Raw genomic sequence first — 144,179 nt, 5'->3', positions numbered from 1 at the left:
TATATCTAAGAGAATCTAAAGGCAACTTTAATAACTTTAAGAGATTAATTAGTAATAATTACGACTTCAACTATATTTCTAGAAGTTTTAATTAATTAAGATTTCCTTTAGATTAAATGCGGTCGATAATTCATTAAATGTCTCTATGTAGAAACTAAAATACAGTCAAAGGTGAACTATGAACATTTGGTGCAAAGTAACAACAGTTTCTTACTATAAAACAATGAAAGCATAGTATAACAGCAAAAAGCATAAACGCATGCGGGAAAGTTCTAGTGAAAGCGGATTCGCTCGGAAAGGTTGATGGGAAGGGCGTATATACAGGGTGGTCGTATTTAATCGTTCAATCTTCTCTTCCTGTTATTGACGTCACACATGCTGAGAGAAGGATGCTCAACTACTAAGAACTGTTAACATGATACCAAAATGCTCCAAGGATACTATTCCTCTACGGGCGCTAGTCACCTGTTGGGGCGAAGCGGGTATCTCCGGCTCGGGGCTAAGGTCATCTGGCGGCGGGAACGACTGCGAATCCTCTTCGGGCCCCGAAAGCAGCTCATCCTCGGGCTCATGCAGAGACCGCTCGCCGTTCGTCAACGCGTCCCCGTTTAACATTACTTCCGCATTTTTGATCATCTCTTTGGCCTTCGCTTTCAAACACTCTGTTTCGATCGCTTCGACCGAGCTGTGATTTAGGCCATTCTGAGAAATAATACTTGTGTCGACGTCGGTCTCTTTCGATTCGCAAATACCGCTGTCCTGCTCGATTTTTGAGATTTCACTATTGCTAATTTCATTTGATAAATCTTCGGGTGTCGCAGTAGTTTGTTCGTCGGCAATCTCCTCCGTCTCGGCGGATTCTATTGGAAGATCTTCTTCGGCGTTTTTAATTTCGGGTTCGGCCGGAGATAAGTTTTCATTTTCCACGAGGGAAGATTTAGTCTCAACATCACAGACATTTTCTTCTACTGCCTTGGTAGGAACGTCGTGGTCGTCCTGACTCGGTAAGGTATCCAGTGTAACTTCATTGGCCGAACATTTTTCAGACAAGATTGCGTCTTCCGTTTGCGGTACTTTGGTAAGAGGTGCTGGGGATTCAATAGTTTCGGGTTCGTCGCAAATTTTTGTATCGGTAGGAGTAGGGTCCACATTTGTGTTTTCAACATTAACGGGTGTGACATCGGCAGGAGCAGATTCTGTACTATCAGCGTTGTTAGCGAGAGAAGCATCAGTAAGTTCAGGAGCCATGGTGGTGGCGGCAAAGGAAGCCACAGACGATGGAGGAGGATTAGCAGGAAGGGGAGGTGGCGTAGGCTCTATCAAGGGCGTTTGATCGACACAAACCTCTTTCACAACGGGACTTTCGGGTGTAGGCACTGATTCCGTGTTTTCTACTTTAGACTCCTCGGTCTTGTTTGAATCAATAACTGGAACTTCGGGTTCAACTTTCTTTGGTTCTTCCAGAGAAAGACCATTGACAGGCAATTGCTCGGGTTCGATGACTTCCGCTTTTGGTTCCGGCCTGATGTCGGCAGCGTCCTCAATTTTAGGTTCCTCGGCAATAGGCGTTTCTACTTTAGAAGTTTCTGGAGTGATGCTTCCATTTGTCAGTGGCTCAGTCACTGGAGTTTCAGGTGTATTTTCATCTTTGTTTTCTGTTTCGGTATTAGTGTCAGCAACTAAATCTTTTTCAGCGATTTCAGGAGTAAACTCAGCAGCCTACAAAAATAAAAAAACCTATAAATACCATTCATTCAACTGTATGGTGACCTAAAAAAAACAAATAGACTTTAAGTTCTCAAAACTAAGTAATTATTGACCATAATATAAGTCACCACAAAATGGATATGTCAGACTCTGTAAGATTACAACAACAAACTGATGTATTGTATCAAAGCCTACAATGTTTAATAGTATTCCTTGTTATGCATGACTGATTGTCTTCATGTTATGACACAAATGGGTTATCCTTCAATGATTTGTTCATCCATCCTAAACATAATATTAAATTGCGTTTAGGTGCTAGGGTTCTTTGTCGTTCTTTTATACAATAATAACATTACGAGTTTAAATTAACATGATTTTGATGAAGACAAAAAAAATTCTAAAATTATAGCTTCAACACTACTCAATTATATTCCTTACATCGAACAAATAGCCAGACACGTCAGAGATGTGCATCATGACTGACGTGGCTTTTCGTTAACAAATGATAAATATAATATTACATTATTCCCGTATCGATATGTAAACGAAAGACAATGCTTTCTAGTCTTGGTAAATTAATAAGCTACCAGTTTTCTGTACTCGCAACCGCAGAACTGCAGAAATAAAACGATACCAGCTTACAAGGTCGCCTTTGTTTACTGGAATGGAAATACGAACTATCATTGTGTATGTATGCAGTATGATACATTATATGCTTTCTGTAATAAATACAACCGAGAGTACTAAGATATCTTATAAATAAATTAAAATGCAAGATTTTTTAATGGACAAGAGGCATTATTTATTGGATTTGTAGCTAGGTTGGGTACAGGGTATGTTTTTTTGATTAAGTGCTATCTAACCAAGAGATTTACTAAAATATTATCATAGTTTAATTTCGATTTCCTGTGTGAGGCCGGAACACGCAGTTATTTGACGAGCATACAAAATACAGACGCTAAAGTAGACTTGAATATAAAATTTATGTGAAACTGTTAACCGTAGATAACTGTCTATGTCCTGTCTGTGGATTAAGTTCTGTCTGCTCGATTAATTCAAATATTAATAAATTGCAATGAGAAAAAATATTTGGGACTAAAATGACCAGTGTTTTTACAAAATTCTCATTGTGCAATTTTGTTAGTAAAATGCCGTACTATTAAAACCGGACATGGCCTGCTGTAAACTTTTAGTGACAAAATAATCCTTCCATCAAAAAACTTGAAAGTTAAGTGTTGTTTGTCCCTCTTTTTCACGATATACGTGTTTATGAGGCATCATGTTTTATTTATTATTTTAGTCATTTAGTTGCCCGTTTAAAATACTAATAGTGGATAGAGCCTAAAACATACATTCAAAATTGAATTTATCCGTTCTAACAATTATTTTCATTCTAGAGAAAATTCGAAACAACATAGGCGTATATTTACACTGAGTAAAACACGTAATTATGTAGATGAATAACTGTGGTGCTGTTTCCCCTTTCATCGAAGAACAAGGCAAACGAAAGCATAGTCCGAAACGAAAGTAAATTAAAAACACCGGACAATACATCCGACGGCAGTCACGCACAGGAAACAACGTTTTGTTTAAATAACGCTCCGTATATCTATTGTGTTTTAATATTATGTACTTACAGCTTACCACTTACCAATAGTAATACATTACAATTTTAGAGAAAAATACTCTTAAGCAAACGCCATCCTTTCACTTTATATATGGAATTTTAAAGAACCCTTCAGCAGCCTCTTTATTATGATTCAATTAAGTTTGCATTAATTATCAGAATGACGTATTTAAAACTCATTATTATATATTGTTTTTAAAGGATTTGTATACAAACGTTTTTTGAACAATGGTGTGATTCATATACACCTTCCTAATTGCAGGCGTACATCGAGTGAGTTAGTACTTATTTCGATAGTAAATGCGCGCTCATTTATCCATCCGATAACGGTAAACTGGGTGAGTCACCATCACATAACAATGGCTTTCTGGCTATGGAAACGATTTTCCGCTCTATAACAATATGCCTATTTCGATGGTGCTTTTTTGTTAGTTTTAATTTAAATATAACAAAAACAGGTGTTTTGTAGTTCTCACTTCCCATTATGAGTGATGACGATAGAGAAACCTTTGGAGACTTATATTGGTAGACATGGTACATGTAGCGTTACAGGTTTCATTTAGAGTTTTTAACAGAAAATAAAATATTGTCTAAGTCATAGCAATATTACACATCTCTATATATTTTTTATTTTAAAATATATGCTTTATCAATACATAAACTACACCCTACCGACTAGTAAGCTAATGTTTTCAGATTACTCAAGCGAAATAATCAGGTTCAGTCGGTACCTGAACTTTAACCGTTTTATAACAGTAATATTTAAGTACAGATATATCCCCGTGACATATGTGACGAGCACTCAATACCGTGAGACCGAGGCAGTTATTTGAATCAGGCGGTGATAGTAGCATCTTGGCGACCCGGTCCAGACGCAATACTATCAAATAACTCCTAGCTACTTGCTCTCGCTATCTGAGGTTGTCGCCCTATCTTGGCACCGATTACACCAATCGCAGACCGGCTATCGAATTACTGCCTTCACAAAGATAATTAATAAAACAATGCAAAAATATTTCTATACATATGCCATTCGTTTTGTATACCATATAATTAGTGTGAAATGAGTGAGTGAAAACCGTTTTTGTTGAATACACGCTTCGATTAAACCAATCCAGTTCTTAGATAAATCTGGCGGATTCGATATATCGAAATTATATTTGAATCAAATTAAAAGTTAAAGTTATAGCAGGTACCACGAGTCGTTATCATACATCGCGACAAAAATAGACTGCCGCATAATGGGATAACAATGGTTTATTTAATAGCCGTCCCTCTAGCGTTCCCACAAGACTGCCGGATAACAAAAAAAATCACACAACAATAGCTGTCGATAGGAAATGGAATCTTTCCTTGTTATGTCAAAACTCCATTGAACGTTGGTATTATGAAAATACGACAGATGAGACGCATAGTGGCGACCATTTGGTAAACATGCTACATGAACTGTTTGGTCGGGTTACGTCGCATATTAGTACATGTATACAAAATATATAAGTGGATCATTGTTCATGCGATGCCGTTCTAACGAAGTAACGAACACGATTCAAACCGGTCCAGCTCACAGATAGTATACTCGTTCTCTTAAGGCCGGCTATTATTTAAAACAATTATGGCATCTTTTAATAATAAAACAGTTACACCTTATGGGATCAAAAGTAGGGATAATAATTTTTATTATTATAAAATCATTTACTTTAAAAAAATTATCTTTGGTAAAAATGAATGTAGCTTTATACGTATCTTCACGAAGTATGCAATGGCACATGGATAGTTTTTGCAATCGCATCGGCCTTCGCCCCGACGCCCACTACAGACCTCGCAAAACCTGCCCCGCTCTGCTAATTTTATTTTGCACCTAACAAACGTGTTTCAAAACATTCCCTGCTTAGACGCCAACACGACATACGATTTAAACGTTATTTTATAGCCACTGACCACTTTATGATTACAACTCTCGAAGCTATTTTCGGCTGTTTTTTTTTAAACATCCAGTTCATTCACATAAAACTAAGCCGCATTATTATAAATCCTATAATTAGTACTCAATTTTTTTCCACCGTCACTATACTTTTTTTTATAGAAATAATATGGTAACCATGGTAACAAATAATACACGTTTTATAATGCTGATGCAGTTTGCTCAGTTTACAAGTAGTGAGTAGTGGCAGATAAAAGCTTGTAAAAATATCGGTCCGTTATCTATAACCTTTAGCGGGAAAATAGAATGACGCCTTTATAATTAATTATAAAAAAATATATGGGAATTGTTCAAGCGTGTCAAATCTCCTTGTGGGAGCGATCTTGTGAGCTAATGACCGTACGTCAACACGTGTGCTCCGGAATGAGACATAAACACATTACTCGTATCGTAGCGTTCGTACATATCCATCCTACACCATATTACATTTTGGGAACAAAAAAAAATCGGTTCATACATTAAATGTATTTTTCTTAATAATAAGATGAACCCACCTAATCTCAAACTCAGTAGATCGCTAATGTTTCAAAAATTTTATGAACATACATAAAATAATTTTAATCTACACGGGTAAGCTATTTTAACTATTACAGGTTCGTCACAATAACCGGCTATCGTATACAAGTTACTTGAAACAAGGATAAAATTGCGAGTGAATATTCAAGAAAGGTTTGGTATAAAGAATTGTTGGCATTTTCTATTTGACCAAAATAAAGTACTGAATTTCTACATCCTATAGCTGGAGTTGTAATAAATATTTGGCATAGAGTGAGACATCGTCAATTAACAATAAAATACAATGTTACTCCAGCTTAATCTAAATTAATTGATGGCCACTTTGTTTTAATTGAGACAAACAAAACGTCCCAATGCTTTTGGATCTCAAACTCTTAAAATAGTGCTTCTGGAGCTTACGGGTAAACCGACTTTCGCACGATATCAATTTTAGCATACGCGATCTTCAAGTAAACCTCACTGGACCGGTTCGTCGTCGACATTTGCTTAATCGCAGACAGTTGGAAGGCATGGGTCGTCAATGAAGTGATGTATGGTTAATGGCACGATATAGTTAAGACAATAGCGGCTCACGTTCACTTAGTGCGGATATACAGCCACTTTGAATCATAATGTGCATTGTTCGCGACGCGACGTGGTCCGCCTCAGTTTGAGTGCAATGCACCTACGACGCAATAGACGCTTGTAATAGAAATCACAGTTGCTGTCCTAACCGCAAGGTTAATTCCAAACCAACAAACAAACAATACATTTGCCTCGCCGACGAAATATTATATCAATGTCTATAAGGTTTATATATCAATTAAGACAATCGTCAGCGTTCAAGGATGAAATATATTTAGATTTGACATAGAAAGCTGTCTTGAGTGCCCTCGTACATGCGATTTTACGTCGCGCTTGTCGATAAGTTAGCGCGAGGTCAATGGCATTACATTTTTAAGCAGTTTAATCATATTTTATGTTCAAATATTTTAATACTGTTCTTAGAGTTTTAACAGGGTGAGAGAAACGAAAGTGGGTCATGACAGTCCAATAATGGATGGAGTCATTGCAACGAGAGTCCGAGCGAATGTACATTGCATTGTGCCTTCTCACTTAGAAACGTAGACTGAATACCAAAGAGACATCCGTCTCTACGGAACTACTACCTAGAAAGCTATTACTTAAAATACTAATATTTTAATGTTTACTGTAACCCAAGACGTATTCGGTTAACAAGTAGCCGATGGTCTATTACAGAGGTTTAACTATATATTAAATTATCAAAGCTTTGCGAGAAATTTGGAAAACATTTCCATACTTTAAACCGATTGCAAAGTTTCTACGTAATACAATCATCTGAAGTCTGATATATATATCTATAAGGAATTTGGGTATGTATGAAAATATATTTGTTGATGTATGTTGTTTCTACGTGTATGGTAAACTAATAAAGTATTCATGCCGAATTTGTTAGCATTGGAAACATAAGGTTTTTATTTAAAGCTTATCGTATTATTCAAATCCTTGAGCTAGATTAAGTTGGGATGTTAGGTATCGAAAAACAACAATTCGAAGTAATCTAACAGTTAAATTAAATTGTTCAAATAGTTTTATTTCATTCAATGTATGTTTCGACTTATTCAACCATAAAAAGAAAGATTGAAATAAATAACATTAACAAGTTAATAAAATATTTTTTGCTTTGATAATAATGATGAAATATTTAACATGTACCTATATTTGAAGCGTGACGTTTACCACTATGGCCATAATTCCAAAGATAAATCTTTATTATGCCATCAACATAATAATATTAAAGAGAAACTGATTATAATTATAAATAACTATTTTCGTGATACAATTAAAAGAAATGAAACAGTTAGTCGAAATATCTTACCTCTTCAGGCACTTTCTCTGGCTCGCCATTGGTTTTTACCTCCTCATCCTTTTGCTTCTTTTCCTGTTTCGGCTTATCCTTTCTGCTGAAACTGATCGACCTTAGCGACCATTTCTTCTTAACCTGTCGAATAACTCAGTCAATACGAAAAAAATTGTAAGACACTTGTAAATTACGCACTAAAAGGAGTTTGGACCTATTCCGTAAATTAAGTAATACAAACATATAATTACTAAATTACTTTAAGCAGCATGTAATAATATGAAGTACCTTTTCTTTTTTGTTCTTTTTGCCATCGTCCGGCGACGGTGTACTCTCTCCGTTTTCCTTTGTCTCACCCTCCCCATTCGCCACGGATGGCTCCTTATCTTTTTCGTTCTCTTCCTGATCTTTTACGTCCTTCTCCGTTGTTGCATCTTTTTCATTCTCTGGGGTGCCGCTGTCGATTTGCTTTTCTTTTTCCTGATTATTAATATTGTTATAAAGTTAATGAATACCTATACCGTTGAGTGAAAACCCGTAGGTTTTAGGAAATTATATAAAAAACCTTTCCAGTGCTAAAGGCAATGCTATATGTTGTATTGACACCCCCTTAATAGATTAAATGTGTTTAACAGTTTCTAATTTACAGCCCCGATCCAATATCCGTCGCGGTTGTCGCTTAAATACAAACTATGCGGGTACGTAATTGCGTATATTATTTTTATTAAACTTAGTTTTTAACTGGTAGTACTGTTTTATTAGGACATATTTACCAAACTTTGTGGTTTGTTAATGACGTCCTAGTTTAAAATTGACAAAAAAAGCTAACTTGCTGGTTTAAGCCATTCTGAGCCTAAGCTCAACAAATTTGAAAAAAAAAACTCAATTACTGTTCATTTAAATTTTTCTTATCTGCTACGTAAGCACAGCATTACACACTTGCCAAACCTTGCATCTCTTATAAAGAACTCCACGGTAAATGCGCAATTATTTTTCAATATTAATGTGGGTATAGTGGTGTACTCACAAGGGTATCGTGTATATGGGCATCGCCATTGGCCTGTGGCTTCAGCGCATCAGCGTCTGCTAATTGTTCCATACGACCTTCACCGCCAGCTCCGGCCGCTGCCACCTCACCGGCGCTCTCCGCTTCCTTTCCGCTTATGTCCACGGAGCGCTTGCTCTGCTTTGCACCCATTCTCGATGCTTAACTACAAAACCCACATTATTATAAAATTTTCAAATAAACTTAAAAATTTTCATTTGTATTAAAAATATAATATATTTAATATTTTTACTTTCACTTAAAACCACCTTTCCGCACGAGTAGCACACACGAAAGAACATGTAGCACAAGTTGTATATATTAAAGTACTGCTATCTTTTCGATGTTTACTTACGTTTATTTATAGCAAAAATATTATTAATTAATGACTATATCCACTTAGTATAGTACAAACTTTAATGTTACTGTTGTATCAACACCACATTAGCATTCATGCTAATTAATGTTTTTGTCAGTACAACAATAGTAGGATAAAAAAGGTGCATCTCATTATCTTATGTAGGTTACAATGTACAAAAACTGTGTGCTTAAAAAATGACTGTACCAAAATAGTAATATATTCTAGGAATTGTCCCTAAGTTTATGAAGGACAGCTAAAAATAGTTTTAGAAAAGTAAAAGCATAATTTTTTCAGTATTTCTATTCAGAATAGAATAATATTACCTTGTTGGGAATAAATTATTTGTAAGCATAATAATAGGAAAACAGTATATTATAAGTCATCATAATTTCCTTTTGTTTCAATGTATCACATGTCATTTCTAGTCAGTCATGCTCATTTTACCTTATTATTCTGAGTTTCTGTATACCATATTAATTATGCTTTATAAATAAGTAAATATAATGTTAATATATTTATTTGAGTAATAATAATTTATTTACATGCCACAAAATTATTAAATAATATGAAGGGCAACAGCATATTAAAAATATTATCATCATAAAATGTGTTATTTGAATGTGTTTTTTAGCTGGGCTCCTTATTATATAAGGAGAGTAGTAGTGGAGAAGTTAACACAGGAAATATCAGACCATTTACTATAAATAACTGTACTATTGTTCACAGCTCTTATCTTATACACAAACATTTAATAATGTGTAAACTTCAAACATTCCTGATTAACTTAGGAGTCAATGTATGTAAATAGAACAGATATTTTTTTTTACCTATATATTTAATCAAATTGCTGAAATGATAATTGGATATGGTTATAAAGTTTGTAATAACATTGTGTACTAAAAAATTAGTACTCTTTGGGAGTAGATATCTACCTTGGTATGTTTAAGGTCTTATAATAAAAGGACTTCAAGAATACTTCTAATAATATAAAAACAAACTTAAACGTGGTTGACAGTCTTTTTAGGAATATATTTTTTTCCTTTAAGTGATCCCAATTTTACATTTCGTAATATACACAAAATATAGGCAGGACGTCAAAAAATATAAAAAAGAAAACTCGTCAGATGCACCAATTCAACATAATATGCATTTTTCTGAAAACCGTAGAGTTCCTTTTAATAATGAATGCGTGAATATATACGGGTAAATAGCTATATAAATAACATATATAGATAACGCAACAATGTCTAAACCTTTGTTTAATAGCTTGCATCGGTTCACTTTTCAACGATGATTCATCGCTCGATAACTTATGTATGCAATTATACCGGTATTCCCATATTCCAGAAATCTTAATTAAACCAAATAAATCAATATATTAATATGATTTATATTTTGAATTTAGATTATTTCCCTAATTGCGTTTTCAGTTTTTTGTGGCCGTACTTATAAGTAACATGTCGTGTTCATGCTGGGTTTTATACGACAAGAGATACCCAATAATTTAGACAATAATAAATACAAATATATTAAATACTTTAACAGCAGCAAAAAATAACCCACATGGTTTTAATTAATAAACCAAGTGGCATGAAATATTTTTTTTAAATAGCGACAATGTAACTGCCGGTGACTAAATTTAATTTATTATATCATAATACTTAATATATATTAACGATTATGATGACAAAAAGTAATACTAATATTTTCTTACCTTTAGACTTTTCAATCCGAATAATTAAGGCAAAGTATAAACACTACCAAATTTAACAAAAATTCACTTCCAGCACTCACAGCCCAGCACAATATGGCGGCAGGACAAAATCTCCACCCACTGAGAACAAATTCAAAATTGAAACTTCAAGCGATTGGTTGTTCTTACTACGACGCGTCAATTTCGACAACATCATGAAACTCTTTTGTACATTATGACAATCTGCAAAAAATAATTGATGCGATCACCTTGCTTTTTCTTTTCATTCTAATAATATATTATTTATAAAGTTTTAAGAAAAAGCCAATTTAAAATAAACAATCTAAGAATATCGATAACTACTCTATTTAAATATTTCTAAGCCAAGAGTTAATAAGAAAATAAAGTTAATTTATTTAATGAGTTTTACGATCGAAATATTGAACTTTAACAATATTATTTTTTATTACTTTGTTATAATAATAATATTTTTATGTGTTCAAACTTAATATTCGGTGCACAACTGAAGATCTAAACTAAAATTTAACAAAATATAAATTATTGAGTAGATAGTATAATAAATAAACTACAAGCAATACAATACTTAGATACATATTCAAAAACCTAGTCTATGATTTGTTCCTCGTTTATTATAATCTGAAGTCTTCACTCTATAGTCTTTGGTAAACATATCGATATGTCGTGTTTTTAGAGTTGTCCGTGATCCTCTTTGTAAAAATACTATTTTTCGTAGATTAATTGATAGATTTTGCGTATAAAAGTTGTAATTGAGATTAAATAAAGTGATTAAATAGTGATGTGAAGAGTTTAACGGCGTGTATTACTTCCTATCGTGTTAAAATTGTGTAGCGTCACCTGACTGAGCTCATTGTCATTTCCCGCCATTTGCTTTGCTAACTTTTATGTTTTTATTGAATATTGGTCGAGTAGAGTCCTTTGTTTTAGTGTAATTTGTGCTCAAGTTATGTCATTAGATAGTAATGATGCTTGTTTGTTAGAAGTGGAAGATTACAACTTATACGAAGAAGACGCGCCAGATCACGCTATCCCAAGGTAAGAACCCGGCGTGCATCGCTAGATTTCTTTTGTAATAATTGGAGATCATACAATTATTTGTGATGTTATTTTGTTATGATGTACCTTTGTAATAATTGTGTGAAGTCGACAAAATTGCTGTGAATATTTGATCCCGCCCCGTGCCGGCCCGTAGTCAGCTGTTGTGCCGCCATGTTTGGTTGTCTTAAATAGGCGTAGTAAGCGCTATATGTACCCACGGTACTACAGAACATGTGGTTTATCGTAACATTACCATCTGTACTTATTTTATATCGCTCTATTCATTAAAAGTTTTCTTTACTTTATTTTCAATGACAGATCAATAAACTAATTACATAAATGGGTATGAATTGATAAAATATAGTAAATACGTAGTATTTGAAAGCTTGTATAGCAATATTTGAAATTTTACACACCTGTGTATATTTACATTGAAGATAACTAATGAATATTTCAGAAGTGACAGACACTCATTATCTGGCGGAAAGACTATGGAGGCAGAAAAAAGAATCAGGCGAGAGATTGCAAACAGCAACGAACGCAGACGCATGCAAAGCATTAATGCTGGTTTTCAGGCTTTGCGAACTCTATTACCTAGACATGAAGGAGAAAAACTTAGCAAGGTACTTAATTTTTCATTTTAAAGATTTAATAATATTTAAGACAAACAAACTCCTGTTTTCGTCTTCAATGTTTTTTTTTTGTTTAATGTCACTTTATTGTAAACATAAATGTCTTAAGTAAAAATATGAATACTTGTAGTATTACAATATTTATATATATATAAGCCATATTTACCCTTAATCTTAACATTTCTTACGTTTCTAATATGAATTTATTCCTTTTGTAGGCTGCCATACTGCAACAAACAGCTGAGTACATCTACTCCCTTGAACAGGAAAAGACCAGACTTTTGTCACAGAACTGTCAATTAAAGAGATTATTGAACCAACATGAAGGGGGTGAAATACCATTAAAGAAAAGAAAGAATGAGATCATAACACATGTTCCCTCAATAGTCCCAGACTCAACTGAGGACACTATTAACACAAGATCTGCTGATACTGTAGCAATGGTTACAGTTTCAAATTTACTACAAAAGAAGGAACCTGATAATGGGGAGCTGCTGATTCAATTGGAAAGGGAGAGGCAATTAAGACGGTTACTTGAAGAACGTTTGAGTGCTTTAGAAGTTCAGATTTACCCTGAATCAAGAGAAGTCACTCATGCTGTTTTGCACTATGAAGAAACCGAAGCTTCCGAGTGTAAGACAGAGGAAAAAGAGGTTGAGTCACCGCAAGTAGTTGAAGCTCCAACAGCACCTCTACTGGAAGCTGCTATCAAAGCAGAGCCGCGTGTTGAAGTTGAGGTTCTTCCTGATGCTGCTCATGACCAACCTTCCCGTTTGTACCTGGCTAGTACAAGTCGGCAGAATCTTGAAACAATAGTGGAAGCTATCCGCCATTTAGAAGGAGACCATCTGTTCCGTGAGGAGACGGGTGACGCTCCGCTCGCGCTCACCAAGAAGGTCGAGATCACTCCACCACAGAGGCCAGGCGTCATCGTCGTCAAACACTCGTGAGTGCATTGAACTAGTCCCTCGGTTTAATTTTGCTTCCAGTGGAAGAGTACTCCTTATCCTCCTCGAATATTTTTAGTTATTAGCGTTAAGTTGTCTTTTCCAAAGTGACAAATTGATAAGTCTGTGTTTTGTTAATTTTCTTTTTACAAAGTAAAGGAATGAATTAAGTATAGGGAATCAGGACATAGTTTGGCGCTGTGCTTAGTTAAGTCTCAAATATCTTTATTGTATTTCACTTTGTGTTGTTGCAGGCTTATTCTTATTGTTAGGTAGAAGATTCGACTGACTTATGTATATCATACTTATAAGTTTTGAAACAGTTGATGCCAGTTAGCTGCATGCCAATATGTCCAATTAATGACATAATTAATAATTTAAATCAAATTGTTATAAAGGACCTTTAAAGCAATTAATATTTTTCCTAAAATTGCAGCAATATATAAAATTAGAACTTATTTTTAAGCTCTTGAAATATTCAGCATTTTTAATGTTATTATATAATATTGTAGGCATATGGCATTGCAGTTTTCTCATTTTATATTATAGTAGATAAATTTCACCGTTAAACATACATATTAGGTAAAATGATATTACTTTCCAGTGTAATGTGACTCAACCCCAGTGTTTTATTTAAATATTACATTTTTTTTCAATATCTATGAGCATTCCAGGCCTCGCACTAAACTGAAGATATAATGCTAATGTTTTAGAAAATAATTCTGATATTGTTAAAACTAATAAGTGAACCTCTTTTGTAACGTTCTACCCAATTAGTGTAATAATTAGCCTAGTATTGAGAATTTTGGCTATAGCTTAAAATAAGGTGATTTAATCATCTTCTGTATTTCTGAAATTTTAATGTCATGCTTGTAACAATATGTTTTAGAATTAGTAAGTGCGGGTTGCTTGATAATTTAAAGATGATGATTTTCTATAAATACTTTTTGCTTCAATGTGATGTAATTTTTTGTTGAAGTCTAACCAGCAGTGCTTTTTGTTTGTAACTCTTGTAAGTTGTAATGTTTAAATGTACTTGTGTTTTAAGTTTGACTCAGCAACAGAGTGATAAACAATATATTTGTAATGAAGTGTGGTCCTGTTGACGGGATCATATCTATTTGAAGACTGATCATTAATTCATAATTAAGTTTCGCTAGTTGGATCCATCATGTTGTGTGTTGTGTGTGTGTTACATATGTGTGTGTACAGTTTGCAATTTGTATGAAAATACGTCAGTTTTACACAGATTGTTGAATAGGATTTACATTTTAAGTAATCTGACAATCTCTCTAACTCTGATGGATTTTATATTTTTTGTACAATTTTCATTTGTTTACAATGTAAACTTCTAAATTTGGCTCTTATTTGTCTCATTACAACAATGCTTTCAAGGCATCAAGTATTTATATGTATATTGAAATGTCCTTGCATACATTTTCGTATGCTGTAATCTTGCGGTCTAATCGGGAACATATAATTTCCACTCTGTTTCTGAGTCTATAGTAATAAGACGTCGTCTGCCTACCGCCTTTACATTATGTCATTATAAGATTATGTATCATAATTGACTTGGTTATACTATTAGTGTAGTCAAAATATCTAGGTATAAGAGATTTAAGTCAAAGAAAGCAAGTTAAATTGTTTAAATTGTGTTATTATTTATGTCTTAAAGTATTAAAATGGTTATTTCTTATTAATTAGTTTGTAAATGACGATAATCAGTATATTCTTTATAACAATAATCTGACCAATAGAATTCTTTTTTTTTACATTGCTAAAAAGCACTATTGTACTAAAATACACTTAGTATTTAACTAATGCAACTTACTCTTTGTAATTTTTAATATCTGTAGGGTCATAGATGGTAATAATAATGAATCTAATGTTTTATTTGTTTTTCTTATCATGAAATTTTAATTTTTCTACACTCTATCGAAGTGAAGTTTTAATACCTTTATTATTGTAGTGTACATGTTATCTTGGTAGTCCACACCACATGTCATTTACAGTTTGGGTTTTGCTACTCATATAAATGTTATGTTAAGAAATCTTGTTTCTGTTTAGAGAGCCCTTACAAGTTAGTGATAGTGAGAAGATACAGTTATGAGTCCCACAAAATAATATTTTGCTCTATTTTCACCCTATCACTAACAGGCTCAGTTCCTATACATTATAGATAGTAATTATGTAATTTTTACAGTTTGTATTTAGGATACTAATGATAAAGTGTAGAAAACGACGCATGGATGTTTCCTTTTTGATATGAAATTGATAAAGATATTTCCTCTGATTTAAATTGTCCCACATTTGACCTAAATTTACGAATATTTATAAAATATTGATATTTCATTGTTTTATTTATTTTAACCCTATGAATCATCAAACCTAAACGTATTAACGTTTTATTTCAAAACCACAGTTTAAAATTTTGCACAACTATTTATAACAAAAAAATAGTATGTTGATTATTTGACCTCTAGTATGTAGAGGTTGTACAGGTAGATAAAGGACAATAATTAGATAATGACTGTTTTAGGAAAGACGTTTAATTTCATAAAACGTATGTTTGGTAAGTCGTCTAAGAACTAAATAGCATTCAATACCTGCTCTGGATCTGTATTTTTTTAATACTGAAAATGAGCATTCGTATATATAATTTAGTATTTATACTATATTATAAACTTGGTAGTTAAAGTAGCTACTTAGTACCCACCGAAGCCATGAATATATATATATACAGGATTATTACTACAATAGAGCATTGATAAGGTCACAGCACACATCAACTCGGAAAGGGATCATCGCCTCGCCATCAATCTAAAGTATGCACGTAACCAAAGCGTATCAGCAGCTCCTGTACGTCAACTCGGTTACGGCTAGGCAACACCGCGATTATGGCTCGCCGACCGCTGGAAGACCTGGTTCGCACCAGATCAGTTTGAATGCGAACGTTAAATGATGCGCACGGTTACGTCCCGGTTTAGAAAACTTGAGATGGCTATCATAGCCATAGAACTTGATGAAGAGGAAGGGGACAGGGATAAGAGTTGACGAAGAGACGTGAGTTCGGGTACGACGAGGCGGGAACGGGAATTGCAAGTTGACCTCCACCCGTTTCGAGGCGAGGCGATTACGTTACGATTCCGATTTGTGTGCGTTGCAGTAGTGTTACATACAATCAGTATTGAACGGCTCGAGGTGATATGGTGACGAGCCCTTTCCGAGTTGATATGTGTGCTGTGACCCTTAGCGTACGTTTCAATCCCGACCGTGAACCAAAACATTTTTCCTTTTATGCGCGTGTAAGAAAACCAGCGTATCGGATACAAAAATATATGTTTTTTGTAACCTGACAGGCTATGATGCCCTATAATATAAATCTAGTTTCATTGACTATACCTAGGTAACATTAAAAATGTTTGAAAATGGAAAGCGGCTTAATGTAGAAAGTTGCGAATACTTTTTTTTTTCCTAAGTAATCTCCGTTCATCTCTACACATCGTCGCAGTCGCAGGAACCACTGAGAAAAGTAGTGGGTCCATTCTTCCTTGGGTCTCTTCTTTGGAATTTTCGTACGCTTTTACTGCATCTGCAGGGCTCGTAAAGCTTATACCTTGAATTTTATCTTTAGTTCTTGGAAATAAATGAAAGTCACAGGGCGCCAGGTCAGGACTGTATGGTTGATGACTCCTAATTTCGACACCTGCCATAGTCAAATATTCACCAGTCCATGCGAAGGTGTTTCTGCTGATAGGTCACTCTCTTATCTGCCTCTATAATACGTCGAACAGCACTGATGTTATCTTCAGTAGTTGATAAAGGACGTCCCTAACGCAGTTCATCATTGAGATTGCTACGTTCCACGCTTAAACTCGTTAAACCAATTGTAAATAGTGGCACGAGATGGGGCTTCATTAAGGAATGCTAATCGTAGCCTATGACAGCTTTGTCGTTGAGTAGGCTCGCAACGAAAGTCATAATAAATCATTGACCGAAAATTTTCTCGCGCTAGGTTCGTTTTCACGTGTAACAAGAGTTTTAGATTTGCCGCCAATTCACAAAAAAAAGACAAATGAATGCATTATACTACATTAGGTTACTAAAGAGTTCTAAAATACAAATGAAATAAAAAGTTTTTATTTTTCTTATATAATAGCAATATTTTTAACTTTATGCCAGTTTCAAGTAAAAAAAAAGTTTTCATTAGCAATGTTTCTAACTGGCCCGTTCTTAACACCAACGTAACCCACGCATTAAAATAATCTTGTATAGCTACAATTTGAACTTACAAATCACTACGATGACGTCGTACCAGCAGTGGCCTAAAGCGATTGACCAGCCTTGGTTATTTAGCAGCTTGCTTTTTCATCATGGTTTGCAGATGCTAACAATAGACATGTGCCGTAATTGTCCATTGGCCAGATTTAAGGAAGTTGATAGTAAAAGACCACGCACGGCAGTCGTCCACCAAACTTTCTCAAGTAACTTGTTCGGAGTAAATTTTTGCTTGGGGCACGATTTGGCTGGCTTTGGCTTAAATTAATCATGGTTTTCAATTAATCAATTCAATTAATAACATTTTGTGTAAATATTATAATTTAATTCAGAATTATACTTCCTGGTAAACTCGGAAATACCTAACAGGGATTTGGATTTACCAGCGCTTACGCGCGGTGTTTTGTTGCTTTTAGATACATTGATGTTTCTATTTAATTAAATATATTTTTGTGAGACTACAGTACTATGCATATTTTTGTTACAACACATCGTCTCGTCTCCGCAATCGACCTTATTTGCCAATTCCCAGTGTCATCAAACTAAGCTTCAAGGTTGGTTGTTTCAATTCACTAGACTGTAACTTTAGTTTTTTAAATCTTTATTCTTTAGTTGTTTTAACAAGCCGTTTGAGCACGGACGCGGGTTATGCGTTGTTTTATATCGTACAAAACTGAGCTTAAAAACTTTGAATAAGCGATGTGTTATAATATTAATTCGAGTGTTAAGTGTGTATAGTGGTATAATCTAATTTTCAGTATTTGCAGAGATAGCTAGGTAATAACTGTATTAATAGTAGTAATATGTTCACTATTATAATTCCCTGTATTTATTGAGAACTTTATATACATAATCATATACTGAAGGTCAAGTTGATAACCTCTGGCAAATGATTTCCTTAAATTTATTTTGAGGAATGGTTTCCAGCGAATCTAAGTTAGATGCGCAGATGTCTTTGTTTTTTCAACCAATAAATAAATAGTACCTACTTTACGAACTTTCGTGTTGCACCACGGAATACACCTGTGTTATTTTATAGAATAAATCTATTTCAAATACTTTACCATTAAACGTTGAATACCTATTATTGTATGCAATATGTACTTTCCTATGTCTCTACCATGAGCAGAGATTGATGATTAGCGGTAACAGACAGAACTTTCACTTTATACCTATCTCGTTCCGGATTCACGCTAACATTAAAATTACTTAGCTAGGTACTTATTTCTCCTTTTTTTACAAGGAAAAATGGAGTCACGCTTACTAGTTCTATGGATTACCCTAATTACTTTGGCTAGTTCGGAAGATATACTAGATTCAGATTTGGGGTATGTACTCTTTGCTATTTCTATTATATTTAATATCTATCTTATTTTATTGTTTGTGCACGGTTAAACCGCAAAACAGATATAGATAAGAATATACGGTATAAACTCTTACAAATTCCTCTTTAGCTTTCCTATTTACATAAGTTGTATCAAAGACGTATTTAAAGTAATTTACTTTAATTGTCTTTGGTTTTACGCAAAGTACGGTCAGCACTATATATACTAGCTATGTTTTACAACGCAAAAAAACTTCTACTATAATTATTTTATTGCGCTAAGTTGTGTATATTTTACATCCAGTAACAATAATATAATTATGTATATCACAGAGACCAAATACCCAATCGAATTGAAAATGAAAGCATATCATCATCCGTAAATGAATTCGGATTTAAGCTAATCAAGGAATTGATGAGAAGAAATGAAAACGAAAATATTGTAATTTCTCCAGCAGGCATCTCTGGTAAGCTTTACCTATTTCGTAAATTAAGACTAGAATAATCATTTATGTTACAAAATAGATTCCTTAACATAATAGTAAATCTACGCAAAAGATCTGCGAAAATAACACCGGCTACTTTTTTGATTGTACAGTGGATTAGGCGGCTCGAGTTTTGGTAGGCTTTGCCTGAAGCTACATGTATAACAAAAGAAAGCGTTTGCGGCATATGTGGCATACCTGGATAAAAAAATCTACAATGTGTAGCATGCGGCACTGTCGCGCGTTGTTAACACGGCGGCCTTTATATTGTGCGAATTCAAAAAACAAGTAGTGTCGTGCACTTAATATATTGTTATATATATACAGTGGTGGTCATGTAATTATTAAACACTTCTTATGAATAAATCCACTCAAATAAAAAACTTATTAAATGTATAAAAATATATCATAATTTTAATTACAAAATAAGCCTTACATTATTTTGGCGCCAAATCAAAATTTAATCTGAATTTTATTTTGTTTAAATTGGGCAAAACGTTGTGTCGCGGGAACTAGGCAAATAATGGTTAATTTACATATAGTGGGCGTTCAGAAGAATAGCTGAGCATTAAAATTGTTCTGTTAAAAAAGTTTTTAATGCAATTGATAATTATAAAATACACGAAACTGTGAATTTTTTTCTTAGAAAGGCTGGGTTAAGAAAACCTATCCGAGAGAAGATACGCTAATCGTTCGTGTTACTCTCAAGAATTCAAAAACACTTAAGTTAATGCTCCAACCAGATTAAAAATGACGTTTTTTTCGCCTGATGACCCGATAAACATCTTGTCGAGACTCATGCGCCGAAAATTAGTGATAGCTAAATTGTTTGGAAGAATCTCTCAAAAGGTACCACTTCTTACAAAGCAACACCGAAAGAAGCGATTATTATTCGCTTAAAAATATGTTAAATAATATGGTAAATTGCGATGAGGTTTATACCTTTATGTTAGAAGCCCTGTAAATAATGCTTTTAATTATAAATACACAAGAAGTATGGTCTAGTCTAGCTCAGTGGCGTTAACATTAGACCCGTTCGGAAGATTGAAGGTACAATGGATCAATGGCAATACAAAAATATCTATTATATATATTTATATATATATTACTCGGACGGTCGGCTTGCCTGTAACCTGCATCTGTCAACATGACAATGACCCCAAACACACGGCCAATAGTGTCAAATGTTTTCTTAGCAATCAGCGTAATATACGTTTTAGACTGACCAGCAAATAGTCCGGATAGGAAATCTCTGGTATATTGTTAAAAAGAGAGCTGTCTCAAACAAACGTAACACCAGTTAAAACGAACTAGATGAAGCATTTGTTGAAGCATGGAATTTAAAGCCCCTAGAAAATTTTATGAAATTGATTGAATCAATGCCATGGCGTTGCAGGGTTATTGAAAATAAGGAATACGCCACTAAATTTTAATTATAACTATTACCGTTGGTAGTGTTTCTAATCGAGTGTTGTAGTGTTTCTAAAACACTACCACCACTGTACGTATATATGATAGATAGAAGTACACTTAAATTAAAATATTTTAAAATTGAATTTGCGCCTTGTGCTCGTATGGCCGTTTAAATTCATAGAATTCAAGGCTGCACAACACTGTAATACCAATATAATAGCGGCGTTTTGTATTTTACTAGTAAATTTTTACTTTTAAATGTTTTTTGCCTACCCGGTTTACAAACTATGCGCATACGCGTCGTCTCACTGAAAATATAAACAGATAAAATAATATAATCAATATTATAGCTTCGTTATTATAGTACATACTTTAATATTTCAATAGCACTATATAGGACGGAAATAATTTCCTTGTAGTAAAATAAATCAGTTTACACTCATATTTTATAGTTTCTTTCCGGATTCTTCTCCTAATATGTGTTGATAAATATGTATTCTTTATTTTATTATTTTAACGATGTCCGAATTTTTTTACAGCATTTTATAACAACTTTAAACTTGTTTCGTTTTTTATAGACATGTTATATGGTCACTCTAAGTATAGAATATTAACATTGAGAATTAAAAAAGCTTATTCCTATTATAGGTAGGGTTTTAAGTGCACACAGGCAATCACTATATACCTACTCTGTAAGCTTAGGTGTAGACATGATATATTCCGTTATACATGGAATAGTACGAAGATAGTTTCAATTTACTAATATTCGGTGAGAAATAGCGACACCGACCAATATGTATGACCTGATGTATTTATTCAAGTAACATTTCTATTATTGTCGACCATACATAGAAATAATAGATGTTTACTTAAAAACGGCATATCGCAATTAAACTGGTAACTTATTTTAAAATATAAAGTACTTTACAATATAATAAACGTTACCTTTAAAATTATCTGTGTTCTAAATGTATCCTGCGCAGAATATTACCATGTATTATTGTATTGTATATTATAGATTGTTGATGCTACACGGACAATAGTAGGTGCAATATGAATTAACCATAAGTTTGACTTCTACCATTGAATTCTTAATTATCTCATGCAGGATTGCTTGCAATGGCATTGTTAGGGAGTGTCGGTGAAACGTACGAGGAAATTGCCCGCGTTCTTGGATTTTCCGAAGGTGAGCTTAAGAAACCGTTTTAAATGTATAAAGTAGAGTCCACTAGTTCTAAGTTTCTGTACAAACATAATTATATCTCAGAAGTAAATTATTAACATTTATTTAATTCATTATTTTTTTTAAACCGCAACTCTAACTGAATGGCTAATAATATATTTCAGATGTTAGACGTAACCGCGAACACCACGATCATTTCGGTGATTTATTGCGGTCTTTAAATATAAATGATACATCGAGTAAAACCATGTATGCTGACGTAATTTTTTCTGATAACACCTCAATACTTCGGGAAGCTTACCGTTTATACCTAAACAGGGTTTACGGAGGGGATGCTCTAACTACCGATTTTAAAAATCAACAAGCAGCAAAAGACTTTATAAATGAGTAAGTAAAGGTACATCAAAAGATTTTTCATATAAAGAATAGGATTTTGATTGGCTTCTGATACCACATGGATGTCTGTAGGTATCAGTTCTATTGATATTTTTTGGTCCAAGGCGATTCGCACTCTGTACCTGCAAACATCCTCAACGCGTAATTTCCGATTTTAATTAGCTAAATACATTAAGTGACAAAATGTCAACATAGCCAAGACATTGTACAATTACAACAAATTGAGTTATATCATTCTTCTATATTGATATTATGACTGTGACGGTGGAGTAATTGTTATATATTTCAGATGGGTCAATGATAATACTAAAGGGAAAATACCAAATTTCTTAAAAGAAGCTCTTCCAATTGACACAAAAGTTGTATTACTTAGTGCCCTGTACTTCAGTGGGCAATGGAAGTATCCGTTTTTGATAGAATATACAAAAAAGTAAGTAATTTATGCGTGGAATTTTTAAAGGAATCAATAAAATCACGAGTGTCAACAAAATATCTATTCACCTATTTCAGGCTCCCATTCAAAGGACTAACTGAAGATGTAATGGTTGAACAAATGCTGAATATGGGCAGTTTTCCGTATATTTTTTCATATAACGATGGTAAATAATTATATTATAACATACCTATTCATAGGATTACGTAGTGTATAATACTCCCTTTACATCAAGAAACAAAACCCTATTGATAGTTTGGTTCTGTGATATAATAACATAACTAAATTTTAATAAGTCTTATAGGTTGTATACTGTTTGCGTTATTGGTTTACAAACGTGGTCAGTACAGTAGGTAAAAAGTTACCGAAGTACAACTTAGTATATATTTCTTGCCAGTGTGTATTTATTTATGTATGTGAGTTAAATAATAAATGTTTTAATTGTTATTACAAATCTTGAAGAAAAATGTTATAAAATTATTATACAATTAAACAATATTTGCAATTTTCTTAACCTACAAAGTAATAATTAAAAAGAAAATCAAAATAAATTTAAAATGTTTCGTCCCTGTGGTAGTGTACCTTTAACGCTGGGAGCATTGTACCGCTGTATTGCGATAATTATTCTTTGAGCTATCTTTAATAAGCGCCTTTGCATTTGAACCCCACGGCCCAAGAGTCTCCTCCAACGGGAACAAATCGAAGTTGGAGGAAACTCTTATATTTCGTCATAGTATAGACTCGTATCGTCAAGATTTAAAATTTTGTATGCCAGAAATTATTACTATACGAGTATTATTATACGAGACAAAGAGGATCGCATTATGGACAACCAACTTCTGAAGAGAGTTCGGAAACTCTTGTATGTTATTTTTAATGACTCTCAGTAATACTGTTAAAGATAGTTATCTATATATTTCTGGAATGTTTTCAGTAGCCTTAGTCAACAAGGTGTCCCTGCTAATTAAATTAAATGCATTTTTGACGTCAACTTTTAACAACACATCAAATGTTACGTTAGAAAAAAGACTGCGGAAAGCGTGTATAGCTGCTTCTAAGCCGCCTTTAGTGCAAAAGCCAAGTTGTGTTGGTTTAAAAAATTTATTCAATTTATAATTTATAGGTTTATTTTAATAATTAGATTGTTGTATGAGCATTTTTAAAATTCTGGACTTCCATCCAAAAAGTGTTAAGCAAATGTAATCTACTTTACAGATTTACACATGATTGCTCTACCATACAACGATAGTGTGACTACAATGTACGCCTTAAAACCGCGTCGACCAAACGATCTCAGTTTAGCTGAACTCCTTAATAGATTAGACTTCAACAAAATAGACGCTCTTATCGCGAAAATGGAAAATAGGAAATGTGTTATAAGATACCCAAAGATGGACCTGCAGAGGACTGAGAATTTAGAAGAATCTCTTAAGGCAATCGGTGTGAGAACTATTTTTAAACCTGGACAAGCAAATTTTGCTCTAATGGTAGACAACAATAGGGTGGTCAATAGAACATTCAACGAAATAGTTAGTAGAATTAATACAGGAGATATTGATGATTCAAGATCTTTAAAAGAAGTTGTAGATAGCCTTCCTAATCCAGGAGTATATGTGGATACAGTTTTACATGACGTCAAATTCACTGTTAATGGTAAGAAAAATATTGCTCATCAAATGATAAAAATGTGTTTCAAAATATTGTCTTAAGTACGGACATTTTAAGTTACGAATATTGTCTTTGAAAATATAACATATTTTGTTTCTAAGATAACAAGTAAACAGTTGTAAAAAAATATACTATAAATACACGTAATTAAAAAACAAATCTTCTAAATGTTTTAACTAAATCTTGAAGAAATAGCTTCAGTCTTCAAAATTTTGTTGAGACAAAGAAATTAATAAATGCAAAATAAACAGAAATCGTTTATTTTATAACCTATAACACGGTTACATTAATATATACATGTGGTTAATATTAAGTATGTATTGTATTCATTTGTCCCATTCTTTTCAGAATATGGAACTGAAGCCGTGGCAGCAACCAGTGGGGTATTAGCTCGATCTGCCGAACTGTTTTATGCAGATACACCATTCTTTATGTTTATACGCAATGAGAGAACAAAACTCGTAACTTTTAGTGCAGTTATATTAAATCCAAAATCATTACAAACTTAAATATATTTATTTCTAGAATAGTTTTTTACCGCTTTTCACATATTTTACTAAACAGTTAGTTAGTGACATGGCTAATTTTTTTACCTATAAAACAGTATAAATCTTGTTTAGCTGTAACATGCTTGATAAAACTTTATTTTTATGTCTGTAGTAATTAAGTTGAAATTTTATAATTTCAGTAAATATTAATATAGCTGCAAGTGGTATGATTACACAACTAGTCATATGTCTGTTAATTACATTATGGTGGCATTAATCAATAATTAAATGTTTATTAAACTAATTTTTTTATTATCTTTTATACATGATTGTATAAATGATCTATCTCTTAATATGATCAATACATAAAAATGTTTAAACAATATAAATTATATTATAATAACCATATAATGATATTATAACATATCTATAATTTTATCATATCTATTAATTTATTGAATGAAACTTCTAGTGTAGTTACTTTATGTTTTATCTATTTTCTCTTAGTTTTTCTATTCTATCTTGTAATGTTTGCTTCCATTGTTCTTCTGTTATACTCTGAGCCCATTCAGGAATGGATGTCTGAGGTAATGCAAAATTGGCCATCGCCAACATTACCTGTAAATATAAGAACTAAATATATTTATGTGATCGAGAACTAATTTCTTGATATTTCAAAATATCATAAACATGAATGATTTAATTAAAAAGAGAGGGGCAGCTTTGAACAATTTTCATACTTTATTAATTTATTATATAATTTCTAAATGTATCTGATTTAATTAGAGATTTGTTTCTAAACATCATGAACTCATAATTAGATATTACATTTTTATACAGGCTTGTAAATGTTCAAAGCTACCTTGTAGCAGCTGCTGTATATTTTTTTAAACTATATCATTTGAGATCATTCAACATCAATTTAACCAAACACAATATTTTTAAAATAGTTATATCACTTGGTACAGACTAAAAAAATTTAGGGAACTTTCATCAAAGTAAATATAAATTATATCAATCAACTAAATACTAATAAACTTTCCTTCTAAAGATACATATAAAAGCCAAATATGCCTAATATAATGTACCTACATAAAAATTGTAATTGCAAGGAAATAATTAGAAACATTAACCTGTTGAGCTCTTTCGTTGTCCATCTGTATAGGATCTGAAGTTCTTGGTGCACACCATACCTCTCTAGCTAGTATACTCTCCATAGGTTCAATGGGAGGAATGTCAGGTGGGGTAACTCCTGTCTGAGCTTCCTAGAATACACATATTATGTAAATACTTCTCCAATATGTAAAACCGAGAAATGTGATATTATCCTTTTTCCAGAGCATAGACACTGATTCTCTATAATTATTACATAGATGAACAGCCAAGAGTAGCAGAAGTCATAGTATCAGAGTCTGGGCTTTTTTATAAACAGAATTAAATTTTTGGGATAACATAAAAAGAATTTGTAAAAAAGCTTATAGGAATTTAGTGTGTTTTTTGTGTATGGCCAAAGATATCTCAAATATAAAAGCGATAATGTTGCACAGTTGCACACGGGCTGAATTCACAACAATTTCATTATGTATAATTAGTTTTAAAAAGGTTTAGGTTTTTTGTTTTGTTTATTTTATGTTTTTAGTTTAATTTTTATATTAATAAGTTTTTTGTCGTATTACTAGTATTAAATTACTGTAAAAATAGGAAATAAATCTCCAAAAGCAATATCTCTTCGAATAGTGAAAAGAATTGATGTTAAAGAACCGTACATTTATGACACAGTCGTCATCACTATCATGATCGGAATGTACTGCTTCGGGACCTTGAGGTAACGGCTCGTATCCAAAGTGTTCGTTTTGTTCATCATCGCTATCTTCAGGATGCCCATTTGTTACTAACTCGTGTCTAGGGGGCGGCGTTAAGTTTTGTTCAGAATTATCTGGCGGTTCAGGGCCTTGGCAAACCATTGTAGACACTAGAGAGTTGTTAGGAATATACTTAGTATTAATTAATGTTCTAATTTTTTCTCCGTATTGCCAATTAGAAATAATTACAACTTTTGCTTTGTTTATTATCTTTAGTTATTTAATTATTTTAGTATAGCTGAACTATTAACTGACTATAGAGTGAGAACAGCACAGATGAATAAGAGATGGGAAAAGATATTTTGGCCCACAGTTTAGATTATATATAATTGCTATCACAAGTTTTCAAATATTAGTAGACAGCGTGGTAAAAAATCAGATTATGAAATACATGTACGATGTACATGCACCGGAATTATTTCATTTAAATTTTAAGCGATTATAGTAAGACTGTTATCTCGAACTCAATGTCAGTTGTCTAATGTGTTCTGTCGAATCAAATTTCTGAATACTTGCAAACAAATAAGTAGAAAAAATTCTGAATTATTAAGATAAAAATTCAAAATACTGGGTCATATATATAAACGTTTACTCATCGTTATTAGTTTTTCGTTCACAACTATGGCTTGGCGAAGTCATGGAGTTAACAATGCTGATATGATACGTAATTTAAGAGGTAAAATACCAAAATGAAAAATTCAACCAAATACTTTTAAACGTTTAGTTATAAAATCTATTCAGGCATATTATCATGATATAAAGGGTCATATTTTGCTTTTAAATTAAATTTGATAATTAAACTAGTCAGGTAATGTGTGAAATATAAACTTAAAAAAATTAAAATTTGATATCAGGCTTAAGCATACATGTTATAGACATTTAATTTCACTAGCCTTCTTAGAAATAGCCCTTTAAAAAATCTAATACATCCTATTATTATTATTTTAAAATGAAAAGCAAATCAATCTGGCAAAAGAAATACTTGATTAATTTAATAAGTTATTACCTGTTTCTTTTAATACATATTACTGTTTATTTTAATATATTTTATAGCCAACGGAATCATAAAATCAGATACTGTTGCTAATGCTATGCTGGCAGTTGATAGAAAGAACTATTGTCCTTATGCACCTTATCATGACTCCCCACAATCTATTGGATACTCTGCCACCATCAGTGCTCCACACATGGTAACTTATTGCTTGTTCTTTAGTATCATTAAATGTTGTAACCCAACCAAAAATGTGTCTTAAGCAAGAGAGTATTATACGGGATTAGGAAAACATACTAGATCTTATTGTGTTCTAATTGCGTATATCTAGGTATTAAATACATTTACAAATTACATTAAATACATAGTGTGATTATAATTATGTTTTTCAAAGTAATCAGTTATATTGCTGTAACTGAAATATTTTGTTGTGTTAGCAATTAAATGACAAGTTTTTCAACATAATTTAATTTTTGCAGTGCATTTTCACTTTGATTCAAAAAATTTACATAGCATCTTAAAGCATTATCAGCTGATAATATCTCGAGTTGCTGGGACTGGTATAAAATTACATATTATGCGAGAAATGATATTCTTCGGGGTCTACTATAGCTCTTTTTTATTCTTATGCAGACTTTTTTTGCAGATGTTCTTTTATATAATAAGAGAATATTAAATATTATTTAATTTTTAGCATGCCCATGCATTAGAGAGATTGAAAAATCAATTGATACCTGGTGAAAAGGCACTAGATGTTGGTTCAGGATCAGGGTACCTAACAGCTTGCATGGCTATCATGTTAGGTGAACAGGGAATGATTGTTGGTATAGATCATATATCAGAACTTGTAAATTTAGCAACAAAAAACATAAAGAATGATAATCCAGGATTGCTGAAATCTGAAAGAATTAAGCTTATAAGTAAGTGGTTTATGTATATATTTGTTAGTAGTATAGATAGTAGAAGAATTATAAAGACACATTTAAATACTCTTAATAAATTAAAAACAGTTTCCAACATGGAATTGTAAAAATATACAATATATGTAACTATTATAGATTATATATTCTTTATTTAAGCTGGAGATGGTCGCCAAGGCTACCCTGACGAGGCTCCTTACAATGCCATTCATGTCGGAGCAGCTGCACCTACCTTACCTCAAGCTGTAAGACAATGATTTATATTAACACAGTTACAAGAGTCACATTAAATTTACACAATATTTTACTAATTAAATTATATGATGTATTTTCTAAGTAGAAAAGTTTGTATATACAAAGTTGTGGGCATCAGCACTTTAAACCTCAATTTCATATTATGAAAATAACAATTAAATTTAACATTTTCAGTTAGTTGAACAATTAAAGCCTGGTGGTCGCTTAATTGTACCAGTTGGACCTGAAGGTGGAGAGCAACATCTGACACAAGTAAATATAATATAATAATAACATGCGTAAACCTTTTCGATTGTATGTTTGTGTGAGTCAGTGTAAGATACAGAGTCGAGACTTATGAGTGTAAGATGAGCGCGAACTATGAGTCCCGTATGCCAAAATCCAATACATTAGGCATATCTACTCTATTCTACTAAATACTATATATGGGCTGACCATTCCTTGTCATGACTTAATTTCGTATATCCAATTAAAGTATTTTTTAATTAAATTATACTTTTATGTTCAGGTTGACAAAGCTGCTGACGGTACTACAACTGTAAAGAAATTGATGAGTGTAATCTACGTCCCCCTGACAGACAAGAATCATCAATATCGTGAGTGACCCAGTGTATATCTCATTATATCCACTATTATCGCTATGCTGACCGGAGCCCTTTGCATTCGCCGTCTCGTGCAATCCTTGTATTCATATTGAGTCATGAATAATCCAAAGACATTCAAACTAAGCTTATATCGCAGTGCCTTAAACAGTACTTCCTAATTTTAATAATGAAGATTACTAAACTTGTTTTTCTAACTGTCTGATTTTATGAGGATTATGGACATGATTTTGTAAATCTACTTCAATAACATAAATGGAAGCACTGTAATCTCTTTAAACTAGTTGGGCAATAACTCTTGTTTGATTAACTGTAAAATATCACATGTTGTATCATATATAGATTATTTATTTTTAGTGTGTTGAATAAGACAATTTTACAATATTATATTGTAATTTTAGTGGTATATTTATATAGGTATATTTCTTGTTTTAATATCATATTAGTGTTATCCTTTGACATGTTATATAATTTATTAATATTTTTTTTTGTAGTGCAGTAGTAGACGTTTTAATGTAAATAAAGGTGGAAGACTAATAAATAGTCCGTTTTTATTCATGTAGTAGTTTAGAAATTTGTGCTTCACTTCGCCTTTACTATGTCAAAGAACTAAATATTATATCTAAATATTGTATATTATCCACAATTGTATGCTTCAATATTACGTGTCTTTATAAAAAGACTATGTTATACGTACATTACGGAAACCAATTGTTTCCTAACATATTTAAAGTATAATAATTATTTTAGGTACTTGGCGTTAACGCTTGCATCAATTAAAATGCGATAGAAACATGATTTTTTTATTATAAAATATTAAATTACAGAATTAAAGAATATTTAATTACAATTATTTTTTATTGAAGACTTTCCCGCTAAATTTTCTTTTTCCGAATAGTTTTTCATCCTTCTTTGAGTCTGATGGTTTAGATTTTATGTGTAGAATGGAATACAACATTTCGGCTTCTTTTTTATTTTCCAAAATATTGTAAAGACTTTCCTGAAACGATTTCTTAGTTCATTAATCATATTTCTTTTCATGGAGACAAACAGTTACAACCTAGTTTTGAGCTACAAACCCAGTTTAGTCGTTCAATTGAAGTAATTTAAATTATAGTTTTATCGATCATCGTTTTTGAGTCGTATACTCTCCGCAATGTGCTCTTTCTTTCACACATAGGAGAAATATCCGTTTGGTGCAAAGGAGGTTCGAAGAGACAGAATTAAAAATTAACGCTACTACTAGGCTAACAAATTAAAAATATAGATTGGGCTATGACGAAAGAGAACTGTGTTTTAGTAGAATTGAAGGTGTGGTCACTCGGCGCTCGACCAGCGGTCGTGTCGCGTCACCATCACGCCCGACGACAAGAAAAGGACGGCGGGACGGGGCGTGTGTGCGACGCTACACGTTATGTTCTATGGGTATTCGTTTTAGTAGTCAAACAGGTAGCGGGCCGGGAGACGTTGCGCTCGACGTGAGACATGAAGAGAGTTGAAAAACTATTCAAAAATCGAGGCCACATTGCTTGTATGATTTGGGCCGTCACTAATACAAAAATTCGAGCTTGAAATCAGCGATTTTGTAATTAATAGGAAGGGAGCTCAAAAAGTTTGTTTCAAAATGTTCGAGAAATCACACCGAGTGCGAAGTTGGACTGACGCGACGTTTGCAGGATCATCACGTCCGCAGTGTGACGTCCACGCCGCTTCGCCGCCCCGCCAGCGTCGCGTCGCGTTCCGTCCCGACCGCTCTTTAACCAAACCTTGAGGTCGCTACGCAGCTTATTTATATTTTTTATGTTGGCAACACTTTTACGTCACTTTAGTTCGATATTTATCATCTTGATAAATGTTGAAATTAAGTTTATAATTTCTATGACTACATGACTTGACAAATAAGAATTATATTTATAATATTATATTATAATTTCGTTCATTTAAGCAAATACCTGCGACAACGTAATGAGATGATCAAGTGAGATGCCCCTATTCATAATCCTTGTAATGTTCTTGGAAGTGACTCCAGGTAATTTGTGTACGAAGTCATGGATTAAGGCGTTATATCTTTCGTAGCAAATATCGTCAATGGAATTTTCACCGCTTAATGCTATGGCTTCCTCTACGTTTGGGTTTTTTCTTCCTTGCTATATAGATGACATTTATTTAGAAAATTTATTAAACATTTTTACATTGGCTGTAATGCATACTGGGACGATTTTAACCCACGTCAAAAATATTAATGACGCAACAATTAATTTTTGTAACATAAACCGTAAAAATTAATTTCAATGAAGACCTTATTAATGTTTAATCTTTTCAGCTAATCCAAGTTAAAAATATAGTGTCGGTAATTGTTAGTAATATAATTTATTAAATGTTATCAAAATTTAATCTAAACCAATATAATAACGAATCAGTACTTATTAGTGATGTAAATTAGTAATACCTTAAGTTCATAAAATAACTCGGCCGTAGCGTATGGGCTGGGTGACCAGACAAGTTTTAGCCGCGGAAAATGTATAGTGAGAAGTTGCAGTTTCTGCTGTATGTCTGCGCCGGACAGGTCGGAGGACACTACGAAACTACCCTGCAATTTAAATCATGGCGAAATAACATCACTTATAGTGATTTGAGAATTATCGCGTGTTAGGGCTTTCGGTTAAAACTTATAAGCGATCTCGTTCAGATAAATACGCAAAAAACTTCACACACGTCAATCCAAATGTAAATCTTATAAGCTAGTTACTAAATGCTCGAGTTGTATTTAACCCTGTATAAAATTGACATATAGACTTTAGTTTAATAGTGCAATTAGAATATTTTATAAGTTCGGTATGGAAGCAATTGACAAGACATGTTATATGAAAATAATTATTTTTAAACATAGTTTTAGCCTTAACAAGTATATTCCGTAGACTTTATTAGTATAATACTACATGTAAAAAAAACTCGTATATATCTACGCTAAGTTGTTAGATTGTGGCTAGATTATAGGGAATCATTTCTGTTATTATCAACCAGATTTCCAACTTATAAGCTTACCTACTTCATGGATACGTAAATATACGATTCTGTTTATGCAAGAGAACGAGTAAAATGTGAAATAAAATGAACTATTAGAATATTTAAATATAATACTCACTCTTACTAAGGAACGTTTTTATCGCGCCGAGCTTACGGTACCAACCCTTCTCTATGTTATCAAGTTCGAAGTTAGGATTTTTTTATAGAACAGGGGGCAGGCTCACCTGATGTTAAATGTTACCGCCGCCCATGGACACTCAATGCTAGAGAGCTCGCGAGTGCGTTGTCGCCCTTTAAAGGTTGCTTCAGTTTAAGGAACTTTTCCTCTCTGGTTAGAAAAGATATGTTTCACCAAATGAAAACCGATTTTAACCACAATAACAATATTGTGTATATTTATTTACTTACCTGTAAATTAAACGGCTTATTCTGGTCGAATTCGATGAGCAATATGGGTCGCGTATACGCACGACACATGTGCGTACATTGCGTATACAAACGACCGGAGTTGAGCGAACCAATTAGATCCGATATAGATTTTCGCTCCACGCATATCTCTGGTGTTAGAATATAATCACCAATCTGAAAAAAAAACGTGTTGCTATTTTGGGTGTACATCAAAGATTATATATTTATATATATACAGGCAAACTAAGCTAACTTATATTATATTGCAACAACTACCATTATATATTGAGGTTACCAAATTTTTAACTGGTTTGACCAAATATTTAATTTGGACAGTTTTTTATCCTCTAGAATCATACCAATTATACATATTTTTATTGAACGTAGGCAAAGTACGATGAGATAACGCAAACAATAAGGGTAACGGTTGGCTGCATCGTAATAATTAACTAGAACGAAATATAGATTAGGTATGTCGCAGTAGTATGTAGTATAATTAGCCGTTCAATTAACAGCCTAGCCGTTTAACTAGCTAGGAAAATGACTTGGATCGATGACGTTTCATTACTTGCCTAGCCTGTTGGCTGTTAATTTAAATTTAATTCCACTTTCTGCCGTTCTCAAACTCGAAACGAAACTCTTCTAACTGTCAATATGGCGTCGGCAAACCACAACTTTAATGGTGTTTTCCAATGTTTCATGAAAAACAACAACACTGACTGACTTAATATGCCATGTTTTATCTTTTGTATTTATGCCAAATAATGACTGTATCGTAAGAATGGCCTAAGCATTAGCCAGCCCGTTTATTAAATGTTGTAATAAACTCTACGGCTGAATATCTTTCAGCCCGTTAGTTAAACGGCTAGGCTGTTCATTGAACGGCTAATTAATCTTGTTGGCTGCGACATGTATAAATTAATGTTGTTTGAATTGCCGAGTTATATTTGAAAATGAATTTTTGGTAAAATTATTAAACCCAGTAAGACAATAACTGCCCTGACTTCGCGCAAGTAGAATTGCGGATTTCAAAGGTTCCATCTATAAATTATTGAAAGTCTTGCGTTCTTTAACCTTACTGGTTTACAAAATACTCACTGTTATAGTAACAGGCTCGATGTTTATTCCTCTTTTATGTAGTAATGAGGGTAGGTCCGAGCGAAATTCACGCATATCTACTATAACTACTGGCTTTTCTTTAGCTTGATTTTGTCCACCTACAAAAAATTTAAGCAGGAATATTTGTATTCTTAAGAAACAAGACAACCCGGTAACATAAAAAGAAATAGCTTGCCGAAATGTTTTCCCTGGGAACGTAGCCCAGGATCGGATAATCAAAATGGCTAAGGCATAATAAATATTTATTAAAAAAGCATTTTTAACAATAATGCTTTTTTTTTACTAAGTAGGATCACTAATACTCACCGGCTTTTCTCGTATCATTTGTGTTTTCAGTTTCTTCGACATTAAGATTAAAATATTCATCGGTTTTACCGTCTTGATAAGAGGGTACCACCATTATCTGTATGGAGGAGTTTGTTGTGATATAATTTCCCAAAATTAGAACAAATTTAATTAGAATAAAAATCAAAAAGATAATCAACTAAGGGGTATTTTATAAAATATTTTTTTTTACTTCAAATATTGATAGCGACAGCGTCAAAAACGTCGGGAACATAGCGAACCCTATGTTTTTGATGTAGTTCTTTTAAATGGGCCACTCTCGCAACCCTATCACTATGAGGGGTTCCAGAGTTACAAGTACCTACTTACCGCCGCTGTTTGTAGTTTGGTAAATATAACCTATTAATCAATTAGTTTAATAATATTTGATTTGCAAATCCACCTATAATGCTTCGATTGAAAAGTACTATACAAAAAAATCAATAGCGCTCCAACCTTTTTTTAGGTCTGGGCATATCTGTTTCATGATCATATTTTAATCGAATAGGCAAGTAGGTGATCAGCCTTCTGTGCCTGACGCACGCCGTCGACTTTTTGGGTCTAAGGCAAGCCGGTATCCTCACGATGTTCTCCTTCACCGTTCAAGCTTATGTTAAATGCGCACATAGAAAGAAAATCCATTGGTGCACAGCCGGGAATCGAACCTACGACCTCAGGGATGAGAATCGCACGCTGAAGCCACTAGGCCAACACTGCTCAAAAACTACTATAGGCAATCTTATTTCACTTACACTTTTAGTCTGTATCAACAACTCGAAGGCCTGTTTCTCTCGCCTTAATGCCGTAAGATACGACTGTTCTTCCACAGTTTTATCGTGTATAATAAAATATACTTTAGACATGGCTTCCTCTGACTTCTTCCTGGCTTCGAACAGTTCAATCTGTCTTACAGCGGCCACGTCGCTGTGATACAGAATTATGTATTCTGGCCGTAAAGCCTCTAGAGTCTGTTCAAGTGATAGATGATTTCCGTTCTGTTTGAATGTTTGTATGCATATAATTGGTTTTTCTTTTTCTATTTGCGTTAAATCTAGGTTTTCAATCTGAAAATTAATGGGCTCAAATGAAGACGTTTTTAAGAGCTTTCAAACATAGGTGGGTGTGTTTGGTCCATTCGATCCATCGTTAAAGAATTTTGCTTAACGGAAAACTTGTCCTGGTTTACAATAATTATCCGATTGATATGGAAATTTAATTATAAGCTTAAGTAACAAGCCTTCAAACCGTAACACAATTTTTTAAACCAGTATACGGAAGTTCCGTATCCATATAAACATTTGAAATTTTGGTTATTATATTGTATAAATAAGTAATAAAAACTAAACAAAAAAACGTTATTTATTCGAAATTTACTCTGATTACGGCTTATAATGTTGTCATAAATAAATTCTTAGTACCTCAGTGATTGGTTCAAACATACTGTCCTCTTTGTCTACAGGCTGAGTAACTTGAGTCAACACATAATTCGACTTATTAAACTCCGCTTCACTCTCATTTTCTCCACTAAGTTGCGAAATGTCATTATTGAAATTTTTATACTTCGAAGAGACGGCATTTATTGTCAAATCCCGTCGAAAAGCCGTATAAAATAGATATTTATTCGCGCCTATAGTTAAAAAATGATTTAGCTGGGAGCATGTTTTATTATCGAGACAGAGTATTAGCACTTTTGTGCTGTTTAATAATTCGTTTTTCTTTTTAACTTCATCGGGTATTTCTTTTATTAATAAGTCGCTCAAACATTGCCATTTGGGTGCAAGTTCCGGGTCGAATTCTAAAATATATTAAATAAAATTTATCTTTACATAGGACACAAATTATCACGTATCATATAAAGTTATAGTTTTTATACTTTAACATATTAAGTAATATATTACACGCAATTTTTGGCAGCCATGGAATCTTTGGTCTGCTTTTAATCGTTCTGGCTACGAAATATCAAGGCAGTTTAATTATAGGACACATTATAGAAGACCATGTAACTGCGCTTAAAAGTTTATCAACACCAATATATGTAAAAAAGTCTGATTAAAGAGTAAAAATATACCATTTTTAGAATTGTACACCCGTCCTCTTGCCAATCGAAACAAATGTTCCGCGGAGTCTAGAAGGATCCATCCCGAATTGACTTGGGCATACTCAGGTGTCCTGTATTTGCTTACTAACGCATAGAACGATACAGCATCATCATGTATTAAATTACTGGAAATAACCTCTTATTAGATTTTTTTATATTCTATCTTTTATCTTGTGATTTTATATAGCAATAATATATTGTTTAGAGTAAATATGGAGTTTTATAATTTTTTATTGTGGAAAAAAATCGACATTGACCGCTCCCGAAAACTATATATGTACATTTTCCCCTTACTAAAGGTAGTTTTTATTTTATTTCTAATTGCAAATCCTTAACAGCCCGAGATACATATGAACGCGAAAAATATCCCTTTTTTTCATTTATATAAATTAACAATATTCCAAACGAGGGCAGAAAATTTAAGACTTGGAATAACATTTATAATACATTACATAATCATAGTTCGTAAAATCTTCAGATCCTGTATGTACTCCTTAGTTCGTGTACTGAGCTGATGCCACACACAGTCCAGCTGTGATTGTAGGATTTTATGGAATTTCTTTGTGATACAGTTCTCCGTTGTTATTTCCTAAAAACGCTCATTATATTTGAATAAAAGCATAGTGTTGCACAAGTGTGTAAAACTTTTATGTTAGCTACGAGATCTTTGTTTTTATCACAAAGTTGTATTTATCACATTCTAAACACCAAATATATCTTGTTTCCTACTATTTGTAGAATAAAATATATTGTTGAGTGAACACACGAAATGCAGTACAGATAGACAAACAATTTTACGTCTTAAATTTTATGGTGTTTATTATTTTATTAATTCATATCGTGGTAACCTTCAAATAGCCTTATTTTTTTTTTTTTTATAATGAATAATAAAATACCTGCATATTAATGTTTTTATTGATGCTCTTGAGTTGTTTAACAGTATAGTTCATAATGTCCAATAAACAGGACTGTATGTTGTTCATATTGGATGTGAGGGGCACATGAAGTTCTTCAACTTGAGCCTGTCTGCTTTTTAGGCACTTTATTATATTTCCATGAAATCTAAAAAATGCAGGAGCTCTAAGTGCATTTATAAGACTTAAAGTAATGACAATAAACAAGTATTTAATGTTTTTTTTATTTATTTAAGGGTTTATTAGTAATCCACAGCTTTAAAAATATACATAGATCATAATTATAAAGAAATTAATTAACTATTAATTACTTAAAGATGTCATGTGGAACATGTAATGATGTAATGGTTGCAGCTCCTTACAAATATTTTGTATAGAAAAAGAGTTGGCCACTAGAAAGATAGGCGGAGAGTTTATTGCCAGTTCTTCTCATCGATTTTCCGCGATTTGAGAACTGGCAGCAAAATGTAAAATGAAAAGCATATAATATGTATTTCTTTATTGGTGTTCATTGTGTTACTAAATGAATAGATGATTTTAAATTTAATTTGAATACATAAACTTTTCAACTTTTAGCGTCTAAAATCAGAAGATGGTCAGCTTATCAGAAGGGCAACTACGACGATGGCGTGAACACTTTGAGGAAACCTTTTGTCCCACAGCCACGCATAGTGGCATGCAAGACACATTTCCACCACCCAGGCCACTAGACATCGATAACGAACCACCTACACGTGATGAAGTAGCGATGGGTCTTAAGACTGGTAAAGCACCACGGCTTGATCTAATAGCTGCTGAAATGTTTAAAGCGGACTTGGCTACTACCGTCGACACGTTGACACCTTTGATTGGTAAAATCTGGACCAGCGAGAAGCTTTCGGAAGACTGGCATAGGCCTTCTTATTACTGTGCCCAAAAAAGGTGATCTAAGCCAATGCAGCAATTAGGTGGAGGTATCACCTTGCTTTCAGCCCCTTCCAAGATTTCCTGCAGAATTATCTTGAACAGGTTGTCTGCAGTCGTCGAGCCTCTCCTTCGCATAGAACTATTCTCGTAGAGTGACTCACGATGGCCTCGTCTGAGACGATATTCAAGTGCACGCAGGCGTCCGGCAAGGCTGCTTACTCTCGCTACTTTCCTGGTTGTTCTCGACGGGATTATGCATCGCACTCATCATAACCAGCGCCGCGGAATAGAAAGGGGATTAACCAACATCTTTGAAGTTTTGGATTATGCCGATGACCTATGTCTGCTAAGTCACACGCACCGCGACATGCAGTCTTAGTTGGACGACCTGGAACGCGAGGCGGGATTTGCGGGACTCAAAATCAACACCCGGAAAACGAAAGAAATGCACTAATGAGTTGAATTTCGCACCCCATTGGGGATGGGTGTAGAGGACGTAGAAAGCGTTCAAAAATGTGTCTGAAATTGGAGGTACAAGAGAAGACATCACTTCGCGCACTTGCATATTCCCAAGCAGGCGCTTGATTGGAACCGAAGCGTGGCCGTCCCAAGCAAACCTGGCGCCAACAGTTGCAGACGAGGCAAAGAGAGCCGGAAAGACTTGGAGGGAGGTGAAACACGAGGCTCAAAACCGAACGCGATAGAAACTCACTGTGGACGCCCTCTGCCCCATCTAGGGGTTATAGGACATTAAGTATATAAACTTTTCAAACTTTTAATTTAATAATAAAGATAAAAAGGATTAAATCTCGTAATTAAAGATCCAAATAAGTAACAGAAGTGCATAAACAATAACAAATAATATAATGTGGGGAGATACAAGATTTCTCTAAATAACTCACCTGGGCCAAAGGAATAATTCCGTAACAAATAACGCTCTCATCACCTTCTCTACATGATTGTACCCAAATGTAAATGATATTGGTGAATTTGAAAATGCTTTTATAAAACCAGTCTGAAATAAATAATTTTTTATTACTACTTGAAATTTGCCTTAAATTTCTAGTCACCCATCAGAGATACTTATTAAAAATATTATAACAGTCTTTTAATTAGGAGTTGATTAAAAAATGGTACTCCAATCGTATAGAAATTTTTGTTAAATTATAAGAAACCTAGATATAGTATATTTTTACTAACACAAATCACAAGTGATATGGGTACAGATTGTTTCTAAGTCATTACTTATTTACCTTATTATTTTGCCGAAAGAGCCTTAATACGAATGCTTCTTGACAGGATTCAAGCACTGTGTGTGCTCGTAATACAATAATTCCTGTTATATGTTTCACAGGCACACGGTTCTTTAGTAAGTCTACTACAAGTATCCTTGTGGATGCTAAGAATAGACCTCCTTCTAAATACGCTTTCTCCCTAAAATTTGATGCATTGAATCAATTTGTAATATGAATGAAACTACATAAATTACTATAGTGCGACAACTTCCACATTGCACAGTGGGTTCCATAATATGAATGCATTTGATAATAGGGAAAAATTAATAATTTAATTGGACAACAACATAATACAAATTTCATGTAATGTTATTAAAATTTGATGAGGGACACATTTTATTTTAAAAAAACATAGAGATTGGGTGTTTAAATAGCAGCTAATTAAAATATAATAAAAAATATAATTTCTTTACCTTTCTGTTCCAATATTGGGTAATGGTGATATTTTAAAGTTTTCAGAAAAGTACTTCTCTTCATATTCATTACTATTTAAGACCAAAACAAGGTTAGCCGGGTTTTTATAAACCCACAGGATATTTGTAATAATATTATTATAATTAAGTCCTCTGTAAAATAGTTAAATAATACTTATAAAAATACATTACATTACAATTAACTAACTGAAATATTAATATTTTCAAACGATGTTCAAAAAAATTGGTTGACTAACTTAGCAAGTATCAAAAGAGCATCCTTTTCAAATGTATCAGTAAATATTTGTTTTTCAAAAGATAACAATGGATATTTAGTCTCTATAGCAGCGTAGTCTCCATCACCGGCATCCATTAGAACTTAGATTTTTGAATAATTTACATTAAATATTATATGTCGATTCGAATTTAAAAATATACTGTTAATTGTTAAAGTGTTATTCATAACAATCTTTTTTTCTTGGGATTTTATGACACAGATCAAACAACGATGTAAGAGTATAGACAAACATTTGAATTAGACAAACATATGAATTACATTAGGGGTTTCCCTCTAAATTTATGGAGAATGAAGATGTCTTAGGAGTTTTAGGAGTGAGATATATTTAGGGGGTACTTTATAGATTTTTTTTAAATGCAACATTCTATATAACTAATATTGAGCCTAGAACCCAACAAACAAACTAAACCAAATATAAACACCAACCATGGCTATAACGATAATATAAAATTTTATATTATTTTATACTACTTGAATGTATTTTTGATACATATTTAAAAATATCTATCAATCTGAGTGTACAGCAAAAGCTTTAGGGGTTTAGGCTAATCAATATTTAAATTTGGCTCCAGGAGTATTTTTCTGTAGGGGTAGATAGCACTGGGTCCATATTCTTATTCGTTTCTCAATTAACAATCTAGTCTTAATCTTAAGCCATAGCCCTAAGCGCTGTCAAATATACAAAATGAATGGTATAACAGTTTGGAAAATAAAGTGATGCTTAATTAAAATTTTAAAAGCTTCAATTCACTCAGGGATTTAATCAGGGTTTAAATCTTGTAAGTAAAAAAACTTGCACATGCAGATAAAAGACATAGCCATAAATGTTGGCTTTAGATAAACATTCTGGCTAATGGCTATATTAACAAATTACCGCCACACCTGTTTAAGGTAATCTTGAAAACATAGGTATAACAAGGTATGAAATTAAATGTCATATGCAATAGGCGATCCGCAGAACTACACATAAACTTCAATAATGTATTTCTATGGATTCTTATTTTTTTACAGTGATAGTTGACTTTGATCTATATTTTAATACAATTATGTTTATTATAATAAAACATCATGAAACTTTTCCATAATCTTAATTAGCGTTTGCAAAATTTTATATTTTCATATAGTCACACTTGGCCTTAACCTTTCCCGGTTTCCGGCTGCCATTTCGTATTTCCGCTGTTCCGAAACGCCGCCATTTTAGTGTCAAGCGTTCACTTATATTGATGTGCTTGCTGCGTATTTCTATTCTAATTATAATTAAACAGTTATTCTACTTTTTATGTGATTAAATATCCTAAAAATTTTCTGTTAACCGGTTTCATTGCTGCCTCGCAGGTTTTATTAAAGGTATGTTCTATTATAACCATAAATGTTAAATACTTGATGAGACTCTTGGCGTCTCGTACATGGCGTCTTGTGATTTTCAACGCGTTTTAAATTTTAGCTCTAATGCAAGGCCAAGCTATGCATCACTTTGGTCATAGAGGTTTTGGTGGCCCACCCCAGCCCCAAAGACAAGGTGGGCGTCGTGGAAACAGAGGTGGAGGCTTTCGAGGTGGAAACAACTCTAGATTTGAACACAATCACAGAAATTCGCCTCAACAAGGAGGTCAACGCCCTAACGAGGTATTTACGTGGCGTCTATGGTTACTTACTCTCTTTTAATAACATTGTAGCGAGTGGTGTCAGTAGTTAGCGAACAAATTGGAATGAATGATGCCGCCATCTTGTCAACTATTTAATTGCATCTGGAAGCTTTGTAGGTGCATTTTTATTTAAATTTTAATCTAGCCCAGAAACTGCTAAGAACTTCAAAGCATTTTAAAACTTACCTAATTTTTATTAATGTATGGTATTATAAGTCACAATTTTGAACTTAGCATATACTTTGCTATTTATTCAACTAATTTACGGAAATCTGATTTTTAATGTTATAACACCTTTGTTTCGTATATACATATTAATTTTATCATGTTAATAATACACAATTTTTGTAATGAGAAATAAAATTCTTTAAATATTATGTTGAGTTCTTCTGACATTTTGTTTTAAATATATTCTTGCTATACTTCAAACTAGTATGTAATTACTCTTATAAACTATGCTAATACAGGAATAGTTAGAATAATTTGTTTATTGAAATAAGGTTTTATTCTAGAATTTATGATAAATATTTTTACAGGTAAAACCAGTAACACAAGACAAGCCCCCACAGCAGCAGGCTACCCAACAAGTACCAAAAGAAAAAGAGGTTATCAACCAGCAGCCAAATCAACCCAATCAAAAACCTAGTCCACAGCAGAGTCAGCCAAAACCGCAGGAACCGCAAACGCCAAAAGTAAACCAGAATCCTGCCCTGAAGCAAGATTCCAAAGATAATGTTGACAAGGCTATTCCTAATGAATCAAAACCTATCATCAATCACAACCAATCAAATTTCCCAAAGGTAATAATTTTTTTCTTAATTTGTGTTTTTATATTATTTTATTTGAAAACAATTTTAGATTAGGTATTTTCAGTTTTATATAAAAATTATTGAAATAACAATATTTTATTTTAGAATGTTAATGGTAACTTTGGTGGCCCTGGGAAGCAAGGTGGTTGGAGTCAAGGTAACCAAGGTAACAAGCAAGGTAATTTGGGACAACAGCGTGGTCCAAGGGGAGATTTCAATAGGGGTCCGGGAGGACAGGGCCAAGGAGGGCAAGGGCAAGGCCCACCTGGACAGGGACCAGCTCGTAATCAACAGAGGACTAATAGTCGTGTTGGAGGGCAGTTCGATGGAAAACCAGTGCAAAGAGAGGTAATTCATTATCTATTTTTAAATAATTATTTTGTTGTTTTTGTCCTAAGGCCCTAATTTTTTTCATTTCAAAGGTTTCACCAATCATACAATTAAATTAAGTCTGTTATGCTGTTTGTCACTAAATTGTAGTAATTGTAAACACACATTATTACATCTCAATATATCTAAAATTCTTGTATCACATTGTTCGATCCCATACTCCTCCGAAAGGGCTCAACCGATTCTTATGAATTTTTTAATGCTCAATGAGTTAATCTGAGAATCGGCTTCTATCTATATTTCAAAACCCTAAGTAAAAAGGGGTGTCCACCATCTTACATCATTCAAGAATATATACAACCCTAAATTTTCACCTCTCTACTATCAAACCCTATATTTTTTTGTTATCTAAAAAATTATGACCTGAACTCTGAGGTTTATATAGCATAAACATAGTATAGTAAAATGTTCCATGTTGGTATGTAGTAAAAAGGTAGGCTAAGTAAAATCACATTTAGTGGAAACGAAGTTCGCGGGGGCAGAACATTACTATATTGTATAAAAATACAAAGAATAGTTCCCATTGACATTTTTTACTAGATACATTGACATTTCTATTACGCTTTTGTGACCTCTCAGTCAATTTGTCGATGTGACCGAAAGTGGTTATGTAATTTATGCACGCGCAGGTGCCGATTCCTTATGCGCGCGTATCAATGCTAAGTTTTACGAATAAAGAACTAGTGCTAGTAAAAACAAAAAACAAATTAATTGTGATTTTATAACAGTGATGTAGCTTAAAAAACTTGATGTAGAAACACAAGTAAATAAACACTAAGGAGTAAATAAATGTCTAAATAAGCAAATAGAATTTTATTAGACATCACTAATAGTGAGCTATTAAAATAAAGTGCTGCAAAAAACCTTGGTGCATCAGTAAGAGAGCGTTCAAGTATTACGTCACGCAATTTTGTTCATTTTCAGTTTCATGGGGAGATTCTTGAAAATCTCCCCATGAAACGCACCGTAACGTTTTCTGTATCCAATAGTAAAACGTTTCGTGACCACCTCACTGACTCTTTATACCTAAAACTTACCATTATGTGGTGAAAAGTCTAAAATAATATTATCAATAACGCGTAATTCAATCACCGCGCCGCATCGCACATTTTACAAGAGGACCCCCTAAAATTCGTTACGTAATACTTGAACGCTTCTTAAGTTTCTTACCTTAATTGTCTAGGTTATTTGATTGAATGATTAAGTTTTATTTAACAAGAACTCATAAAATAATAAATCAAAAATAATTTCCATACACAAAATAATCGTGATACATGCAATATAAAGTAGATGGACTAATTTGTTATGATAGGTAATATTATAACAAATTTTCAACAATGCACAAAATTCTTTGATGTCGCCGACAGCTCTCGTGTACTACACCTAGCGATGTAAGATTACAATAAATAGTAGTATATATTATTACATAAAGTTGAATTTATTGCAAAGATCCATTATCTTAGGTGTTTAGACCGCTAATTTTTGGAAAAGCTAAGCACCTCGCAGCAGCTTTCTCGCTGAAGACATGTTTTGTGATTCTAATAATTACCTAAAGGAACTTGTGATTAAATATGACGATATTCATAACACTTCTGAACATTTTAAAATTAAACAATCCTATCCTATTAATGTGAATTTGTTATTATTTCTATACAAGTTAACTTAGCGATAATATTTACGTCCCGGTCGTAGGTATTTTTTGTATACTAGCAAAATAGCGTTCCAATGCGCGGCGTTGTCATTCCTGACCGTCTTCTGGTATAATTTAATTTGTAAAGGTGTTATTTTAATTTGTTTACATGAGAAAATAGGGTTTTTAGTTAATTACGTTTTCCTGGTACTGTTATGATAATATGCATATTACCACTGGAATCTGCTAATAAAATTAATGAGTGAGGAAAACAATTGTAAATTGCAATGATATATGATCAAATCTATCATAGTATATGTTTTTTTTATTAGGTGGTTAAGTTCGATCTATTTTCATAGTTTTATAATTTATTTGTTTTTTAGGAACACATGTTGGCTAATAAGTTAAAGGACCTCATGGGGCCCCTCCTTGAATTGCCAACCATTGAACAACCCGAAGTTAAGTTTAACGGAAGAAGTAGACTCTATATTGGAAATCTTTGCAATGATGTAACAGAAGAAGAACTTCTCAATCTCTTTAACCAGTTTGGAGAAACTGCAGAGTTGTTCTTAAATAAGGAAAAGAATTTTGGTTTCATTAAAATGGTTTGTACATTACATATTACATACAATGGTTGGTAAACAGCTTATTATTTTTCCGCAACCTTCTTTACTGTAATAACTCATATCACTTTTCGCTTTTAGGATTACAGAGTTAACGCTGAGAAGGCAAAACGTGAATTAGATGGTAAAATGAAGAATGGAAGATCTATGAGAGTGCGGTTTGCTCCACACAACAGTGCCGTGCGAGTTAAGAATTTACCGCCATTTGTCTCGAATGAACTCTTGTACAAGGCATTTGAAATTTTCGGAAAAATCGAAAGAGCATACGTGAGGGTGGACGAAAGGGGGAAGACATTGGGTGAAGGAATAGTGGAATTCTCCCGAAAACCCAGTGCTCTCGCCGCAATCAGAAATTGTTCTGAACGATGCTTCTTTTTAACATCGTAAGTATTTTTTCAATGCTAAATAACGAATCGTACTATATTGTACAAATACAACAAGGAAATTTGTAAATGGTTTTTGAAATTATAATCTTTTACAGATCGTTGCGGCCGGTCATAGTTGAAAACTTGGAAGAACCAGACGAGTTTGATGGTTTTCCAGAAAAGAATATTTCTAAAAAACACCCAGAATATTTAAAAGCCAGAGAGGTACATTTTTCATCACGTAAAATAAAGAATGCATTTAACGATTATAGTTATATTTTATCCTACTTCTAAAATAATGGAGTAATTTATGCTCTACTTCTATATAGAATGTAGTTTTCTCTATACTTACATTGCATATTATGTTATGTTTAAGAGACATATGTATTATGTAAATGCGTTTTATTAGTTTTAAGACCCATTGTCTTGTGTTAGGTTGGTCCAAGATTTGCTGAAGCGGCAAGCTTTGAGCATGAGTATGGAACGAGATGGAAGCAGTTACATGAGCTCCATCGCCAGAAAGAGGAAGCCCTCAAGAAAGAGCTTGCTGCAGAAGAGGAGAAACTGGAAGCACAGATGGAATTTGCCAAGTAAGTTATTTAACTTTTTTGTTATTTGTTATCCTAGTAAAGAAAAATTTAATGTTCTAATATTTCTGTGCACTTATATGCAGGAAAGCTAACTATTCTCCATCTAATGATAACTCAATGTGTTGAAATTCAACTACATCTCTGTAGTCGTCTTACTAACACTTTTTATGTTTTAATAACTTACTTTATTATAAAATTATATACTTTCCCAAATTAAGAAGTTTATATTTTGTTATGTTCCCTGTACCCTGTAGTACATAAACTCAATAAATTTAAATAAAAGTTTTTTTATAATATTGGCGCGTTTTAAGTTTCCCTGCCCAATCGGGATTCTCATGTTAATATGCAAATACAATATGTAGATACGAGCACGAGACGGAACTTCTCCGCGAGCAGCTCCGGCAGCGCGAGCAAGATAGGGAGCGGCAGAAGCGCAGCTGGGAGATGGCGGAAAGGGCGGCGGATGAGCGCCGAGAGACCGAGAGGATGCAACTCATGAGGCACGAGGAGGAGCTCTCGCAGCGCATGCGGCTGCAGGACGACGAGCTGCGGCGCAGGCAGCAGGAGAACACGCTCTTCGTGCAGGTTGGATTTTCTTGGACACATTATTAATTGCTCAAATATCAAAATTTCCTTACAAACTCGTAATCTAGAAAATAACGACTATAACTATTAATATAACCCCCGTATTACCAAAACATAACACGCTTTTAATAACCCAGGTTCACACAGGGAAACTCATACTGCAGAAAAATAATAATAGACTACACCACCACAAATACTAAAAAATATAAAATAGTTTTAGGCAGTCAATAACGTCCCAAATCTTTACCTACTGTAAAGCTTCATAAATGTAAATGGTAAAAGATTAGTAACTTCACGACAAATAACAAGTAGAAATGAAATAGCTCACCAAGACATAGAAATAATATTACTTTTTATAGAACAGGCAATATGTCGAAACCTTTTTATAAAATTTTCAGAACTAATATATACATATTTATTATAGGCTCAAAGACTGAACTCAATGCTTGATCGTCAAGAACAGGGCATGTTTGACAATCAGCAACCAATGGTAAGTACCTAGTTATTTAAAATTCAAAACTGATTTCATAATTTAATGTTCTCTACAGAAAAGATTATGATAATTTAGTAAATTTAACAGAACGTGCTGAATACGTGACATTACCGAGGCAATTTCCTGAAAGCCTTATATTTAATAGCTAAACTTTATAATAAGGGTTTTTATATAATTTAATATTGCATTTAAATAATTATCTCGTCAGAATTTGTGACTAAAACCTGAAAAATCAAGCTAATTGATATCTTATAAAACATACATCATTTATATTGAATTTGTTTACAAAAATATCCTATAAACGAAAAATAACATACCTTACATACATTTTATACGTAAACGATGTTTTAAAGAACACTAGTAGATTGTGGAAGGCTTAAATATATATTTTGAAGTTTATTGCAATTAATACTGAACTGACATAAAATCCGCATGTTTTAATACTGAACTTTCTGATATCATGTTTCTTACTATGTTTTTCTCTACATAAGATATAATTTAATTGGTTATATGATGATGTGAAGTAGTACAGAACTACCAATACTTTCCGCACATATCTTCAACACGTATTGTAAAGAAAGGATTTTCTACATAGTAAAAAATAACTTTTAAACTAGGGATGATGCTTCGATACGCCTTTTTGCCGATACGATACCAATAGATATAAATATGGCCGATACCGATACCAACGCTTATTGAATTAAAAAAAAATAAAGGTAAAATATATAAACTGTGGTTAGTTATAAATTTTTATTATAAAATATAAACAGTCGCAAACTTTGGATAAGATTAAAGGTTTACTTATTAAAATTAAGAATTAAGAGTAAAAAAAAATTAAAATAAAATATATAACTGTTTATAATTGAAATTTTCATTGATTACATTTTTGTAAATCTGTATTTTATTTAATTTGGTATCGAAAATATACTACAGCGCAGTTAAATGCCAATTAAAGTGTCTAGCAAAATGGAATATGCGGGGACAAAGCCGGTGCGAAGGGAAAATAGATAGTCCGTGCGTCGTTTGCAACTAGAACACAAGATGTGCGTTTACATTACTTTTTTATAGGGCGAAATTTGAAAAGTATCGTTGTATCGGCAATTAAAGTATCGGGATCGGATGCATCCCTATGGAAAACTATAAATTAAGTTATGTCGGAAACTAAAATATTCCAACTCTACTGACTATTATTGATGATTCACGTTTTAGTGAGTGAATGATTTAACCGCGGGTAGATCTTTAAGAGATTAAGGGATAGTTGTACTTGGATAGAAAATTTCTATACAGTCAGATTAACGCGGTACGTTTATTAGGTATTATTTAGTAGCAAACTAATATCCTATTTTCATTCGATTTGGTGTTCTAACTTAATTGAACATCTGGTTCACTTACTGGAACATTACTTGTTTTTATAAACATTTGCCTGATTTTGATATAATGTTTAAATCGGTAAATGACCAAGTTTGATTATTGTCAATATTATCTTATTCAAGTTCCGCAGTGCAAAGCAATTACCTCCAAAATAGCAATAGTTCTCAAAGGTGTTGTGTTGCTGAGTTGCAATTATTATCTTAACTCTGGTCTAACTATACAAAATGGTGTTAGGGATGAATACTGAGAACCACTAATTAACCCAGTTCATGTTCAGGTTGATTGACCCCAGTTTTGTAAAATATTGTAAAGTTGAAATAACTCATAAGTCCCTATCTGACGGATAAAGACTTATACGAGTAATTTACTACATCAAAAATATGTTAAATGAGATGACTAACTTAATCATAATTCAGTGCTGCTTATTTGTAGTTATATGCGAAAGGGCCCACGGCTTCATTTCTTTTATTACTACATGTATTGTGCTTCACCGAAACACTTTTTGCACATATTGTACCTGTACAGCATATCAACATTATCTACCTACCATACTATCAATTTCGAGATATAGGAATGATTACGAAAATATGTTAATTACACCTTAACGTTGGCCTTATTAACTCCAGACATGTGACGGCAGACGATGTGAAAACTATCTTTCTACCATTGGACTTAGACCGAGTTCCCTTGAGTAGATATAATAAATAATAATATTAAACAATCTTAAGATTAAATATGCAAATATGTTTATTGTGGTATACCAGTACCTGTATTTAACACTGAAATTTAAGCCTTCTTATTTATCGAAATAGTGATCTTTTAAAAATGTTGTTTATTGTATAAAATACTACTTTTAAGAATGGGCCGAAACCATGACTTCTGTTATTTTTTGCGCAAATTTTCGCGTCCAAAGTATAATAATTAATGATATTAGCAACCAACCAATCTATAAAGTGTTTATCTCTATTATAATTACGACAGTGTTTTAATAGAACAACATAACAATAACCAGGAATTTTCAATCTGATCCGGTTTGTGTTAACCGATACCAACTTTTTTTAGGACTATTATAAATCATATTACATTAAATGTTCTCATAGGGTAATGAATTGTTGTTTACATCCGGTCATTGTGCACGTTGATAACAAATATACATATATTTCTCTCTATTTAGAATATGTAATATATGTATAAAATATAAAAATATAACTAGAACTCGATATGTGAGACACGGAGAACTTTACAGAACTTTAGATTTTCTTAAACATCGCGGCGAAAATAGTCGACGATAAAGAATGATAAAGCACACAATTTTCGCCAATAATCTAGACAGGTTGTTAATGCCGTGTAAATAAGTTTTGTAAATTTTATTTTTAAACTTGAATTTTGATCTTAGACACTTAGCATTTCCACTTTTGTGATTGCTCACTTTAGGACGGAGGCTTCAGAGACCAGTTCGACATGCCACGTGGAGGTTTTGACGACATGCCGCAGAACCGAGTTTGGGAAGGACGCCCAATGGACGATTACCCAAACAAACGTCGTCGTTTCTAAATATTCTAATGACGTCGCGTACTTCGTGTTGCGCGTATTTCGAGGAAGTTTTGGTTAACTAACTTCAAAGGGCTCTGCTATTAATACGACTTCATCCGTATTCAGCAATGTCACTTAATGCGTTCCCGTATTTTTCACTAACCGAATACTTCATTGGAATAATTCGAAATGTGCGTTGCGATCAATTAGACGTAATCATGACTATTTTCATATTATACACTAAATCTTAATTATTAGTTAAAATAAGCGATGTTTGGTAAAATAATGGTTTATGTTTACCCGACATAAACACCTAATGAGTACGATTGTACTTTCCGTATATATTTATAAGTATAGGTCACGTTTATCTTACAGTAAAAGGCAATTTTATTCTCAAATTAATTTATATATAAAAAACTTGTTTCTCTTCGTCTCCGACTGTAACATATAACTAAATTTGTAATGTTTAAACGCAATTCAATAGGTACATAATTACTTTAGCACTAATGTAGTAGTTATTTAGGATCAATTTAGGTTTATAATAGACATAAGAAAATTTTAAATTAAATTTCTATTATTAAATTATGCCCGCGCATGAATTGCTTTAAAAAAAGTCGTGAAAGAGTATAATTGTTAAAATAAAATTTTCAATGAGAGTGCGTATATATGTAAATATATGTGAGTGCATAGTGCAATTAGAATGTCATTTATTTCTTGAAATTTTCCAAAATAAATTAGCTTTTTGTAATCAACTACACATGTTCCTTCTTTGATTTTATCCTGAACCAGTACTTTTCTATATTTTTTTTCCAATTGTTCAAGTAGTCAATAAATTCTTATGTAATATACGAATAAATTTGTATTAGATAAAATAACAATCCTTATATTTTATGATTACTTTTCCCAGAACCTTTATCGTTTTTTACACATTAAGCGTACTGTTATGCAAAAAATTAAACTAGTTACTAGGATAGATAGGAAAACGAATTTAAGATATCAAACAAATGAAGCTGTAGCAAATTGTCGATCTCTTTCAAATCGTTATTTCACCTATTCATTTATTTCGCTTAAATCAATCTCAAGGTAACATAAACAATAACCTACTGGACCGAAATTAACATTTATATAAATAACATATTTTCGGACAAATCCCATTTACCACGTTCTCACACCGCATTGCATTAGGTGACAACCTGATATATAGGAATTATTTATACTATGATGATTGGCGTGATAATATGGTTTTGGTACCTATCAAAGTATCGTTACGACGCTATGTAAAAAAAATCTGGGTGCTAATACGTGATCAGTGATAGTGAAATAAATATACATACAATGTAAACGCCATGTGACATCCCTCGATTTAACGACAAACCCCGTAAATCGTCAAAATATCTGTGCTTTTGGTTGGTTTAGCTTGTCTTCCATTCAATGATAAACTCTACATAGCATTAAATCCAACCCTCAATAACAGACTATACACGTTCAAATAATAATTGTTTTAAATTTAATTACTAACAACACTAGTCTGTAAAAAAAGCTATTAACTTTTCTAATACAGATTTTTGTGTAACGTCAACATATGCACAGTCCCTTGGGTGTAGTTATAAAGAGTTTACTCTGTATATATGTTTAAGAGAAAAACACGTTAGCAGCACATTACTACCTGCAATTTTATCATTCTAACTTGCTAAACCGGAATTACCAAACTAGAAGTGCATGTTTCAATATAAGGAATCCTCTTAAACTGAATATTCATAAAAATATACATGTGATAAAATAATTATACTAGAAGTATATTATTTAAATATGTAGTTAACACATAGTCAGTAACCCACTAAATAATTTAATATGTTACGTCAATCACTACACAGTATAATTTTAAAGGAACTTAACACGACGCCGCAGTGTAAGAATACTATAGAGAAATAAATGATTTCCTTTATATACACTGAAATTTTGGTCGTTCTAAGGGCATTTGCTTAATATTGTTGTAATCTACGTTTTATATTACAGTATCTAATAAGAGCCGTGTTCGCGTAGTGGTTAGGCTTGTTTTGGAATTATCAATTACGGCTGTGCACCTATGGATTTTTATTCTATGTACGCTGCTCAGTACGGTAAGGAAAACCTGTGGTTTTCGGCATGCATGCCTTGGACCAAATATATTATGTGTCAAGTATATAGAAGAATTCTATCTATTTATCAGGATGTTTTGATACGACAAATGAAGATTAATACTCTCCAAGTCAACAGTTTATACATATTGGAAGTTTTTTAAAGACTAATAATAATAATGCTTTATTTCGATCGCGAGGGAGCATTATTATTAACAATCAAGTAAGTTATTTGGTGTGAGTCAAAATTACTAGTTAAATGTTTAAAAAATATAGTTTATAAGTTATTAAATTTGACTGAATCCGTTGGTTGAAATCGGAATAGTGCGATGTACAGCGTTGTATAACTTTTTTTAACATTTCATGTCACTAAAAAACATTTGTATTAGAATTCTGTTGTGGCCTTCTAAAGAAGAATATATTTAATTTATTTACACTAGGTACTCACTAAATGGGTAAGTATGTTCAAATTTTGATAACAAATGTTTGATTTATTTAATATATTTTATAACTTACTTTCTGTAGTTAAAGTACCAATAATAACTGTAATATATATATAGACTGAACAAGTATGTGAAAACAAACTGACTGGATCAATGACAAATAATTATTGAAATATGGCTGTTATACAGATCAGTCTTGTTTTAATTTGTTTTGAATTTTAGTATCATGTACATAAATATTAATTCAATTCAATTGTCTTCAACATTTGAACTGTTTAAAAATAAATGCCTTTCCATTACTTACATCAAACATCAGCATAAGTTAGAATGGCCAGCATATTGACTAGTAATTGTGCGAATGCTCCATATTTAATCGGCTTTATAAATATCTCAAAATAGCTATTTTATACAGATCAATTGCTATTTATGACTTACCGTTGAAAGTATTGTTCTTAATGCTATTTTATATTTAAACTAACCATGCTTATAACTGAAGTTACCTAGAATAAGACCGTAGTTTATTTGTTATCACGCAAGACTAAGGAAGGACGAAAGAAAATGTGTTTCGTCTGAAGTTACCGACAATAAGAATATATTTCTTTATTTTCTCCCACATTTGCATTGCAATATAGCATTTGTTTCGTTTAAACCCTTGTATTGGAGGATTTTTAAGGTACTCCCAGAAACTTGAAAGTAGCGACGTGTATTTCTTTAATTACCTGACACATTTACTTGTTCCAGATTCTATAACGCCGGTTATAGTTATATATACATAATCTTTTATGAACGTCACTTAAAATTTAAATCCGAGCTATGATGTGAGAAGAACAGTCCAAGAATCTCCAGAAATTAATGTATTCTTATAATGTTTATGATTTCTCTTGCTATGGATTTTGTTAAAAAAACGTTTCTTTAAATTACTTGATTTTAATTTGGTTTACTAATTTTGTCGTTACAAGTATTATAATTAACCATGACAAGGAAAATATGGTTATTCTATAAATTTATTTCGGACATTCCTGGGAGCCAGCTCGCTTCTGCAGTACATATCGAAAGAATTCCAGATGCTCCTAAAGAATGCTATGTGATATGATACTATGAAAGCAATTGAAGTTGGCAAGTTTTGTTGTATATCTGTATATTGACAGTCAATAAGATGATATTATTTGCTGCGACAGCAAATCCCTGTAGATTTTACAATTCATATTCATTTTACTTTTATATTTATAGTTATTTTTTATTTATCATAACATTATTGGTAATTAACACTCGAGATTTCATTACTTGCGAAGATTTCCCACAGGAACTGGAAGATTATTTATATGAATGGAGAATATGAATAGCCCGAGTATTGTAAAACCTTTAGCATTGCCACAATGCTAAAGGTTTTACAAGGATTTTGTGGTGAACACAGTCACAGTCGAAGAAGCGTCCCTTAGCGGCCTTAAAAGCGTCGATGATTTTAAAAATTAATTTGGCAACCCCATCAATTGTGGTGTGACATCGAGTAAAACCATAGCTAAATATGAATTACTTTATAAAACTGGCTAAAGATTATTTAAAAGTTTTACTTAAAACTGCGGCTGCACAGAGGTGCTGACCGCTACATAACGGTTTTTGTACATATTGTGGACTTGACACTTCTAAGATGGATTCGTTAAGGTAACGACACTTTGCATCACTTTGTGTTTAGGCAATTTATTTAAAAAGCTGTGTTTTAAATAATGTTTCCTTGGTTTGTACGCGTACGAATACCTACAAGATGAATTCAGCCATTATATTTGAATAACGACTACAGCATATTATTATGTGTAAAGCTTAATTTTCATAATATAATTTATATTAGGTATACCTACGTACCTCAGAACTTTAAAAAAAGATGTTTTGATGTTTTCGATTGATGAAGATGATCATACGACAGATGATATACAAAACTTTTCTTTTTTAACGGGATTTTCTTTATGAATATCACCATAAATATAGATATTATTACTATAAAACTCCATACGGCACTAAGTTTTTTCTAAATCAATAGTAAATTGAAATGAACTTTGCAGCCGCAACTACAGTAACCTTCAATCAACGTAGACATACCTGTTCATCTACCCTTATAACCTAGCAGTCGCAGGTTTCTTTGTATTCTTCCTTCACTGTAAACGAACTCGTCTTGATACCTTTGGCGATTAACACGTGTAACACAGGGGAATTCAAACCTGTTGGCCATAGCCCAATGAACCAATAACTCTATCCTGAGAAACATTTTTGAACTGGTTTCCCATAAATTATATAGGATATAAAGTAGCATATTCTAGTATCGTTCTCATTCCCAAATAGATTTTCACTTTAGTGTATTCTGTTTATCAAGGTACTATATATATAAAAAAAACTGGATTCAATACAATAAATAAAAATTAACTACTTCATTCTATGATCTTCCTTAATGAACCAGAAAATTATAATGCAATAGAAAATCCAAGTAACTAGTTCTTCCTCCTTGCCTATAAATGACATTTGATGAATATCGTAAGTGTTCGATCATGTTAGGTGATGTTTATTGATCTTTCCATATTTACAATCATATATTAAGTATGAATGCTTCAATCAAATTCAAGATAAAATACCAACCTTCGAATATTTCCGTCCTTTCTAGTTTTCTAGTACTTTTACCATCTACATTATCTAGCTCCTCTATGAAGAAAGTTTAACAAGAAGAGACTTGACTTGCAGCTAAACAGTTATGCCGTTCCCGTTTCTTATATCTACACAGACGCATATGATATTAATTATAAGCGGTAAGTTAATTAAACGACGCTAATTGCCATAATATGATATATATTTTTGACCTCGACAATTACATACGCAATATTATTAACCAATTCTATGCGCAATGGCATTGGACTACAATTTTTAAAATATCTTTGGAATGTTATATTTCACAAAACGCTACGTTTCTATGATGGGTCGAGTAGACCATAACACATTTTATTATTACTGCTTCATTAAATGTTAAATCTGGAAATATTAATCTTCATGACACTATCTATTACAGTCAAAACGATTGTCTGGAAATTTTTCCAATTGGTACACCCTAGTATTAATCTAAACAAAATAATTTGTTTTAAAAAACCTTGGAATAGTTTTGCATATTATGGCAACTATTTTAAGTAATGGATATAATAGCTGAGATTTGTTATCCCTATTACATGAATTTAAGTTGTTACTGATAACCTGATTGACTTTTATTATAGTAAATGAAAACATTCGTGAATATAAATTTTTCAGCAACTGTAAATGTGTTTAAGCCATTTGATGGAGCATGGCAGTCTTGACACTTAATTTCCAATAAATTTTAACCTAGCTCTGACTGAACGCATCATTGGGTTCTATTTTTTGTGCGTACATCAGAGTTATCTATTTATAGATTCGATTACTTGTGTGGAAAACTAGTTAAATCGCAAATTATCTTTCTTGAATCTCTTACTATATTTCTCTTAGGTTACCTACTTATAATTTATACATAAGAGTGTTATTTTTAAATCAAGTTACTTTCATTAATAATTAATTCTAGGTTTTATAATATATTTTTTTTGTTTTTCAGGTGTCCGTATTTAGCTAGAGACAAAGTTGGACTGTTTTAAAGGTAAATTTAAATAATTAAGTTCTATTGCCTATTAAAGTAACTGATAGCATTAAAAGGCACAGTTACAACCAAAAGGTTTACAAATCGTAACAATGAATTTGTTAACATTTCTAAATTAGCTAGCACCGTTAAAAACTAAAGTTAAAACATGAATGATTTATAATAATGACATTTAGTTTTATTTATCAAGTTAAGATTTTAATAATATTAAATACAATATAATTGTCTTGACGTTAGCCTGAAAGTTATATTTTCTTGTAGGTGTTATATGAATACTGTCGTAATGTATAAGGGATTTTTTTTGACAAAGCCACTTAAATAATTGTCTTTTTTAGAAGGTGTAAATCGCAGCTCGTCGTGCTATTTCAGTTACATCTTCGTATCTACATTGACTAAAGTAAGTACAATGCAAATGATATTATACCTAGTCCAGCCATAAGTTCTGTTACCAATGAAAATTCATTTTTTTATGAAGTAATGTAATTTATACCTAAATATTCAGTAGCCTCAACAAAAAATAATAAAAAACTGACCATAATTTGAAGTCGTAAGGTTGAGGTGTGAGCTAGAGGAGGTCCAGTCTTCAGCTCTTATTTTTTGATAGGATATTTCTGTGCTTTTCACCTATCTTTAATTGTAAAGATTGATTTAGGGCATGTCCTGTATATTGACGATAAGCACCGAGCTTCAGGTCTTGTTTTATAAAACGCGACAGTCCTAGCGGGAATCTTCATTTCTCGCGATGAGATTTTTTGCTTCCTAATGAGGTTTTGACGAATTCTTGCTTTAACAGCATTAACTCCTTTGTATAATAGCACGCGGCCCTATCTTTTCTGGTCTTCAATAGGCGAAGTGTTGTTTCTGTTGATAGTACGATATACGAACATACGGCTGATACCAAGCTTTTGAAGTGTCTGGAATATGACCTACGGATCCATACCCACTTGGTGCAAGGCGATATGAGAAATGGCACAAAATTGAAGAACTTTTTAAAATAATGTGTTCCAAATTCAAAATAATTAAAAAGTTAAATAAAGAAAAGCTTTTAAGTAACACTATTTATGGCCAGACTAGTTATTATATTGTAATTTGTCTACACTTTTATGATGAATACTTTTTCATTTTGTCTTCTTTTCCCGTCGGAAATATAATGACGTACAAACCAATATTCTGAATAATAAACAGCTTTATGAAGTTTAATTCTAAGATTTTAATTTTTACTATGGTTTCTGTATTAAATATGTATTATACATATGTTAAAGAATAGTATTTATACAGCACTTAAGTAAGTAATGGAATGTTTATAGACATTCTCCTCTCTTCCTCCATCCACCTCGGATTTGAGTTCTTGTAATATGTGTCTCCAATAAAAGTTGTTCAAAAGTCGGATACAAGCAATTTATAAAGCTGTTTATTGTTTTGAGAGGAATCCTTGTAGGAACGATTCACAATTTTTAAGGATCATTTATCATTTACAGGTGCGTCTGGATTTCGTTGGAGGAAAAAAATTGCGCTTGTGCTGCGCGAGTTACTGAAAAATACATTTTTTATTCAAAACAATGTGCTCCATATAACTTGTAGATGTATCCTCAAATCATAAAATATAAATAAGACTTAATAATCGTATTTACGTAAAAAATTTCAAGATTTTCAAATGAATAGTGCAATTTCTTCGATTAGCTTTCTAAGATTGCTAAGAAACTGTATATTGTCACTAAACAATAATTTTATAGTATCTAAGCACTTTGTCGATTAATTGTATTAGGTTTTTTTAATAAATTAAACATTATAATTCAAATATTAAACAATCACAAACTCAATAAGTAGAAAACTGACGCAGATCCTCGCTAACATTGTCTACCATCAAAATTAGTATTTTATGGTAAGTAAAATAAAGTTATTTTTATGTATCTAGCCTGAAGTCTATAATTAAGGATTCAAGTCAGGGGGCAAAAAGTTAACATTTAAATTTTAAATTATTTTACTTTACGTTGCTAGGATCAAGTAACTTTTCCTATTGTTTTTTTAAGGAAATTGGGAAATACAATGGGTGGCCGTCTTAACATGATGATTCTTACTTTTTTGTCTTCTTTTCCCGACTGATATATAATGACGTCATTGAGTTATATCTGACATTGAACACATCACAACCCTTGTGATTTGACTTTAATTCGAAATATTAATGCTCTTTGTTTGGTTTCAGGTAAAGAGCGCAGAAAAATAAATAAAGAGAAACTGTCGAGTCTAGGCCTTAAAGTATTTTTTTAAATTTGTTAATCATTTTTCACATTGCAATTTACTGTTTAAATACGAACAGATCTTTCGTTAATTAGTTCCTACCTATAGAATATTTGTATAGTAAGTTTACATGTGTATAATACATTTTTTTAATTATGTGTCGTTTTTTATTTTTATCTATAAGAAAAAAAAGCGGCGTTGCATTGAATCAAAACATTTATTTATCTTACAATACACACATAGCAATTTGTATGAAAATGTACAACTCTCAGTCAACACTCTATTAGTCCTACTACTAATAGTGATTACTGAAAATTCTGATGATTATAAATCTATGTATCGATTACTAACTAAATATTTACTAAATTAGCGTCTTTAGTGGCTAAAAAATTATCTAAAATATTTTGTATTAGCTTCGCTGATATTCAAATATGCATGACTTGTATTAAACATCAGCATATTTTGAATGATTATTTGTATTCAAGTAGTATTTGCCTGTAGCAGTACTTGATGCAGGCAATCCCATGCTAACTGCATTGTCATTGCATTTGTCGTTTTGAAAGTCGTCCCAATTATCACATGGATAGGATAAAAAGCCTGTATTCGGTGTGTAGGTAATGGATTCATCGAAATAAACGAATGCTCTTCCGTGACTGCAAGCCGTTTCTGAAGGAGAGATAATTTGTATTAAAATATATATTTTTTTAAATAAAATCCTATCCGCAACTCTAATAGTGGGGTGATAAAGCTGGTCTATAATCTTATGTTAAGATGCTAATATCAAATGTAACGTGAACTCGCCTTTTTTACATCCTGGCTGTATTTGAGTGCCTCTATTGGGGTAGAAGTCAGCATGTCCATAATTTCCTATGTACCCATAGGTACCTGCCGATGTATGTATAATATCAACGAAGGATGCGTCACTTTTGTCTAGCGCATAATCGGCGGGCATTTTGGGTAGTTCAAACAGAGGTCGTGCAGGATCTAAGCCTTTAAAAATAGGTTTCAGTTTAAATTTATTAGAAACGTTTCGTTCCCATAAAATATTTTGTCCGTTAATGCAGATATCAACTGTATGCTTTTGGTTCAGCCTTGGTTCAATTAATTATTTGAGCTTGAAAATAAGGGGGGGGGGGGTTTAAATACCTACCCATTTTACCTATTAAAGCTTTACAAGATTTTTAATTAAATCATATTTGAAAAATGATAGCACCTGGTAAAAATTGTGATATAAAATATATGACTTTAATAAAATGTTTATACCTGTAATCCGTGGGATTGTACCATTTGAAAACATTCCAGCGTAACCCATAACCTGTGCACCTAGACTGTGTCCAATTAAATGAACATTTTCGTAACTGATTTCGTAAGATTCCGTTATAACATTTAGTAATTTAGCAATCCGTTTACCGACGTATCGAGTGCTTAAAGCTGCCCATGGATAGAACTTATTTTTCGCCAGTTCACCCCAGTCAACGGTAATAACATTCAAGTCATATTCTTTAAGGAATGTAAACTTCATTTCTTGCACCCAATTAACTTCGTCGGATGAAAGCCATCCATGTGTTAAAACTTTAACATCTTTAGTTTTATCAAAGAAATTACTTTTTATAATCGATCTATTATTGTTTTTCTCAATAAAAAGCCTTTCTGCTGTTTCGTTATTATTTCTGAAAAAAATGTGTATCTTTAATAAATTGCAAACGATAAAACGTTATGCTTCGTTTTTACTCTAGAAAAGTAATTAACACAATATTCGCACATGCTTAGACAATTCAAAAACCGCATATTTAAATTGATATTATCAAAATTTTGTTTTACTATAATTACTAGCAGCCTGGCTGTCGATGCGACCACGTTAACTGGCCACAACACAATTGACTCACGTGTCCTATAGCTTTTTGTTATTTTAAGTTCTCGTACAAACCTTGTGTATAGATTAAAGTAGGCGTCACCAAATCGCATGCCTCCAGTAGTTAGAGGAATCCGAGAAAAGTTCATTATGAATCTAGTATTGTTTTCATCAAAGTAGTACAACCATTCGTCACCATATCCAGGACCGTTATCTTCACAACTGCCGTAGAGCCATACTGAAACACGTCTTAAAATTATATCGTTATTAAGAAAACTTGTAATGTTATCTGTTATATTAATTCAAATTCATTGCTTTCCAACATCTTTTTACAAAGATTATGACGAGGCTACCATGTACAGATTAGCCATAAGGGATTCGACAATGTATTATTTGTAATAAGTTACAAACCAAACACCAATATTGCACTAATAAGGAACATGTTTTCACGTCGTATAGACATTTTTGTTAATTGAAGACTTAGCAATAAGGGTTCTTACACAAGTCTTATAGTCGTCGAGTACCTACTATACTGAAGGATTTCTTATAGCAAGCTTCCGGCATGAGAAAAAAATTGGCTAAGACCGCGTTGGTGAGCAGTAGTATATTTTGTTTGCTTTTGTTATATAATCGTAACTAATGTAACATTTTATTGAACTCAACAGCATTTCTTAGTATTTCTCTTAATAGTTAATCAATTATTATTGCTTCTTTACGTGTACGTGTAAATTTATTATTATTCGTCAATATAAGTTAAATATTATTATAAAGTTATCTAGCAATATTGGCGATAGTAAAAAATATTTTTCACTTATTTGTATGGATAAATTCAATTCCGTAACCTAAAGATGAATTAACATTGATTCGTATTTTTTGATGACAAAAAAACTTAATTTTTAAAGCTCTAAATTTGATGTTTAAAAACTGTTTGTTACTAGCTATGATGGTTGTAGGAATTCCGTGGTATCATGGCAAAATCAGAACTTGTAAAAATTTGGTATAGGAGACAGTGACTAATATAAATTAATTAAATATGGATAATTTAATTTTTATTCTATTTCACTGGGATCTCTAAAACCTTTGGTTATCTCCTTGCAAGTTTCATGATATTAATAGGTCTATTATCGGAAGGCTATGTTCATTTATCTTTGGCCTCAAATGAATAGTTAAGGTCACTTGTAGTTAAAAAGCCTAGACTGAGAGATACAGTCGCATACATTTATATTTACTATCTGGACTAGATACATGAGGTTTGGTAATGATTAACTTCGTATGAATCTGATATGCCCTCCCCACAGCTAAATGTGTTTCGCGTCCTTTTCATCTATCTTGTCTCTCTTTATACTGGTGTTAGGCAAAGTTGGATCTTGCCTAGGGAGGGTCTCGCTTTATCACAAATTCTGTTAACACGCTTTGTACTTAAAGCACTTGACTGTGGGACCCTAGTTGTTGTTAACAAGGACGGATCTGGATTCGCGCCTATTATTCGGTAAGTAATGGAATAAATAAAACGACATATTATATCATAGCAACGTTATTGTATTTTTAATTTTTTGAATTGAATCCTTTGTGTGCTTACACAGTAAACACTGATCTCAACACTTATAACTAAAAATATTCTAAAAAGAAACAAAATCAAAGGCTGTTTAGATTTATATAAATCGTGTCTTGTGCATAATCTTATTTAAAATAAGGCGAACACAGGCAACGTGGGTACTGGAGATACGTATTAAAATGTGCTGGGTATGATACTTCGAAGTTTGGAATACATTACTGTGCTGACATAATGTGCATTTTTGCCTTAAGATTTTAATATTGGGTGCTTGCCTTGTATCACCATTACGTTTGCCAATGTGCACATAACCATTCACTTATTACTTTTAAAGAAACTGGTATATAATATGTTTTAATTACATTATTCTAATATATTGCTATCTTTTCACTTTAGTCTAAAGAAGTCGTCCAACGCGTTTAGAGATTTTATTGAGTCCCTCTAAATAAATCAGTTACATACTAGACATACAGAAGCATACAACTGGTTGCAAGAAATTCGGGGTTGAGACGTCACGAAATTTGTTTTATTACGACAAAGACTAGATATCACATGGATTGAGCCGTGTAATCTTACTACATATTGTTGGATTTTTTGCTACACACAAATATGTTTCATATCGATTATAGACATTATTCTCCAAATATTAAGTTTATAGATGTAGCAGAAAAACTGTGATTGCTTAATTTCAGTTTCATCTTATCAATTTAACTCTAGCATTCTAGGCACGTGGTTACTCGAACTGTTAATCAATACGTTTTATTTTTATTTGCATATATATTGGCTGTCTATTTATACATTCATTAACTGATTTTTGAAGTCAATGGACCCAATATGAACTTTACTCCTATTTCACAAAATTATTAAGAGAATTGGTGTTTTAGTTTACGTCAGATCTATTACCGACTATTGTCGAAATAAATGCAAGATAGTGAACGTCTTGTTTGCGCGAATAATATAAATAATTACTTATATTGATATAAGTTATTTCTCTATTTAATAAAATTTTCTAACAAAGAAATCAAGCATACGAAACATTAAAATAAATAATAATTTATGTCACTACCTTGCTATAAATTTTTCTAAATGTTAAAGATTTGCAAAAGATTTTAATTTACAGTTGGTCAGTCGAAAAAATTGAGCATACATTATATTTAAAATATTACATTTAATTGTACCGAACGGAGAAGTTATTGCACATTCTGACACTAACAATCTAAAATGGCGGCGGGCTTCACCCACTAACGTAACCAAACAAACTACTGTGTCGATATACCTCAGCTTAATCTAGTTGCCGGCAGTGACCTGAGTGATGATGCATCCGTGTCTTAGACATATATGAAGGACGCCAAACAGTCTACATTTTCATAAAAGGGTTAGTTGTTTTTTCCCTAAACATATTTAGATAATCAATACATTGTAGGTAGGCTATCAGCAGTCTAATTTGACGTTCTTTGTTATGCTAAATTCGGAGAGTACAGATCACATAACAACAAAAACACCACGACTGTAAAGTTGCGGCTATATGAAAAGGCAAGAATTCATCGTATGTTTCGTCATATTTATTAGCTCCTTTTAATAATTTGCAAAAGGCAATCCCTTTAATTATCACCAAGTTGCCAGATGCTCTTTGAGAACAATTCCTAGAGCTCTCAATTATCAGCCTGTATGAAATCCCGTAAATTGTTATGAAAACGTAGACCGTTGCGTTTGTTACCTCTGTGCTAACCACACGCTCACGCAACGTACCTACTACTTACCACAGCTACCTAACTATTTTACGAGTAATTTATGTATCAATTTCTTTAAAGCGTACATTTTATACTTATTTCATAGGATTTCCTTAAAGATATTAATCGTTCTGAATATTATCCCGATACAAAAATTCGCCTAAAATCATTGTGTACACAAAACATCACTTACTAACATATAACGTTTTACATTGATACGAACTAAATAAACAGTCTTTTAGTTGACTGACAAAACTAAATAACATTATATCAATAACAGGTGGGATGGTTACAGGAACCTGGCGGTTGGGAAAACAAATTTAATGTATTTTTAAAAAGTAAAAATAATCATTTATATTGTGTTTTTGTAGCACCTCTTTATTTGCTGAGTTCTAATTGAATAAGGTACTCGCTTTAAAGGTGGTTTAATAATTTACGAACAATATACGCTAGTGCCGTACACGTAATGGCAAAATTCATCTGAACCTCATATATAAATATAACACAACACCTAAATAAATACGTGTATAATCTAAGGTGTCTTTACATATGTACAGTTCAAAAATTATATAAAAAATAACTAGATACGCAACAGATAAAAATTATAATTTGTACTTGGAAATAAATAACTTTATATAAAAATTAAAACATCCGTTAACTCCTCAACTTACATGTCTACCTAATTTTATTTGTGTTGTACATTATTTCCGTGTGTTCGACGCTGCTTGCACCTGAACCGTTTCATTGATTCAGTATAACAGACTGTATAGCTGTACCGTGAGTTTGACAAAGTTTTAAATGATATCATAAAACACGTCGGTGACAAATATTTGTAAACCATAATTTTACGCGAAACGAGAGCCACTGTAAGATAATTCATACAAATATTTGACGTCGTTATTTTACGATAAAGATTTATACTTTGTCAAACTAAAAACTTATCACAGTGAAATAAATGACAGACTATCCCACCGTGTCAAGTTTGATCACGTAAATCACAAATATCAAAACTCTTCCAAACGCTTTATAAAACGCATTATTAAACAGTATTGCACGTTTATCTCGTTGAGTAGAACTATAACGTAAAATGTCACTGTGTTCTGGGATCATAATCATTATCATCTGTTCGGGTTTGTCAAGCAATTTATACTATTGCATACTTGCCTTTACACTACAGAGTAGTGTCGAACACACAGTGCTATCGTATCGTATTTAATTATATATTATGTTAATAGTTACAATAATAACTACCATATTATAATGTGGGTATGAGCGGTATCGTGGATGCCTTCCCGCTCATACCTAAAGCGTTTAGGTGAACGTAGCTTCGCACTGCCTGTCCGCCAACTTCGGCCTATAATTTAACATAACTGTGGCGACTTATTATGACTTATTTAATGTGTCTTTTACCGCTCTCATTTTAGAATTATTCGCACAATACGAGGTACACTATAATGACACATTTAAATAGTTATAATTAAGTATAAATCATTAATTGACATTTAAATCGCTTAGGAAAACAGACAGTGCGAGTAGAAACGCCACTGCATCCACATAGTTTATATGAATGTACATTTACATACATACGCCACTTCGTCGTCCCGTCTCTATTTCTTACCGTAAATAGTCTCCAGTGATGTTAAGTCTACTTTCGACCAAGGTGGGCTCACTTAATGCTAATTCGACGTCGTTACCTAACTAAATCAATTCAGTTTAGAAGTCAAGTTGTCACTAGAAACATTTTGGGAAATACGTGGATTTGCATACTTTTCTTAGTTACCGCCAACTTGTCTCAAAACCTTTTACACAATTCATCATGTCGCTCTACAGACGGCTTCTAACGTCAAAATCATATGTCGAATAATATTTTTGTGCCGTTTTCCGCTTTACGGTTAGGTACTACTTACGAATGAAGAGCGACATACTAAACGCGTCGAAATAAATAGTTATCGGTGGGGAAGTAACGCTAGCCGCTAGACTCAGCAAACGGTCTCCGCGGGCGCCGACGGAGGAGCGATCGGGGCGAGCGGTGACAGTGGAGAGAGCGCAGACACCGCTGAGAGCGGCGGCGGCGGCCCCAGCGGTTCCGGGGAACGACGGCGCAGAGCCTGCCGCTTACGGAACTCTAAGAATTCCTCCTTCATCGCCCTGACCCGCGCTTCCACGTCATCTCGGGCCTGGCGGGCCCGAGGACGCTCTGGGGTGGAAGGCGTAGGCGTGCGGGTGGCGCGGTCCCACTCGTAGTGTACGTCTACGGAGCCCGCGTCCGCCGCCTCGCCGGACTCGGGTCGTGGCAGCGGCGCCGGAGGGGGCGCACGGTACGGCGGGGGCCGCCACTCCGCTAGACTGCCCGTCCGGCTGCTGCGGTTGTGCTGCGACGAGGACGCGTTCTTGCTGCCGAAACCGCTTGACGACGAACGGCTCTCCGGCGAAGCCTCGTGTGGCGGCGGAGGATCTGCCCCCGGACGAGGGCGCGCGTGTCGCGGGACAGGTCGCCACCGCGTCCGCTGTGGGACGGCACACAGCGCTCGCTCGCTAGCCTGACGGGACTGCCGCAGAAGAAACGACGGCGGGGTCGGGAAGGAGCCGTCCGCGGAGCTCGGAAAGGGGACCGAGCTGAGATCGGATATATGCAGTGGCGACCACGGAGTCCAAGCGGGGACCCAGGTCGGCCACGGGGTCCAAGCCGTCCAAGGGGAGAGGGCGGGGGACGAGGCACGAAAGAGCGGAGGCGCCGCGGCGGGCTGCAAAGGAGCGCGCAGGCGAGGAAGGAAGCCGCCGTCGTCAGAGGAGGAGGGGGCCAAGGAGGGAGAAGGCGAGGGCGGCGGGGCTGGGGACATGCGTCGAACGAGTCCCCAGTAAGGCGGCTCTTCGCCGCACCGTGTCGCCGGCCAGATCCAGTTCGCAGTGAACCGCAAACATTGGACTACACTCGATATTCCGCTTTCTCGAAATCTGAAACAAAATACAAGTGTTATATTGACACACATTCAAACCTCTCTGTTCTTCTCTTACATTACTAAAGTCATAGCTGACAGTTAAGCAAAAGTCTACAAACACATAAATCGACTGACCTGATTTCCTATGGAAGAGCAGCAGAACATATAAGAAAATTTGAGATCATTTCTTTTATGACTTATAACAAATTACTAATAAATTGATTAATTCTTTAAAACTAAGAGGAACAAATACTAATATCTGGAGATACCAAAACAGAATACTAACATAACTAGAACATAATACTACATACTAAACTATATTAGGGGTACCTTCAAATTAGTGTTTTCTTTTACTGTTGTTGTTAATTTAAAAAATATTAAGTAGATCTATATTTATATATATATATATATATAAATTGAGTTTAGAATACATTGAGTTTATATAGAGTGTAGCAGTAACTTACTTCTTAAAAGGCACTTGTGTGCTGTCAGCGGCGCGCAAATCCGTCAGCCGCGCGGCTACCATGTTGTATGCTGCAATCGAATTATTTCTGACCATTAACGCGTGCAGATACTGAACACCTCGAAACACTCGGCCGCCACCCGCAACCGACACCAGATAAACCACATGTTATCCGAACACCATATTGTCAACTTAAAAGCGATTGCTGAAGACATCGGAAGAAAAATATGCTTATCACAATCTATATTACCTACATTCTATTTTTTTAATGATGTGATAATTTTGTACACTTGACGTTTAAGATTCTTCATTATTATTAAGGTCTTATTAAATCAAGTGATATTTTTTTTCCGATGCATTATACAAACGACACAAAAATGTTGTCTTTTAAATTGCAAGCACGTTTGACATGAGTTGTTAGTAAATGTTCTTTAGCTAATCCCAGCACATAATCACCTAAAGCGTAACGCCACACAAAGCACAGAATGCATGCAAACCAAAATAGCAAGGATTGTAGCTTTATCACCGACAATATGGCAATTTGTTTAAAGGAAATTGTTTGAAGGGTCAAAGAGAACTAGCTATAGAGCGTCGGGAGCGAGCTAGCGGCCGCGTCCCATTAGGACTCACCTTTCTCCTGCTTGCGTCGCTTTCGTTTATTGCAAATCTTCACAGCACATACGGACAGTATTATGGCGACTATAAAAAACAATATCCCGCCAACAACGCCAGCCGTTATAGCTTTGTGCTTAACCCTCGCTGGGACCGCAAACCTAACTTCTTCAGAGCTTTCGTAACTCGTCGCCGAGTTGGCCAATATGCGGAAATAGTATGTGCGGCCTCCGACTAGGTTTTTTACTGGAAATAGAAATCGAAATTGCATGTGAAATGAATATTTAATATATTTAACTAATATATAAAGACATAGACTAAATTCTGCAGGCGTTAATATTTATTATCAATGATATGTAATAGCATTTGAATTCTGCGTACCAAGATAACTAGTTTCTTCGGGGCGAATCTGACCACGATTGAGGGTCTTCCATTGTGCATCTGTTCTGTATTTGATCGTATAGTATTGAACTAAATGAGCACGGTCTAGAGGCGTCTGCCATGAGATCAAAAATCCATTGTGGACTTCTGTCACTGTTAAATTTCGAGGCTGTCCTGGTTTCGGACCTATTAAAATATATAACATAATTTAAAACGTGGCGTAAGCCGAAATAACGACTTTACATACTCATCGAGAGCCTCTCAAGTTGTCAGCTGGAGCAAATCGTGGTCCTTAGCCTACTAGCGACAGGCGTAACTCAGATTGAAGTGAATTGGCCAATCAAAATGGAGATGGTCACGTTACCATAAAAAATATCACAGTCATAAAAATTTAGTGTGAGTCAAGCCTATCGCAAAATCTTTAAGGTAAGACCATATGTTGTGTAACAGGTTAGCTGCGGACATAACGAGACCCATGTCCAAAAACGGACAAGAGCTGGCAGAGCACCATATATACTCACTTTCGAGTGGTCTATTCATGTCTCGGCGAGTATGTTTAGCCGTCACAATATATCAGCACGGTTAAATCCATTAAAATAAGTTTTGGAGACCGAAAGTGAAAAACTCATAAAATTGGTTTCAGAAAATAAAAACAAGTTAAATATGACAGAAACTTTAAAGCGGGTAGATATTAGTATGTTAGTCAAATGTGTACTAAAACATAAAATAAAAATGCTAGGACCAACGTTAAAAAAATTAGGCCAACGCTATTGAAAAGTTGCGATCTAATTAAAAATTGAAATTAAATTTAAAGCAAGAAGTATCGCAATAAATATATAGTTCTAAAAGTACCGGATCCCTCGGGTGCATTCTGAAAGATTTTTTCGTCTATCGGTCCCGCGGCTGTGGGTGTAGTCTTTGGTTTTGCGCCTACATCTACAAAAGGCAAAGTTACGTGGTAAGTTTTTATACCGAAGTATCCCTTCTAGATTCAAAGAGGTTAATTTGTATGTTAGTTGACGATATTTAAGTATTGTTAGGTATATACAAACAGTAATAAGCATTAGTAATGCGAGCAAAATTTTTATACAAGAAAGCACATTTTACCGGATTTCAACAGGTTTCAAGAAATGATTTATATTCGCGTGGTTATATAAGCATGGGATCATTGTAGCAAGACCACCGACATGTCTCCGTCATATTGCCTCTTTTTACAAAAAAAATTATCACACATTCTGTTTACCATTTTTATTAAAACGAGTTAAATTTTGATAGTTTAGAATTACAGTAAATCCCGTTTAAGGCGATTTCACAGAGACCAATATATTCACAGTTGGTAAGTACTACATATTATTATGTATTATGTTCTGAATTCGTTTATGTAGATATTAAATTGTACTATTATAATCCACGTTAAATACATAATGTCCTTATAGTTACGTTCTTTAAAGTAATCACTAACTTTGTTTAACCGAATGATTTTGATGTGCAAGATTTTAAACATAATTTACTTTTTCAGTGTGCCTTGGCAGATTCAATGATGAAGCTATACTGCGTCTTCTTAATCTTTTTGTGTCTTATCACATTCTTATTAAGATCTTCAATTAAAGTCATTAATAGAAGAATATCCAAGAAAACCCAGCATTATCGCGGGTTCATCTTCCAAAACGACGTCACCCCTCATCTAGGCTCTGAACCTGCTTTCTTGAAACAATTTGAACGGTTTCAGGCTTAATTGCTAGCCCGGATAACAGGTGTTGTTAGACGTATTAAACGGGATGACGAATCGTATTATGCGTAAAAAAAATTATGAACCTCAAGTGAAAGGAATATAATCGCATTAAGCGGTCTCTACTGTATTAGTTTCAAGTTAGAATTATTCAACTGAAATAGGCAAAATGTCGAAACAGATTTATGTGTATATTTTTATATTTCAGCAAATTTAAATTGAAGTTGAATTAATTCATTGTAATCTGATTAAAACGTAATTTCTTGTAAAAGTATTGTGTGACATTGGTAGTCTATTCTACACAGCGCACACTTATAATAACTCTCAGCCACAGTTTCAAACACAGAATTAACAACGTATATTATTATACGCACACAAATCCATTCACATACTCATACTTAAGGTCTTCTTTTTCTTGAAAATTATTTTTATGCATAAATTATAATCCTTTAATTTTAATATGCACCATGTACCACGAAAGAGCTGTAATCTACTCATCCACAACATCAGTGTATTGGGTAAAGGAATGTGGCGACTAGCGTTATATCAATTTTGTATGGTTATGAATAAAGTTTATTGTTATTATAATTTATCATAAAAAATATGATTTCCTTTGAATTTAAGATTAGTTTTTCCCAAATTAATGCAAAACTGTTAATTCAATAAGAATTTATTTAGGGAAATAATTTTAAAACTCTACTTTTCAACCATTACTTAACTTTGATCATTACTATCAGCGTCGAATTATAGACAAAGTTAGGACATATTAATATTAGTAAACAAAACATACCAAGTGTTCGTATTGTTATAGCTTTGCTCATCATTCCCTCTCCGATGGTATTCTTACTATTAACTTGAAATTCGTATGTGGTCCCTGGCTGAAGCCTATTTATTGTGACCTGAAAAGTTAAAGAATTGTTTAATTAATTTAATTTGTTCAGAAAGAGAAAATTATTTACCAAGGAGGGAATTGAATTAGAATACATAGCATGGATAATAAAACAAAATGTAGACTCAATTTGGTCATAAAAATATGATAATTTCTTCGCAACCTACAGACAAATGTACGTTTCGTAGCATTGACAAGGATCCAATTATTACAGGTAGATAAAAATAGCTTATAAATAAAAAAAGTTTAGTTCATTTATTTCTATATATTTATTACGTTATCGTCGGTTATCGTTACTTACCAACGGGCATGTTTAAGATCCCAAAAGTCAAGTTTTTACATTTTTTTAGATTATTCTAACACTTACAAACGTAGCTCCAGATGGCGTAACAGGCACTTTGGTCCATTCAGAGAAGCCAGCTTCCCGATACCAAATTGTGTAGTCCTGTTTATAGTCTGGTCCGCCAGCGTAACCTGGTTGCCATCGTAACGTGACCTGAAACTCTGTCGCTGTTCCCGAAACATTGTATGGTGCATGTGGCTGAGTACCTTCTATCACCAGTTGGGTATCAGCTACTATTGTTGCTACCTGAAGGAATAATGAACTAACATGATACAAGGGTAGCGTAGCTACATACGTAGCGATTAAACCGTAACATAATTCAACATATAACATAGACAAAGAACATGCTAGACAGTCTGTCAGCCACAGAAGAAGATTCCTTTATCTAAAAACCGCCTTTGCCACCATTTTGAGTAACACTAATAGAGGTTAATAGTAGAGACTAATAGTGGCGGTATTGCCCAAAAAATAACGTATCAACTGATGTCTTTATTTAATATTTATACAACATATTTAGATTTAGTTGCTGATGTCCTTAATAATAATGACAATTAACTCTCTTATTGACAGTTTACATTTTATGAACGATATAGCTACCGACAGATTGAATGATGCACGAAATAATTTGATCTGTTAATTATTGTAAAAAACACATTACCTCATTAGAGGCCACACATTGGTAGATCCCAAAGTCCTGACGTCGTAATGTGTCGATGGTGATATTCCCTCCTAGCGCCCTCACTCTACTCTTCTGAAGAGGGAGGCCATCTCTTCGTCTCCAGACAACGGTGGGTCGTTGAGTGCCTTCAGCCTCTTGAGCTTCGCAATGCATCTCCACAGATTCTCCAACCTGTATACGTTTTATTTAAAAACTGTTTTGTCTTAATTAAGATAGAAATTTGTACTTTATTTATTTAAAAGTACTTTAATGATGCTAACTTCAATTATTATTAGATATTTTTTATTGAGGCAAAGAAAAATAACCCATAAATATCTTTAAATAGGTTTTTATTCCTTTTTTGAAAAGATTTATGCTGTACCTTTCTTTGGTACAACGGTTCGGGCTCTACTGTGAACACTGGTGGCTTTCTGACTAATACTTCCATTGGACCTGAAACAACAATTCAAAAAATCTATGAGAAATACGAAAAATGTAAATATTCTTTTATTCAAGATGATAATACAAGTATTGAGCTACTTATTTTGTTTAAACAAATTTTAAGAACGTTTGGTAAAGTCTCGTACCATTCAGGGTAGTCAAACAAAAACTGATAAGAACAATAATTTACTGTTCATTAACCGATAGGCTTACGGTGTAAACCCTAAGCATTATTAACCAGAGATTCTGAAAAACCTGAGAGTTTATGAAAAATGCATACAAAATTATCTCTATTCTATTTATTAATAATTACCCGAAGATCCTTGTGTCCCTTGTGCATTATATGGTGTGCAGGTATACCTTCCCTGGTGATTCTGATTAACTCTCGTAAACAGCAGGGAACCGTTGTTCATAATAACAATGTCTTTCGTCTGATACGGCTCTAGAAGTCTCTTGTCCTTCGTCCACGTGACGTATTGTAGAGGAGGATTAGCCTTTATGTAGCACTGAACTACGCCAGCCAGACGAAAAGGTAGATATTGGACTGTTGGAGTAAAAGTCACTTTGGCTGGATCTGCGAGAAATATTAGCTTTATTTTTAACGTATCGTAATATTTAATTGTATTGATCCTCTAACAAAATTGTCAACATGTTGAGTGATGCTTTTCTTATATGTTAATATATTCTTCTTTATCTACTGTTAAGGAATATAGGTGAAAAGTATCTGGTTTGCAGATGAAACATTTTTTGTCATGTAGAATAATTAGTATTTTTTAAATGTCATAAATAATTTAAGAACTTCCTATTTGTTGAGAGAGCTTCATCTCTGGATCCTTTAAATTGAAAATGACACCCATTATGACATTATCATATTACCTATAGCATATCCAGAAATCAGTCAACAATCTCAACTTTGTTTGTTCATTTAATGAGATATACATTTTAAAGAGTTAATTATTAACTGTCGCAATAAAAGATACAATTAGTGTTGACAGCGGCGTTATTTGGTTTATTACAAAACTCAAATCATGTAAAACCCACGAACATGTGAGGATAATTTTCAAGCATTATTGTGTGTTCCTGTCTGAACACAGGTCAAATTAAGGTCAAAAACTTTTTATAAGAAAAGGTTATGTTTTTATTTATAATTAAACGTTTACATAGTTTGAATAAATCTCAACTTACACTCCACGTTCAAATATGCGGAAGCACTCTGTGGGTCTCCGATACCATTTGAGACCTCGCATAAGTACTGACCGGAGTCGTCAGCAGCTACGGGGTTAATTACTAAGGCTCCATCACGTCTAATTGTGACCCTTGTCTCCAAAGCCGCTACCTCAGCCACCGGAGCACCCTCGCGAAACCATTTAACAGTCACATTGCCTGGTAAAGCTTTAGCCTCACAGGAAAACTGCACTTTCTCCCCTTCAAGCTTTGTTTGGTTTGTTGGCGGCATCTAAAATTGACAAAAATATTTGTCACATGGATGTGACGATCTAGTATACTCGTATAGTTGTATTTTTTATATGAGCTTCCTAAAATATTTATTATTTATATTTCTTTTTGCAGGCTTTTTAAGTTTTAAGATTTATAATTCAATTTTAAATTAATTAAGCTTACATTTTAAATACGTTTCAAAATCAAGAAAATTGTCTTCACTTTATAATTAGTCAATTTGAGAAACTGCATAGATTAATGAGGTAATTATAAATTCATGTCGCAAAGTTTCAACTGCTTAATGGAAAAATTATTCCAGTTCATTGCATACCAAAGTATAAGAATTATTCATTTTTCATTTTACAATTTCATTAAATTCGAGTCAATTTTATGCACCTTCAACTCAAATATAAAGTGATATTATTTAGAATACTTTATTAAATAAATGCTATTTATATAAGAATTTTGACCAATTAATACTAATGAACATTTTATTACTGTATTTAGAAATAGTTTTCTACCTTACTCTTTTCATAACAGCTTAAACAATCGAAATAGGGAATGACAAAAGGCGATTTACCGAACTTTAATATATAAAATTGTACGCCAAGGTTAATTTGTGCACTCAATTACCTAATGTCAATATAAGTATTAATATCAAGTGTGTTTTGCCTTCAGACTGCTGTGCAAAAATTTTTTACAGTTTGGGTGTTCTAGTTTGGTTTAGATGACATAGAAATAGCAAAAATAGCTACTGCTGTTGTCTCTTTCTTTTATTTGTGTTACCATTCGTGGATTTTCATAATCATCACAGTTGTAGATAAGCTAAGTTATAAATAATTTGTTTTATCAGTGACATGCTTTGGTACTTAATTATATCTCCTAAATTATCGACCTGTAACGCTTAAAATTAACTAACGAAATTCATTAAAAATAAGATAAAGGCGAAATTTATGGACACTATAATATAATTAACCTAAGCAAGCAAGCGTAAGAGGGATGCATAAAAAACTTAAATTACGTAAAAAAATCTTACCGTGATAACAGCGCCACCAGCGATAATGACTCTAGCCGTATGAGAGACTTGGCCCTCCCCATTTCGTGCAATACACGTATAGTCTCCGATATCTTCATGTCTGATGTTACTGATGCGGAGTTCGGTGCCATCGTTGAAGATGCCAACTGTTCCAGATGGCTCCACAGGGTTAGCGTCTTTGTACCATAGAATTTCTGGGGTTGGTGTGCCTTCTGCTTGGCAGTTGAGTATAATAGCATCTCCTATTTAACAATAAGTACTTAATGAATTTAACTAATGGGAATCACGAATGAAGCTTAGGTAAGAGACGCCAATACAATGAATATAAGTCCTTTTTTACTTATTTTACTCGAATAAAATAACGAGCATGGCCATCTTTAATTTTAGTTAGTTAAATTTTAGTTTGTATTGCTATTATTATTAATATTGAATACTATTGCTTTCTGAGAGGAATTTGAATATTATTATCATTGTTTCTTGTTCCGGTGTTGACAATGAGAGAACTATTTTTAATGAAGAAAATAGATGTTGTGTTGGTTTCAGTATTTTATTTGTCTTACCTAGGTTAACGTATATAATCTCCTCCGGCGTGATAGAGAACCTCGGTGGGGCGTGCACGTCCAAATGGAACCACGTGCCGTTTTTGTGCTGGTTTGGAGACCGGTTAAGGAATACCACCTTACATTCGTACCATCCCTGAAAGAATGTAGGTATATTGATACACATCATAAAGACGAGTTCTTGGTAAATAACAAATACCTTGCCATGTCATTTTTGTTTTTAGTTCACTGAAATGCAGTCATGACTTTTTCATATATGTAATACAAAACAATGTAATATATGCAATAAAGATTGAGTTATTATTATGATGATGTCATTAGATTGTTTGATGAAACAGGTTATTGTGAACCCATACCAAAACTTAATGATGGAAGGTTAAAAATGTGAATTTTTTACTATTAAAGATAGTAATCGTAATATGGAAGGGTAAGTTTGAGTTGTTCTTACCTGGTCCGATTCTCGTATATTAGTGAGGTTGAGACTGGCAGCGCCATAAGGCGAGTCGGGAGCCACGCGCGACACTCTGCCCTCATAGCCCTCTCCACTGTGAGTAGGGTAGCTCTCGTACCAGATGTATATCGGTATATCCTGACCCTATACACACCGCCAATTGTTAACATCTCATAATCATCGGCGCGGTACTCCTTCCGTTACCTAACTACGAACAATATCGACCACAACGCGCTCACTACATATATGTACAACAATGTCTTGTAGGAAGATGTCGAACTAAATACCAACAAAAACTAACTACAAGCATGCCAGTGATACATAAGAATTTTGTACGTAAAGTTCGTATTTTCACGTGTTAAACATAAGCTTGTGTCATGCTAAATGTTGTTATTACAAGAAACATGCGAATCGGCTTAAATACGTAATATACACCATGTCAAAAAGGCAGATGTACTTTGTGTCTTTACGCAAGCTGTTAGTATATAACATGCGTTAAGACCAATGTTCCGCCTGAGTGAAATGCGTAGATATCTAAATTAGCAGATACAGCGTGGGTACAGCCCACAGCCACAGAAAGAGAGACAGTCAGAACCACCGCCAGTGCGCGAGGGAGTGCGCGTGCGACGTGTCAGCCTTTATAAGCTTTCGCCAAACATACTGCAAAGTCGGTAAACTAAAATCACAATTTTTATAATTTTTTGGATATTTATATTACTCTTTATATTTTAATTAATTTGAATGTAGTGTATTTTTAAGCTTTGTTGGTTTTTTATTTTTTTCTGCATTGAAGGGACAAAAAAAATAGATTATAAATGTTGTGAAATAAAATGAAATTAGCGTTTAATATTACAGTTTGGCTGGCGATCGCATAAGCATCGTGCTCCCATTTTATCGAAGAAAAATCGGTGCGCCCAAAACAATTGTATTTAAAAAAATAAAAGTAATATGTGATAGTGTAGTGTGTTTTTTGTACGGGGGTCTGCTGCTCTCTCGGACACGTTTCTAAGGTCTTTGTCACTGTGGTGTTATGTCCTATTAGTGGGCGACGCGACAATCAATACGTCGAATAGGCTTCACATTGCTGCATACAAACTTTACCAGGATATTTATTTGTTGTTCAAATCAATTAAACTAAATTATTGCGAATTTTAAATGATACTATTAAATAAAATGGTTGTATGACTACTTTATGCCATTGAGTTATGGTTGGTATGTTTAGTACTGGTCAAGTTTGCATGCACCATAAGGCATGCGCGGGGCGACGGGATAATGGACAAACCCGGCCCGCGTTACTAGCACGGTACAATACGTGTCCCTTGGACAAGCATAAGATATACTTTACAGGCTGCGGAGCGCCACGACGCCACGACCTTTACTGAACAGAAATACACACACGAAAGATGAGCAGCTTTGTAATGTAAGAGTGGAGTGTGACCGTCATACCGTTTCGCCTACCTTCTTCTCCCACTGCAACACGTATGGCACGGGGACATCTTCGGGGAAATCCACCTGGCAGTTGAAGACCACACTCTCACCGAGGATGGCCGTAATGTGTACGGCATCTTGGTGGTCTTGATGGCAAGTTACTATAATATACAAAATAATGAAGTTCATATGAAACAGAAAATGTATAAAATATCCTCGTGACTCGGCCATAGAAAAATAGTTGGTCATGCTATGATAGTCTGTATCCCCTGAGTACCTAGTGACTTAAGTTGTGTTAACAACACACATTAAAGTTATATACACATATTTCTATTAATTTAACCAGAGTAAAGAATACTATCCGCACCACCGGGGTTCACGATTACAACTTGCTATTTAAAAAGAACCTATTAAAGATCATAAGGTATATTCAATAATTCTCCTATATTGGATTTTTTTGACAAAACTGTTAACTTTTTAATTTATTTTGATTCCTGTATTCCCTTTTATCCTTGTGGAGATTTCATACTGTTCAATCAGGGCAAATAATTGATTGGTGGAATGTTAAAAACCTAGAGACAAACCAAGATATATTGCATAAATTTTTCATCCTTTTTTTTCGTTTCGTTTTCGTAATGTAAATATGTTGTGCTGATATATTTAAATTATATTATCGCGTATACTCACGTATCGCGTTTGCTACATCCGTCCATGTGGATGCTTACTTACGAGAAACATTATACGAACAATGATAGATGAAAATTTGAAAACAATTATGCAATTCTACCAATGTATTTGTTATTATTTACATAACAATTTTAATAAGGAACTATACATTCATGGTGCCTATTACCTCTACACGTAGGTAAAGGTTTGTTCTGAATCCTTAACAATAAGCACTATCCTCTCGCACACGGGTTGATTTCAATAGGCTGAGGGAGTTCTGGTTAGGTCAATCTGTGGGTGTCTAATCTGTCTAGATATATATAGGTCTATTGCTTGTTTGACGATCAATAGGTCTATTTGGACTGCATTATTCGCTATTTTGTCTGTAGATAGAAGTACGGGTTTGTTTACCTAGTATTAGCTTAAAGCTCTCGTGATTTTAATTAAAGATGTTTATGACTATTTAATTTACAATAATCGTCAAGTAAAAGTTACAGGTAATGTTTATTAAGCGTTATGTAAACGCTATTTGAAAGTCGTGAAATTGACAAAGTTTCAATATAGGATTCACACCGACTGTAGGTTACGATTACAGTGATTAATTGTTGTTCTTCGGCATTACTATCAACTCAGAGTAACCTAATAACAAAAACAAGCTAGTCACCAAGTTACCAAGTAAAAAGAGTTTTTCTTACCCGGCAAATATACAATTAGAAGAAGCAGCAGGCCGGCGGCGATGTGCGGCGTTAGCTCGGCGCGCCAGCCCATGCCTGCGCTCCCATGTCACGGCCGCGCGCGGCGACTCATCCTCTTTGCATCACCTTCAAACAATTATACATATATGCTTAAACAATATTCTTTGAGTAATAGGAATTTATTTATTTTTAGCCATCAAAATAGCTACATAAGAACGTGTATCCCAGGCTTATAGAGCTGTGTGTGTTTTAATGTTCTAAGTTTACGACCTGGTTCAAAAGCAGCAGATGACTGTAGCAGTATGCAGTATACTTTCCCATTTATAATTTATTAAAAATCGAGGAATAAAAAAAAGGTAGCATAAGCAGACAAGACTGTACAGCAAGTGGAAAATTTAAGTACACTTAAAACCGTCATACTAGGAACGCGATAGCTATCAGGGGTGATGACACAGGTCACTTTGATAACGCTGACGTTTCGACTTTTCTTTAAAGGCAACAGTAACGAATACGGATTCTTGCAAAATTTTTGTCAATGTTTGCCGGTTTTGCCCCGAGCTTTATCGAAAAACTGGTATGAGACAAATCTGGCTATGAGAGTCATACCTAAATGCATATTCCTGTAGATGCGTGAAATCATAAAAAAACTAGTTATTTGTCAGCAATAGCATGGTGTAGATTCTGGACTGTAAATAAAAATGCAGGCCGCATTATCTAGCCAAAAAATAATAATTCCGACCGAAATATATGGAGACCCATAATTCCATAGTAAAATTCACAAAAAGTTTATCCAAAAACCTTAGGTAGTCGCCAGAAAAATTCTAACTTAAGGAAGTCTTTTATATTATTATATTAAAAGGGGTTTATGCGTTATCGTGGTCCTTATTTATAATAAAATTCCTTATCGTAACTTAAAAATCACGAGTACATATTTCTACAGACGTTTAGTATTATTAATGGTGTTGGGGGTACAATACAATTGAATTTGTACGTGGCGTTTGGCCTTTATAATACGCCCTTGGGCTATTTTTTACCATTGGAATAATTGCACTGCATCACGATATATTTTCGACTCGCGACCAATCCCTTATTCTGTACATTAAGTGCCATTACGTTCTCTATTTTCATGTAATGTATATTTATGCTTATCAATTTAAAAAAGGTAATATCAATATATACATGTCAAGGAAAGCTATATCAACTTCTTAAAAATAACTATCGGTTGCAGTAGGGAAGGGCTGAATATCTCGCACTATAAAATTCTATTTTAAGGTAATTCTGGTAAATTTAGGAATTCTAGATATAATGCTATTTGGTCCTCTAGAGTATTGTACAGCACTAGCATGTCTTATTCTAGTGCGGGAATACCTTGAGAACGACAATCTCTAGTCGGGCTATTGTAGCGGTCAGCGAAGACTAGGGCAATATTGATTTTCATACCTTGTCACAGCGTATGTTCGCGTTATGGCCGGCACGCAGAGAGCGAGTGGGCTGGGTTGGGGACGAGATCGGCAATGTGTAATGGTGCGGGGCTCCGTCATCTGTGGAGGGCGATCATGGGCTCGCGGTTGGCGCGTGCGAGAGGTCGGGTGGCTGTCTGGGCACTGCCCGCCGTTTGCCGTATCGATCGATGCGCGCGCAGCCGCCGCCCCGTGTGAATGGTCCCCGGCTCACGTGCTGAGCTCAAACCATGCTCAATGCTGCTTTAAGGACTAGCTAAGTTAGTAAAGGCGATCTGAGCCTTACTCTCGCCTGAACGATGAAATTATGACCTAGCCATTTCAATTACGTCTAATGTATGTATACGTGTGTACCATACGGCTATTTAATAATAAAAGTATTTAATGTCACAGTGTCACCACTGGTTGTCCTTAGTACATATAAGGAAATAAAAAAAAGTGTTTTGTATCTAAATTATAATGAAACCATTTTTCTCACGAATTGTTATAGACTCAAAACCAGACACTACATTTTTTGTTTAATAGGAAACTATACAAAGGACTAACATCGTGTTTATTTTTGACTATTCTGTTTAAAAGATTGCTACAAACGAAATCGTTAACCGTCGATGTCGTTTTCGTTCTTTAGAAAATATTTGTTCTTTCCATCAGTTGGCGACAACGAGCCAACAAAGATCCCGGAAATTCTATGTTGTTTTACCACATAAATTGGTTAAATTTAATACCAATAAGTACGCAGGACTTAGGTAAATTTATATTAAAGTCATATATTTATTATATGAGTACTAATACAATTAATTTACTTGCAAAAGTTTCATAGTTCTTTGTATAGTTCGATATAGTAATAAAAATCAGAAGAATTTAGTTGCTACTTGATTTGTATAGAACTACAAACATAAATCGTTGATATCGATTGGTACTAATAAGATCAATAAAAAAATATGCATTTCAAAATTAAACATTATATTATCTCACCCAGCTTCGTAAAGGCGAAAAATTGGAAACGTTTAAAATTCTGTATAAGATTCAAACTTTGTTCTGTAAGCGAGTTCAATATGGATCGCATTACTCTTTAGACGCGGTGTGCAAGTTTAAAGTAGGAAATCCAGAAGAGCTATCGATAAAGTTGTGGCTGTCGCGGAAACTGGATTACTTGTAGGACTTCCGCACTTCATAAAGAGCCCTGTATCAAAGCTAACTCAATTATGTTTGGTTGGCATCAGCTGTTTCTACGATTTTTTAATTCTTACTATCTTTAAAATGTTTGATAATTCCCTTAGCCGGGCAGATTAATTAAATTTGATATGGCTAGCGCGGTTTGAATTGCACACAAAGAAAGAAATATTAAAGTTTTTTTAAGTGAAACTTCTTTACCGGCGTTGGAAAAAAAATTACCGTCACGTTTTTCGGTTACGCGCCATTTTTTATTATTTATATAGCTTGGGTTTTTATAGCTCAGAGAAATATGAATGTCAATTTTTTTATTATTCTTTCCACTGTATGATCTCTATACAAGAATTATAATTACAATTCTTAAAATATTTATGATATTTAAGAGATATTTAAATAATTTTCTCATATTGTTGAAGCTGCGTCGGTATTTGAGACAAACCTTCCTTTATTGGATTCTGGATAAAGCCCCTTTGATCAAGTGTCTGGCATTCTTCGAGAAATTAAAAACACCTTTACAGTGCATCTACCACGTTTATTGGAGCCGGATATTATTTCTAGTGTTTTTACTTACTATTTATTTATGATAGATTTTCGGAAAATATAACGCACACAAATATATTATTGTTGTTTAAATTCTATTTGATTTTCGATAATTAATTGACATTCTGACTGGTTTGTTAAATCTTTAACATACGTATAACAAACGTAAGTTAGCAAGCTATTCAGTGATAAATTTACGGTTAAGTGTATTACGCTCAGTCGTGATCCATCGCAACAAGCTAATGGGCATAATTCTGATGCGTTAAGTAAAAAAAGATAGTAAAAAGGGAATTAGTTTTTCTTTGTGACGCCTTCAATACAGATATTATGGCGACATACACAAGGAGTATGATATATACTTGAGATTAAATTTCTCTTTCGAATTCTTCGCGATTTTAACGGATTGAATAGTGCTCACCCGGAGCTGGATATATTCGGTAGTGGTACTGTATCTCGAACCTAATTAGCTGTTTTGCTGATGATTTTAATTTTTTGTATTATATGTTTTAATTTCTTTTTTGAAACACTTGTGTTTACTTCAATTGTCATACATTTTAGATGAAAGATTTTATAAAATATGCAGTAGATTTTAAGTACAATGTATGATGTGGTAAGCTTTAATAAATAAATAAGAGACATTTTAACCGCATCAAACCGCGTTGTTTTCATAATATTGAATACGATTTAACATTAAGAAACAGGCGATGTGGGTGGGAAAACCTATAATACAACCTATAACCGTACTATATGACAAGAAGTATCAATAGTTTTTCATTGCATTACAGCTTACTGATATCAAATTCCAGCCCGGATACACTTATTTAGCAAACCTCGCTTGTAGCATTCCTTAAACACCCGATTATAAACCTATCTCCACTGGTTCGCTTCAGACAATTTATTTGATTGAGTGTACACGAAGAATCTCCAGGGATATGTACGCTTAGAAATTTTTACGGTACAATTTCTCGCCCTCTATTTTATTTATCGTTTTAAAACTCAAGAAGGAACATAAAACAGTTTTGTTATTGCTAGAACCGACATAAACTGTTCGCTAAAAAGTAATTTATGTGTTTCCATACGATCTTTTAAATTCTTTGATTTTTGGTCTGTATACCCAGTGTGTTTTGACTCTAAAGATTGGGTTACTTGCTTTCTTAGGACATCTCGTAGGTATGTCTTATTCATAGTGCACCATAGTTCATACTGACCTACTAAATAGGTCACCGCACAACTATGTAAATTCTCTTTGTAGATGTTTTTATGTTGCACTGCATGAAGTTGGGTTCTATTTGTTTGTTATTAGTATGTTTGTTGGTACTTAGATCATTATTATCTTACAATAATTTCAATTTCACAAATTGCCAAAACAACCCGTGACCATGTTGGTAGGCTAAGAAATGTTCTAGAAATCATAATTTTAGAAACTTTGTTTTGGTAATTATTTTTATTATTATTTTCTTTATTCCTACATAAATATGAATTTAAATAGTTAATTTAGTGTATATTTGCGGTTTCTTGGCGGACCCATGCAATCTCGAGGCGAGATCGATAATTAGAGATTTCATGGGATTAACAATATTAATCGCACGACATCGCGGTATTTTCGAGATTTCGAGTAGTTTTCTAAAACCAATTGTTTAAATCGAATTTTTATGAGGTTAATTTAGATACGACATTACTTTATAGAACAATATTTATTGTAACTCATATTTATCATTACTGTTCCTATTATTTATTAACCATTTATTTATCGCGATCACGAAATATATTAAATACTTATTTTAATACAAGCAATGGTTCGCAATGGTGAATTCCAGAATTACTTTTTACTTTATTTCAGGAAAAACTTCTTAAGAAGCAAAATGTATCGAGTGTGGTCTCATAAACGGCATCCTATGTATCTGCTGAAAATGCGCTTTCAGATTGAACACTGGTTGGCACCAGCATGCGCAATATATTACAGGCAAACTGTAAAAAACTACCGAGTGCGGGTGGGGGGTCGACACATAGATTCATCTCATTTGAGTGGCTCTAACCTATCTATCACGCAGAAACACTGAAGGACTTTTTGCTACTCTTATAGTCTCTTCTAATTCTTACTCCTAAAAGGGTATCTGATGATATAATCGTTTAATTAAAGATATTTTTAATTACATTCCATACGATATATTTGCTAGGTAAATGGATAACTCTTTCGCCTTACAACTGTTTCAAGTCATTCAGTCAACTTTAATTACAAGGATTTCCAAATATAAGAACTCTGCGATTGCATACATTCGAAGGTCAGAGATGTGTGAGACGATGTTCATAGACTAGATCAACTTTTCTGACACTACTGCCGTAGTAGTACTCTACTACCAATCTCGTTAATCCTACGAAATCTCATTCGTCAATTTTCGGGATTGAACTCAAAAAAATGGCACGAGATCGGGATTGGTGATCGCTGCGATATTCGGATCTGGTTAGCGCTCCGCCTCGCGCAGTCCTCCTTGTAATGTTTGAGAGCAAAAATAATATAAAATAAAAAGAAGAATTGAAACATCGTTATAGTCGTCAATTTTCAAATCAACTTACAAATTATGTAATTTTATTTAGTTAGGTATGCGCTTTTGCGAAAAGGATTGTGGCTGGTGGGTAGATAGTCAGGAGAATCGCAACGTATATCACCCTTGAGTTAATATCAGTAACAGACCGTCACAACAATATGCGTTTGGATAAGATATGACAGTGCGGTTCACGTCCACCGCACGCTCGCATTAAATAGCTGATGCCTCTTATCAAGAGTCTAGTCCATAGCGATACTTGATATGAATAATACAAACTCTTGCAACTATTCTGTATCTTACCAGGGCTACTACTTGTACCAGACCCAGAGTCAAAGATTTCATATCTGCGATACTGCGATCTGCGAGGCTTGTCTTAGTCCCTTAGAAGGAGAGAAAAAGAAGATTGTATGATTTATGTTTAATTTATTTAAGGGCTGCATTCATTTAACCTCTATTCATTATAAGTATGAGTATTTTAGAAAAGTATATCGTACAAGGCAACTATAGTCTGTCAACTTTTATGTAGTTCTGACCACACTTGCTGATAACACTCAAAACGTCGAGTTTTGTAATAAATTTGCGATTCCGTTACAGTTGTATTATTTCCATGTAATTAATACTCGCGTTTACGACATAGAGTTGAATATTGTTTTGCCAAAGACAATTCATGCTATTAGTATCTAATATTATTAATATATTTGCGGTTCTAATATTTCATAAGGCGTCTTGCGACTAACGGTATAACCGTGACAGATAGTGCTAAGAATAAATTTAGATATCAACCTTAAACTACTTTATACCTAAAATAGGTTGGATAATTCATTGAACCTCCTCAGAAACCTGCAATATCCGGCAGCGTTCATTGCTCTGCGAACGTGATATATCCAGTATTAATTTCGATATCGACGTTCTCCAGGTGAAATTAAATTTATACCGAAGCAATGGCTTCAAGAACTGCATCTCCAGTGGAATATCGCTATCATCTTTTTATTTCAAGACTACTTGATCTGTGGAAGTTTTTGTTCAAGAGCTCAACTGCGGTCTGCGCGACGTTTGAACAAAGATATTTCTACAATTTTTAAGATGAGAGGTAAGCGGTGAATTTTTCAACTTTAAGTTTTCATTTTGTATATTTTTTATTATCGGGGTATATGCTTGATATTACTTTCAACTTACATATGTCAAAAATTCGATGGAACGTTTGTTAGAAAGAATATTAAATTAGAACGTTGCTATCTGATATCAGCAATACAAATGCGTATTTATAATATGGTGTTCGAACTTAACATCGTTTGATATAGTTTTATACTCCCAACGGGTTAAAATACAAGCCCGTAATCAATTTAGCTGGTTTTAATTATCGGACTCCCGGGTTTTCGCTTTCAGGTTAAACGCCAAAAACTTTAATATACTTATTGGAAATGTTATATACAAAATTGATAGCATATAAACGATTTATTATAATAATTAAAAGTCAAAAAATTGTTCTACAAATTTCATAACGGGCTCATCGTATACGTCATAATGTAAACACAGAAAAATCTTCGGTAAAAACTTAACAAGTATTTTAATTTATTAAACAAATAGAACTAAAATTGGTAAATTTTTGGCATTGAAGTTACAAAAAAGGTATTCCTTTACAACGCAGCTAGCCGATGATAAACGATTTGCGATTACTGATAAATAGATAATTATAATAAACTTAAAAGTATGAAATTCCTTTTAATACTAGGGAGTTAGCGATTTTTACCTGGGATTCGTTTATAAAAGTTGAATGATGTCTGAAAGTTTTAATTAGTTTTGTAGGACGGAGGCACGATACAAAAATTTACTTACTCGTTTTTAGCATTTTATACCCGTGCCGTGTTATGCTGTGTATTAGGTATTGAGATATACGGTCGACTGGTTATTTTAATATAAAAGTTCTAACTTTTAATATAAATAAAAAGATGTGTGTATGTAGTACATATACTTTAATACAAATCATTTCTACGCAATTGTGATCCATTGCTATTGGGACAAAAATTATTTGCGTTCTCACAAATCTCTCGATTATTTTATAAAAAACGTTACAACTATTTTTAAGCACGATAATTTTATATTTTCATTGTAAGTATTGCAAGGTACCAAAGGTAATAAAAGACCGTGAAAAGAAAACCAGCAGAATTTGTTTATTTAAAGCAATATTCCTTATCTTGAACATTCGAAGCGAAATATAGGCCAAATTTCAGCCTTATCAGTGCAACAAACGGGAAGGAAAAGTGGGCGAGATCGGCTGCAGGACGGATGTAGGTATTCGTTTTGGTATGAAAACTAGACCAGGTTACGTTGGCAGGAAATAGTTTTATTGACTGTTTTATGTAAACCTTACCTTATTATTATTATGTAGCTTAAGAATATTGTTGGTATGGTTGTTAATAAATTACATATAGTAGTAATTTGTTATTTAGGTCTGACTAATGACTGTCCTTTTTTAGAATTTTATTTTTTTTGACGTTTTCCATGTCGCCTTCAGATACATATGAAAGTATTTTATCAATACAAAGCACTGGGGTTGCCTGATATAAAACCTACTAAAATAATAGGTAGTATTACATCAGCTGCATAGCTTGTAATGTAGTTCTTTAAAAGTCTGTTTTAATGAAAAATATGTTTATGGCATTATAGCTGTGTCGCGCGGTCCCAAAATTGATTACCATGACTCAGTACTTAACTTTAAAGATACGAATACCTTTGCACTTTTTTAGAGGAAGGAAACAATTCTGTCAGCACAATGCACGCAAAGATAGCTCTCAACTAAAAATACTTTTTCCGTTTTAACAATATTATTCATTGGCGCTCAGTTCTTCTAGCCAAAAATGTTTAATTCAAACCAGTACATTCTGAGATAAGGGCTAAGGTAGCAGTAAGTAAAGTATAATATGAAGCTGTCTTGGTTTCACTATAAGTGAAACCAAGACAGCTTCATATTATAAAACGTATTGATTCGGCAAACTGCATAAACATACAATGTTATCCGGAAATATAATTTTATATTCGCCCCGAGACAACCTATTCGATTTTCTGTCTCCATCAATGAATCTTTGATTAGAGATACTTTTGAACGACCATAAAATAGATAATTAAAAAATATTATTTGGCTTTTATTTGAGTCGCAATGCGTGCTATGAGGAATATAAAGGTTCTGAGAACATAAATGGGTTTCACTCGTAGTCATGCTTTAAAACATAGATATAATACAGTATCAATATCTTTTAATAAAAAGTAGTGTTTTAATAGTATATTCTTTTGTAAAAGTATCTCTTAAAATAGTGATGCAGAGTATCGTTCTTAGTAGCTTGTATTAATTCAAGTTGAGCGAAGCTAAAAATAAAAAGTATTCAATTCATTTGCAAGTGAATTTCTAAAGCAATTTTAATCTCGAGTTTTGCTAGTACATCCCTCGATAGCACTTACAACCGGTGCGGAGATAGTTAAATTAATCAACGTGCAAATTTTACAAGATAGACTTCCGTAAACTTTCTGAAATTATGATAAATTTCGGAATTGTAATTTCAATATTAATATTGTTTTTTTTTTAATTCAAAACGGATTAAAACCTCAACACAAAATTATCACATGCGCTAGCTAACACGAGAGCTTCATGCTTTCGTGTATACTAAAATTATCTTACAATTAAAAACGCTCTAAATTACGGCACAAATATAAAAAAAACTATAATGGAAAATATTATGAAGGAATGCTGCACAGATTATTCAATAATCAACATTTCTAATTGCAATACATTGATACAATCTCAACCACAAGTTCAATTTGTTAATTTATTCTTTCCAAAAGAAGAATCGGTCACAAGTACAAGTATAAAGTAGTAGCGATTAAATTATTGTGGTGATCGATTTCTATCGAAGGAAGGAAAGAAACCATATAGTTTATAAATACGTCTTGCTTGACGAGATTGTTTGGATCACGTTTCAGTATTATTGCACCTGACCGCAACTCGCCTTCACCTGTGCAATCCGCCTAAGACCCGTCTTCCTATCGACCAACAACAAAAAGCACAAAGGATGTGGTTTTTATATTCAATATAATCTTATTTCAAAACTTACATTTGCAGATTCTTTATTGAAATAAATCGACAATATTTTAGCATAATAATCAATCAATTACAATTATAGCCCTTAAGTGCCCTGCACTTTACATAATAAGGATTTTAATATTAAATAGATGAAGGTCCCCCATTCGATTTATAAAGGCATATAATTTCACCTTTCTCTGTAAATAAACGCATTTATAGGTTGATTGCCAACAGATGGCGCTGTATGTATTTAAAAGTCAGTAATAAAGTCATTCACATTTTCTATGAAATTTAAGCTCCACATTAACAAACTGCTTCCGGCCGGCTCGATCGCCTGAGATTTACGAATGCTAGGGGGTCGAGGTAACTAACCTAACCATCTTATTGGGCCTCTTTAGCGGGGTGGCGGGTCGACTCACGAGTCAAGGAAAATTGAAACCCCGCAACTTATATACTAAAGCTATTATGTGCGAAGTATTAACTATTAAGTAGAAATTTAAACTAATTGCAGATTTTTGAAGGCGAGGTTATAATACAAAATACTGCGAAATTTTTAAATAATACTATTTAAAAATTTATCATATATGTGACATAACAATAATTAATTTATGTATTTTTTGCCATTCTAATAATACCCGCAATAGCCAATAAGTTTTGTCGTTATATTTTTTGTATACTTCCAACACTATTGATTCAGGAACATTAATCGCAAATAGAAATTACTATCATACCAATGTCAAACAACAGTCGGTTATTGATTTTAGCACATTCAGTTGTTTTCAGGGGGCGCGGGGCGGTGGGCGCCGGGAGGCAGTAAAACGCCAACCATAGAGCTCCACATGTGAATATTTGATGGTTGAATCTGTCTGTGGCCACGACCAAATACGTGTCACATGGCTATCGAGATTCGTTTCAACTAGATCTTTGAATCTATCTTTATAATATTGAGCTAGATCGTGCTTTTGATTTTAAGAAAGTTTTGTTTTTGATTCTACTTTTACCGCGTACATTTGATCCATATAGACGTAATCAAATATGCAAATATAAGTTTAATACGTATTAAATTAGATATATGTAGTCTGCGCGGCTGTAATTGAAACAAATGAGTCCATTGTACAGACAAATAATATCTGATTAGTTTTTAAATACAGATAAAGATTTTGATAATAAGGTCCGGTCCTTGTGGTTTTTATGTCCAATCCCCAATGGCACAAGTCAAAAGCATTTCTTAATTGGCCTTGTTTTTCTATCTCCTCGGTCACTGCATTGTACTCGTATTTCTGAGATAAACCATGTGTACTGTTAAAATTAACAATTACTTTGATACAGTGTACCGCTTATGAAGCTTATCTTTAATAAAGGCTCAATTTAATTTATACTTTTTGACCTAAATCTACAGTATTTACGAAATTCAACCCTGGGTTCATATATTACATTTTAATATTTATTAAGAATTATTTATAAACATTATACACAAATTTCTCGGTAACCCGCGGGAGGGGAAGTGGTAGCGTTCGGTAGATTGCAAGTGCGGATTTCTTAATCGATATGTCGCACTGGGGGTTTAGTCAAGATGACTTAACGGTAGTGAATGTAGAAAGTCGAAAACTTAATTTGTATGAAAATGACAGTTCGTGTCGACAAATGTAGTTTTCGACTTTCTACATACGCTACTGGACTGGCGCGCATCGCGCGTACTCAGTAGAGGCGTACTTTTGCAATGAGTTATGTGCAAGTTTTGTAATCGCTTATATATAATGGATTTAAAAATCCGCCGTTTAAGTGACGCCCCTAGGATTCAGTTAATTAAAGTCGTGGGTAAAAAAAGTTCAGATCGACAGGTTGTTTACTGAATTATTCAATTCACCCGCGAAATAGACCTGTGCGATCGATTGAATCCATCGACCGCGTCGCCGCTGCGGTCGCTGAGCATCCATGACTATCAGTTAGAATACATGCTGCCTCTACGAGCCTCCACCGTTCAAGTTTTCAACGCCTTAAACTTAAGATTACATCCTTATAAGATCCAACTAGTTCAAAAATCAAAATAGAAGACCATCGAAAAATTTACTGTCAGAAGATGTTAAAGATTTTTTCACATGAAAATGGGATTGACATTGTTTATTTTAGTGATGACTCACACTTTCATCACGAAGGGTAGGTACGTCAATCGTCAAAATTGCCGTTACTGGTTAACAAAGCAATCCAAAACAAAAATATTACACAGAAAAATGGCCGATATTGAACCCCATACAGTAATTTTGTACTGTATATGGTTTCAGCAAGATTGGGCCTCAGCCCACACAGCTAGGGTCTCTATGGACACACTATAAGCGTTGTTTCAGGGATAAATCATAAGCCGATTTGGAGACATTGTGGCCACGCAGATCTTCCGACTTAACCTCAGCTAACATTTGTTTTATTCTTACGAATTTTTAGCAGTTGAAAAGTAAAATAACGACAAAAGTTAGACCCATATCAGTTAACGTCCTGCGGCGTGTCTCTGCAAATTCGCTAGTCTGCTTTGAAGAGTGCATTCACTGTGTTTGAAGACATCTTGACGGCGTAATATTCCGTAAATAAAATCCGCACTCATACATTATTATTTACTGCAATATAATATTATAAATACAATTTGTTTTTTTAAATAAATATTTAAAGTTTAAAATGGGCGCTGAGACACCATATAGTTTATAGGTACTACTTCCACCATTCCACATTTAGTTTTTTATTTCCTAACGATAAGTCTACAACTACTTTTTACTTTTTTACTATTAAAAAATAACTGTTGATAAAGTTGTATAAATTCCACATAAAGACGATATAAGTTAGAAATTAAATCAACTGTAAACTGATTCAACATACATTTTGCAGTCAGAAGCAGTTATGTTTGAAGAAGCGATGTGTGCATACTCTAAATGCTGATTTAATATTCATGATTATGTCTCTAGTCCCGAATTCAAACTTTATACGCCAAGTGCTCGTTATATCTTGTCTTTAAATAATTGATTTCCCCTCGAGATGTAAGATTCACGATGTTTATGTGTACGCTGTATGTCTCTTTGATTATTTATATCGGAAATCTTTTCTGATAAGTAACAAAACATTTATTTTATAACAACATAAGAACAGAGTATTAAGCATAAGCTTTAACATTTGTTTTAAGCCTTCCGAAACAGTTTTTATGGTATAATTACTGCGGCTGGTTAATTTTCAACATTATGTAATAAAATAGCGCATATACCTATATTCAAGAATAGCAGAACGTTATTTTAACTTTAAAATATCAGTTGAGAAAGTCCATTCAACAACGGCGCATTAGATAAAAAGTTATACTCGGCCGGATAATGATCCAACATCAAATGAAACTGACGGAGAGCAGGCGGAGCTTGCGTGATATTGTAATTATACGGGAAAACTACATTGAAAGTGTTTTAATATTTTATAAAACGTAGATATTCACAGCATGTACGTATTTCAAAATAATAATGTATAATTGTATTAACAATTCTATCAAACCTTTTTATATGAGTTCAAAGTTAGTCAACCTACTACGGCCGATTTTACTGTTAGTATTATTTATGTATCTATATTTAAAAACAATGCGCTTCTAATTTACTGGAGTATTCGTTTAATTTTGAAATAAAATATGTCTATAAACCGTAAAGTGATATAATTACCAGCAATCCAGCAAGTTTATGAAACACATAAATTTGTATCTGCGAAGGAATACCTTCTAGCAAGGTTTAACAATGAGTCTTGCATCTATATTCAATGTTTCACAAATTAAGGTTTCTAAAATGGGTTAGATACATAAGTTATATAGGATATACTCTTTGATTATCTGTAGAACTTATCCCAAGAAATTGTTCGCGTTTCCATGCATTTGTTGTGCCGTTGACGGTTAGCTAAAGATTTTTCTCGGTTCAGGACAGTGAGTGGGTAAGGCCAATATACCTAGTCCAGCGATAAGATCTGTTACCAATGAAAATGCATTTTTCTTATGCAGAAAAAAAAATATTCTATTCGAAATTTTGCCACCTTTGGCATTTTATACGGGCCTTTAATCTGTTAGGCCACGAATCTATGGGTTTACGTGCTGTAAAGATTTTTTAAGAGACACAATGTCGCCGTCTCGTTCAGAGCAGGTCATGTGCTCTAAAACTGACCATAATTTGAAGTCTTACTTCTTGAATACGAAAAAATTTTAAAATGGCGCAAAGTCGTAAGAAGTTGTTAAAATAATATACGTGTTCCAAATTCAAAATAATTGAAAAGTTGAAATGACAAAGAATAGTTTTTTATGTAACAGTATTTATAGCCAGTCTAGTTATAACTAGAACTTATTATGATGATCCCAAAAGGTAAATACAAGCTTAAAGACAGGTGAGGTTTTCTTAGGACAACCATATATTTTTCTTATTGACCACTGAATTGATAATAAGAAAAGGGGAAAATATCACTGAGGTCGAAGGTGATCAATAAATATACAAGAAGATATATGATAAGTAACTACGCCATTATTACACCATATTATCAACTAATAACTATGTTTACCTTGACCCAGTTTGTTTTTCATATATATAATTTATGTTAATATCGACCTACACGTTACTGAAGATGAATGAAATTTACTAGTAGATACTATGATCTTTTTCAATATGCAAATATTTTTATCGAATGAGTCTTAAGGACCAATGCGGTATACAAGTGCCTTACAAACCTGTAAACCTATATATAGGTTTGTAAGGCACTTTTGCCGCCACCACCACTACGTGTAACTAGCTGCCCGTCGAGGTATATCCGGACCAACATGACTCAGAGTCCAGCAGGAAAAGAGCATACCAATTCTTAATATCCATGGGCAGCGACCACTTATTAAGGTGATCCTCGAGCCCATTGTTACAATAAAACTAAGAATTATTTTATTAAAACGCACTATAATTTTCATTGAATTCATATTTAACGCCTAAGTTAAATAAATAAACCAGTTTCAGGTCATTTTGGTTTCTTTTTCATAGTTTCAGCGATACATTTTCATTTTGTAATAACAAATATACAGAGCAGTGTTGGCCTAGTGGCTTCAGCGTGCGACAGGGATGAGCCCTGACGTCGTAGGTTCGATCCCCGGCTGTGCACCAATGGATTTTCTTTCTATGTGCGCATTTAACATTAGCTCGAACGGTGAAGGAAAACATCGTGAGGAAGCCGGCTTGCCTTAGACCCAAAAAGTCGGCGGTGTGTGTCACAGAAGTCTGATCACCTGCTTGCCTATTCATTTCACAAACGATCATGAAACAGATACAGAAATCTGAGGCCTAGACCTAAAAGGTTGTAGCGCGATTGATTTATTTTAATAACAAATATATTTTGATTTGGAATCCGTATAGGTAGGTACTGGTTAAAGAATCGATCGGTTAAGACAGAGATGTGATGATTTAACTCAGTCATTGTTTACCATCACATTAGCATCTATGTCAAGCTCGGCTGAATGAAATTACAAAAGCGACGGGCGTGGAGGTTAAGGCGCCTACGCAATGTTCGCTCGACTAAAACAAGAGATTCTTTAGATATTTTAATAGCGTTTTTGGATATTACAGAATATTACGATTTCATTTATACGCTATAAGCTTTGAGCTTTTATTTATACCCTTTTCTTTAGGCAATTTTGTATTAAATTCAAATGTGATAAAAAAATTATAAATATCACATTTTAGAGTTAGCACGCTTACGAAAGTAAGTAGTAAGGAAAGGTGTATTCTTCTTAAAAGATTAGGCGAGCCTAATTTTAAAATAACTAGTGCAAAATGTTAAATAACGGTTCAACTATAACACTTAATACGAACCTTTTTGAGATAATAATAGTTAAAATGTAACTATAATTTATTATCTCAGGTTCGACAATAGCCAGTTACAAAATTTTACTATATATTAATGATTTCACTAGATAAGTAGATGGCGCGCAAATTATTTTTTAAATCTTTATAATATTATTAGTAACATTATATATAAAGAAAATTAAAAGGCTGACAGAGGTCAAACTCTAATTAATATTTATACTATAGAGTTTAAATATTATTTTTACTGTAAAGTATTTTTTTTACTTTAGTAACTTTATAGATAAAATAATTAGACGCAAAGCTTAATTAATAGCTCAACGTTAGAATGGAATAGGCGCCCATCACGTCTCAGACCGGTCCCAGGTCAACGAACCTAGAGCCTAGCTCGCCATGCTGTCTTTGGTTTCGTTTAATTTAAAGTTTCAGCTGATACAGTTATGAATAATATTCACATCCTAGAAAAAACTATACTTAAATTTGTGTTTTCTATCAACGATTTTATAAACACTTAATTGAAACGTACGGACGCACTATCATTTCGTAAACGTACTTAATTTATACACAACTATTTAATGTGAATTATTTTTATAAGTATTCGTATTCATCAACTCAATGCCACCATAAGACTATCGACTATGATTTATAAATTGCTTAGCTAAGTATAGCCACGACTAAACTGTTAGGTTGGGAGGAGTGATGGCAGGGTCGGAGTCGACCTGTTGGTCTGACTAAATTAAGACAATTATGGGTCTCAGCATCCCTAATGCCCTGAGACAAGTGGAGGGTAGAGCAGTGTGGAGACAGCAAGTCGACGTTCGGTTAGGGCCTTTCAAGACGCGCACGATCTTTAGTATTGAAGTCTTAGAAGAAGAAAAGATTGTTTTAACATATTTATCGCATCCTGCATTTCACACAATATTAAGATTTTGTATATGTAACTGTAACATTGAATACAAATTAAACAGCATGTATTTTATTAAAAATTGTATGTTCAACGAACATTGTAAATTAACAAAAAGTAACCAGCTGCGAAAAGCACTGACGCTTGGCAATGCAGACATTTAACTGCACCTGTTTCAACTGGGTACTTTAACAGGCAATACAGTTATGTATTACCGAGGTATTAACTAAAGTCAAGAGTTTTTAGATGAGAGCGTTTATTTTATTTTTTAATATATGTCGCAACTTACAAATTCACATATTATATAGCAATTTTATTAAAACAGAGACAAAATAATTAATTAATTCATGGTTATAAATTAAATTGTTTTATTTTTTACATATCTTTGAAAATGAAAATAAAAGTTTAAAAGTAAATATATGTAGTTGGCGTATAATCTAAGCCCGGGCTTTCCACGCCGGCATTTCGCAAGAAAGATAAATACAATCAAAGCAGTGAAACATTCAAATGTGTCTGTGTCCCATTGCGTTTACTTTGTTGTAACTGTACTTTGTTTACTTTATACACCACGGTGTATAGTAACCTAGAAGTATGCCCCAAAATAACCGCATAATTCTCCCTCCGTAGTAAATTTAACTTAAGCTTAATCCTCTTTCGAGTCAATGTAAACACCATTTTATTCAGATCCTATGGTAAGTCCTGGAAAGTAATTTAACTACTACAAAATAAGGAAATAAAATGAAAAATGATTATTAAAACTTTAATACTTCGTTCCATTTACTAAGACAATATTTTTAGTTCCTACAAATACAAAATTCTGCTGCTACAGATACATTTTACTATTTTATTGCTGTTAAACAGATTCTTCTACGAATAAAAAGTTAAGGTAATCCTTGCAAAGAGGTACGACATCGCAGCGAAAACATCGAAGTTTAAACCGTCAAACAATTTACCTGATTGACTTTCTAAGCAAAACTTGTAACGGAATAAACAAAAGCAAATTCTTTGCTTTTGTATATTCCGTTACAAGTCTTACTTGAGTCGACAACGAATAAGTTATCGCAGTCATCAAAACCTGGAAACTCGAAATAAATTAATAATATTGAACGGTAAAAAAATATGTTATTTATTTTATAGTTAAGTTATTTTTTTTTATAATTTTGAGGCCTAATAATTTCGTCTTGCTCAATAAAGTATTTAAGGTTTATTTGTTTAATTATTACACAAAATACGGGTAGCTTTTATTTAATTTTTTTAATTGACGTGACAGTTTATTCAACGTTAACTTATACTGGCATTATTTTTCTCCAAGACCATAAAGCTAGTTTTGGAATGTAGTCCAAGCAAAAAATGGATCTAGATGCAGGATGCCACCATCAAACTGGAATCAGTCTTTTTTGCAGGACACAGCATCCTTATAAGTCGTGAGAATTTCTGAGCTATAAATCACTTTTCAAGTTTTAATTTTAACAAATGAAACATTTAAATTAAAACACTGTTAGCTATATATATATATATATATAGTAAGAGACATATATATAATAAGAGAATTATTTTTTTTCATCCATATACACCAAAATCATCGGCTATTTATCATCACGTATAACAAAAAGACTGACGCTTCGCTGAATAAATTCCGTGATACGTGAAGACTAAATTGCCAACATAACATCAACGATAAATCACTCAGCCAAAGAACCAATCTCTTTTACGGTTTAATCAGAGTTTGCCCTATCTAAACAGTTTTTACAATGGCACGACTGCAAAGAGATATTATCGTCATTCAAATACCGTCGTATATGGCTTCGCTGATTAAAAAATTAAAACGATCCGGGATTATATGCAAAACAGTTTTATTCCTAGATTTTTCTGCTGTTCAATCGTACTGCGAAGTCATCATTGTGATGCGTTTAACAAGTTTCACGGTGTATTTGTATCATCGATTATGAAATCGTGCACAGTATTATAAAAATGTTTAAGTATCTTCAAGTAAAATACAAATTTTTAACTATATGTTGTTGAAATCAATGTTTAATCTTATATTATGTTATGTTTAATCTACGAAGAATTAGTGGAGCTACAACCATGTAGTTCTGTGCCTGAAATTGAAACGTGATCATTTATTTTTCTAAACAGACAAATAGGTGATCAGTCGCCTGTGCCTGACAAACGCCGTATTCTTTCACGGTATGAGCGAGTGTAAAATGCGCACATAGCCGTTGATCGAACCGACGACCTCAGGGATGATAGTCGCATGTTGAAACGACTAGATCTTCACTGCTCTACTAAATAGATAGTTAATTAGAAGCTAAGTAAAAAAATATACAAGTTTATTTGAAGAGAGGCGATAACGATGCCGAGTAAAAGCAAAATCTCTAATCTATTTATGACAGTCGTAGGCTTTTAGCCTAACTCTTCGTTTAGATACGGATATCTGGGTTCTATAGAATTTAATTTAAAAAATTAATATAGCTTCAAAGGTGAGCCTAGCATGTTTGAAATCAACGAAGAAGGCTTATGGGTTAAAATTACATTCCGTTTAAAGTGCAAAAGGCGGTCAGAACATGCCATCCTACAATATACTTAAATTGCACGAAGGCAGATGTTTAGTCTTCCATACGCCGAATTCTGATGCAATAATTTTTAAAAGAACTCACCAGCCAGTGCGATAAGTCATATAGCAGCAAAGGCTGATTGATACTTGACAAATAAGATTTGTTATAATTTCCCATTATCATTATTTAAAAGCCGAACAACTGTTCTTAACTAATAGGCGTTAATATTGCCATAACTGTATCAACCTGTTTTGGAGGAGTCAAAATACCCATAAGAGGCTGCTTTAATCAACAAATTTTAAAATTAAATAATAAAAATTATGTCAAATATTATATAAATGGACGATTAATAAGTTTTATTGATATGTAGCTAATTACAAAATAAGAAATGTCAAAATAATGATAGCTTAGCCGGGTGATGTAACTGTTCCATGCAATAATATGAAAAAAATGAGCTTTCTAACCTCGTCCGCTTTTCTTGCAGAGTCTAATGATCGGATTAGTGCCGGTGACCTACTTGATTATATCAACTATAAGTTATACATCATAAGTGGCATGCTATGTAGGGACAGATTTTATTAGTATCTAGAATTATCGTGTAAATTCATGTAAAACATTAGTATTTAGTTAATGTTATAATAAATATTTAACTTGGGTACATTATGATTGATTTCTTATAACCCAATAACAACGTCATATAATTTGAACGCACAATTTACTGGCAACTGCGTTATTTAAAAAATATTCAACGGTTTAAATGGATAATGGACACAATATGAAGCGAATACTGTGAACTATTGTATAGCTTCCCTTTGTAAAAATGCAATTGCTCTTTTATGATCGAACTATATAAGCAATCACAGTTGAAGTTACGCTTTAAATCTAGTTCCATTACAACGCCATATTCTGAACTTGTCGAACTTTGCCCGTACATTCCGTTGCTCATGCAAAAGCTCTCTAGCAAATGGAGTGAGCAATATTAAGACTTGTACTTATGGGAAACTAAAATGGGAGAGTTGGGGGAATTTGAATAACATTCGAAAGAAGTCCAAATTGCAAAGAAAGTTTTTCTGATGATTCACTAATGTATACCTACAACTTGTAGTAGAAAAAGGCTCAACGGAAATGGCCCTAGTATTTATCGAAGTACAGCGTATATATAAAGTCGAGTCGATCAATAATCTGGCTTGAACTATAATGTTTATATTTTTCCCCGAAGGTTTACTGCCGTTGAAAGTTCTGCACAGATATAAACACAACAAAAAAACCTTGCAGTCTAGAAATTGGCAATTAAAGTTTGCTTTGCCGAACTGAAAGGCAACTCAAAAGAAACTTATTACTATAACCTTGTATGAACTACTTCCACGAAAATTTAGTTACAGTTAGAAGAGGGTGTAATAATGCTCCCTCATCGGTAAGTTCAGAACGGCGAAGTAAGCAGTTAATTAACCTGGACTTGACGTGTACTTCAAACATAAAGATATGAGAAAACTTTTGACTCTAACTGCATAACAGAATGCGTAACGAATTGTAATAGCTTTTTCTCCGATATGGAAAAAATATTATATTTACAGAGAATGCCAAAAGGATGTCGATTTTCGACGTCACGCACTCAATCAAACAGAAATGTGAAATATTGAAGCGTATTTTCAGTTATTTTGAAAGGATTATTATTACGTTCGTGATTCTTTTGATACTTTTTATGTATCAAATAAACACAAATTGTATACATTTTATATGCAACTGAAAACATTGAAATGTGAAATTAATAAAAACTTATAGGTTTAAGCTGCACTCAAAATCAAAACACTTGCATACAGGATCGACATGTTCTGGGTTGGTTAAGAAGCAGTTAACAATTAAACGCTTACAAATTAATAAAATGTAGTGAATGAATGTAGTTTTTTACATAAAATAATAGTTCTTCGTGTTGGAAGGTGAATATCAATTGTCTATAATTAAAATGTCAATAAAACAAACAAGAAATGTTTGAATTATTTATATCAAAAACGTAACATAATTTAATGACCGTATGCCGAATAACCGTAAATGAACTACAAAAAATACTTTCAACATGCTTTTCCATCTCCGTTGCCATTACCACTGTCGACAAATATTTATAAATACGTCATCATCAAAGTTCGTTACGAGCACAAATCCGCGAAAGTAGTCCGAGTACAATAGCGAAGAAATGTTTACTTATTGAAAATTTTAGACTGCTTGCATATGAAGATATAATCAAAAATATTTTATTACATTATTTGCCTTCCTGCTTTCTTTACACCTTTTTATTTATTTCAATTGTCTTTAGATAACGCGAATAAACGTTTAAAGAAACGTGACATTTACATTTTTAATTCACTCGCTGAACACGATTGCTGTGAAACGAAATAATTGAATAAATATCTGTGTATATCCGTTAAACAAGTTTTATTTTGACTTCATTCCATAGTCACTGTACAATATTTATATATATAATATGAATTTTAAATGGTGATTGTCCGTTAAAAGAATCGGTAAAGAGACCGCTTTAATTATATGATTCTAGTATTAATTCAGTTTACAAGAATAATTAGTAGCATAACATGTTCCCCTAAGAATAAAGAACGAAGGTTTTTAATAAATATATGAACCAAGGCCTAATTAGGGCCCAAATTTTTGTAATGTAAAACGCCACTGAGTTGACTAATGGACTATTTAAAAAGATAAATAATGATAAAATCCACTCAACCTTTTATTTACATTACCATAATTATTAATACTAATAAAATCAATATCGTGCCCATCTGGTGTTAACTTTATTACTATTTAATTAATCAAGCAATATTACTGATTATTGCTTGCGTTAAATCGCGGTATTTGTTGTCGTACTATATTATCTACAGTTAAAATCCTACCTAAGAGTTAGACAATTCGAAGAAAAACAAATCATTTCGACGACGACGTTGCAGCCATTATCTAGTGTTCTTATAATTACATCCTTACATCATGATAAAGCATAGTTGCAGCATGAGAACAGAAGAACATGCAAATGAGCAAAACCTACACAATGTAGGTTTTGCTCATTATTTTTCGTGAGATCTGTTCGACCTCTATCTGGACTACACAAAGACTTATCAAACATATAAACATCATAAAATGCCTCTTAATAAACTATAAACAGTGATCCAGATGAAGCGGATCGTAAAAATTGGTTGGCGCCAAAATTGGTGGCGGTTGTGTGAGAGAGAGCTCTATGTATAAGTATAACCTGCTTTATAAGTTTTTAATTTGACGCCTTTTTTCACACATAAATGTACGCCACAATACACAATTTTTAATGGTTGCTTATTTTAGAGGCTTGAATGTTGTGTTAGTTTAATAATATTGAATTTTACACAGGCTGAAAATTCGAAATACGTCTAGAGGAGTGTCGTCTTACGGCTATTTGCGATGGCTTATTGACAGCAAACAACGTTGTTAGCAAATACGTTCTCGCCGCCGGGCCCCAATGCAATGTCTTTATTCGACTAAACTCCGTCAACCACATTGGTAAACATCAATATCGCAAATTTCTTCCATTTTATCTTCGAAGATAAGACTTTGTATTTATTTGAGTTAGAAATCTTTTTACTAAAGATTGAAATCTGTGGTTGAGGCGAAGTATTTTGATGCTAAAGTAAAACTGGTATTCCATGATTGACAGACCGTTATTTAGACAAAAAAAGAAATTTCCATTTGTTAAGTTTAATATATGTATTATAGTACATATTGTATAATAATACATATATTATATGTATTATTATATATATATAATGTATATATATATATATATATATATATATATATATATATATACATTTTAATCTATTTAAAATCATTAAGTTACGCGTATCAAATTCAACGTAGAAATTGAATGTTGGCAATAAATAATTATGTTAAGAGGATGTGATATAATGTTCATGAATGAGCAACGTGAACGAGCACCGACAATGCTATAGAATTTATATTCACTATTATCATATAATAATAACATTCTGTTACAATTTATCCTTGAAAACGATGTACATCATTTTATCACGAAATTACTCGAAGACAAGTGCTCAGACCGGGCATCGAACCGGCTTCGCAGCAGGTTTTGACCGCCTTGACCACTTCACATCCGTCAATTGAAATTATGTAACGTACACTTGAAGAAACCGTGAAAATATTCTTTATATTAGCTTATATTTGGTCATTATCAAAGACATCTGAATGAAAATTATTCTATGGTATTATTGCTATAGAAATAAGACATCGTTATACAAAATTACGGCTGCCATGGCTGATAGATTATATGGTATACAATAGTACGAATCTACGAACTGTGTATGTAGAATGTACTTAAGAAGAAACGTGTTGAAAATATTAGTTCCCATCACGTTAGTGATATGATAATGAGAAGGGGAAAAACAAATTTCACGGCAGATGAAGCTAGATCTATGGTTACGGTGACGTTGACAGCTTGATACATTATGAAAATAATATTATAATACATATCATAACTACAAAAGGGAATAAACATCATGCATATCATAAAACAGAACATTGAGGTTACTTTAATTTTTACTCTGTGGGCGTGTTTCACATGTTTTGTTGATGTATACCCACATCGGGTATGAAATATTTAATTTAAACAAAAATATAAAACTTGGCAAATCTGATTAAAATGAATAGCAAGTAAATACTTCATTAATTAATCTTAGCCAGCCTTAATTATGTCGCGCCTCCACGATATACAGTCGTCAACAATTTTAATTTGCGAGACACAATTTTCAATAATTAATTCACCCGTTTCCAAGTTAAATATCGGTCAACATGACGCTGGTAATTAAACAGTATTTTCATAGCAATATTTGAAAATCTTTCATAACTAACAGTTGAATTTCGACTGTGACCTATGTTAATGTTTTGTTAGATGTGATATGAAACTCTTCAGAAGACATGTCAACGCAAACATTGTGGTGGTATAATAATAATGATCGGCGTTACGTCAGAATTTCGTCTCACTCTATTATTTATTAAATATCTTAAATGTTACCATATCGCGTTTCAGAGCGGCCGTGGGAACAAACAGTTACAAAGAATTAAGGCATTTTATATACGCCGCACTTTTCCCAGGTAACAGAGCTGGTAAATCTTTATTTGACCTCGTGTCATTATTTCGTTTCCTGTATTTCGTATCATTGAATACACGAGCGGGGAAAAATAAATACAAATGGGAAAACAAGTATATGTGTTGTTGCTATCATAAAAAATAAACTGATATACAAAATAAATGATTTTTACTATAAAAAATTATAGTTATTATAGCACAATAATCTGAAGGGCAAAAATCTTCCCCTAGAGATCACTTTATTAAAATTTAATGAATGTATTTTCATTAATTCACTTATTTTAAAAATACACTTCTTTAATCCGGGACACACTCAGGTATTCTATGTCAATCTGACTTAAATCTAGTTTCAAAAGGTGTCAAACCATCTCTGTACAAAGTTCGACACATTTTACAGCACTCATTAGGAAATTGAACCTAAGTATTATTTTCGTGTAGATAAGAAATTGATTTACATCTATACAATTCTTTGTCTATCTAATCATAATTCATATTGTATATATATATTTACCAAAACAACATTTCCCACCTATGTGAATAAGCATAAACTTTAATCTAGAATTATGTTTGTGTATTAGTTTAATAGTATTAGTAGTGTAGTAAATATTATGTATATGTATTTTTCAGCAAGTTTTGAAAGCCTTAGAAGTAGTAAAACATATTGGTTGCCTAAATTTATTAACTAACATATACAAAATACTATTACTATCATTGAATACAACTTAAAACAGACATTAAAAATCATGAATGTTATCAAGCAAGTCTGACGAACACAACAGGATATCTACCATCTGCTGTAAATAATGACTTGTTTCATAAAAACTTTGAATGTTGTCTAACATTTTGTTGGATCTGACCTTTGCATTTAACAACCTTAAGAAACGAGATCAAATAAAGACGGCATGTTCTTCAAAAGTTAGCGGGAGACGTCAAAAGTAGAACACTTTCGTGTGAACGAACTTATATTATAACAGACTAGATTTAAATCATTACTAAAAATCCAGTTTCGATCATGGACTTCATTTATGGCAGAAATCAATCCGAAGTTTATACTAAATCTACACAAGCGTATCCGTGTAAAATGTATTCGCCGAGGCAGGCCACACACATGTTACTATAGCACGGTGAGAATTTTAATCTGGAGCGGAGGCGACCCCTCGTAAGTGGTACAAAGCGACGCTTCGTTGACTTCGGCCATATCAAGGATGAGAAAGCGCATACCTTTTAGCGACAAAGGGTTTTTTGACGTGTCATCACCATCCGGTTCGCGTGATATATTTTTAGACCCATGTTCCGATTAGAGTTAATATGGTATTCTAATGTACTGAGGCAAATTTAGTGGGGACAAAAGTATAAGATCCACATAGAAATAAATTTATCCGAAACAACTATAGGTATGGTTGCTATTCGGTTTAACAATCTGTTATTTGTGTTTCTGTTAACTCCCATAAGAAAGGGATATAGAGCAAACTTATTTCTTTCTATGCTTTTAAAGCAGGACTGTGAAATGTTTAAGAATTATTTCTTAGATGTGATAGGCAACAACACCGTCGAGTTTCTTGTGTTATCATACTTTTTATTATAAGAAGCAAGTATGATGCAATATTCAGTGTAACTCCAAGTCATTAGATTTAACGTCAAACGTCGAAAAATATTGATAAAACGTCAAAATAACTCGACTTGGTGAAACAACTAAATGTTTCTTTCCATATAATGACAATTCCTAACGCAAGTTTCCATTGTATTTGCATCGATATTATCTCGAACAGGCATGTAACAGGCTTTTTTTATCCATAGAAGTGAGACATTAGCAACTTGTTTCGAGAAAATTCCAAACTTTCGTAAAAAACTATGTGTAGGTGTCACAAGCAAATAGGCACTAATCGGTTCCCTCGGGAAGTTCTACTTAGACAGTTTTTTAACGTTCATTCTGTAATGTCCGTGTCAATAAAATTCCGTCTATTGAAGACGAAATCTTCCATCACTGTTAATTTTAAAAAACTCAAAAGTAAATTGTAAATGTAAACAATTTTGTTAGAATCTGTTACAACTTTATATTTACGTTTAGTTCTATTAAAAGACCAGACTATTTTTAAACCAGGTTAAATGGATTTATCATTTAAGTGTGAAAACCCAACAAACGCACCAACTCCCATTGCCAGAAGGATCGTAAGTGTGTAGATATTGTTACTTCAATTCCATTTAACTAAAAGAGCTAATAACAATATAAAAAATTCCTACCTCTTGCTCGTAAGTCTTGATTTTAATTGGATCATTTATAATCGTTAGTTAATAGTTTTACCTAGTAATTACATATGTAAGCATATGCAAAGAATAGATATACATAGTAATTGTATAATGTATAATTAAAAACCTATTGAAATCTTAACTAATACAGTAAGTATTTGTTGAAATGTAAAAGAGAAAATTATGAAAACGGAAGCTGAATTACTACGCGTGAACGCTGAAAATCAATTTAAAGCAATATTCATTTTTATTTTAAACAACAGATACAACTTATAGTAACAAATAATTCTTTTCTTTCTATTATTGGCATAATACATTTCGATGGAATTCATTGACAAAGTAAATATTTCAATTTAAAAGCATGACCGCTTTTCCTATTACCATTTTCATGTAAGCTATTTAAAAGTTTATAGAGCGTACTTACGAACTTACTGTTCTATATTTATTTGTAACTCTCTGATGAGTAGATTCGAAATAGAAGATGACCAGTACATAAGCTTACAATTTTGCAGACTCAAAATCGGGTTCAATATCCTTCTATTTTAAACAGAAAGGATTTCCAAAACAAATAGAAGTATTTTGCATTATTGCATACATATTATTTAGATGAATAAAAGGTATTTAGATTTACTTATTACATGTGTCGGGCGTGCGATTTTTGAATACTGAGGTCTCTCACAATTACAGTGAACAAACAAGCACGGCAAAAGCAACATGCCTTACGAAAATTCACGACATATCAAGTACAGAAGAATGATCATGTATTAAATTTTTGATTAAATAGTAAGTATGCATGTATGGAGAAAAGAACGTAACTTAATAAGTTCACTAAGTTAAGTATTGGTACCTTTAGAATAAATATCTTATCTATGGAAATCTTTTTTGAATTGATACATACGTATAGCTATGGAACATCAGTACAGCCTTAAGGATGAATTATATAATTTAAATTGAAGTTACTTGGACATTAAAACACAATAGTAACATACAAATAAAAAAGTGGGCTTTCATAAAAGACTCTGCGTTCATATTTGGCCGTTCACAGACAACAGAGAAGTTACAGCCAAAATGAAAGTAATATATCTTCCTTAATCTGTGCTACACATTCACTTATTTTACATTCAATTTGTTTAATATTTTTTCTTATTTAATGTCTTACCCTCAATGCGAAACACTGTTGTTTTATTCAATTTAATGATATCACCGTAAAGTTAATTACCACCTACAGTGATATGCATTTATGATTAAAGATCAGAAAAATAAACTGTAATGTGCAGAATGTGTAATGTACTGTAAGGATAAATGAAGAAAATATAGCTATAACAAAAATTTTGCTAAAATAAGGATATTACAATTTTATATTTAGAATTAGTTACACTTACGAGTTATGTAAAACATTTATTTAAAATATATGCATTCTATTACTCCAAGTTAACATTGTTGTGGTAACAGTTCTGTCCCAGTTTCAATGGGCGTTATAACTTGGCGTAAGTGATGTGGTACAGTTAAATGTCTCGGCTATTGTGTAACTATTAGCTGAGATTATAAGAATAATTCAACTTTTTCCTATTGCGTTACGCTTTAATGGTTGAATCATAAGGTTTCACTTTTCTGCAACCCATCGCATAATAAGCTTTATAAAAACACCGTGGGAACGATATCGTAACTTTATTCTTATCGCTATACGAAAGAATAAGAATTTTACGCATTCATACTACTCCAATATTGTATTTTTTTATAATTATGATTGTAGTAGTTAGGAAAGTAGCTACTAATTTACCTACTACAGTTACTCAGGTACCAATGGACTGTGTGTAATGTAAATATAAAATGGCAATATCTTGAGCGAAATAATTTTTATAACTCTCCTATAATTTGCCACAATATATTTAAAAAAAAATAGGTTTAAAAATACGAATATAACGAGTTTCAATATTTAGGTTCCCGTTGTATAAAATAAACAAAATTAATGTGTCTCATTTAAATAACACGACACGCTTTAACAGTTACGTGAATTTTTTTTTACATTGCTATTATAAATAAGGAACACCAAAATGATTTAAATATTAGCTATATCAGATATAAAATTTTGCACTTTAACCATATTCGAAGATCAGCCTAATAAATTATCCCGACACTTAGGTTGATTCCAATTAGTTAATATTCCTCACCGGTGACGAAAAGAAATTCTGTATATTATAATTTCTATGAATAGATCTCACCTTTTTCCAAGAAACAGCCAGACAATCCCAATTCGGATATGGGTCCCGAGGTCCGCAGTAGTTAAAATTGCCGCATTCCACTACAGGGCGCGAGGCAGACGCAGCCTCCCTATCTGGACCGGTTGTTTACTACCGCGCTGGTCATCCAAACTGACGTTTAGACTGAAATCATCACATAAACACCTATTGAATCACTATAATTGTCTTGTCGGTGTGGCAAGTCATGGCTGCGCGATGTATTTTAAAAAGATCGTTCACGATCAATGTCGCGGGGTTCCGAATAACAAATTACAGGTAGATCTCGTGTGACGATGCGCACAAAACTGCCGCGGTTGGCTGCGGCGATGCCAGCGCCCTCCGTGCTCACCGCGCAAGCGCCACGCACCTCGCGGCTCGCCTGCCCCTCTCAAAAGTCAACTAGGTACATAAAGCCTCACATAATAATATATCCATACTAGAAACATTTTTTCTATGAAGTCTAGCCTCTTGACGTAACGAGCCCTCTAACGGGAATGGGATAAGCATCCTCGCGTAGGAGTATCTCTACTGACTTCTGCATCTAAACTATAATGAATAAAGTAACTTCATGTTTGAAATCAGAATTCTGAATTTAAAATGGAACTTGAGCGATTCAATTGTATTCGACAAGAATTTAAGTGAGTTCTTACATAATGTTGGATGTTCGTGCAAAATAAGTGCGGGGGCATGTCCATCTACATATTTAATAAAAGTTGCTACAGGTTTGACCTACTTTATAGACCACACAAATATTTAACCAAGTGCGGGTGTGGCATTTCACCCTTGCAAAATGTGGCACGATTTCTATGCATTCCGGCTACTCTAAAATGTAATGTACCTACCTATATGCTAGCTTTATTGTGTATGTTGATTTCATATTTCAGCTTACATTAAAACAAATAATTTTAATTGCAATTTTTGGATAACTATGCTTCAAAACGTACTACGAATACGTTATTTGAATTATTTAAAATTAAACCACTCGCTCTCTAGAACAATCGTATCTACCCTCAAGTTGTAGTGCAGTGTCAGAAAATATTTTAACGGCAATAAATTATTAGGTCTTGCTGTTAACGAAAAAAGCAAATTTTCAAAACCCTAAAATAAAAAGAAGACTGCGAAATTGCATGCGCTAGCTCGGGCGCATCTTCCACATTTCCAAGCAATATGCATTAGTTATTACTGCATACACGTTTTCGCTGAAAATTTCCTTATCGTGGCGCTACAAAATGTTAAGATAGCACCGATAGTACAATTAACAATATACAAGAAACTTACCCTTACCACGTAAAGTGATTTTGTTTCAAGCAAGATATCGTTAAGATGACACTGACAATTGACATGTGTAAATTTATTTTAGTATTTCAATAACACAGTGGTGCTAGTGCAACATTAAATCAAGATCTTTGATACTGTTTTTAAAACAATGATAAACGATAAATGAAATATTACAGTGCAACAAATTAACACAAACATTTTTACTTACTATACTTTTTAATTTTGTCAGATAATAATTATGTCGAAAGCAAATGTTGTTTTTCATCCAATTATCAGTTCTATCCAACGTATTGCCTTATATGAGACAAAAGCAGTAAGTAAAACTCTCATTTATCATTTCAATTGTGAGCATCAAGTTTATCTATAGCAAAAAATTTAATAATATAAAATTACTATTTAATTACAGAGGTTTTATCTCATAGGTTCTAATAATACCCAGACAAGATTCCGGGTTTTGAAAATAGATAGAACTGATCCAAGAGAATTAGATCTAGTTGACGATAAAGTAGAGTACAACAAGCAGGAAATCCATCAACTGCTAAGCATGATAGGGTTTGGCAATAGAGGTAGTCGCTCTGTTGGATTCAACAAATTAGTGTCAGCATTTGGTATTGTAGGTAAGTTTATTACAAAGCTCATTAAAATAATTCTGCAAGTTATTTTATAACTATTAACAGAATTTCATAGCTGAGATAAACTTTTTTCAGGATTCATCAGATTTCTTGAAGGATACTACATAATTTTAGTAACAAAACGCAGAAAGATTGCTATAATAGGTCCACATTCAATATATAAAATTGAAGACACAGCTATGATTTACATACCTAATGATACAAGTAGACCCCTACATGCAGATGAACAAAGATATGTGAAAATGTTTTTAGCTATTGATTTATCTACAAATTTTTACTACAGTTACAGCTATGATGTTACTCACACATTGCAAATGAATATGGCACCACCAAGAAAATTAGCTCCAGCCTTGTTTCCCGAACCAGTAACAGCTGCTGTATACCAGTCAAATATCAGGTCTAAATCACACAAAGAGTGTAAATGTAATGTCATAGAAGACAATGAAGATATTTTTGAGACTTGGAAAGAGCAGTTACAACAACGAGAAGCAAAAATAGGGTACGTTATAATATGAAACTAAATGTTATATAAAGTAAATCAAATAAGATTCATTCTTTAATACACAACATAACTGTTCTTATTATAAGTGAATACATTACATGGGGAAAAAATTTCTTCACATTTAAAAAAATATTCACACCATTTTTTAATATAGTTTATGTACATTTGACTAAAGTATGTAGGTATCATTTTGCTCAATAACTTTTTGCCATCATGATCCAATTGCTATAGAAATGTAGGGGCTTCTGATCAAAATGCAGTGACAATTGGTTTTAGCAGTCCTCTCGTGACGTTAACCTGACACTGCCTAAAGAATTCTGAAGAGACTAAAACAGGAAATCTGAAGGTGCAACGGCAGGACTAGGGTAGGGTAGGGTGGACTCGATTTCCGTAATGTAATTAGTCCGTTGTGCGTAAATTCCAGCTAATTTAGCCAGCCTTACTCCTTCCAGAAGCACAGAAGTCTCCCGGGCACTTCACAGGCTTCGCGGAGTGATCTCACTGTTCTGAGGATTTCTGTGCGTTGATTAGCCACAGCCTCGCATTCCAGGATTTCGCGTTTATTCAGTTTAGATGCGTCTTTGAATCGCATGAAAGCGCATGCTTATAAATGTCAAAAACGTTTACAAAATTTGTGGAAGGGCAAGACTGCGCTATCTTCTTAAATATACTAGTATAATAATAGTTATATTCATAAATATAATTTACCTTTTCCTTACATTATTTTTTTAAATTGCAGCCAGACATACTCAAAGCTAGAATTTGGTGTCCGCACTGTACCGGAATGGAGATTTGTATGGAATAGCCACTTGCTATCTGTGGTTCATTCACAATTACATCCAGATTGGATACTATATATCATTCATGGTTTCATAGAACAGAGTAACTTGAATATTTTTGGTCGGCCAATATATTTAACCCTTATAGCTCGGCGGAGTAATAGATATGCAGGCACAAGGTTTTTGAAGAGAGGTGCTAACATGCATGGAGATGTAGCTAATGAAGTAGAAACAGAACAAATTGTCCATGATTCAATGATCTCATCATTCTCTAAAGGCAGGTTGGTATTATTTATACTATACAGTAAAAATAGGTAATAATAACATCAAAGTTCAGGGACAAAACTTATATTTTAAAATAGTGGAATATAATACCACTAACTTTCTCCACTACTTAGTGTTAAAATGTCATTGCTTGTGGCGGCGTCCATGCGTCCAGTTGCCTCTCTCCCTAAAATATGGCGAGGGGGCCGATGGCTGGCCATGCGTGATACTCGTGAACGGGTGCTACTTGTGGTGACCGGTCGTACTTGAATTCGTGTATGCCGTGATGTTAGTTATTTCTCACTATGTATTTGCGTGTTGTTCCCACGAGAATGACAATGTCATGTAGAACACGGTGTAATGGTTGCAGCTCCTTACAAACTTTGTGTAATACAAAAAAAAATTGGCGATTAAAAAGAATGGCGGAGAGTTTATTTGCCAATTCTACGAGCTTGATTTGAGAACTGGCAGTAAATGTAAAATTAGAAGCATTTAATGTATATTTATTTTTTATTGACGTTCATAAGTGTACATTGTGTTACCTATATGAATAAATGATTTTTGGCTTTGACTTTGTTAGCTACGAGCTTTTAATCTCTACTAACTACTTTCTAATTGCACACTTTAACCCATTGTTTTAGATTTAGTTCATTTGTGCAAATGAGAGGTTCAATACCCTGTTTTTGGTCCCAAGATGTCTCCAAAATGGTACCCAAACCGGCCATATCCATCGACAGGAGTGACCCCTATGCGCAAATACCCGCAAAACATTTTAACAACCTAATGCAAAGATATGGATCACCAATAATGATATTGAATTTAGTGAAGAAACATGAAAAAAGAAAACATGAATCACTACTCACACAAGTTATAAGTACTGCGGTGAAATACCTAAATCAATTTTTGCCTCCAGAGCATGCAATTCAATACTTTCATTTAGATATGGCCCGAATCAATAAGGGGGCGGATGCTAAAGTTCTTGATAAGTAAGTTTCACATTTTATTTCAATATGAAAATTATTGTCACCTATTTTCTCTGTTTAACTAAAATATAATTATTTATTGATTAGCTTTGACTAGCAGTAAAGGGAACTTAGAACAGATTAAATTCACAATAATGTTTTGTTCTGTAGACACATTCGTAATTTTTACAGCATTTACTAGTTCATTTAAAAAAATTCTTTAATAGATATTATTGCAAATTTAGTATATATTTTTTTATATAACGCGATGTTTCAAGTGCTCAACTTTGCTTTTTATACATGTATTAGTAGCCTAAATCAAAGACAATATTATTATAAGTAATTGGTTTTTAATTATTTAAAAATGTCGGGTATAAGTTCCTGCCGACGTCGAGACCATCGCAATGCCTCAGGGTAGAGAACTGCTAGGCCATATGCCTAGACAACTCATGTCGAGTGCTAAAGTATCGTAATTAAGGTTTTTCGGATCTCAAGGCACCTTCCTTATTTATGAAGTTTATATATATAATAGTTTATTACAGACTTTCAGCAATAGCCCGTACAGTAGTTCGACGGACGGGAATATTCCTAAGCTGTAGTGGATATAGCGAAGAATTGGGGGTAGAGGGTCACCAAGGGGGAAGACTTCAAACGGGACTTGTGCGTGTCAATTGCGTGGATTGTCTTGATAGGACGAACACAGCGCAGTTCGCTATTGGAAAGTGTGTTTTGGCACAACAGGTAAGGTCTAGTCGCAACATGAGTTTGACTAAGGATTCAATTATTTGTAGATAAGGTATTTCATACAAATATTTGACGCGAATGATTAATGTTTTCGTGCCTGTATCCCGGGCTCGTGAATAATATTGTTTGTTTAATAAAAATATTATGGAGAGTTCAGCGCAGGACGAAAATTTATTTGACTACGAAAATATCAGTGAAGGGTACAAAAATATGTTTAACATTTTATTGTGTTTGTTGGGCGTTGACAAATTTAATATTTAAATATCGAAAAAATTAATGAATTTAATAACCTCTACTTATGAATTATTTATTTCCACACAGCTTCACGCGCTGGGCCTAATCGCTGAGCCAGTTATAGAGTTCGACTCTGACTGCGCCCGATTACTCGAAGGCTTGTACGAAGACCACGGGGACACATTGGCTTTACAGTATGGTGGATCTCAATTAGTTCATAGGTAAGTTTTCTTTTATGGTTTATTAAGGATCTGTTTCATGTGTTTTTCAAGCCTCGGAGGTAGTTCACGCAGTCACAGCATTTTAAAGTAAGTACTTTCAACAAATGTCTTTATGCTGATAGCCCATTCATTCATTGAATGTTGTCTAAAAATGTAATTGTAGGCTAGTGACTTAACCCTATATATATGTCAAGTGTGCTCTAGAAAACACAGCAGGGTGTTATAGATGTTTTATTCGGCAAAAATGGATTCTGACGTAATCATTAACAACGGCTTCGAAAATTTTAAATAGATTTTTATAGAAATTACATCTGAGAGAGGACAAGGCTCTTTGACTCTTTTCTCTATGAAAATATACGACTTGTTGCTGTTACTGGATTAACTTTATAATATTTAATTAAGTATCTATAAGTATTAAATAGCTATGTAATATTTAATTAAATATGTACATCATATATTCTAAAAACATTAAATAAAAACACTGAATATTTTCAGGATTAAAACATATCGTAAAACAGCGCCATGGTCATCACACGGGAATGATATAATGCAGACCTTGAGCCGGTACTATTCGAACACGTTTTCTGATGCTGAGAAACAAAATACGATGAATTTGTTCCTCGGTCTTTTCGTGCCGGACCCGAATAGGGCCGCCATATGGGAATATCCCACAGATTATTATCTACATCATCCAGAGACAATGGTCTATATTCCTAATAACAGGTAAGATATACCGTCATGTATCTTTTCTAACACGAGTTCAAGTCTGTAAAACGATTTTTCTCTATGATCGAGTCTCTTCGACATTAATCATATTTTTACATAATATGAATAAATTAAAAGTACAGTGTCAGGTCCATGTAACATCCCTCAATTTAACGACGAACTGCCTAAAGCATTGAAATCAATTGGCTTTGGTTGGTTTAGCTTGTGTTCCATACTGTAATGATACACTCTACACAGAATTACACCCACTCTCAATAACGACAACAATTGAGTAATAAAGTTATTTTTAAGTTGCTGAAATTAGTAAAAACTGCGCAGCTGTGTACCTTCTTGGACGCCTCTTCTTCTTCTTATCCGGTACATTCTTGACAGAGCGGTCGTGATTTCTATGTAGTAGTGGTATTAAAAGGGGCAGATGTGATGCGCTTCACGACGTTTCGCCATCGTTGCCTATTAGAGGTCATCCTGCTACACTCATTGAGTGTACCTCCTACGGCAGACTTCATCTGGTCAGTCCAACGCGTAGGTGACCTTCCGCGCGTTCTAGTGCCTTCCATCTTCCCCTGGACGACAAGGCGTTCTGTGAGCTGAACACCACGCCGAGACATGTGACCGAAAAATGTAAGGATGCGAGATTGTACTGTTGAAAACAAACGCTGCTTAATACCGAGTTCTTGAAGTATCGAGACATTTGTACGATACTCGGTCCACTAAACCCCAAGCATACTCCTCCAGCACAACATTTCCAGAGCGTCTATTTTCTGTCTTTTCACATCTCGCAAGGTCCACGTTTCGGCCGCGTACAGAAATATGGGGAATATCTTGACGAGCCTGGTCTTCGTGGCTTTTGTTATATTCCTGTTTCTCTATATTTTTTGCATCTTGTGATGCCCATACGTCGTTTGACCTCATCGATGCATCCGCCATTGTTTGAAATCTGAGCCTCAAGGTAAGATAAGATTGGACTACGTTGCATTTTGCGATTTGATTCACTTGAGGCAGTAGCCTAGGACGCAATAAACTAGACTGTCGGAATCATGAATACGAACTTTCTATGAAATTCGTCCTTTTGTATTTAAATTGGGATTGCTTGCACGTGCAGACTGTTGTTGAGCATGACTAATAAGTAGGAGTTAGGGATTATCTATACGTTGTTCTTCTCTAAATTTAACAACAACTCTCTGTAACACCAATGCACAGACTCTTCAGTGTTGTTATATAGAATTTACACTGTATATAATTTTTGAGGTTAAATTAAGTGACGTGTAGCAAATAAGAATCATATTAGCTCACTCTTTTAACCAAGACTATAAGTTATGTGTTGTATGAGTGACGTTTAATTATACTTTTAGGTCATTAACAAAATGGTGGGACGATGACGTCATCCGTTATTTACCCAGACCTAGTAATGAGATGCGTAAATTATGTTGTGAGATAATTGGAATGCAGGGTGACACTGCATTGGAGATAGTAGACCCATACCAAGAGTATAATAGACCCTTCGAGTATACTGTCTTTATGGAGTGCTTTGAGTTTAAGGTGAGGCATATTCTCAAGTCCATTTTTTACTTGTCAAAATCAAAATATTATTCTTGTAGGTAACATAATGTCCACGTATAAACGTCCGTAAAAAAACTTCTCAAATCAAGGGCCAATTAACTCTTCGTCACTCGTTTATAGGTTTTTCTATACAAAATTTTTGTAAGCACCTGCAATCATTACTATAGAAACTAGGGAAAGTCATGTATGTGTAAATTGTATGAAGTATTACAAAAATATAAGGACTCCGTAATTTTTTATTTCTGCCCGTATATTATCGGTTAGTTAATGCATCAATCTGCTAAACATATATTTAAGATAAATATTTTATAGAAAGACAATTGATGCTTTTAACTATTTTTTTTTAAACATATAGATAGGGATCTGGGGACTTAGTCAAGATGCCTTAACAAAATTTTTACTTAAGTCAAAAACTAAACTTGTATGAAAATGATAATTCGTGTCGACAAATTTTCATACAAATTTAGTTTTAGACTTTTTACATACACTACTGTTCATTGTACTGTTGTGGCATCTTGACTAAGCCCCCTGTATATACTTTCATGATTTAACTTTAAGAAATCCCTAAATAATTTGTTTCAGATGTTGCATACTCTACGTGACATAACGCCATCGTTCACTGATAACATAAGCCCGTTCGTGGTACGGGGGCGCGCGCCTGGTCACGTAGTGAAGGGACCATCATCGAAAAACCCAGTCATTAGTGGAAGATCCAGTACAGCGTCAAATAATTCCAGCGAGTGAGTATTTTAGGAAAAACCATTGGAGGAGGCTTAGCACTCTTATGCAAATTTTCATACTTTTTCATACGCATACTTCAATGAGCACGTTAAGCAACTCACTTTATGTGCTATAAAACATTACGAGTTTTTACCATATTGTCCAGTTCCAACGGAGATTCATCATCAGACGACGACCTAACGAGCTCAACAATGAGCTCCAGGATTCCGCTATCTTCGGTTCCGCCCGTCAAGTTTGAAAAATTATATGAGCCACACTTCACCTTTGTTAAGAAAAGCACCAAACCGTTTGTAAATGAGCCAACCAAGCGAGATATGTTGATGTAAGTATTATTCATCCTGCGTTTCGTCTTTCGACTGTAATACTTTTTTGAGCTAGCCATCCTATCCCTTCTAAGTTCTCGATCTTGGCTATAAGTACTGGCAAATCAAAAATTTAAACACAGCTGAACCAACTGATCTAAAACAGCAGTTCTCTATTTATGATTTTTCAGACTTAGGGTAAGCTCCAGCTCTGAAAAAATCATAAATCAGCGCTTAGTCTCGACTCTTAAATCGAGACTAAGCTCTACAAGTGACTCCTGTATGAAATACAAAAGTTATAGCACGTGCTAAGTTTTGTTTCTGAAACCCTGAGACCTAAAGGCTAAATAACCGTTACAAGTTTGCTGTAAACGCATTGTGGGTAAACCAACCTATACCCGTGTTACACAGAATAACGTTGTTAAAAGCAAATATAAGAATTTGAAAGTAGACATTTTTGAATAAAAATAAATATTTTGACATCACATATTTAAACGGACGTAATGAGTTGTTTTTATGTATCTATTCTTACAATTATTTAAAATTAAAAAGCGTGTCAATAGCGCGTAGGTACTTTAGGGCTAGTATTTTATGACCTCTTTTCGATGCAATGTTAATTTCTCACGTTCAAAGTAAAACAATAGGTGCACAAGTAAAGAAAACACGACCCTTAAGGTTCAGAATAGCACACAAAAAAATAGTCGAATATAAAGTTGTTCCTTTATTTAGAAATAATTAAGCACAATTACTTGTCTCATATAAATATATATTTCTAGGTACAAGCGTTACGTGAACTTCGAGAAGCGATCAAATCCGCGTTATAATCCCGATATTCCCATCGTCTTAACATGTAGCAGCGCATTTACAATCGACAGTTCTGTTGACATGATTCCGCCAACTATTACTAAAACCTCTAAAGAAATTTACCAGGAATATGTAAATCGCGGCACTGGAAAACTCACCGTACCTCATGAATCTCTTCAGATGTACAAAAATTATGTAAATTTTAGTCTATGAAAATTGTTATATCGTAGTTCTTATATAAAAAAAAAATATTTATGTAGATTTTATTATTGTTTTATTTAATTAAACACCGTTTTCATTTACCATTATGGAATTTATTTTAGAGATTTAGAATGAGTACATTAACGATTTGCGTCTCCTTATCTTAGCATATATTTTGAGGCAATAACAATCACGCACTTCATGTGACATATGCGTTTTAGATTTATCAAGCAGTAAAAAAATGTCTAAACGAAAATTAAATATGATAAGCCTTCTGTAAATTAAACTTTTATGTAACATTCAAATTTTAATCTGTAAGCTCAGTCTACACTAGTCATATCTATTGTCTATACTGTACTTTGGTATGGTTTTTGTAAATGCCAGTTTGACATTGTGTATAGACATTGATTAGATTTCAGTTCTGTTAAAAAAATAAGAACGGTGGAAGTGAAAAAATAAGCATCTATATTTATTTAAATATCAATATCGACGTCGATCTCAACGGAAGATACATCAAATTTCGATTTTGAATTATACCTCTAAATCGAACCAAATATACCGATTGATATATCGATAATTTTCAACAGGCCTATCAAAAAATTAAAATAAGTTGAGTACATTTGTCGACCAGTGATCATTGTATTTTTATTTTTGGCAAGTTTATTGAAAATCAATCAAGGGGGCGGATGGCTTTTTATCCATGAAGATAGAAACATAGTTTTTTTCCATTATGGCTATGTCAAAAGGTTTTAAAGTGCTGGAGAAATCGACACCACCGAATCCTTACAGTATTATTTTACAACATAGAAATAAAGATACAGCCTTATTATTTGAGTCTCAGGCTGTTGTTTCTTTATCGTCACAAGAAACTGATACTCTTCGTAAACAATATCATAAAATAGCTGATGCATATGGATGTCTAGGAGTGCTGCAATTAAATTCTGGAGAGACATGTATGCTCTACCTTGTTCTTGTGACAGGCTGTAGTTCTGTCGGAAAAGTGGGTGATACAGAGGTTTTTAAGATAACCCAATCTCAATTTTTGCCTTTATTTCACCAAACACAAGGAGATGATAAAGTGGGAGAAGTTAGAAAACTCTTGAACTCTGGAACATTTTATTTCTCTTGGAATTCAGAAAAAAAAAATGAAAATCTCTTTGACCTTACTTTGTGTGCTCAGAGAAAGGGTAAAGGAGCAAGTTCTGATAACAGATTCTTTTGGAATAGAACCTTATTCATTCATTTAATTAGATTTGGCATAGATTGTGATGACTGGCTTACCCGTGCAATGTGTGGTTCAGTGGAAATACGTACTATTTACGTTGGTCACCGCTTAGCCAGGGCTGTGCTGATATCTCGACTAAGCTGTGAAAGAGCAGGTACAAGGTTTAACGTAAGAGGTTGCAATGATGATGGTAATGTTGCTAATTTTGTAGAAACAGAACAGGCTATTTATGTAGATGACTCGGTTTCATCTTACATTCAAACAAGAGGATCTGTTCCTTTATTCTGGGAACAACCAGGTATTCAAGTTGGATCACATAAAGTTAAAATGTCTCGTGGATATGATGCTTCTACAAGTGCTTGTGAAAGGCATTTTTCTCAACTTAAACGAAATTATGGATCTATTTATGTTGTCAACTTACTAGGTTCTAGTATGATAGGTGGAACAGAAGGTGAAGCAACCCTTAGTAATGCTTTTCAACGTCACCTTAATGAATCTGCGCATTGTGATATTGTACAGATAATATTTGACTACCATCAAGAGGTAAGAGCATCATCAATAGATTCAGCTTTAACTAAATTTAAAAAAATTGTGGAAACACACTATGATAACATCAGCATATTTAGTGCCAAAAATGTTGATATTTACAATGTTCAAAAAGGTGTAATAAGAACTAATTGTCTAGATTGTTTGGACAGAACAAATTCCATACAGACCTTCATTGGTCTAGAAATGCTTGCAATACAACTGATGTTGTTACAATGTATTGATAAAAAGCAAAATGTTAACAGATTTGAAGAAGTGTTTAAACAAATGTGGATTATTAATGGAAATGAAATATCAAAAATCTATGCGGGAACGGGAGCTATTCAAGGTGGGTCAAAGTTGATTGATGGGGCAAGGTCAGCTGCTCGAACTATTCAAAACAATTTGCTTGATAATTCAAAACAAGAAGCAATTGATATTTTATTGCTAGGTTCTACATTAAATTCAGAACTATCTGATCGTACCCGAATTTTATTACCATCTAATATTTTGCATACATCTACTCCAGTACTACGTGAAATGTGTCGTAGAGCAAATGAGTTTACCCAGCCCACAAATATCCGTATCACTATTGGTACATATAATGTCAATGGTGGCAAACATTTTAGAAGCCTAGCTTACAAAGATGTCTCCCTGGCTGATTGGTTGTTAGACAGCCCAAATTCATCTTTGGTAAATACAGTTAATTTGAAAGATCATCCTTCTGATATTTTTGCAATAGGATTTGAAGAAATAGTTGACTTAAATGCTAGCAATATAATGGCTGCTAGTTCAGATAATGCTAAAGCATGGAGTGAAGAATTAGAAAAAGTATTGTGTAGAGATGCATCATACACCTTGCTTTCTAGCCATCAGTTGGTTGGCGTATGCTTGTTTGTTTTTGTCAGGAAAGATTTAGTTCCTCATATCAGAGATGTAGCATTAGATTCAGTGAAAACTGGATTAGGTGGAGCTACTGGGAATAAAGGTGCAGTAGCTATCCGTTTAGTTATATATGGGACATCAATTTGCTTTGTTTGTGCTCATTTTGCAGCTGGTCAATCCCAAGTGAGTGAACGAAATGCAGATTACACAGAAATTACAAGAAAGGTAGCATTCCCAATGGGACGCTCATTGTATTCCCATGACTTTGTTTTTTGGTGTGGTGATTTTAATTACCGAATTGACCTAGATAAAGAAGAAACACGTTTATTAGCCTCTCAAAATAATATCCAAAGGTTATTAGAACAAGATCAACTTTTACGCCAGAAATCACAAGGATTAGTTTTTAAAAATTGTTTTGAAGGTGACATCACATTCCTTCCGACTTATAAATATGATTTGTTTAGTGATGACTTTGACACCAGTGAAAAATGTCGAGCACCTGCTTGGACTGATCGAGTTTTGTGGAGGAGTAAAAAATACACTGTTGATCCAGAAACAACATCTGAAGCAGCTGCAGGAAAATTACTCCATTATGGCAGAGCTGAACTTAAACAAAGTGACCATAGACCTGTCATTGCTATTTTAGAAATAGAAGTTTTACAGGTTAGTTACACTAAGTGTATGGAAGTTTTTTATGAGGTTGTCAAAGACCTGGGTCCTCCTGATGCTAGTATCATTGTTCAACCAGTTGATGAAATTGAAGATTCTGAAGATTCCGTTTTTGATGATAATTTAATGTCAATAATATTGCAAGAATTAGCAACTTATGGTGAAGTGACATTAGTTCGTTTTGTAGATGAGCACACTTTGAGCATTACATTTAGAGATGGCCAGAATGCTCTAGCGGCTGCTCAGAAAGGAACCATATCCTCTTCGACAATACCTTTACATGTATCACTTAAATCTCCAAATTGGGTAGATATAGTAAAGTCTGAAGTGAGTCTCTGTACTAATAACACAATACCGTTATTTGGTGAGATACCAGCTGAACGACCACTTAGATCTGCGCCTCCGACACCTCGACGTCAACAGCCAAGCCGGCCTCCTGCTCCATCGCCTACTCCGTTGGTACCCTCTCGAGCGCCAGCACCGAGTCCTGCAAGACCACCCCGCCCAGCCCCTATTACGCCTGAATCAGTAGTGTCTCAGGCGTCTTTAAGCTCGCCACCGTCAGAAATGATGCCGCCTCCATCATGTGCGCCGCCACCTCCACCAAGCAACACCCCTCCGCTTCCAGGGCCCCCACCCCCTGTTCCCGCGAGACAAGGGGCTCCTCCCCCTCTCCCGGCTCGTCCAAGACCGGTTACATAGAAATCATTATGGTAAGGAGTTTCACCCTCATCAAATTTGCTTGTGTTTACATTATGTTGCCGTCAGAGAAAATTGGCTGTGATTATTTCAATGCATTTAATTATTACTAAACAACATCGAAAACATTTTAGTGTTGCTTTTTTATTTCTTAGTAAATTTAGGATGCTATATCTAATTACTGTTAATAGCTATATTTACTCACAGCTACTAAGTTGTTTAAAAATGAACCAAATAGCAGTATTGATGTTAAAAACAATCATTAATGATACATTGCTTAAAGGCTATAATTATTTGGTCTTAATAATATTTATTAGTAGGTCAATGCCTATAGTTGGGTGTGTGTAATGATAAATTGTTAGTATTTATTAATAGGTATTTAGTATAGATGATTTTATTTGTGTTATCTAGATGCCTCTACACCATTGTTCTGTAATAAATTAATTTATGTTGATAAAGCTATTGGCTTTAGTTTACAAAATTTAACAGTATGGTACCTATAGTTTACAAATTTTCCTGATTACTTTGGGTATTGCAGATGTGCTGTTGAATCTATTATATGATCTCTATTTTATACTTGTTTTATACCTATATAATTTTTATTGAATATCTATGGCTCTCCAATTTATAAAATTGTACTTAACTATTACAGTATAGGTACTATTTTCAACATATTAAAATATCTAATTTTTAAATAATATATTTGTGATAATTTATACAATGAACAAATAATTTTATTTTAACCTTTTTTTTAATAAGCTTTACTTTTAGATTATTTTTTTTATTTTTAAATAAATAAGTCTTGAGATTAGTGTGTTAAGTTTAATGTATTTTCAGGCATTTGGAATGTTAAAATATTTCCTGCATATAAATTATTAGTTAATGATGCTGCCCAGTACATAATTCAGATTATAAATGGTTAATTATCTTTAAAAAATATGGGAAAGTTATTATATATGGATATTGTTAAATTATATTTATATTTTTGTTAGGCAAACATAGTCCCATTAAGAATCGTGGTATTCTTTTATTAACCTTATTGTATCTTTATATTAATCATCTGTTCGTGTGATTAACAGCTCTTAAAAGGCTGGACCGATTGGGGAGCGTTCAAGTATTACGTCACGCAATTTTTGGAGATTCTTGAAAGCACCCCCCCCCCCCCCCCTCCCCGTAACGTTTCTGTTTCCAACAGTAAAACGCTTCGTGACCAACTCCAGTAACTCATTAAACATAAAACTTACCAGTATGTGGTGTAAAGTACTGGAAAGTAGAAAATAATATTAACAATAACGCGTAATTCAATCCTAGCCCCGCATCGTAACGTTTTACAAAAGGAAAAAAATTGGTTACGTAATACTTGAAAGCTCCCTTGTGACAATGACTTCCACTATTTTAAGATATATAAACTACAAGCAGTCCCGACGGCAGTTGTCCTGTATACACGTCTTAAATGAGATCAAAAAAACATCTTATTGTAAATGTACCTTATCCTTTCTTGAATCCACAGGAAAATACGTCGTCATCGGTCTAACTTAATTAATTTCCTCTGATATATGTTTGGGACTTCTCTAATGAAAGGCTGTATGTAAAAAATATTGTGAATAATCACCTATGAATTGTTATACAATTAAGGCCAGTAGTAAACTTCACTCGCAAATTGTTTGAAAAAAGTAGATGTATTTTAATGCTTATTATTATTATGCATATTGTAATAAAATAGATGTTAATTGACGTGCAATCTGTAGGTGTTTTTTAAGCGCTCGCTTGAGTTTACTTTTCTAAGGCGTTGATATCCTATACTAACTAATAGTGTCGAAAATTCAAATCCATACACTTTGTATGCTTTGTAATAGTGTAATTTATCTAATTATTGTAACTTATCATATTATTCAATATGTCTACAGCGTAGTATTTCAATTATTTAAATATTTTAAGAAGCGTTTAATTAATTTGATATATATATATATAAACAAATTTCTTTTGTTTTTTGCATTATTGTAACAATTCGGACACGATTAGATGAAAAAGGATTATATGTATAGTATTAAACTAAAAGCAATTTGGTGTATTCCATGTTTATATGACATCTAAAACAGTTATATGTAGCCAATAATAGCGTAAGCAATCAAATTACAAAATATACATATGTTACTTCAGTGTGTTTAATAAATTGATTCTTATTGGAAAAAATATTTTTATTTTTCGGTTGAATTTAATTAACAAGTTGTTTAATGGTAGAATTCACACACTTCAAAGGGCAGGGATTCGTCGATTGCTATTATTCTACTATTAATATCATTCTAAGGCCAATTGCAGCTGGATAAAGCGAGGTTCAGTCGACATTATAAGATGTGAAAAGATCATAAACATTTACCGTTTTTTGGAGTTTACTCCTTAAGAAACGATTTGAGTTATAAGGCCTGGTCGGACATTTTATGAGGAGTAAAATCAAGTGTAACACGAAAAGTTGAGGCGTTACGTAGAAAGAGACAAACATATATATCTGTAGGATTGAACGTGTAAAAGAATGATTCCATCTCATTCTATCTCTAAAATTGGATCTACACAATTATTATTGTTATTATTATTATTTATATTGTTTTGTAACATACTTTATGTAATACGCTTTATTGAAGTAATATAAATAATCCGAATAATTACAGATATATGTTTGTTTCTCTTATCATTTTAGCAGATGCGTTAATTTACCCTTTTTTTCTATTCGATATATATAATTATCGTTCGTAAGGAGTAAACTCCAATTGTGCGTCGTAGCTGAAACACACATACATTTTTTTTATTTACTTAAGATCCAGTATTATTATTACTGGATTATAGGTCTCACTCAAAGAACCGACAGTGTTCCAGTTGTAATATAGGTTGTAACATTTCATTATTAACAACTTGGGTATCGTCCTAAAATTTTAATTCACGATGCCACTACTGAATTTTATTTGTAGTAGTACTTGCATTATCAGCTGGACTGACAACCCTATTTTTATTTATATATTGACAAATTCTTTAATCTAATCTTAAATTCCCTTACATTTTAATCGGTGAAACAAAAATTAATGTACATTGGTTTCTGAAGTACATATAATAAAGATTCTTAAGACCCATACCCTCAGATTCAGAGTCTAGATTTAACTTGGCGCCAAATGTACGACGTCGTTACGACGAACAACGAATGACGTTACGTCAAAAACGTATTGGATAATAATATATTGAAATACGGAAATCTGTTGCCCTAAGTCTCGTCTCTGATTCTTACCCTCATATGATATATCACTTGTCTCATATCAGTAATAGAGTAAGTGACATCTCCTAATATTACTTGTTACATTTATTACTTCACCTATGTCTTATCTATATAAACAAATTCAAGTTCAGTTAATTTTCATAATTAGGATTTTTCTTTCTGCAAATTTAAGAACCAGCAGTTTAAGAATTTAATTAAAATCAATAATTGTTTCCATTTTTTATTGGATACTCATCCACATTACATTAGTTATATAGATTAAACTACTTTCATTGTGTATTTAAATTATTCACTTTTTGGGTACAGCGTGGATGTAGATAGTGTGACCAATGCCAACAAGACCAGCGGCACATAGTAGTAATGTGAGTCTGTAGATAATTCCATCAAATGGCCCACCTTTTAAGAAAACTGGGATTTCATCCTCTTTCTGTAAATAAAATTGTTACACATTATACTTTAAACAGAAAATCAATAAGTTTGATTCAGTAACAATGAAAAATATCATCTTATAGATAAGGGTGACTTCTAGGGCACCATGACAGGGGTTTCCTTTTGACAAATGTTTATTTTATTACTCTTTAGTTACTTCATTATATCTTTTTTTGTAATTATTCTTTTTATATTAAAAAAAAATGGTTGATGAGATCTTACATTATGGCTTAAGGCAATGTTTTATGACTTTGATTGTGTAAACCTCATTGACACATTCTAGTTCTGCCTTAGCTATATAGAGGTCTATAGCCATACTAATAAAAAAGGATTGGCCAGTAATAAAGTAAAAACTGTAAAAGAATGCTAACACAGTAATAATAATGACATTTTCTGATAGATACAATGGTAAATTAATTTGTTGTACTAATAGTATTAAACAAATGACTTGTGAATTATGAATATATATGCCAATTTTAAGATAATCAATACAATGTCAAAAGAGTCTATTTCAGACATTTAGTACCAGCTACATCTCATGAATATCATAATTATTTAAATAGGGGGTCATTACTCAGTGCTTAGTATTGACACAGTCTTAAGTAAAGAGATTAAATAAATTTTGATGCATAATGATCTTATTAGTAATTTAATAAATTTAAATCAACAGCCACACTATTATATAGATGGGCTCTAAAAGGATTTATAATAATGTTACTTGTAAACCAAATTTTATGTACTTTATAAATGAAGTGCAGATCTTACTTGGAATAGTATATTTTGGGATATTGACAACTCTTAGAATGCTACTAAAATAGGAAATTGGACTATAATGTAACTCATGTTTTGTAATTCTATCATTTATTATATTACCTGGAAACGTTCCTGACGTTCGCGGATTTTAGGAGACAATGGTGAGAAGGGCTCGTTGGTACCAGGGACGAGACGTCTTGGCCCAGTGGAGCAAGACTCAGTCACGGTCGACATATGGCTGGTAGTATATTGGATGGCTGGTGGTTCCACTCTTTGTAAAGCAATAGGAACCTTTAACCAAAATAGGAACTCACATTAGCAACTTTGATTTTCCTGGTTATATAGAAAATTAAAATAAAATATAATTACCACTGGGAAAAGTGGACTCTGTAAGTTGGTGGCAGCAATAAGCCGTCCGGACACTTTGTTAAGTTGATGATACATATTTTTAGCTTATTTAATTAACTCTGAATTCTACAATTTTCAATCGGACCTGTTACGAAACAAGTAGGCACTTTATCGAATGTCGATAACGTTCAGAAATATTTCTTAAATCTATATGTAAAAAAAAAAAAAAAAACCATTAAGGCTTTCTACTTTACAAATAAATATATTTCAAAACCATGTTAAAATGCATTTGAATTTGTATTGTGATATTAAATGAGTATTTATAATTTTAAAACTATAGAGTAGATTAAACGAAACGTTTTTGAACGAAAGCTCGTCACTTGAGCAGAATGGGAGATGGTAACATTGTTTTTGTGATACCAACTAAGACTTTACTAGACTCCCTTCGACCGATACATTGGCCATGTATCAGTTTAGACTTGCATTCTACTTCCACTAGAATCAAATATCTTAAAATAACATATTTGTGAGTATCCTTATACTTATTTATTTATGACAGCGGCTAATATATATATATATGAATATAAAGGTATTATATCACCCAAAGTTAATGCTATTAAAAATCACATGCAATGGAAATCAAATATTAAAAACTGGTCACCCTAGCGCCATGCTCAAAGTTTCTTTTATGCCAGTTTGACAGTTCAACGAGCACATTTTGAGGAGGTTAGTTACAAAATAAATGTAATTTATTTAAATTCTGTGATGAAATATTAAAGAGAATATAATATTTTTGTAATAGATATAGTAATTATGTAGATTCTAAATGTTTAAAAGTATTTAAGGCGGGTTCGAAATTCAAAACTGTGCGTGGCGTGTCACCGTCAAAGTTTTCATTTGTTTTTTGATTCAAACAATTCATATTCATCATTGCGGGATAAAATTTTGCGTGAATTTCATTTTCAACTTCTTCTATTTTTACAGCCAAAACATGCAGATCTTTGTGAAAACCCTCACGGGTAAGACCATCACCCTAGAGGTGGAGGCCTCCGACACTATCGAAAATGTGAAGGCCAAAATCCAGGATAAGGAGGGAATCCCACCTGACCAACAGCGTTTGATTTTCGCTGGTAAACAGCTTGAAGATGGTCGTACCCTTTCCGACTATAACATCCAGAAGGAATCTACACTGCACTTGGTGTTGAGGCTCCGTGGAGGTTAGTTTTGACTTTTAAAATCATCTTCATCGCTCATTTTATGGTATCAAATCCTCCTAGATATATTTACTTCTGTGAATAACGTGAATTTCTTGTTTTCATTTTAGGTACCATTGAGCCATCTCTGAGGATTTTGGCTATGAAGTACAATTGCGACAAGATGATTTGCCGCAAGTGTTACGCTAGACTTCACCCTCGTGCCACTAATTGCCGTAAGAAGAAGTGTGGTCACACTAACAACCTCCGCCCTAAGAAGAAGATCAAGGATTAATTTTTCTTTCGTTTATTACAAGTCTGGCTTACTCTGTAAATTAAATATTTAAAATATCAATATAGTTGTTTCATTTAAATACCAAATTACTTTAAGCTTTGAAGTATCATCCCAAAAATTAGCATAAATAGTCTCTTATCATATCGCTGCAATAAGACCTAGGGCCCTTTGGTTACTCTCAATAAATTTGGCTTACTTAACTATTATACCTTTAAATTGGATTTAGATTGAGTTTGGTAAATAGATGAATACTTCTCTATCTTGCGGCACAGAACTTCAAAGAGATGAAGAATGATAGAATGTGTTTAAAATGTATTGTTTATCCCCAAAGGGACATAAAATTCTGTAAGTATTGTTAATACTTTTCCTTCACAAATGAGTTGATGTCTCTTGTGCCTGCATTAGTTGACCAACTCTTAAAGGATAGGTGCAGAGATAGTGGGATGTCATTAATTAGCTTAAGATTAGCGATGTCTCCTTTTGTTTTTTGTTTGTCTTCATAACAAGTAGATTTGGTTCCCATTCATGTTAAAATCAATACTTGTTATTATTAGAAAAACGTATCTATGAAAGTATTTACATATATGGTAATAAAAACAACAGAAAATTAATGTATTCTATTTATTAAAAAAATAAAGTTCCATTTTATTTGGAAGCACTGAAATGCCTTATATATGTAAACTATACAATGTATATAAAACATGTAATATAAGTATTTATGTTTAATTCTATCGTTCATAGATAAAACGCTGTTGATTCAAATATCTAGTACCTTGTATCACAACCATGGAAATGTATTCAATATTATTCTTATATAAATAACTACTATAATAAGTTACGGACGGAAATATTTTATCAGTGCTAAGTCGACTTTAGCTACTCTAAACCATACCAAAGTTATACACCTTGATTTTTGGCGGATTGCGCGATTTTTCCCCATCTGAAAAATATACGTAATTAAAACCACAAAGTTAACTTGCATGTGACTTAAAATATGCTTGAAATATATTATTGTTATATATATATATATATATATATATAATGATATATTTTTGTTATTTCAATAAAATTTATTTCAGCTATATATGACGTCGAATAAATAAAATAGGACAATGGGTGTTCATAGTAAACGTCATTGGCCACAATATACCGAGACCGAAATACAAGATGTACATGCAAAATGAGTGTCGTTCACCCTAGGATCATATTGTTATAAAATTTATTGTAAAGACAGATACTAAATGTATAAAAAAAATATTAACTATGTATTATTTAAACTCCTCTACAACCATCCTGAAATTCGAAGACCAGTTTAAGCGCAAATTATTACATCTGTCAAATGGTAGAATTCAAAAAGACATTTAGTTTACGCTTAGACAAACCTTAGAATCGAATCTTGCAATTATTGTGTCATCGCGTGTAGGAAAAGCCCTATCATCGATTGTAGTGACACTAGCCAATTAATTTTTCAAGAACGTGCCATCATTGCTATATCATTCCATACATAAAACGTGCAACCGTACTCACAAACAAATTAGTATCATGCATCATGCAATTAACAGTCACACTTCGACGTAATCGAGTGTAGTACCGAGCGGCGATCTGCGTTCGTTCGCGAACGATGTGTTCGGCGCGAACGCAGCCAGGTATTTATTTGGAGGACACAATGGTAGGCTATCTGCAAGTTCCCGCGCTACTTCCGATTGAGGTGGTTCCTAAAAATTTTTAACGAATTTCAGCCAAATAATCTTTTAGAGTATGTGCAGAAAGAACCTTCGTAGAATTTGAAGTCGATCCCAGTGAAATCCTTAATTGGAAAAAAATTAAAGTACATAATTTTCTGTGAACCAATGAAACGACGCGTAGGAAATAAGTTTTATACTCTTCAGACTTCAGACACTATTTCCCACAACTGCCAACTTTTAACAACTTTCGGTTTTGTCTTCGCACAGTTCTATAAGTTCTTAATATTTTTTATTAATATATATGTCGCAGTAAAGTAGTGAAACCAGAGAGTTAATTGAATATCTAGACAGTTAATTAAAAATCGATATTCAATCGATTTAAATAGTGTCGAAAACTTCTGTACAAATTCAACTTTTTTAAGATCTTAATGTTTGCGTGGCCAGTTTTAAATTGAGAACTACAAAAACATATGCTTGGAGCACCGTTGCTGCGTTTGGATTTTTTTTTGGAAAGGTTTCAATGGTTTGGGTTTATTACGATGCTTTAAATAAGCTCTTATTAATTTTAACTTAATTATCTGATAACTTCATAGTTTAATTATTTTGGCATTAGTAACATAAAGGACTAACCGGCACAACGGCTATGGTAACTGTATCCGAGAATTTAACTTTATTCCTCTCTGGAGGTCGACTTTGCCATGTGGGTTTGTCCTGTCTATATCTCTCATTAAAGTTGGCATTCCCGTGATATCGATATGCATTCGCATGACTAAAATGTGTCCTTTGAACCATATCAGTCGGTTTAATGATCCCTTCGCTTATTTTATTCAGAACGTTATCTACACTGTTCCATCGTATATTTGGCTTACGATTTGATATGAATGTGTCATCTTTGACGTTTGTCGTCCATATAGTGTTGTCTCTTTCTAGGTATTGGTGTAAATTGGGACGTATACTGTTGGTTGAAGGTGGGTCGTTTGGTGCGATAGGGATGGGTATAGTCGGGAGGGACACGCGAGGTAAGGGTGGAGGGGTTTTTCTCATTCCGGGAGAACTTTCTTCTGAATCCGAGCATGAATGAGAGCATTGAGAGCATGAATCTGAGCATTCTGAATCTAAAAAAAATATTTCTAATAAAACTTTTTATAGTAAAACAAATTGGGAGAAGAATTGTTAGGTTGGCCAAATATAGCCATTGTACAGAAAAATTATATAAGAAATATAATGATATTAAAAAAAAAATTAACTGCAGTTTTACAATGTACGATTCCTTTGGTAATTTAAATTGATAAAAATAGTTCCACTGTTAAATAACCTATAACTTATCGAAATTATATTTTTTTATATATACAACAAAAATTAGATCAATATTTTTCAAAACATACAATTTAATAAAAAAAATACTTTATTAGAAGTCAATTTAAATACCGGTATGAGTGAGCGGGGCGTAGTGTGCGACACAAGCAGCTGCCTCTTGGGCTAAGTGATGCTGTCTCACTCGCGTTGCAGCCCACTGCGCATCCGCGAACAGATCCCACGCTTCCAACTCTACGCCTAAACTCATCGCTTTTTCGATACGGCCACGCCTATTTAATATTTATATGTATATTCAAAATGTATCTTAAAACCGGCACGACTTAGACCCAACAATTCGACGGCGGCAGGCACAGACGGTTGATCACTTACTTGCCCATTACAAAACAACAAATGATCACGAGACACATACAAAAATCAGACCTAAATGGTAATAGCGCCTTTCGCATAAAATCTTTAAAATAAAACAAACGGATCTAGAAAAAAATCCAAAAAATTTATCAATAACAAAAGATGGAGAAAAATAAAAGTTAACACCATACGTATATGTTTTTCGTAATATTAAACTTTATTGAACTATTAAAGTAAAAATATATATACCTCAATAAGTGATGGAAGAATTTCCTAGCTAGATCGTGTACAGGAGGTGCATATCGACTAGCCGAGGCTGGCAAAGGCGAGGCTGGTGCCAAATACACACCCAGAGCACCCTGTATAGCGTTCTCAACATTAAGATCAAAGGTATTTCTTCTAAGACAATTGACCACAATTTCACTGATGCCATTTAAACATTCGTCGCCTTCTTTTTCCCAGTCAAGTGTTCTAAGTAGCTCTATTGCATTAGACTGACGGCCCATACGAAGCCATGCCTGGAAATAATTAAATATTAATATTTTTAAAACAAGTACAGTTAAACATGCATAAATATTTTTTTTAATGTGTATTTGTCATTACAGATAAATTAGTAAAAATATCAGGACTAAACTAATGGCGAGATTTTGGCAGATAGGAGTCACAGTTCGCACTAAGTCTCGTTTCTGAATATCACCTTAAGATTTATACTAAATCGTATATAAAGTTAATTTTACTTGAAATTTGTGTGTAGTAATAGAAAAATGGATTATACATACATTACACTAAGGTTCTAACGCGTTCAAATCACGACTAAGCATCAATGGGCTTTTCTTTCTATTTGCGCATATAACACTCAGTCACATCGTGAAGTAAGACGCCGAGTATCAAGCAGATCACGCTTATGCCTATTAATAAAAACTATCACGAAACATAACAAAAATCTGAGCCAAGGTTTGTAGCGCCACTGGTTTTTTGTATATAAATAATAGTTGTATAAGATAATGTTTGAGATGGCTTTATGTCAGTATGTTATGTCAACTTCACTGCTTCATTTAAGAATAGGCTAAAACAACTATTAATGTCCTAAGCCTTGTATCTTTCTTCCTTATTACAGCTACTAGTATGTTTGTCGTTTTGCTGATTTATAAACTTTATATTGTATTGTCTACTTAAATGTTGTCTGTCTGTTGTCATGTTTTGTTTTGTTTTGCTTTATATCTTACTTTTTTTCCGTGAAACTTTTTGTGGATATATCCAATGTGTTTTTTTTTTGTTTTATACTTTTAGAGATGTATCTGTTTTGTTTCCTAAATAAATAAACTTTACAATGGACTATAACTGTTCTCCTAATAATCGAATTGACATACGTCAAACATGTATAAAATAACTAGCGAGTAGATAAGGGGACGGTCTGTGGTGGGATTTCAGGTCGCTACACTGCTTAATTATCTTTTTTTTTGGTCTACAATAGTAAATTAAAAAAGTATAAATTGTTGTACATAAATGAAATGACACATTCCTCAAGTCGGTAATCTTTCCGGACTCTACGCTCATACGCACTTACCGTTAACAGTCGTGGATGACATATCCGAAGCAGGGCAAGTGGACCACCAGAAAATGTAGTCAATATGACAGGTCCACTACGAAATTTACGTGAGCCAAGAATTTGTATACGTCGCGAATCCCTGTAATATTACGAACACTTATTCGACATATATCAATGAATGCACATAAGTAATGGCAAAGAACATCTTAGAATTAGTTAATAACGGAAGCGAAGACTAAACTTAAGTAGGTTACCGAATATTATTTTTTAAGTGTTGAATGAGGCTGCGGCAAAATGACATGATAAGTGACAATTACAAAAATAAAATTTATCTCGCTAAGCGCCTGAAGGGCGTGACGTATGGGAGGCAATAAATTCCAATTCGTATCTTAAGTCAGTCCCGTCTTGAGCGCTGTCATACATGTCAAACTTCATACATAGATAATAGATCCACCTGAAACTAGATTTAATTTTAATTGACGTTACGAAACGGACCTCGATTTTGAAACTGAACCATAGAGTATAATAAGTAGTACGAATTTACAATTATGAAAATATTTGTAATTATTAAAAGTTTTTCAACATAGTAATAATATATTTAAATAATACTATATGAAAGCGACGGGGGGAAAAAGAAATCTAACAAAGTTTTTTTGTATTTAAGTAGAAAATGTATATGTCCCATACATATAGCTCCGAGAGTAGTTTCTCTTTTTCTTCTCCAACCTAAAGGGTTTCTCAACCAGTCTAACAACTGACTGACCCAAAACCCCAATGGCTCAGGTATCTTAGTGTAACCGTAGATTGATGTTGTCACTACACGTTTATAAATTAAAATATTTACCGGAAATAAGAGGTCAGATCGAGGCACTTAGTGTGATGGTGTAAAGCTGTTAAAGCTCTATCAAAACACTGCAATCGGCCATTTTCTTCACTCGCGATCACTAATTCACCAGACCATCGTACATCTGTTGATATCTAAAATAATTATGTGATAACATTAATAATCTTTTTATAATACACATATTTTAATGATTATAAATATATAGTTAACCCCAAGTTCGTGCGTTCTAATCACGGCTGTGCACCAATGTTCTTGTAAGTGAAGTAGACTTTGCTAATACCACTGTAGATGGTAAGGCCTCGGAACCAACATCGTGTCAGAATAAAACTAATCAGCGGGATTCAAACGCATAACCTGAGGGTTGAGTGCGCACTACGGACTAGAGATATCATTGAACAATCACAACTGAGTGCGATGCCATCTTCATGTATATGACGCAGCCAACTAGCTTAATCAGCCGTTTAACTAACAGCCTGGCGTTTAGCCGGTTGATTAAACAGCTAGGCAAATGCTTTAGATCGATGACGTTTCATTACTTGCCTAGCCTGTTGGCTGTTAATTTAAATTTAAATCCACTTTCTGCCGTTCTCAAACTCGAAACGAAACTCTTCTAACTGTCAATATGGCGTCGGCAAACCACAACTTTGATGGTGTTTTCCAATATTTCATGAAAAACAACAAGACTGAATTTCAATTAAGCAATTTATTTTTAAAAGAAATATATTTTGTACGAATGGCCTAAGCATTAGCCAGCCCGTTTATTAAATTTTGTAACAAACGCTACGGCTATCTTCTAGGCCGTTAGTTAAACAGCGCCTTTTAGTTTAAATGCTAGGCGTTAATTGAGCGGCTAATTAAGCTAGTTGGCTGCGACATATATTTAATTAGATTTATCGATTTTTTTTATTTATCTAGCATGGTGTTATAGCCTAAATAAAGCCTCCTTGGTAATTTTTAAATTTTTCAAATTGGTCCTGTAGTTTTGGAGTGGACAAACGAACAATACAATCTTTGCTACAATAGTGTACATTTTAACAATGAAACTTACAAATCCAGCTCTAATAGAATGTGTGAGTCCTGAAACATGATGAATTATGTGTAAGGAGCCGTCGATACTTGCGACTAAAAGTCGCAAGTCGCACGGCGACCGTCGCGCAACTCGAGCATGAGACGACAGGGATACTTGAGTAACGTCTTGTAAAGTCAGTTGGGACATTCTATCTGTCTTTGGTACATCATACCTTAGCCATAGGAGATTCACGCCACTCTAAAACAATTGAGATTATATATGGTTTTACATAATATAAAATACATATTCATACTATATTTTTTATATTATGTAAAAATATCAATGAAAACAACTTGGTCTCCAAGTATCTACTACATATAACCTAGATATATGATGAGAAGTGTAGAGAATACTAAAGTTCTTTCTAAATAACATCAATAAATATAGACTTTTTATATTTCATTAAATCTGAAATTAACATTTGAATATAATTTCAGTTTTCTTATTGATTGCCATTCAGTATTGATTAATATTTAACATTCTACAGAAATTCATTAATACAAATGTGTGTCTCATCTCTTAGATATAAATTTGTAAGGAACATCTGGAACATCTAGTATTGGTAACCTAATATTATTATACAAATCAGATAAATTATTAGGATACAATCACTAAAAGTAATGATTATAAGTTTCTTAAATAAATTACATATAATGATTTAAAAACAAAGTGTATAAAACTTCAATAAGACCATTGTTTCAGATCTTTTGGCTGCTCCAAACTAAATTCAATGCTTTTTAAAAATACCTTTTTGGTTGTACTATTATAAAAAAAATACCTTTGGACAAGCAGATTGTTCAACAATATGTACAAAATGATGTTTGTGAGACAATTCAGCAATCAACACCTCACTCTCAACTTGGTGGAATGCAATCAGGGACACTTTCTGCCTGCAATGAGATCATAACATTTCCAGTAGTTGTTTTAGTAAGTAGAATTATGAGAATAAACTTGGTCTTTCTCACAATAAATCCGATGTTAATTAAAAATTTAAGTTAGCGTATGGTAGACAGTACCGGTGACCCCAGTACTAAAATAAAGTGCAATTTAGTTTACAGCATGGCCTGCTGTCATCCTCTTTGGCCATACTGCAGGCAGAGGAACAATCTGATGCATGAATAATATCAACTCCTTACCCTTCAATGTAATAAAGATGTAAGTTAGCATGATCTTCTAGCAATGGACTCCATGGAGCAGGGTCAGCTACATTGTTACTCCAAACCAGAACCCTTATACCAGTATTATATGTACACCAAGATACATTCCTCTCTATTTTACGATTTATTCCACCCAACTCTAGACTCTGAAAATAACAATATACATTCAAATTAGTTAAAAAATATACAGTAATTCTTTTATGTAATTAATTACTGATGAAAAAAGAGATACATATTCTTGAAAATTTGCATATACTTAACAAACAAATAAAGCTGGAAATAGTTGTATGTTCAATTATGATATCAATTACTATAGAGTATTGCAGATTATCAGTCATGTTCTATCCAAATAAAAAACTCTGCATTTTCAATATTTATAACTAATGTGCTTAATTATGCTATATTTTTCTAGCATATAGCATAATTAAGTTAAAGGTAGTTGGTATTACAGACATTTTCTATGAAATTAGTTATATTCAAAATTATGGCTTACTTGAAGATATGGATCTCTGTCAGATATACGACATGGCACATTATTTTCATTTTTCTTTCCTAATACAATTAATGTTGCTATTTTTTCTGGGTGAACAAATAAGATGTGTGAAGGAGAAATAACAGCTGAAAATCATAAAAGTTAAATTTAGTTTAATGTTGATTGTAGTGTGTTTGTTTTGTTTTTTATTTAAGTAATATTACTTACCACTAGTAACATTGTTTCCCATCAATTTTCCAATACAATATCTATCAAAGAGTACATGAATTACATCAAGTGTGTCAGGTTTAATCGTAAGGTAAGCTAAGACTCCAGATGAAAACACTAATGTAATAATACAGTCACTATTCCACTCACAAGTTACGACTACATGATCTCGTACTTTGGATTCCAATTGTTTTATATGGTTTAATCTAGGTGGACGATGGTACGCACCACGGCCCTCGCAATATAACCGTTTAGCACAATCATAAACTGATTCCTCTAGTTTCTTTTTCGATTCATATCTGTAATAAAAAAATATAAATTAAGTTTACTTTATATTATTTTAAATCATCACCACTGAAAATAAGTAAACTATCGAAATATTTTATGCTTACTTAAAACTTTTAAAGTCATTATTTTTTACTGTTACTGTGTCATCACACGTAAGAAACTTAAGATCGTAACTAAACATTTTAGAGACATAAATAGATTTAATTTTAATTACATTTTTAATACTTTGAACAATTTAATTTATTTTGTTTTCATAATAATTATTATTTTTAGAGCTAAATAAAACAAACCACCGGTGTTGCCAACTATCAACTATGAATCTGAAAGTCCCATTAGCTTAATAATAAGGAATCCAAAGAAATGCTACATTCCACCGATTTTTCGTATAAAACTCCGAGATATCTGTATTTTGTGTATCGAGATTTTTATGAACCTTGCTTTGTAGAGTAAAGTTTTGCGAAAGTAACTCAAGTTAAAATGATGCATAATATTTATCTTCAATGTTTTTGTACTCAGAGGATTTTAAATAAACCAGTTAGGGATTAGGATAGTTTCAAAATGTTGAATGTCCCTAAATCTAAATAGTACAAAAGTAAAAGGTTAGTTTCTAAATGAAAGGATGGCCACTTAGGGAGATAATTACCGCTGACAGATCCAAAATTCCGCTAAATCCGGCAAAAGCGCTAAGTTGGCATTCAAAGAATAGTGGCATATTACAGATTTTTTTTTTAAATAATTTTATGGCGCATATTACAGAATAGTGAAACTAAAGAGCATAATAGCAATGTTGAGCAGATCGGATTATGGGTATGTGGTATATATCCGATCCCGAAATCGTTATTATGATTACCAGACTGACGATTTCGGAATTCACCACGAATCATTTTTAATTTTTATGCGACGGGAATGTTTGATCGACACATAATTACTTCAAATTTTATTAGTGGTTTGAACATAATGTGTGTTATAATACTTACCTTATTTACTAATAACGTTCAATTAAATTATATACTTAAGATTAGTTTGTATATTTTACAAAGGTTGACAAAATATAGCTTTTTTGCGAATTACATCCTCATTATTAATTATGCTTTCGATTATGCTACTTCAAAGGCCTAAAATTCATGTTTAAAATATGATAAGTATATCATATAATGCACGGCCTGAAATTATAGAAAGTGAATTATTAGCTACACACTCAAGCCTAGGGAATGCAATCCCGCGGAAATATACGCGGGATCTCGATCTCGCGAGATCGCGTGTAATTTTTCGGGATTAATCCCGAAACATAGTATGACGAGATCCCGTTCGAGATTGATGGGATTGGGCTGCAATGGTCAGCGATTCTACACACATCCGCTCGGGACGCTTCACGCGACATTGCACATTACATAGGGTACATTGCAACGGACATTAGATGCCGGTTAGCAGATAGCACACTTGATACACTTTGTTTTTTAAGAAGTTACTTCCAAAATCTCCCGTAACTACTTTTTAATCTCCTTGAGCTATACCTACTTTGGTATTGATTATGTTCATGTTACTAAAATTGTTACTTGTTTAGTTAGTAATATTAAATGATAAAGGCTTTTGTTTTCTTTTAAATAATATGTTGTTTTAATTAACCTCACTATCACAAACATGCAATTTTCATCGTATTCAGTTATGTGAATTATTTTTTTTAAACTATACGAGATCCCGAAAATTTCGAATCTTGAATTCACGATCTCGAGTCGGGATTGCATTCCCTACTCAAGACATAGGTTGCGGCTTGTATTCTTATTTTATTATCAACTCCTTTAACGTAATTATTAATAAGTAAGAGTAAATTATTGAGGGCTATATAAGAGTAATAGAACAAAACAGCTTTATGAATATCATATAAACGGAAATTTATTAGTCCCAGATAATACTACTATGAGGAATTTCAATGTGTCCCAGCAATCTATTGGATTTACAAGAAACAACTTAGTTTGGTTATATGTGATATTAAATGTCAACTAGAAATTAAGAAAGAAACCATCAAACAATTCTATGTATTGAAATTAGTGGGCAGTTACAATAACTGTCTAGGTACAGTCCTTTTAGTTCAAAAGGAATTTAACTGAGTTTTTATATCTATTTGGCTGAGGCCATACAGCTAGTGATATTTTCGCGGCGCGGAAATATAAACAACATATTTGTAGTCTTGAGTCTTGACCCACACTTATTTGAGAAATGTAGTTATAAGGGTCTATCTAAAGAATGTTCTTTGAATCCTTATAGGATTTAGATTAATACGTTCCTAAAGTTCTTTAAGGTCCATTTCTAATTTGGGGGAGATGTCAAAATTAACAATAAATGGTGTACATTAAATATTAGAGCTCAATAATGAAAGCCATCTGGCAGAAGGAATGGTCGCATTAAGCCAGCCCCGTATAATTACAATTTCGTAACATTGCAACATTTACTTTTCACAAAAATTTTAATTACTTACCCTAAAATGTCAAATGGATTTTGTTTTTTAAATGATTAGGTTTTCCGACTAGATTTCTCTTTTATTCTAAGGCATGAAGGTCGTATTGCACTTTTTATTAAATACCTAGCGGCCTGTCCCGGCCTTCATTTTTTAAAAATAAGTATTGATTTTAATAAATATATGCGGTTCGTGGTTTTGATTACACGACGGCTATTCAGATTCTTGCTTAAAAATAATAAAAAAAACAGTCGCTTTGCCTCAGGAGACGGAGTTTTTGGAATGTAGTTATGATTGAATTTTAATATAAAAAAGTAATCGTAAAATACAGATTAAAGCTCATAACAATTAACACAGTACCTCTTTATTAATCTTAGTATTTTATAAGAGATATTATGAGAGATTTTGTAATGTTTTGAATGATTTTATAACTTATCTGGCCATAAATACTGTTACATAAAAACTTTTCCTTTTTTCAAGCTTTTTATTATTTTGAATTTGGAAACCATTTCACATATTTTTTTCGTGTTCATTATGAAGTTACAATATGGAATGGGATGTTAAAGATAATAGAGTTGCAGTGATCGCCTTGCACAAAGTGAGTTTTTTTTATGTTACAGTGGTACTGCCCCGCTCGGGCATGCCCAATTGGCTGAAGCCCGAGGCCAACGGCATGGCACTCCCACTCGGAAGGGGTTGACTGATTGCACCTCTAACACAGGTTATTTAATCACAGTTTATGGAAACAGTGCTTAAATCCATAGATTCGTGGCCAAACAGATTAAAGACCTGTATAACATCCAAAGCTGGCCATTTCGAAAATAATTTATTTTTCTTTGCTGAGCTTTTAATAAATATATAGGTATAAATTGTAATAATAATACATTAGGTACTTCATTAAAAAAAAGCATTTTCATTTGTAACAGGCTGGACTAGGTAGACAAACTTCAAGAGCAAATACCTAATAAAATCCTGCCTAAAATTACAATTTAACCATAAATTAGACTATTACGTTACTTTATATAATCTAAATGCTTCGATTATGCAAACGATTCCCGAGTTAATAAAATTGCCATCCTCCTGACACCAATTAACGACAAGCTTTGCAACAGAATAACGTAAAAATTTCATCTAGCAATTAGCGTAAAAAACTGTTGGGAAAATTCAAAACTATTTGCTGAAACAATATATTGCATGAGTGAAAAATATTTTACGGCAGCGTCCAGCACGTGACGGTTAGTATAGAGAAAAAAACTAAAATGTTAGCAATCTTTCTAGATTGGATTTCGCTCTACAGTTACAAAATGTTTTCTATTTTGTTGTACCTGACCTGTATTTAATTGTTATATTGTTCAATGATCCCAACTCTAGTATTGTCTTTTATAACATTCATTAACTTTTACATATTTAAAGAAAACACTTATTTAACGGATTGAATCTATATATTATTATAAACTTATAATTATTTTACCTAAATTTTCCCGACGTTTCGCGTGCTTTACAGTGTGCGCGTGACCACGACTGAAGACTGGTGACTGAGAACAAAAGGTGTTGAATGTCAATTTCTCTACAGCTGTGCTATTTTGGACATTTAACACCTTTTGTCTTCAGTCACCGTGACCATGTACATTACTTCTTTACTGAATTCGACGGAGTATTAAACGTATGAAAAATCTTAGCTTTAATCAAAGACGTTGATTTATTTATATACTACCATTAACTAATATTTTTATTTTATATTCAGTTTGGTGCAGTACTGAGGAGACGTTAAGCACCGGGATCATAAGCGGGATAGCTGGGGCAGGACAGTTCGTGAGATCCACTCACTCAGTACTTATACAGAGTTGGCTTTGCTAAAATTATGGTAGCTACTGATCTCTAGATCAACGCAATTATACTTTATCTTTACAAAATAAGTAGCATCGTTTACAGTATTTAGTTCATTTCTTCTATTTTACACGCACACTGTTAGATTTTTTTGTGAAAGTACGAATTTATTCTAAGTACTTTTCACACAGGCTAGTTTCTATGGTATTGTATTTTTTTATTACAAGCTTTACTATAAATTTTGTCTGGCCTTTTTTAAATAATTAATCAATTTAAAGAACTGAAAACGAACTGAAAATTTACTGAAATGTATAGCCTTGGTATTAGACTTATACTATTTTATAGATAATGTTGTCCCTAGAGTAATAATTGTCTCTTATGGCAAGATTAGTAATAATAGACAAATATCCTTTGCTTATTGTTGCATAATTTGAATGTATGATAAATGATAGGCATCTCAAACATTATATTGTTAAGATAAATGTTCTGAGTTGGTGATGTTTGGTTGGTTTGGTTTAAAATTTATTTATCTATGTATTAAAAAAAACTCACAGCTTACTAACACAAAATATTTTTAAATCTGAACGCTAGTTAAAAGGTTTACGCACTTAACAATAATAAATGAGAATGTGTTTATTTGTGTGTATTTAAATCTGCTTGATACAGAAAATGACTTTAGTGAAAAAAATAGTCTGGGTGTACAACGCATATAGAACACACCTAATTTTAAAATGATTTATTTTCCATTAAACACACACATTTTTCAGCTACGAGGCAGGAGATTAAACGTATGTGATATCAATAACTAAACTGTCGATTAAGACTTACTACACTAGAACGGTAAATACGTACTAGTGTATTAAGAAACGGTTTTTATATAGGATTCTTCATCGAAGTTCATTAATTGATAAAAGAATTTGCTCTGTAAATCATAAGGGCCATAGCAATTACAATTCAAATTGATTGAAGATTTTGAGTTCATGTTGAGAGATGTACGATATTGATAGACCTATAACGAAATTGCAATAAAACACCGGTATCGCTGTTATAAGTTGTAGAGTACCTATGGTTTCCCCAACTATATTTAGCATGTCTATAGTTGATACATACAGACAAGTTTGTATGAAAGCGTGGAAGGAGAACAAGATATGTAATACATTTTTGAATTTTCTTTTCAACCTAGTAAGTTTTAACGATATAAATTTAAATTAATTAAACTGTATACAATGAAATATACTTGGCAAGTGCTAGGTTCATTGCCTTATGTATATCACTGCCTATTAATGTCGCGTTGAAACTTATTTACAAAGAATAAGGTCATATTTAAATCGAGCAACGTTTAAAAATTACTTAAAACAGTTCGTAAAATAAAATACATTGATGGATTATGTATTACATGTCTTATTTTGAGTTCACTTATCAACACAATGAAGTGAACCGTAAAGGAGTATATATAATGTATTATGAATTACGAAATTACATGTAAATGGCATAAAAATTACGTACTGTTTTACCTTAACAGCTTTTTTTGTACAACAATAAACAATTTTTGTAAAAAATCGTGCACAGGTTTTATTTTCACAACAGATGTTGATCACGCGATACAATGATGTATTATGGATTCACCCTATAAATAAACAATCCAAATTCTAACATAGTAATAACATGAACACAAAGTTCGTGATCATTGATTTTAACCGGTTCTTGAGTCTCCATAGTAAACTATGTAAAAAAGTTTTTCATATTAAAATAAATGAATGCCATAAATACAGAAACTTGAAACTCAGGCCCGCTTTGGTTGAAGTTATTGTGTTTCTGTTGTATTAACAAATTAAAATATATTTTATCTCAAAATGTTATATCACCCGAAAACATGAAATTATTTTCTGAAATAAACTAATGTTAGAGGACTAATCTACCACAATTTATAAAACTTCTGGAACAATTACTGCATATTATTATTATATATATAAAAAATAAATAAAACGTTTGTTAAAACATTGCTAAAACCGTGGTTATAACATAATCTTGTCGAATATAACTTGAGCTGGTAAAGATTTTTACACTTTATATCATTAGAGCCAATTTAGATTACATATTTTTATATAAGAATATCTTGTGACTTCAGCACTACGGAAATCGAATGATTTATATTGAAATTGTATTTCTCGAAAATATAATGTTCTCTTTGCCCTTCCTTCCTTCATCATCATCTGTAGTACTGTTTTTGTTACCATGATTAGTATCCACATAGTTTTATAATGAGGCTGGTAAGAATCTGTTTTAGGAACATTTTTCTGATTTTTAAGAAGTCTAATCTATACGGTTCGGCGTATTCAACAAGCACTTGATCACGAAGGTACGTATAGTATAAAAATATTTTGTAACAATAGAGCTAGAACTCTTACACTAAAGCTCTCATCTGCAGTGCATTCAATGCAAACTTGCGTCTTTGTTACCTTTCTATGATCAAACTTATGTTTACCTGTATACCAATTTAAACTTTTCTACTTTGTGCATATTGAATTGACGAAGAATTCTACTTTGATTAAAAATAAAAGAAAGTTATTATCATTTGATGGTTTCACTGAATGTACTTTGACATTTCCACAAATCGAATATGATTGGAATAATGGGATATGAACTGCGGAAATGTATAAATAAATGTTAGCGTCTCGAAAAATCCAGTAGTGAGTTTGGTTAACGTGTTCTAGATAGACCTAAAAGCCTACGGGACTACCGACGGCATTGCCTCAGCAATAAAAATCGAGCGTCTTGTTATCTATGATATATTTACTTAAGTGTTATCGGTTCGGATATACCCAAGTTTTAAAAAGAGAAATTTGGTGTGAAAATTATATATTAATCCATTACCAACGAAAGAGCAACCTTTAATAGTATATATGAAACATCGGTTAAAAGACAAATGCTTTTAAATGAATCTTAGAACATTTAATATTTTCCCCTTAGTATTCATCAGCTTCAAAGCTTAATACACTGCGTATTAAAAAAATTTTAAGGAATCAATATTTTATGTAAATTAAACGATAAAGAACAACAACAAGTGTCAAAATGTTTTCTACATCATATAAAATTGATAGATGCTAAGATATT

At 33.2% G+C, this 144,179-nt stretch overlaps 12 protein-coding genes across 24 annotated transcripts in view; 7 read left to right on the top strand and 5 right to left on the bottom strand.

Annotated features, from left to right (window-relative positions):
- The window catches only part of LOC123720826 (A-kinase anchor protein 200-like), a 12,173-nt gene extending 1,210 nt beyond the window's left edge, over positions 1 to 10,963 (bottom strand). The window contains exons 1-5 of one of the 2 annotated variants that reach the window (XM_045677600.1): positions 10,813 to 10,963; positions 8,720 to 8,903; positions 7,981 to 8,172; positions 7,711 to 7,833; positions 466 to 1,719 (exon numbers count right to left, since the gene is read on the bottom strand). In XM_045677600.1, coding sequence (XP_045533556.1) covers positions 466 to 1,719; positions 7,711 to 7,833; positions 7,981 to 8,172; positions 8,720 to 8,890 — 1,740 coding nt within the window. In that variant the 5' untranslated portion in view covers positions 8,891 to 8,903; positions 10,813 to 10,963. The remainder of the gene's footprint in view (positions 1 to 465; positions 1,720 to 7,710; positions 7,834 to 7,980; positions 8,173 to 8,719; positions 8,904 to 10,812) is intronic. The other variant, XM_045677601.1, reaches the window with a different exon arrangement.
- A 523-nt stretch (positions 10,964 to 11,486) lies between these two features.
- Positions 11,487 to 15,787, top strand: LOC123720827 (transcription factor AP-4). Of its 2 annotated transcripts, none has more exons than XM_045677602.1 (3): positions 11,487 to 11,865; positions 12,326 to 12,491; positions 12,719 to 15,787. In XM_045677602.1, exons 1-3 carry the CDS (start codon positions 11,777 to 11,779, stop codon positions 13,448 to 13,450), a joined length of 987 nt encoding a protein of 328 aa, XP_045533558.1. In that variant the 5' UTR covers positions 11,487 to 11,776; the 3' UTR covers positions 13,451 to 15,787. The 2 variants fall into 2 exon arrangements, with proteins under 2 accessions (XP_045533558.1, XP_045533559.1); XM_045677603.1 differs by lacking the exon at positions 11,487 to 11,865 and adding an exon at positions 12,027 to 12,211.
- Positions 15,788 to 18,183: 2,396 nt separating this feature from the next.
- On the top strand, positions 18,184 to 25,419 carry LOC123720871 (leukocyte elastase inhibitor-like). Of its 2 annotated transcripts, none has more exons than XM_045677692.1 (9): positions 18,184 to 18,279; positions 18,969 to 19,053; positions 19,383 to 19,516; positions 22,056 to 22,133; positions 22,295 to 22,517; positions 22,816 to 22,956; positions 23,037 to 23,125; positions 24,175 to 24,612; positions 24,976 to 25,419. In XM_045677692.1, exons 2-9 carry the CDS (start codon positions 18,974 to 18,976, stop codon positions 25,134 to 25,136), a joined length of 1,344 nt encoding a protein of 447 aa, XP_045533648.1. In that variant the 5' UTR covers positions 18,184 to 18,279; positions 18,969 to 18,973; the 3' UTR covers positions 25,137 to 25,419. The 2 variants fall into 2 exon arrangements, with proteins under 2 accessions (XP_045533648.1, XP_045533647.1); XM_045677691.1 differs by lacking the exon at positions 18,184 to 18,279 and adding an exon at positions 18,311 to 18,502.
- Positions 25,413 to 27,288, bottom strand: LOC123720873 (male-enhanced antigen 1). The gene is made up of 3 exons (XM_045677694.1): positions 26,882 to 27,288; positions 26,249 to 26,380; positions 25,413 to 25,733 (listed from the first exon to the last, which is right to left on the bottom strand). Exons 1-3 carry the CDS (start codon positions 27,077 to 27,079, stop codon positions 25,605 to 25,607), a joined length of 459 nt encoding a protein of 152 aa, XP_045533650.1. The 5' UTR covers positions 27,080 to 27,288; the 3' UTR covers positions 25,413 to 25,604.
- Positions 27,289 to 27,418: 130 nt separating this feature from the next.
- Positions 27,419 to 30,589, top strand: LOC123720872 (protein-L-isoaspartate(D-aspartate) O-methyltransferase). Its single transcript, XM_045677693.1, has 7 exons — positions 27,419 to 27,653; positions 28,031 to 28,167; positions 28,663 to 28,888; positions 29,048 to 29,133; positions 29,318 to 29,395; positions 29,652 to 29,739; positions 30,496 to 30,589. The coding sequence occupies exons 1-7, from the start codon at positions 27,599 to 27,601 to the stop codon at positions 30,507 to 30,509; spliced, it is 684 nt and encodes a 227-aa protein (XP_045533649.1). The 5' UTR covers positions 27,419 to 27,598; the 3' UTR covers positions 30,510 to 30,589.
- Positions 30,574 to 40,741, bottom strand: LOC123720870 (DNA repair endonuclease XPF). 2 transcript variants are annotated; one of them, XM_045677689.1, is made up of 15 exons: positions 40,507 to 40,741; positions 40,250 to 40,402; positions 39,795 to 39,975; positions 39,444 to 39,556; positions 37,618 to 37,783; positions 37,174 to 37,310; positions 36,692 to 36,846; positions 36,042 to 36,418; positions 35,376 to 35,687; positions 34,606 to 34,702; positions 34,279 to 34,397; positions 33,181 to 33,354; positions 32,195 to 32,335; positions 31,698 to 31,892; positions 30,574 to 30,745 (listed from the first exon to the last, which is right to left on the bottom strand). In XM_045677689.1, the coding sequence occupies exons 1-15, from the start codon at positions 40,620 to 40,622 to the stop codon at positions 30,596 to 30,598; spliced, it is 2,586 nt and encodes an 861-aa protein (XP_045533645.1). In that variant the 5' UTR covers positions 40,623 to 40,741; the 3' UTR covers positions 30,574 to 30,595. The 2 variants fall into 2 exon arrangements, with proteins under 2 accessions (XP_045533645.1, XP_045533646.1); XM_045677690.1 differs by lacking the exons at positions 30,574 to 30,745; positions 31,698 to 31,892; positions 32,195 to 32,335 and adding an exon at positions 33,037 to 33,100.
- A 994-nt stretch (positions 40,742 to 41,735) lies between these two features.
- Positions 41,736 to 59,176, top strand: LOC123720456 (hrp65 protein-like). 2 transcript variants are annotated; one of them, XM_045677064.1, is made up of 15 exons: positions 41,736 to 41,894; positions 41,992 to 42,173; positions 42,730 to 42,993; positions 43,108 to 43,350; positions 45,406 to 45,627; positions 45,727 to 46,028; positions 46,127 to 46,235; positions 46,446 to 46,600; positions 46,963 to 47,185; positions 47,610 to 47,675; positions 50,484 to 55,934; positions 56,741 to 56,782; positions 57,118 to 57,179; positions 58,261 to 58,664; positions 58,986 to 59,176. In XM_045677064.1, the coding sequence occupies exons 2-11, from the start codon at positions 41,997 to 41,999 to the stop codon at positions 50,601 to 50,603; spliced, it is 1,881 nt and encodes a 626-aa protein (XP_045533020.1). In that variant the 5' UTR covers positions 41,736 to 41,894; positions 41,992 to 41,996; the 3' UTR covers positions 50,604 to 55,934; positions 56,741 to 56,782; positions 57,118 to 57,179; positions 58,261 to 58,664; positions 58,986 to 59,176. The 2 variants fall into 2 exon arrangements, with proteins under 2 accessions (XP_045533020.1, XP_045533021.1); XM_045677065.1 differs by lacking the exon at positions 50,484 to 55,934.
- Positions 59,177 to 62,390: 3,214 nt separating this feature from the next.
- Positions 62,391 to 107,906, bottom strand: LOC123720885 (protein turtle). 7 transcript variants are annotated; one of them, XM_045677717.1, is made up of 18 exons: positions 80,323 to 80,503; positions 78,883 to 79,008; positions 77,540 to 77,682; positions 76,091 to 76,237; positions 75,643 to 75,778; positions 75,083 to 75,324; positions 73,795 to 74,065; positions 72,923 to 73,183; positions 72,551 to 72,621; positions 72,169 to 72,360; positions 71,535 to 71,756; positions 71,069 to 71,177; positions 69,402 to 69,485; positions 68,550 to 68,735; positions 68,187 to 68,414; positions 67,558 to 67,627; positions 67,229 to 67,236; positions 66,939 to 67,109 (listed from the first exon to the last, which is right to left on the bottom strand). In XM_045677717.1, the coding sequence occupies exons 2-18, from the start codon at positions 78,953 to 78,955 to the stop codon at positions 67,081 to 67,083; spliced, it is 2,472 nt and encodes an 823-aa protein (XP_045533673.1). In that variant the 5' UTR covers positions 78,956 to 79,008; positions 80,323 to 80,503; the 3' UTR covers positions 66,939 to 67,080. The 7 variants fall into 7 exon arrangements, 5 of the variants coding, with proteins under 5 accessions (XP_045533670.1, XP_045533669.1, XP_045533671.1 ...); XR_006756110.1 differs by having other exon boundaries at positions 67,040 to 67,109; positions 67,558 to 67,644; XM_045677714.1 differs by lacking the exons at positions 67,229 to 67,236; positions 80,323 to 80,503 and adding an exon at positions 107,576 to 107,906 and having other exon boundaries at positions 62,391 to 67,109.
- Positions 107,907 to 108,873: 967 nt separating this feature from the next.
- LOC123720478 (polyphosphoinositide phosphatase) lies at positions 108,874 to 117,600 on the top strand. The gene is made up of 12 exons (XM_045677097.1): positions 108,874 to 109,184; positions 109,278 to 109,488; positions 109,579 to 110,002; positions 110,745 to 111,065; positions 111,690 to 112,034; positions 112,553 to 112,751; positions 113,076 to 113,209; positions 113,705 to 113,932; positions 115,288 to 115,474; positions 116,078 to 116,235; positions 116,382 to 116,558; positions 117,315 to 117,600. The coding sequence occupies exons 1-12, from the start codon at positions 109,110 to 109,112 to the stop codon at positions 117,553 to 117,555; spliced, it is 2,700 nt and encodes an 899-aa protein (XP_045533053.1). The 5' UTR covers positions 108,874 to 109,109; the 3' UTR covers positions 117,556 to 117,600.
- Positions 117,601 to 117,976: 376 nt separating this feature from the next.
- On the top strand, positions 117,977 to 122,229 carry LOC123720146 (synaptojanin-1). Its single transcript, XM_045676656.1, has one exon. It carries the CDS (start codon positions 118,274 to 118,276, stop codon positions 121,547 to 121,549), a length of 3,276 nt encoding a protein of 1,091 aa, XP_045532612.1. The 5' UTR covers positions 117,977 to 118,273; the 3' UTR covers positions 121,550 to 122,229.
- A 4,729-nt stretch (positions 122,230 to 126,958) lies between these two features.
- On the top strand, positions 126,959 to 127,886 carry LOC123719602 (ubiquitin-60S ribosomal protein L40). The gene is made up of 3 exons (XM_045676196.1): positions 126,959 to 127,064; positions 127,323 to 127,555; positions 127,663 to 127,886. Exons 2-3 carry the CDS (start codon positions 127,330 to 127,332, stop codon positions 127,824 to 127,826), a joined length of 390 nt encoding a protein of 129 aa, XP_045532152.1. The 5' UTR covers positions 126,959 to 127,064; positions 127,323 to 127,329; the 3' UTR covers positions 127,827 to 127,886.
- A 551-nt stretch (positions 127,887 to 128,437) lies between these two features.
- LOC123719576 (WD repeat-containing and planar cell polarity effector protein fritz) lies at positions 128,438 to 137,014 on the bottom strand. 2 transcript variants are annotated; one of them, XM_045676195.1, is made up of 13 exons: positions 136,888 to 137,014; positions 136,496 to 136,794; positions 136,289 to 136,413; positions 135,775 to 135,941; positions 135,417 to 135,528; positions 134,618 to 134,836; positions 133,570 to 133,703; positions 132,744 to 132,864; positions 131,426 to 131,694; positions 130,940 to 131,097; positions 130,142 to 130,626; positions 129,354 to 129,541; positions 128,438 to 128,766 (listed from the first exon to the last, which is right to left on the bottom strand). In XM_045676195.1, exons 1-12 carry the CDS (start codon positions 136,962 to 136,964, stop codon positions 129,389 to 129,391), a joined length of 2,319 nt encoding a protein of 772 aa, XP_045532151.1. In that variant the 5' UTR covers positions 136,965 to 137,014; the 3' UTR covers positions 128,438 to 128,766; positions 129,354 to 129,388. The 2 variants fall into 2 exon arrangements, with proteins under 2 accessions (XP_045532151.1, XP_045532149.1); XM_045676193.1 differs by having other exon boundaries at positions 129,418 to 129,541.
- Between the last annotated feature and the right edge of the window lie 7,165 nt (positions 137,015 to 144,179).

The sequence above is a fragment of the Pieris brassicae genome, chromosome 2 (genome assembly GCF_905147105.1).
Source record: "Pieris brassicae chromosome 2, ilPieBrab1.1, whole genome shotgun sequence".
Taxonomy (NCBI): Eukaryota; Metazoa; Arthropoda; class Insecta; order Lepidoptera; family Pieridae; genus Pieris; species Pieris brassicae.
This window is presented reverse-complemented; position numbering and strand designations above follow the sequence as displayed.

Excerpts from the sequence above, each read along its gene's own strand:
- LOC123720827 (XM_045677602.1), top strand. The coding sequence starts at position 11,777 with ATGTCATTAGATAGTAATGATGCTTGTTTGTTAGAAGTGGAAGATTAC. Across the intron at positions 11,866-12,325 it reads CCAGATCACGCTATCCCAAG|AAGTGACAGACACTCATTAT; the intron begins GTAAGAACCCGG and ends TGAATATTTCAG. Across the intron at positions 12,492-12,718 it reads AAGGAGAAAAACTTAGCAAG|GCTGCCATACTGCAACAAAC; the intron begins GTACTTAATTTT and ends TTCCTTTTGTAG.
- LOC123720871 (XM_045677692.1), top strand. The coding sequence starts at position 18,974 with ATGGAGTCACGCTTACTAGTTCTATGGATTACCCTAATTACTTTGGCT. Across the intron at positions 19,517-22,055 it reads TTCTCCAGCAGGCATCTCTG|GATTGCTTGCAATGGCATTG; the intron begins GTAAGCTTTACC and ends TATCTCATGCAG. Across the intron at positions 22,134-22,294 it reads CGTTCTTGGATTTTCCGAAG|ATGTTAGACGTAACCGCGAA; the intron begins GTGAGCTTAAGA and ends AATATATTTCAG.
- LOC123720873 (XM_045677694.1), bottom strand. The coding sequence starts at position 27,079 with ATGGTTTGCCAAGGCCCTGAACCGCCAGATAATTCTGAACAAAACTTA. Across the intron at positions 26,381-26,881 it reads ATGACGACTGTGTCATAAAT|GAAGCTCAGACAGGAGTTAC; the intron begins GTACGGTTCTTT and ends TGTGTATTCTAG. Across the intron at positions 25,734-26,248 it reads ACAACGAAAGAGCTCAACAG|GTAATGTTGGCGATGGCCAA; the intron begins GTTAATGTTTCT and ends TTATATTTACAG.
- LOC123720872 (XM_045677693.1), top strand. The coding sequence starts at position 27,599 with ATGGCTTGGCGAAGTCATGGAGTTAACAATGCTGATATGATACGTAAT. Across the intron at positions 27,654-28,030 it reads TATGATACGTAATTTAAGAG|CCAACGGAATCATAAAATCA; the intron begins GTAAAATACCAA and ends TATATTTTATAG. Across the intron at positions 29,134-29,317 it reads CACCTACCTTACCTCAAGCT|TTAGTTGAACAATTAAAGCC; the intron begins GTAAGACAATGA and ends TAACATTTTCAG.
- LOC123720870 (XM_045677689.1), bottom strand. The coding sequence starts at position 40,622 with ATGGATGCCGGTGATGGAGACTACGCTGCTATAGAGACTAAATATCCA. Across the intron at positions 36,419-36,691 it reads GGTGTACAATTCTAAAAATG|AATTCGACCCGGAACTTGCA; the intron begins GTATATTTTTAC and ends AATATATTTTAG. Across the intron at positions 34,398-34,605 it reads AAATGATACGAGAAAAGCCG|GTGGACAAAATCAAGCTAAA; the intron begins GTGAGTATTAGT and ends AATTTTTTGTAG.
- LOC123720456 (XM_045677064.1), top strand. The coding sequence starts at position 41,997 with ATGCAAGGCCAAGCTATGCATCACTTTGGTCATAGAGGTTTTGGTGGC. Across the intron at positions 42,994-43,107 it reads ACCAATCAAATTTCCCAAAG|AATGTTAATGGTAACTTTGG; the intron begins GTAATAATTTTT and ends ATTTTATTTTAG. Across the intron at positions 47,676-50,483 it reads TTGACAATCAGCAACCAATG|GACGGAGGCTTCAGAGACCA; the intron begins GTAAGTACCTAG and ends TGCTCACTTTAG.
- LOC123720885 (XM_045677714.1), bottom strand. The coding sequence starts at position 78,955 with ATGGGCTGGCGCGCCGAGCTAACGCCGCACATCGCCGCCGGCCTGCTG. Across the intron at positions 77,683-78,882 it reads TCTAATTGTATATTTGCCGG|TAACTTGCCATCAAGACCAC; the intron begins GTAAGAAAAACT and ends TGTATATTATAG. Across the intron at positions 75,779-76,090 it reads ATATACGAGAATCGGACCAG|GGATGGTACGAATGTAAGGT; the intron begins GTAAGAACAACT and ends ACATTCTTTCAG.
- LOC123720478 (XM_045677097.1), top strand. The coding sequence starts at position 109,110 with ATGTCGAAAGCAAATGTTGTTTTTCATCCAATTATCAGTTCTATCCAA. Across the intron at positions 112,752-113,075 it reads AGTGTGTTTTGGCACAACAG|CTTCACGCGCTGGGCCTAAT; the intron begins GTAAGGTCTAGT and ends ATTTCCACACAG. Across the intron at positions 116,559-117,314 it reads ACCAAGCGAGATATGTTGAT|GTACAAGCGTTACGTGAACT; the intron begins GTAAGTATTATT and ends ATATATTTCTAG.
- LOC123720146 (XM_045676656.1), top strand. The coding sequence starts at position 118,274 with ATGGCTATGTCAAAAGGTTTTAAAGTGCTGGAGAAATCGACACCACCG.
- LOC123719602 (XM_045676196.1), top strand. The coding sequence starts at position 127,330 with ATGCAGATCTTTGTGAAAACCCTCACGGGTAAGACCATCACCCTAGAG. Across the intron at positions 127,556-127,662 it reads GGTGTTGAGGCTCCGTGGAG|GTACCATTGAGCCATCTCTG; the intron begins GTTAGTTTTGAC and ends TTTTCATTTTAG.
- LOC123719576 (XM_045676193.1), bottom strand. The coding sequence starts at position 136,964 with ATGTTTAGTTACGATCTTAAGTTTCTTACGTGTGATGACACAGTAACA. Across the intron at positions 136,795-136,887 it reads AATGACTTTAAAAGTTTTAA|ATATGAATCGAAAAAGAAAC; the intron begins GTAAGCATAAAA and ends TTTTTATTACAG. Across the intron at positions 128,767-129,417 it reads CGAACGCAGATCGCCGCTCG|ATGGGGAAAAATCGCGCAAT; the intron begins GTACTACACTCG and ends TATATTTTTCAG.